Source organism: Pseudonaja textilis, chromosome 15, assembly GCF_049901715.1.
Source record: "Pseudonaja textilis isolate UNSWEBS1 chromosome 15, rPseTex1.2, whole genome shotgun sequence".
Taxonomy (NCBI): Eukaryota; Metazoa; Chordata; class Lepidosauria; order Squamata; family Elapidae; genus Pseudonaja; species Pseudonaja textilis.
In genome coordinates, this window is record NC_142004.1 from 3,152,930 (window position 1) to 3,282,742 (window position 129,813).

Consider the following 129,813-nt stretch of genomic DNA (forward strand, 5'->3'; position numbering starts at 1 on the left):
GGTCTTCTTTGGTTGCCCTGCACAGGAGAATGGAGCTGGAAAGCAGGTTAGTTGCCAGGATTCCAGCCGTTACCCCCAATTAAATCATGAGTCTCGAGCCAAACTTCCAAAACTTCAAAAGGATTTATTGGGAGTTAACATGTACGGCATTGCCAGGGTGTATCGTAATTCATATTCTCCAATGGGACACATCTATAGCCCAGAGTCATCAATCATGCTCTCCAGTGAAGAATTTTGCTGTGGCAGAAACTTCAGTCACCTAGTTACTATCTTTGAAAAACTATTTATAGAATGCACTTTCCGTTTCCAAGCTGCCACACTGCTTCCCCACTCCCTTTCTGTTGGCAACTCAGACCAGAGAAATATTTTACGAGTTGACATTGGTGGGTTGGGGAGGGAATGGGATTTTGCAGTATCTTTCCCCTGCCATGCCCCCCAAGTCATGCCCACCAAACCAAGCCACGCCCACCAAACCGATAGTAAAATTTTTTGAATCCCACCACTGTCTCGGGATCACGCAATTCCCTTTTTGCAACCTTCCAAGAAGCCAAGTCAAGGGGGAAAATAGATTCACTTAATGCCCGCGTTACCGAGGTCAGAACTGCAGGTACCCCTGAAGGCAAGAAAGGTTGGAAAAGGAGGGGAAACTCCCTGAAGAGAAGTTGTTGGAGAAAGACAAACAGGAGGTCACAAAAGGAGATCCTGTGCCCTCAGGATACGGTAAGCATCATAGACACATGCCGGCAGCCAAGCGTCTGAATTTTGAGCACCTGTGGGGATGCTGCAACGGTCGCAAGTATGGAAAAAAGGCCACAGGTCCCTTTTCTCAATGCCGTTCTAACTTGGAACAGTCGCTAAAACAAATGGTTGCAGATGATTCTCCAAAGCACCAGAAGGCAGGAGAAGAAACAATGGATGGAAACTAACCAAGGAGAGAAGCAACCTGGAATTAAGGAGCAACTTCCTAACAGGGAGGACAATTAACCAGTGGAACAGCTTGCCACCAGAAGTTGTAGGCGCTTCATCCCTGGAGGTCTTCAAGAAGAGACCGGACAGTCATTGGTCTGAAACGGCCCAGGGTCTCCTGCTTGGGGTGGGTGAGTTGGACTAGATGACCTCCAAGCCCCCTTCCAGCTCCTATTCTGTTCCAAAATCCGTAAAACTTCATAATGACAGAAGAGATTGCGACTGCAAGCCACGCCCCCCTCCCACCGCGCGCTCCCATTTGCCGGGACGGGGCCAGGCGCGCCCCGCCCACCCGCCGCCGGCCCCGCCCCTTCTCCCGCCCCCGGCGTGTACCCCCGGCCGCCATGTTGTTTGGCTTGTGAGGGAGGCGGAGGCTGGGCGGGCATCGAGAAAGAGCGGCCGCCGCCGCCGCCACGGCCCGCCACGGAGGACCCCGCAGGGGCTGCCCAGCCGCCGACGGGACCGGAGGGCCGCCGTGCCATGGGCAGGAGCCGCCGCCGCCGCTGCCGGGTGAGCTTCTGACGGGCCGGGCCAGGCCTGACGCCGGATGGGGGGGGGTTGGTTGGTTGGGGAGGCCGCGCGGGCCTTGGTTGGGGTGGGGGGGAATGGGAGGCAGGGAGTGGGGGTCTGGTCGCTCCGGGAGGGAGAAGGATGCTGCTGGGGGCAGAGGGTTTGTGTGTGTTGGGGGGGGTAAGAACTAACGAGGGTGAGCCCAACAAGCCCCTTTTGGCCCATTAAGGGTGATCTTAATCGCCCGGGGGGGGGGGGGAGGAGGAGGAGGAGGATGGAGGAAGAAGAAGAAGAAGAAGTCTCGTCCATTGATAGAACACAATGATAGAAGACGCTGTAGAGAAGGGAACATAGGAGACAATATGGAGAATAGAATAATATTGTCTTCTATGTTCTAGGATAGAGGAACCGAATATAGAGAATAGAACAAATACAGAAGACTAGTGAATAGAGTATAGAAGACAACATAGGGAACATAGAATAATATTACAGACAATATGGAGAATAGAATAGAATAGAATAGAATATAGAGGATAGAATAGAACATAGACGACAATATAGAGAATAGAATATAGAAGATTATATAGTGAATAGACTATAGAAGACAACATAGGGAACCTAGAATAATATTACAGACAATATGGAGAATAGAATAGAATAGAATAGAATATAGAGAATAGAATAGAACATAGACGACAATATAGAGAATAGAATATAGAAGACTATATAGTGAATAGACTATAGAAGACAACATAGGGTACATAGAAGAATATAGCAGGCAATATAGAGAATAGAATAGAATATATAGACTATAGGACAATATAGAGGATAGAATAGAACATAGAAGACAGTATAGAGAATAGAATAATATTGTCTTCTATGTTCTAGAATAGAGGAACATTATATAGAGAATAAAATAGACTGTAGAAGACTATATAGTGAATGGAATATAGAAGACAACATAGGGAGTAGAATATAGAAGGCAATATAGAGAATAGAGTAGAATAGAAAATTGAATAGAATAACTTTATTATCACTTTGAATGCACACTAATCGGCATACATTAAAATGAAATTTTGTTGCATGTGGCTCTCAAAGGGTTGTCACGTCCAATATAAACTACATAACCATGACAGAATGAATAAATACATAAATAAATACAAAATTATGCCTGTATCCACATATATTATTCTATGACAAAGAGAAACAACACAGTCTAGTTCGCATGTATATTGCAATACCAGGTGATGCACGAATCGAAGAGAAATGATTAGGGTCAAAATAATGAAATACCACCATCTGCAAATTGAAGTTGAGCGATGGTGGAGGAAGAAACCAATGGTTGTGTCAATAGAAATAGGAGGCCTTCCAGCAATATCCAAAGGGCTGCCTAGATACAGGGAAATTTTGAACCTATTGGATCTGAATATTCTGACTTTGGCAATAAACCACCTTATATATTTAGACATTACCTTAATAGCTCTTAGGTCCTTGGCTGGCACATGACCTGTTTAAGCTTTTACCTGTCCCAGACTGTGAATCGAATTGAAGATTACATCTTAATAATAATAAATCACCATCACTTCTGCCCATTAATAATTAGTCAGAAGAAGGAATAATACCCCCCCCCCCCATTTTGCCTTTAAATGAGAAGAGCCACCAGAAGGACGAGGATGGAGATGGAAGTCAGGTGGATGCTGGTCTGCACCTGTGGAGGCAGAGGTGGGCAGAAAGGCTTGCGAGGGGGATCCACCCATCATGGGGAGATGGGCTCCGGGTCCCATCATCCCTGACCAGGGGACAGATTGGGGAGCATGGCGGCTGTACTGGGGGGGGGCTGGGAAAAAGGGGGTGTGGGGTGTCCTGGAAAGGGGGTTACCAGCCCTGTGGAGAGTACAGGGAGGAAAGTCATGGGTTGGGGAGACGGGTGGGCTGATGGGGGCTGGAGTTGAGTAGCATCTGGGGGTCCTATCAGGTAGCTAAGCTCTGAAGAGAAACCCCTAAGATCTTATAAGGGGCTCATGCCCAGATTGGAGCACATAAGGTTGCTCCTTTCCAGCCCAGGCAAATGCACATTTGCTTAAACGTCCAATTTCAACCAGGAAGCAGGGATGCCACATCTGCTTTTGTGCTGCTGTGTCTCTAGAAATTGGTAAGTAAAGAAGAGATGTAATTTTGCCTCTCCTAGACCGGTTGCAACCAGATTTGGGACCCGTGCTCCTTGCTTTCTTTCTCCCACACGAATGCGTAGCAGCTTCTTTCTGTTTTGTTCCCCAGGTTTTGAGCGTTCTGTTTTTGTTTGTCTAGCTGGTCCTAACTCCAGCCAGTATTAACTAGCATTAAATCATCCTTGGGCTCAGTGGTGGTTAATTCAGAGTAACTCCCATCTCCCACTTCCTCGCTTCCATTCATCGTGCAGATTAGGCTACCTGGAAAAGGGGGTGGGGAGAATTCATCCTCCTTTGCCTCTCACTGTAATCTGGGCTGTGATTATTATGATTTAAGGGATTGGGGCAGGTTTGTAAAGCTTCTCTCCCCAAGTTGCATGTGGGGGGCAAATAGTGCTGCGGCGCTGGAACAAAAGTCAGCTCCTAAAGTCTTAATGGCCACAAATGATTAAACACAAGTATCAGCACATTGGTTATTAAATACTGTGATAATTACAAGTAGTCCTTGAATTACGGCAACAATGGAGCCCAGGATTTACGTTGCTGAGTGAGAAATACGTTGAGGTTTGCTCCCGTTTTACGACTTTCCTTGCTGCATTTGTTAAGTGAATGACTGCAGTTGTTAAGTGAGGCACACCGTCGTATCTGGCTTGTCAGGAGGGTGCAAAAGGGGACCGCGTGACACTGCGACGGTCATAAATATGAGTCAGTTTGCAGGTATCTGGATTTTGATTACGTGACCATTGGGACTCCGCAACGGTCATAAGTGTGAAAAATGGTCATTAGTCCCTTTCTTCGAGGCCGTTGTAACTTATGACTTACGACCATTTTACACAGTTAATTATCATTGCCACATCCCCGTGGTCACGTGATCAACATTCAGATGCTTGCAAACTGACTCAAACTTATGACCGTCGCAGTGTCCCAGGGTTGCATGTTCCCCTTTTGTAACCTTCTGACAAGCAAAGTCAGTCTATGGGGAAGCCAGATTCACTTTATGAGAACCCTAGCAAGGAAGGTGGTAAAATGGGGCAAAACTCACGTACATTTCTCTTGGCAAGGGAAGTGATCATAAGTCGAGGACTATCGTTACTGCAGCCATGCAGGTTGACTGGTATTCCCTGTGGGAGACTGAATGCTTTGCTGATGTTTTTTTTTTATAAAAAGTTTTTTTTTATTTTTAACAACAAACATAGACAAACATAAACATAAACTTTCAGTTCTACAGTGTGTCGGTTGGTACATATTTCTTGTGCACAATATCTATAGTCTTTTCCTCTTAGGTTTAAATTTACATTCCTATTACATATTGCTGATGATTTTTGAAGTTGTGGAGTGCAGTTACCACATTCTGGGCAGAGAGAAGACAGCTGTTTTTTTTTTTTTTTATTCTGGCCTTCAATCGGTTCTTCTTCAGCAATGACTTAAAAATGGGATGGTAGCTTGGGTTTGCGCTATTGTGCCGTTTAATGGCAAAATATTGCCGATTTTGGTTACCTCTGAAGCTTCCATTTCCTCCGTTCTGTACCGTAGTCTTTCCTTGCCTCTCTGCCTAATTGTCTCTTGTTAACTCTTCAAAAATAGTCGCTTTAAAAGGAATCCTGGCTTGGGGGCCTGCAAGGTGGAATTGACTTTTGCAACTTAAGTCCAAACAGATGAGCACGCCTGGAATTGGCCTTTCAGCCAACACAACGAGCAGTCCTTGGAAATGCCGTTTCTTATAGGAAATTCTCCAGTCTTTCCCGAGCGGCTTCCTTTCAGCTGACCGGAAGTATCGGCAGAGGCTTAAATACTCAGTTCAGGTTCCTGGTTTGAAGTCACCACCGACAACATCAAGGTTTTGAAGCGCTTCAGAGGACTGAATGCTCGGGCTAGCAAACTGCTGTGTCATTTCATGTGGCAGAAAGCAAAATATCTCTGGTGCCACATTGAGTTGTGCATTGCAATTATATAACTGCAGAGGTGTTAAAGAGGGAGGGAGGCAGAAAAAGAGCTAAGATGAATGCAAAAGGGATACTTTTATTCTTTTTTGTTTGAGGGCAAAATTGCAGGTTGCTATTATGCTTATGGAACTGTGTAATGAAGTAAGAGGAAGTAAAGGCTCTCCTTTGATTTTTTTTTTCTTCAAATAAATTATACAGCTCGTTAAAGAGCAATTCCAGCTGGTTCTCATGTGATCTATCATGCTCATGTTGAAGTATTCAGAAAAACAACCACCACCAATCTTACTAGGTTTTGGATTTTTTGCAGGAGCCTGTTTGAATTAAACTGTTGGCACGTTTACTTTATGACTTCCTTAAAGTCATTTTTGGGTCACAGATAGCCATCTTTTCCCAGTTCTGCGGTAGGCATTATTTTGGGGAATGCTTTGCAGTTTGCTGGTTGTTATACCAAGCTGTTCTAGAAAGAATATAGTTCTTTGCTACCCAGAGCCACCTGGTAGAGGAGATGGCTGGCATAAACATTTGATAAATAAAATAAATAGTTGGGTTTATAGAACATGCTACAGTTAGGCTGAAGTTTGTTTGGTTAGTTTGTGGATCATAGTTTTGTAGGAATCCAGTTAACTGTCTTAACATACGGTAGGAACCACCATATAACGTGTGTTTCTCAACCTTGGTAAAGTTATGTGGCCTTCAATTCCCAGAATTCCCCAGCCAGACAGGGTTGACTGGGGAATGCTGGGAATCGAAGTCCACACTTAATGTTGCTCAGGTTGAGAAACATCAGTGTGAAAGTTAAAATGTTGGGCTAAGTGTGAAGATCCGTTCCATTCTTAGTCACAGAAGCTGCCTGATCGACTTTTTCTCTCAGCCCAGTTTGCCTCACCAGATTGTTGTTTCGGTGGGGAAAAATTGGGAGAAGAGTGTATTGCTGTGTGTATTGCTTTGAGCTCCTGAACAAACGGGGTAAAACATAGAGGCCTGATGAAAGCAATCGGGTCTGTGATTAATGGGAGGCAATAAAGCATAATGGGAACTTAGCCCTGGTGGGGTTTTGAGGCTTGCGCTGTGCGAGCCCAGACACTCTGCCGTTTCGATTTTACATTGCCTGTTTAGCATGTCAGACATGCCACAGACAAGCTTATTAACTCAAATGACTGACAGAAGTAGGCTAATGAAACAGTTTTAAATTAAAATGATATTTAAGGAATGCCAGCCTCAATAGAATGTAAATATTTCAAAAACCCCTCTGGGTATCAGATGTGCTTCCATGCCGCAGCCTTTGAAGGGGGATGATGCAAAAGACGAACTGGAGAAGAACAGGAAGTTCTGGTGACTTTCTTGGAGAGGAGTGCCAGACCAATTTCCCTTCCCCTCCCTTTTTTGGGGAGGTTTAAGAATGGGAATGAAGGCCCCTGGGAGGCCTAGCATTTCTATCACACTCCTTAAAAAAATGATCCCAACTCCCTTAGTACAGGCATCCTCGGCTTAGTCACCATTCAAAGTTAACAACGGTGAAAAGTAACTTACGGCTGTTTTTTTCACACGGCCGTTGCAACAACCGCCTGGTCACAAGATCAAAATTCAGGCGCTTGGCAACTGACTCATATTTATGACGGTTGCAGCGTTTCCCGTGGTCACCTAATCCCCTTTTGCGACCTTCTGACAAGCAAAGCCAACGGGGAAGCCAGATTCACTCAACAACCGTGTGGTTAACAACTTGCAGGGATTCGCGTAACAAGGAAGTTTGAAAAACGGGGCAAAACTCGCGTAACGAATGTTATTTGGGGCTCAGTCGTGGTCGTAAGGCAAGGACTACCTGCATGGCTTGACACATGCTGAAAATTGGCTTAAACCGGAGTATTGGGGATCCGCTAGTTGCCCATCCTAAGTGTGCCATCTTCCTTGGCATTCCTGGGGGGGGAGAGATGAAATAATTCTGGCATTACCTCTGCTTAGGTCATACTTGACTTCTTCCTGCCTGCAGTGAGAGAGGCTGAGGTTCCTCCCCACCCGCCTTAGGTTGCTGAGGCCTGTTTCAATTGAACAAACTCCCTTTCAGTGTGTTTATACAAACCAGAAGGTGTTTCCTCGGGATCCTAAATATACCAACATTGCTGGTGAAGAAAAGGAACTCTTCTTTCGCTCTTGGCTTCTGCTCTGAAGTGCGGTCCAGTGTTTGGGAATTTGTCTTCACTCCCTTCTGACCAGGTTTACGGCCGTCTCAGGACTGGGATGTCATTTTGATGGACAAGCCACCTTCCTACGTTTTAAGGTCGCATATTTTACGTTTGCTACGGCTGCAGTGATTCCCAGGGGGGGAGTTGGGTTGCGGTGTCTTATTTATTTTCATTCTGTTCAGCACACTGATTTGTTTGAAATGTTGTCTTGTTTTGGTCTTAGTTACCTTTAAAATTGCCTATTAGGTTATAACTCAAAATAATTATTAAGCGATATTCATAAGTGATTTAGAATGTGAGGACAGCTCCCTGAGGAAATATAAAGGAAACACCAGAGGGAAAAAAAGGGCATTTGAGTCAGAATAAATATTTATACACGTTCCTGTGTTAGGGCCACACAATATGCCAGTATTGCTCATAAACCTAGTAGCAGTTCCTATTTGTTGAATTTGTGATCAACTTGTCTTAACTTATTTATGCTCCAATTCCAATCTGGAGCATGTGGTAGTGGCTGTATGTGTGTGTGTGTAAAATCATCTTTTGCAAACCCTTCTGATAAGGGTGAGAAGTCCAAGAATCATTTGTTGCTATTTGGAAGACAGCCGTTAAAGGGCCTTCAATTATTTCCTATTTCCCAACACTTTGCTGAGGTTGGAAAGCAGTGAGAACCAGTCTTCTCACCCCTCCTAGTGTCATTGCCAGTCCATTTCCCTAAGGAATGTGAATTTAAGAAAAGTATTGTATCATATATTTTTTAAAGCAGAGGTAAACTTCTGAATTTGCCACTCCAAAGTCCTTTCTCCAAGAATCTCTGGAAAACCTGGTGCAAGATTTTAGGGAGGTTCACCAAAGACAGCTATGTCAGAAAAAAAAAGGAAAACCTTTCCTTCAAGGTATGTGTTTCCTGGAGATAAAAGATTCTCTTGCTTATGAAATTATTACACGCATTTAAAGGAGCGGGGCAATTAATAGCAACCTTAATATGTTCATCTTGAACATATTAATAGCAAACCTGTCTCGATCTAGTTTCCTCCAATGATAGGTTAAATTGGCTGTGGGAAACACGTATAAGCCATTTGCACGGATTAAAAATGCTAAGGAAATTTCCATACAGAGTCGATCGCTAATTGGTGGACTGGATGAAGGAACATGTATGAAGTAGGCTTGCTTCTTAGATGTTAAACATCTATCCTGACCATTGGACTAATTCTGCAGATCTCCCCTTCCTGTTTTTTTTAAAAAAAGAAGCCTGCAGGGTGGTTTTGTCGTTCGGCGCGGTTATTAAACCCAGCCATTATATCTGAGCATGAGTGTATGAATCAGGCTATCACAGTTACACCATTGTGTGAGTTTATTGTCCATTGGGTCACAGAGAGCAAAACAGCTGAGTCAGCAAAGCTCCGTATTAATAGAAACTCCTTGATATTCAGCAAACATTGTGAATTGGACCAGCGGTCATTCTTCTAATTGTGTGGAATGGCATTCCCTGTTAAAGCTAAGGCTTTTTCATAAGATTAACTCAGGGATTGGTGTGTGTTTTGAGACTTTCCCCCCAAAATTAAAAACAAAAACCAATGTTTAGTTGTGTCTAGGGATCTGATTATCCAGGACATTGAATGCTTGGAAAATGCCTGGTGTCCAAATCTTTCTTCCTTGCCTTTGCTCCTATTTGCTTGGACATATCATTCCTTCGTCTTTACTTTTTCAGGAAATGGTGTTTAAAAGAAAAATCTGAATGTATGTACTTCATTTGTTATAACTTCCTGCCTGTCCTTTCAAAATAATGTGAAGACAGGTTTGTGTTTATTTCTTCCAATGTTTCTCCCGGGTTTTTAGGCCTTCCATTGGAGAAAAGGGAAGTTTTTCATTCCCCCCCCCCACTTCTCAAACACGAATTCTTCTTCTTGTTCTTCCCCTTTAATTCATTGTAGTTGAGATCTAAATTCCCCAGGATGAGACTTCAGTGCGGGTAGTCCTCGACTTACGAACACAATTGAGCCCAACATTTCCGTTGTGAAGCAAGACAGTTGTTAAGTGAATTTTGCCCCATTTTACCAGCAGGATGAATGTTGGAAGGTAGCAGCTATTACAAGACGGTCAGGTTTTAATGTGGTTATTTCGCAGTAGACTGTCTTCTGTAGGATTGCTATTCTCCATCTGTTAGGATGGAAATGAGTCAGTGCTGACATCAGTTTGGAACAGGTAGAAAATTAATGTTATATAAAAAGCAAACCTTTAAAAACAGTGAGTATGCTTTTGGTAGGGAGTTCTATCCATAATCCATTTCCAGGATCTGCTAATACAGCTGGCTATGGATGAATCAAACTAGTATATTTCTTTATAGGCTGACACGGTACAAAGCTAAGCAGGAAGTTGCCAGTTCAGTTTTTTTAAAGCTGTTGTTTTTAGAGAACGCTAATGATATTTCCCTATTAAGTGCAATATATTAGACTGTAACTAGACCACTTCGGGCGCCCTATAGGGTTATGGCATCCTTTTGAACTTTACCAAATGCATAAAATTTAACTGGAATTGTTTGTGGTAGAGATGATGTTCACTATCAGAGCAAAGATAATTGTTTTGGACTTCGCAACAGCATCTTCTACTTAAAAGAGCACAAACACGGGGAAAATCCAGATATTCTGCTTCTGTCTTCGCTGTTCACAATCCCGGTAACAAGAATTTGCTGTGAATGGGGAACATTAAATTGTGGCTGGGTATTTAGCATGATCAAATTAGGTTCTTTTGTCTGTATGCAGTGAACCTTTCTACTTTATTAGACAAGCTTTCAAAGCAAGATAATGCACTTTTCAGATGGAAAAGAATTTTGCTCCTGCCGCTGTTCCTATTTCATTTTTTTGCTAAGTAATTTTTTTAAAAATTTCTCACAATGCGCATTCCTGTAGGGAATTGGGTTTGTGCATTCTGCCTGAAACCAACCAGGTTGCTTTGCCCAGGAGCACAGAGTAATTCAGCTTTGGCTTCGCCTTGGGATCTTTTTCTGCCCTCACGTTTGAATGTTCTGGGATGCCTCTTGTTGCTTCCCAGCTCCTTGTTTTATGATTTAAGAAATCCGATGCAGGTAGCCTTCGACTTACACCCGTTCACTTAGTGACCAGTCCAAGTTACAATGGCGCTGAAAAAAGTGACCAGTGACCGTTTCCCCCACAACCGTGGCAGCCATCTAAATGCTTGGCCAGTGACTCATACTTACGACGGTTGCTGTGTCCTAGGGAGACGTCATCTTTTGCAACTTTCTGATGAGCCAAGTCAATGGGGAAGCCAGATTGACTTAACAACGGTGTTACTAACAACAACTGCAGTGATTCACTTAACAACTTATGGCATGAAAGATCATAAAATGGGGCAAAATTCACTTAACGGCAGAAATATCGGGCTCGATTGTGATCATTAGTCAAGGACTACCTGTATAAGGGAGATTAAAAATTCCATAGAAGTGAGCTTTGTAAACAGATGTAATAGCTATCTCATTTATTCCATCCTTTTAAAAAAAGTCTGCAGTTTTTCTGATGTGCCAGAAGTCTAGATAAGATGATTTATCTAAGAATATTTTGATATTCACTTTGACTACAATGTAATTAATCTTCTGTGAAAGATACATATATACAAAACCACCTGGAACGCTAGAAAATGTGCAGTGCAGCCACTTCTCCATACCTTCATTTTGCCACCTATTTGCAGAGAAGACAAGCAAACTATCCCGTAAAACTAGAAAGGTAGACAGATGAAATCTACGGTTTGTCTTGCAACTGCGGAGAAGTTCAATAGATTTTCGGATTGATCCTGCAGATTGACCCCTTAATCAAGAAATACGTTTAAAACGACTGCTTCTTTCTCAGAACCTCTGGCTGAACTCGAGAATCTCTTACCCGTTGATAAAATGAATGAATGCCTTTTGTCCATTTTCTTAATTAAGTGTCTGCCTTGAATCTCATTTTCAAGCCGTCCTTCCACATTTTTCTGAAATGACGGCTGACTCTGGCTTGAATAATTAACTGTGGATTGATTCAGTGGCACGCACACCCACTGACTACAGGCCCATGGACTTCTTAGGTAATGATTTTGGACAGCTTCATCTGTATTTTTTGCTGAACCCTGTGTCTTTTCTTGACATCTCAATATCGCATTTCCTGATGGTTGTTTCTTGCTGATGTTCAGAATGTGTTTTAGGCCTGTCTCAAGCTGTACAGACCCACCTGTGTCCATCTGTTGTTCAAGATCCCCACTTAATGGGGGGTGTCATGGGGGGGGGGTGTTAAATGAACCAAGGTAACACTCCATCTCTCCCCCCCCCCCGCTCCATTCATCTTGCTCCTTTCTTCTCCATTTTGATGAATTTGAGGAATTTAAAACCCAAATTCCATGTTGTTTGTTGTTTTAAGGTTGTGTATTGGTTTCCATTCAGCTGACCTAACACCACCCTGAATAAAGGGGTTAAAAGACTGTAAAAAAAGAAAAGAAAAATCCATGTTATTGATTGTAATCCACCTAGAATCGCCTCCAGGGGAGATGGGAGGCACAGAATGAATGAATAAAAATGAATGAATAAAAATGAATGAATAAAAATGAATGAATGAATGAATAAAAATGAATGAATGAATGAATGAAATAGATACCATGACCATTTGCCCCCCTAGGATAATCAATTCAAGTCAGAGATTTTTTTACTTTTAACTTTACCCAAGTTATAAAGTTACTCAGATTAGAGTATGGCCCTTTCAATTCCCATGCCCATCCTTCTGAGGTGGATTAAAGCTCCCCGTTTGTCCTAAAGAGCCCACCTGGCATAGTTTAGGGCGTTATAAAATAACCAAGATTAGAAGGGGAAGGCTTATTTTTCCTCGGTGTTTACTTTATCGTACAGCGCAAGGCACTGTATTTTCTACCTAATGGACACCATCCTCAGTTTGGGAAGAGCCCTCTTACTCCATTAAATTGCTGCTCACTTGCGCCCAGTGTTTGATCAGGAGGTTGGAAATTACAGAGCGCAACTGAAAATTGTTGATGTACCTCTTCAAGGTTTTGTTTGGGGAATTGCTGGAGAAAGGGTGAATCTCTTTCCTGTTGATAGAAACGAGGTCAGTATAAATGGCCTGTGCTTGATTCCTCGAAAGAGGAGCTGCCCCTAATTGTGTGATGATAAGTGTACATTTTGGAGCACTGCGAGCAAACCGTATCGGTGCCATTTTTAATAATATGGATAAAGGGCTCACTTAAAAAGAAGACAACTAAATATTCTGCCAAAAGGAAAAGAAAAGTTATCAGTGGAAGTTTTGCATGTGTTCCCAAATTCATGCCTTATGGTGTTTGTTTGTTTAATTTCTGTGTCGGCTATCTCACTTGAGTGACTCTGGGCAGTTTGAATACTATCATAAAGCCATTTAAATACATGAAGAAAGGTAATCCTCGACTTCCAAACCAAAGCTGAGCCCAAAATTTCTGTTGTTAAGCGAGGCAGCGGCTAAATGTTCATCAGCGTTGAAAATCAAACTTTTGGAGTTAAATCGTTTCTCTTCTTTCAAGCACAAATGTCTTTTTTGGGGAGCTCTGACTGTCAGATTTATTGATTTTATTGCAGAGTTTCTATTTTTGAAATTAGAGGGTTCTTCAAACAAAACGTTTTCCACTACTTTGACCCTAATCTGAGAAATCTGTTCTTTGGACTTTGTGTGGTCCTGAAGGCTGCGGCCATGGATGGGAAAAGAGATTGCTGAAATACCTTTATGTGCCTCTCTTTGATGACGTTTTAGGGATATCCTTATATTCGGAATGGGATTAAGTTCTCCCCTGCCTGAGAAGCAAAACAAAGTTGACGTGGCTAATCTAAAAAAAAAAAAAAAGTTGGGCTAGAATTTTGTGTGTGTGTGTATGTATATTTCTTTTCCCAAGAAATCCTATCGTATCTAAAATTGGAAGTGGGAAAGAAACATCTCAGAAGACAAGGGAAACCCATTTCCATACACGTAGTCCTCGAATTATGACTACAACGAAGCCCCAAATTGCCATTGCTAAGCAAGACAGCTGTTGCATGAGTTTTGCTCCGTGTTATGACCTTTCTCGCCCCAGTCGTTAAGTGAATCATCACGGCACTTGCTAGTAACACGGGTGTTAAGTGAATCCGGCTTCTCATTGATTTTGCTCATCGGGGGTTCGCCAAAGGGGGAATGCTGCAACCATCATAAGTACATGCCAGTTGCCAAGCGTGCAAATTTGGATCGTGTGACCAGGAGCACGCTGCACCAGTTGTAGTTGTTTAAAATGCTCACTTTTTTTGAGCACCGTCGTAACGTCGAACGGTCACTAAGCAACTGAATATCTGTAGCTCGGGTGTATCATGAGGGTGGAGGTTTCATTCTCCAAGCCTGTGGGTTGGTTTCCCTTACCTTTTGTTAACCTGGCTAGGTGTCATCTTCAGCGGAGTGTAGGGGAGGTTGGTGTTCTTCTGTGGTTTCAATGCTTTGAAGTCCAGGATTTCCTGTATCGTTGCTCAGAAAACAAGATTAATTGGCCCGTGAAACCAAGTCACGTTCCACTTGAAGGAATTTCTCTTAAATTCTGATCGGAGCAGCACCTTTCAAGATGCCAGCTTGAATCAGCCAACTCACCGTGAAACGATTACACAACTCTTTTTTACTGGCAGTCCGCAACGTTCAACCCCAGTTGAGCCCAACCTTTATGTCGCTAAGTGTGACATTTCTGGAGGTTTTACCCCATTTTCCTTGCCACATCCGTTAAACGAATCACTGCGGCTGTTAAAATTAGTCACACGGTTGTTTTAGCGAGCCTGGCTTCTCCACGGACTTGGCTGGTCAAAAGGGGATCATGTGACCCCTTCATAAGTAGGAGTCAGTAAATCACCTGTGTAAAATGCTCATAAGTCCCTTTTTTCAGCGGTGGTGTAACTTTGACTGGTCACTAAATGAGCTGTTGTAAGCAGAGGACTGTTTGTAGAAGATACACTAGGATTTGGAAGAGGAAAGGAGAAGACACTGAGAACGTGTTGCTTTACACCGGGTTTAAGACTGTAGTGGATTACACACGTGTTACGTATAATCCGCTATATGTATACATGGAAAAACTGCTGGTGACCTTCTACCGCTGCACCAGAGAGAGTATCTTAACTTACTACATCTCTGTATGGTTTGCCAATTGCACCGTGGCAGGCAGGACAGCACTCCAGAGGGTTAATGTCATTGCCCAGAAGATCATGGGTTGCCCTCTCCCCTTTTTGGAAGAACTTTATAGCTTCCTCTGCCTTAAGAAAGTTCAAAACATCCTCAAAGATCCATCTCATGCTGGGCACCCCTGTTTTTTTGAACTATTACCATCTGGCAGACGGTACAGGATAATAAAAACAAGGACAAATAGGCTAAAAAAACAGCTTCCATCCCAGGACAGGAACTCTATTGAATTGTACAGTATATAGTGCGATATGAATGCAACATTAAGGGTTTTCAATGTATGAAGTGTGAAGGATGTATGTTTGTGTTTATTTTCAGGGTCATGATGTGCACTAAAGATGGTGTTTGATTTCGTTGTACGAGGTGCAATGACAATAAACTAAACTAAATTAAACATGTATATCTGTACACATGCACACCAGTTCAGGCTAGTCCCTTTTCATTGTTATGGTCCCTGGATTTCTGTTGCTCCAGAACCTAAGACATAAATTTGAATGTGGGTGTACCGGATGTTTATTAATAGGCGAAGAAACTTATCAGAATCCGAGCAGGAGGGCACATGTTTTAACTTGTGTTATCACATGCTTCTGTTTGCTTGAGATACCAAAGAGGTTTGAGGCCGGCTTGATCTGCAACTCCGGGTTTGTTTACTCAGAAGTAAAGCCAGCACACGCAGGGCGGCTTTTTGGCCAGATCGGCCGGCTTGGAGCTGGCATTTTTTTTAAAAAAGGGAAGCTGGAATCTTTGTTGTTATCTGTAAGCAGATCGTATCTGCAAAGCTGGTTTCCAATCTGGAAAAGAGGGTAGGCTGAGAAGAAACACGATTTAAAAAAAATAAAAATAAGGAGCAGATCTGAAAGGTAATTTGGATATCCAGCCTGTTGTTTCTTGAGCAGACTTTAGAAGGGATGCCGTAGGTTTTACATCTCTATTTCCATTTGATGCCTCTGTAAATGGAAGTCTTCCACAAACCTTATTAAATTCACTTGTAATAATGAGGTGCAACTATCTGCCATTTAACAGTTGAGCCTGGAAGACCCAGAGCTCCAAGAACACGTTCATTGAACGCAAAGACAGCTTTCGGGAAGGCAGAAACTTCCTCCAGAGTTGGGCAGCCTAGTCAGACCATTCCTTCATTTCCTGTCCACGGGGAGCTTTATCGGTTTTATTTTCATTTTTCCAGGGTGGGGGGGGTGAGGAGGAAATTGGATTTTGTAAGGGAGAGATGTAGGTTAGGGTTGACTTGTAAAAGCCAGAAAACGTACTGGCAGGCTCCCAGGTAAGATTTGACGGGAATGTAAGCACTGCCTCCTGACCTTGTCTGTCTTCTATACTGTCTCCCATCCTTGTTTTTAGCCAAAAAACAAAAAAGAGGGGGGGTGGGAATATCACATTTCTAGGATTGTCAGTTGAACACTTTAATTGTTCTGGATTGGTTTCCTGCATTCTGAGATTGCTGGAGTTCATGTCTAAAACAGATTCCCCGAGCTAATATTTGGAAGTTTCCCGACTTCCTTTTCTTGCACTTAGCTCCTTTGTACCCACTTGGCAAACAGCAAGAACAATTCAGCTAAGAAATGAGGATCTCGGGGCATTTGTCCGACCCAGAGATCTTAGCTTCTTGGGGAGCAACAAACCAGGGAGACCTTAGTTTGATTTAGCCCTGAGCTTTGGAGTAATTCGGGGTTTCCTAATATATAGACTTACCCTTTGTATGCACTTTGTCCTTGACATATGACGGAAATTGAGCTCCAAATTTCTGTGGATAAGCAAGGCACTTGTTTAAATGTGTTCTTTCCCGTTTTACGATCTTTTTTGCCACGGCTGTTAAGCGACTCACTATGGTTGTTAAATTAATCCTGCAATCATTAGGGAAATCTGGTTTTCCCCATTAACCGCTTGTCAGAAGCTCCCAAGGATGGCTGCAAATGAGAATTCCCAGGCCTCTGGGATGCTTGCAACCATTGCACACCAGTGCCAAGAACCTGAACTTTGATGCCATCACTATACCATTGGGTCATAAAGTGTGAGAACTGGTCATAAGTCACTTTTTTTCAGTGCCATTGTAACTTTGAATGGTTGTAAGCCGAGGATTACCTGTATTGACCAAGATTAGGAGAATAAGTTAGAAGCATTTTGTTTCGTTTTGCTGCTTAAATGTTGTTTTAGGATGCAGCTTACTCCCAAGCAATCGATGCAGTTTAATTACAGAATACTCTTTTATCCTTTCAGCTGTCACTGTGAAATACCTGACAATCGTGAATCGCATCTGAAATCTGTCAAAGTGGTTTATTGTTGATTGGTAAGTTTACAGATCCTTAAAGCCCAGCAGTTTTCCTTTTTCAGAATTGCTGGATTTTTTTGTTTTAAATTCTGCTAATTATTGTGCATCGTTTTGTAGCCAATCACTTACCTTGTTTAACTTTCTGTGTATTTATTATTAATCGTTTTGATTCTGCCTGTAGACAAGAGTGGAAGTATGCTGAAAGAGCACAATAATTTTTTTCTTTAACCTTTCAGATATTTGTGCCGAGCTGTTCAATGGTAGATAGCACTAGCATTTAGACTTCTATACTGCTTCGCAGTGGTTTCCCAGCCCTCTCTAAGCAATTTACAGAGTCAGCCTCTTGCCCCCCAACAATCTGGGTCCTCGATTTATGGACCTCGGAAGGATGGAAGTCATTGCCATCATATTTTCAATCTCCCTCTCCTCCTTTTCTTCCAACACTTATTTATCCACAAATTGTGTTTTTTTCAGCATTAGGAAAGCCACAGTCTGGACCAGTAATTAATTTTCCTTTTTGCTCTTCAACCAAACCAGTTTTGTGTGGAGCCTTGATTTCATTAAGTCCTTAATTAGGAAAGATCCATATAGACTATGCATATAAATCTTTCTCTCCTTCCATCCTGTCTCTTAGTCAGCACCGACCTGAAGTTTTATCCCGCCTTTATTATTTTTATATTCCTTCCTACTCCTGTTTTCCCCACAAGAACAACCTGTGAGGTGAGCTAGGCTGAGAGGGAAGGAATGGGCCAAAGTTTCCAGCTGGCTTTCATGCCTAAGGCAGGATTAGAACTCACTGCCTCCTGGAGATTGGCCTAAGTCACTCATCTGGCTTTTATGCCTATAAATGGCATCAGTTAGCCAGGACAGTGTAACATGCTGAGAGTTGTGGTCATTATATTTGTGATGCAACTTAGGATGTCACTGGGGAAGATTGACTTTGCACTTCCAACGTTCTCTTCCTAGCCAGAACCATAGCAGGAATGGCAGTGATAGGTGCTTGACCTTCCCTGGTTTCTAAAACCCTACTTTCCTTGCATTTGGGGCTCCATATATATCATGCTGAACGTACAGATCAGAGTATCTTCTCTAGATCTGATTTACTGAATGCTCACCTTCTTAAAAGGTGGTTCACATATCACACAGATACACGTTTTGTTCAATCTGCAATTGGATAAGTTAACATAACCTACAAAAACCGTGATTTGCAAATGGCTGTGACAGATCCACACGAAGCCCTAAGCCAAAATCCAACAAGCTACTTTTTACAGTTTACCATCTTCAGGAAATCAGACCAGAAACTTCCAAAAAAAAAAAAAAAAGGATTGTTATTGGAACTGATCCATTCACTGGAATATTAAGAAGACTTCTTAAATATATAACTAATGGCCAACCTGTAAAATGATTGGCTTAGGGTCGACTTTGCTTTCCAATGCCATTTTGAACAACAGTACCCATGATTCCCAGTTGTGGCTTTGCTGACTTATAGTTAAGATTCAGCAGTACTAGAGGACACTGGATCTCTACACCCACTTTAGAATTGTGATGTCAGCAACATAAAATTGAATTGAACGTTACAGCAGTTGGACTTAATTAGGAAATAAATTGCCCAGAATCCAAGGAGCTGTTTTAGGCGTGCCCAGCAAATGAAATGCATTTTCTTTTTTACTTTTAGTCTTTGGCATTTGAACACCAAAAGGATTTAAAAGGGAATTAATTTGTAGCAGAAGAAACAGTTGAGAAACAGGTCAGATTTGTGGTTGACTATATTTATCATCATTAAATATATTATACGAGTCATTTTTTTCAGAACAGGTTCATTGAGTCGGATTCAAATTTGAACCCTAAGTGTTTTGAATTTTTGAAATTTTTTAATGTAGATTATATGTTAATTTCAAGAGTGTCTTACTCCTTTTGTTATATATAGCCACTTCAGTTAAGAGTTTTGAGTTGAAATGCAGTCTGTAAATATTTTAAGCAAAACATCATGCAATTAGTAATGCCTGCTTCTAAATTTTATCATATGTCCTTTTGGTCTGTGGGGCGATTCTAATATTTCTGATATTGTGATATTTCTTTGCAAATAATAAATATATTGCTCTCAGTATCCACCTTCTAATTTTGTCTTCCAGAGCTTTCCATGATATATAGCGCTGCGGAACTGGAAAGCAAGGGTGAGGGCCTTGCCTAGCAGCTAGGCTCTGTCATGGTACGTGCCCAGATCCTTCAGAGGGGAGCAAAAGGAAAACGGGAGCCAAAGCACAGGAACGCTGGGCAGGGCAACCCTTAGGTGTTGACAGCAATCTAGCAAAGTTTGGTCACGCTAAACCAGTGTTTCTCAACCTTGGTAACCTGAAAGCTGGCTGAGGAATTCTGGGAGTTGAAGTCATCGTCTCCCGTCTCCTTCCGTCTCCCCCCACCCCACACACACACTTTCAAATTACTACGGTGGATTATAACTCCTTCAGAAGATCGTTTTGACACTAGCAAAAATCAGTTAACTTCTGTCGGTTCTGTTGAGGACGTCATACGGACATTGAGGTTTTAGTGGAAGAAGCAAGTTGAGGATTTAAGCTAGTCATTGGTATCCTTGGAAGCCTCATCCAGATGAAGCTGCTTCACCCCTTTTTTTGGTTTTACCTGGACAGACAAAAAGACTGTTCTGTGTGCCTCTGTACCCTTGTTTCCAATTCACGGAGGGAAAACAAAAAAACAGGTGTTCAGCACAACAAGAGATGCTTCCAGAATTTCGGGTAGAAAAATAAATTACATCCTTAGTGCAGCTACAGCCCTGGATTTGACTTGGTCTGCAGATTACAGTAAGTTGTAGTTTAACCATTGTGTACTGAGGAGACTGCCACTGGTCTCATGCTAAGGCTTAACCTGTGAACGTGCGTAGAAGCTTTTAGAGCAGGGGTGTCCAACCTAGGCAACTTTTAAGACTTGTGGACTTCAACTCCCAGAATTCCCCAGCCAGCCTTTCTCCATCCCTGGAGGTTTTTGTCCGGAATGATAGAGGATTTCCTGCTTGAGCAGAAGATTGGGCTAGAAGACCTCCAAGGTCCCTTCTAACCTTAACATTTTATGCTCTATGCTCTAAAGGGTTTGGTAGAGGAAGAGAGTTTCAGAATGTGGTGACTAAGAATGAATCCTTGTGATTATTCAGTTAGTAGAAGAAATGTGACTAGCACGTACAAGTGTATTGACACGAACAGAATCATAAGTTTGACTTCTAAACTTAATCATTCTCAGGATGAAGAGACTCATCATAGCCTTGAATGCATCCAAGCTAATCAGATCTTCCCCAGGAAGCAGCTAATCCGGGAGGACGAAAATCTCCAGGTCATCACTTGATTCTCCTTTGATCTTGCGGTGGTGGGATCCAGGGGCTGTGTGGGATTTAGACTAGATGAGACAGCAGAACTTCGAGGTGCTTGATTTGGTTTCGACCTGGAAGGTAAAACGTTTTGGGTTGAAGCAGTGAGCTTGGTTGCAAAAATTCTAAATCTAGACAGTCCTTGACTTAGCACTGGTCCCTTAGCTACCTTTCAAGGCTACGCCTGAAAAACAGGGGACTTACAACTGGGATTCAAAGGTCTGATGGTTAGGTCTTTCCACCATCGGGTTTCTGAACATGTTCTAAGGTAATGTTGCAGGATCCAACATTATCTTGGGATATAATATACTGTGGCAGGATCCAATCTGGGTGGGGCACCGAGACCAAAGGTTTTGTCTTCAGGAGCTTGCAAGAACACAAGCGAGCGGTTTAGACAAGGAGACCGGAACTCATGGGTAGCCTCACATTGCAATGGATGAAGACACGCATTCAATTTTGCAGCTTACTGAGTTTGTTGGCCGGGCAGGTACAAAAACAGCCAGGGAAATGATTGAAGTCCGGGAAACGGGCCAGTTAACAGGGGTGCTGAATTGCCGCCAGCTTATCAGATACTTTGGAGCCGAGTGCTTGGCGGCACAAGGAAACGATAGCCATCAACACACCAATCAGCCAGTAGGAAGGCACCACATAAACACGGTTCACAGAACAACCCAAAGCACCTATTCCAGTAGAGAGGAATTCCCAACATGAGTCCGAAAGCTCGGAAGAGTACATCTCTGGTCCCCGGCGACCGACCTAAATTTGATCTCACATCGTTATCCTGGGACACGTACATTTGCCTCCCTTCACCACTCGTGTCTTCCCTGAAGGAGACATCCTTGGTCTTGGGATGCCACCTTCCCCCTGTAAAGGAAACGAATCTTTCCGCTGTCCCTGCAGGTCCCATTTCTCGAACTTCACGGGGAGAGCACCGAGTACGTCGGCCGAGCCGATGATGCCGTCATTGCCCTGTCCAACTACAGGCTTCACATCAAATTTAAGGAATCCGTGGTGAACGTAAGTTGTCTCTTCTGGACCAGAAATTTGGGGGTGAGGGAAGCGGGAGCTGCCACGGGTAGGCCTTCAGTTCGAAACGGGAAATATCTGGAAAGCCAGCGTGGTGGTGCTGGTTTTGCCTCCCTTGTAACATTTGGGGCAACATCTGTCATTGGTGGCATTTCAATTGCTTGCCCGTCAACTCTCGTGCCGCCTGGTTGTGGATGCCAGTGCAGAGAGGCGGGTGGAATTTTAAAGCGCACAGGTTTTGGTTCAAAACGGGTGATGGACGGCAAGGAGGAGAGCATCCCTGTTTAATTATTACTACCGTATTATTTTAACCCTCGTGCATATTCTGCTGCAGAAACTTCCCTTGTCAAAGTCAACACCCCTCCTCCTCGCAGCCGCAAGAGTTTGGTCTTGTTTCTCTCCCACCGCCTCAGAGCAAGGACACAGGGAGAAGCAATGTAGTAGAATTAGCATTTATCCTGATCATGAACTCAGCCTTGATGCTAACGAATCCCCACCTTTGTTGTTCGAGTGGAGCTGTTGGGACATTGTAAGCAGGCTGTGAGGTTCTGCCATGCAATGCTCAAAATCTCAAACAGGGCACAACACCTGGGGAACCTTCCTTTATGGCAATAGCCCTTAGACTTGTATACCGCTTCGCGGTGCTTTACGTCTCGCTTGTAAGTGTTTTACAGAGTCAGCCTCTTGCAAACCCCAACAATCTGGGTCCTCCTTTACCAACCTCAGAAGGACGGGAGGCTGAGTCAACCTTGAGCCAGTCAGGATCCTATTTGGATCCCTCCTCTTCTCTCCCCACCTGCAGCCTCCCCCCCCCCAGCTGCCATGTCATTTTTGAGTTGCTTGGCCTGTTCCCAAAGAATGTCCTGAACAGCATCAATATTCTTATTTTATTTTTCCCAGAATGCTCATTCTGTGGATGTGAGGCCCGGAAGCCTTTGGGGGAATAAAACTGAAGTTGGAGATTGGTTCTTTGTAGCAGGCCTGGCAGCCATTTTTTTGCTCTTCCACCTCCTACTTTATCTACAACCGTAACTGTAAAATTGGCTGGGCTGAAAAAGAAGTCACCCACCTGACTTACATGCCTAAGGCAGGACTGGAACTCCCGGTCTCCTGGTTTCTAGTCTGGTTCCTTACCAAACTTATGCCAAACTGGCTCTGGTTTATATCTTAATATTAAGCCAGGTTATGGCAGGTTTTTTTTCCTAGCCCCCACTTTCCACAGCCTGCCTTCGCATGATCAGCCATAACCCAAAGTTCTTTCACACACCCCCTTCTTTTTTTTTTAACAAGTCCCCAGTGCTAATCCATAATGTATAATTCTGTAATTAAACAGAAAGATACCCCTGTTCAGACTTGGCTGGATTGGTTTCTCTCTCTCTCTCCTTTGCAGCTGCGAGTTCGTTTTCATTTTAGCTGATTCTTGTGTTTGATGTGCAGCGAATCAGTTGCAAAATTAACCTCCCAAAGAACAAAAACGTTGTTTGTGTAGCAATTGACAGCATTCTAAGTCAAGAATGCAGCTGCGAGTGATATGAAAGTGAGTTATTGCTCGGCTATGCGAGAGTGAGCGCTTGGAATGGGTACCGTCTCAGACGGTTATGTAATATTAGATGAATTTATACTCTTAATATCGCATGGGGATTACTGCGATGAGAAAACCTCTGGCAACTACAGCAGAAGGTAGCAGCGGTTCAAGAGCTCCGTTTGTGAGCTGGTTTGTGCAACACACCAAACTCCCAACCTCGGTTCACAAACCATACAGTTGTAGTGTGCCTATAACACGGCGAGCCGAAAGCAAACCGTAAAACGGCGTTAACGTGGCCTGGTTTGCATAAAATACAAGGACAGCGGCTGGGTTCCCACAACATCTTGGACCCCTCCATTAAACCACCACAGTTTACACAGTGACAATCATTTTGGCTAGGCTAGCTCTTGGGCGAATACAGCCAACTAATTATTTGTTTGCAAGGGAAAGACCAGGGAGAGCTGTGATAGTTGGTTACCAAGAGCCGCGGTGTGGAAGTAAACTAATAAAAGGAGGGTATTGGTAGTTCGGAGTCGAAACGAGGGGTCCTTGGTGCTCGCGGAGCTTGGTGGTTTTCGTGCAAGATATTTCATTACCCAAACTAGATAACACCGTCAGAGCACTGGTGATTTGACCTAGTTTGCAAGAAAACCACCAAGCTCAGAGAGCACCAAGGACCCCCTCAGAGGTGGTAGCATTCTCTGTAGCAGTTGGGCAAGGCAAGGATGTGTGGGCTGAGATTCTGAGAAAGGAGATTCCAATAGGAATCTTGAAATACGTGGCAACAAGGGCCGATCTGCAGGGCTGCCTTTCCCTACGGACATCCACCTGACCTACCAAATCTGAAGGCTCCTTGGTCCCTTCCCCTAAAAATTGCTACCTGATGGGGTGCTAGCTAGCCTCTTCCGTAGCAGCCCCTGCCCTATGGAAGACCCTGCCCCCGAAACCCACCCCCTAGCCTTCCATAGAACTGTGAAGACCTGCTGGCTCTCCCCCCTGCCCCCCCCCAAACCCAAGCTCTGGCTTAAGATTAGGTGTCTGCCCATTGGAAGGTTGGCTTGGCGCCAGGTCTTTGTTGTTTTTAATGTGTCTAGTTCTGCAGTTCTGATATGGCTTTCGTGCTCTTTTAACTTTTGATTGAGAGCCGCCCGGAGCTGGTTATAAGATGGGCGGCTATATAAATGTTTTAAGTAAACAAAGGAGGCAAAGAACCCCGGAAACGGTCTTGAAGAGAAGACTCCGAAGCCGTTGAAGAAACCACAACTCCTGGAAAGTGTCCTGCTCGAGCAGGGGGTTGGACTAGAAGACCTCCAAGGTCCCGTCCAGCTCTGTTATTCTGTAGTCTGTAAATCAGATAGCGTTGGGAAGTGGCTCGGGCAGATTCCTCCGTGGGGTAAAAGAAGGAGGGGACTTGCAATATTCTGTTACTCTACCCTATCTTAGTATTTCTCAGACGTCACTTTTAAGATGCGTGGACTTCAACTCCCAGAATCCCCCCAGCCACTTCTTAAAGTTGCTGAAATGGAGAAGCCCTGGCCTATCTCAGTACATATAGTTCTAGCCTTCCTGCGGAGTTATCGATTTGGTCTACCTGACAGGGGCGACGGATGAACATACCAAGAAAAAAAAAATGGTTAGGAAATCAAACTGTCGGCCCAGAGCAGGAAGGAACTTTTCCCTGCTACAGTTTTTAAATACTTAGTAGGTGTTTAAACGGGGCTGGAGTTTTCATCTAGGAAAGATTCTTGCAGGGCGTCGGTTACGATGATCTCTCTGGTCCCTTCTGACTCTGCAAATTCTGCAATTTTATAATGCTTTGATTCTAAGTGGTGCAGCTGCAATTTTCAGTACTTTGGAGAGCTCTTCCCCTCCCCCCCCCTCCTCTTTTTTTAGTATTTATTTTTTTTAATCAGTGGAGTTAACAAGTGAAATCCTTATTTGGCATTTCTATCTTGGTTAGCTTTTATCTCACCGCCTCATTGAAAATGGATCCCCTGTCTCTTTCCTTCTCGGTTAGATAGTGTCTCCAATGCAGTGAACATGAATTTGTGTGAACTCCAGTTGATATTGGAGAACAGGGGAGCCTGGCATGCTGTGGGGTCGTGAAGAGTCGGCCGTGCCTCTGAATCACAAAAACAGCTTTTCTTGTAACGCTGGGTGGAACTTCTTGAGTTTTTGCTTCTGAACGTCTTGTCCAGGCGAGAATTAGTAGCCCCAAAATTCACTTCAGTTTCGCCAACTTTGCTTTAGCAGACTGCCATGGGAAAAACAGGTCTACACTTTGTGTCCTTCCGGGGATGCATCACTTGTCCTTCGTAAGCACAAAAGGGGTGACCTCCATGAAATACACAATCCCATTCCGCTTTAATAGACACCGCTTCCCTCCAATCAGGGCATGCGGTTTAACGGGCCCGGTGTTCCGTTTGCGTTTGTTAAGTTACTTAGCCAATGTAGGTTTATCTCCCATCTTTGGTTTTTGCCTAATTCTGTTCTTTATTTGCAATTCATTAGAATGTCTGTAAGTTTGCCGCTTATGAGATCTCAGTAAGTAGAACACTGTTGTTCAGCATTTGTACTGCCGCACCTTTGCTTGGAATAGTGAACATGTGCTGACTGTGGCTTGCGACATAGGCAGGCGTGCATGGATCATGTCAGAGCATGAAGTTGCCTCCCGTATAAATAAATACCTGAATAAAAGATTCAGTAGGCCCAGTGGCCAAGTCATGGAATGATGGCTTCTCTGAAGTGCTGACACACCCATCTCTTGAGAGGAACTATATTCAACAACGATAGCTTATGCATGCATGAAATGCAAGAGGCTTCTCTCTTGGTTGTCCAAATTCGGTCGCTCCCAAAAGTTATGCATTTGAACTGGGCTTGATCCTAAATAAGTCTTGGATAATAAGTTCACTCCGTTCCAAGGGTTCAGATTTGACGTTGAGTTACACCATAGTCTTTCTTCCCCCATTTGGTTTAATCTTGAAAAAAAAATAAAAATTTAATTCCCTTCCTGGTGTATTTTTGCCAAAGTGACTCTTCCCAGCCACAGTACACAGCCAGTTCAGAAGCTTCTCTAATATCTTTAGGAGATTGTTTATTTAATTACAGGCAATCAACATTCCTAGAGATTATACTCTGTGAAATGCCAGGGGTAAGCTTGACTAGTTCTGCATGCTCATTCATAACCAGGAAGGTAATTGGTAATGTATGGACCAAACTCACTTTTGGAGGAAGCGACTTTACGAAGAGCACAGAAAAGCGGGCAGGAATAGCCGAGTCAAAGAAATTAAAGGGATAAGATGAGACAAAGAAAGGGAAATGGGACGAGATCTAATTTGCACCACGATCATTAACTATTTTTTTCTGTAGCTCTTTGCCAAACCTTCCTGACTTCTGCCACACCCATCATGCTTTTTTGTTCATTAATCCCACTTCTCAATTTTGGAAGACCTCGTCAGCTTCATGCAGGGGTGACTTTGGGAGGGGTCCTTGGTGCTCTCTGAGCTTAGTTGCTTTCCTGCAGATGTTTTAATTACTTAAACCAGGGGTCCCCAACCTCAGAATTCCTCAGCCAGCCGTGGGAGTTGAAGTACAGAAGTCTTAAAAGTTACCAAGTTTGGAGACTCCGGATTTAAGTCAACCTTTCACCCTTGCTACCTTTCTTTCTTTCTTTCTTTCTTTTGGAGGGGAGGATAAGGTAGAGTTTCTCAATCTTTTGGGGCCACCTTGAGATCTGAAACCTACAAACCCCTTTGTAGAAAAGTACATTTAAATGCACAAAAAAAGAGTGAAGTTACAATTCTTTTTCCCCCATCCAATTCATGGACCTCCAATTTAGAGGAGCAATCCTACGATCCTTTTAGTTGCTGGGCACAGATGCAATCTTCACGCTTATATTAAACAGTCTTCCTACGCAAACCGCACCCTTATTCTCTAGTTACAGCATCTACACCTGCAGCCCATTGCTTTCAATTTTCTCACAGTCCTCCTTTCCTTTTCCCCAATTTTTCTTGATCACGGACAATTAATAGCATCCATTTCAGTTCCACTCTTTGACATGTTCCTGTCATTTCCATTTAAATTTCTAAAATACTCCCTCCCTGCTCATTTTTATCCTGGCATACATTTTTAAATTGTTGTCGTTTTGCTTTTCTCCTCGGAAGTTTGTTCTTTTCCTATTTCCAAAGGGTTTACATTCCCCCCCCCTCTAAACAGTTGATTCATTATTTTATTAAATATTGCATTTTGCTAAAAAAAACATTCAGCAAATCATTACTGGAGGCTGGCACTAATTATTGACCTGCATGGTATGTTTTGATTTGTGGTGATTTTCAGCATGGAGATTGCTCGGGGAATGGGATATAATGGCAAAAGGGCAGAATCCAAAGGAGCATGAAACGCCTTTCCTAGGGAGTAAATATGCCATTTTTAATGGAGTGTAATGAAGCACATGAAGGAAATTGTTCAGAAGGAAGGAAAGCGGAACAGATGGAAAGGAGGAGCTGAAGAAGTGACAACCGAGGGGGCTGTAAGTGTCAAAGAGAAAACAGAGAGTCATTATTATGAGGAAGAAGTCAAGACAAGAGTATTTAGTTCAGTGAAACATAACGAGGCCTTTGACTTCTAGATATCATTCACTTTTAAAGCCCTTTGTGGCTCTCTGGGGGACAGCCTTCTTCCCAAGACATCAGACTGGTCCATAAATTCTAACACAGGTAAATCCTCGACTTACAATAGTTTGCTTAATGACTGTTCAAAATTACAACAGCCTTGAAAAAAGGTGATTTGTGGCTGTTGTTTGAAGTTACGACGGTTGCAGCCTTTCCATGGGCACGCTTTTAAGTCTTTGGGGAAGTCCCATCACATGTCTTTGGAGAAGACAAGCCAGACTTGGATATGGGGAAGTTTTGCAAGCACCTTCTCAATTGCTAAAACGCTGCGTCTCTTCCTCGTACGTAGTTAGGCTTTGTTAGAGCTCTCAGAGTAATTTTGAAAGTTAGTGAAGCAAGAGCTGTTGAAGAAAGATAGTTGTTGGTTGCGAAGGCACCTTCGACTCCTCTTGGATGAGAATGAAATGCTTTCAAAGGGAAAAAAAAACAAAGAAAGTCCAGTTGTCTTTTGGAAAAGCACTTTTGGGACAACCTGGATGATTGAGAGTCTCCAAAGATGTTTGTGCGTCAACTGTCCTCATTCCTTATGGCCAAATTCAGAGACATGTACTAAAAGGTTGGGAATAGAATTGAACTCAACCCCATTTCACCCAGGTGGATTTTAGATCAAATTGAGAAATGCGTCTACATGCCACATGTTATGGCATCGCTTTACTTCATGATTTAACCTTTTATATAATGGGAGGGAAATGCTACTAGTAATTGCTGGTGTGAGTAATGTTTCATTCCAGGACTCCAGCGGTCTACTAAATCCTTGTGAGAAAATGGGTGTTAGCCTTTCGGAGTAAATCTATGTCACCTTTTCCGTCACAGGTTCCATTGCAGCTCATAGAAAGCGTGGAATGTCGGGATATTTTCCAGCTTCACTTGACTTGCAAAGATTGCAAAGTTATCAGGTGTGTACGGTCCCTGCACAACCCAGTCCTTGTTTCTTGTTAGTTAATGCAAGTGTGGCCTTCCCTTCCTAAATGAAATACAATTGCCTTTTGAATCATTACAAATTACCCTTTAACAGCACGCTTTCCTCCTGACTCTAGACTTTGTGGTACGGGTAAAATACTGGCAGAATCATCTCAGAAAGTTTTAATGTATTAGTGGATGGCAGTGCAATTTCAGAGATAATGGCTTGTTATTTATCCATCATTTTGTCTATTATCTGCCGCCTATCTTGCCATGGGGTTACTCTAGGCAGCTTACAAGAATAAAATGAAAGAAAAAGAGGGGAAAACACAAGAGAAATAAAATAATAGAACAATAAAATAAGCCATGAAAAAGAAGAAGAATCCATCCATCATCCTCATCTTTGTTCTAGCCCCTATCTATCCACTGCAGGATGAAGGCTGGGAGTTGGGACTCCACGAGTCTTAAAAGTTGCCAACTTTGGAGACCCCTGACCTATCAAAAAATCAGGACATTATTATTATTATAAATAATAATAATAAAGTTCTTCCTAAAGGTTAAGCCTCAATAGATAATTTCCTTCCGGTCTGCTCTGACCCTAGCCACCCATTTCATCCGTCAGCTGAAAATCTGTGAAGGAAAGTTAAAACATTCCTTGCCTTTAATTGGCTTTATGTGGGTTGTTGTTGTTATTCTTATTTTTTGGCAGGTGCCAGTTCTCTACTTTTGAGCAGTGTCAAGAGTGGCTGAAGCGGCTGAACAACGCCATCCGCCCCCCTTCAAAGATAGAGGATGTTTTCTCTTTTGCTTACCATGCCTGGTGCATGGAGGTCTACGCCAGTGAAAAGGAGCAACATGGGGATTTGTGCCGCCCAGGTACGGTGGGTCTTTTGCTTGCACAGCAACAGGCTAGGACTAGGACAGGATTATTGTTGTTGTTGTTGTTGTTTTTACAACAACCATTACCTAGTACACTACATGTGGTCCTTGAGTTACAACCATTCATCTAGCGGCCATTCAGAGTTACAACCACACTAAAAACAAGTGAATTATGTCTGGTGCTCACACTTACAACCATTGCAGCTTCCGCAACAGTCGCATGACCAAAATTCAAGTGCTTGGTGGTTGCACTATCTCACCATTAGCTCATGGCTGGCTGGCTGGGGAATTCTGGGAGTTGGAGTCCACAGGTTTTAAATAGCAATCAGCACGTACAATAGACTTCTAGACCGCTTCCCAGTGCTTTACATCCTTTTCTGAGCGGTTCATAGAGTTGGCCTCTTGCCCCCAACAATCTGGGTCTCCTCATTTTGCCTTCTAAACCACGGTGCCACCACGGCTCCTAAAGCCAAAGTTGCCAAGATTGGACACCCCTGGTACAGAGGAATGTTTGACGTACCACAGTGGAGTTGATGACTCTTCGAAGATAGGCTTCGTGTGCAAGGTGAGGGTTTTGACCTTGTGGAGCACCTGGCTGGATGCAAAGTTAGCATTTGCATTGTACTTCCTACATGGCGCTATCCCATGCCAGGAATTGTTCTGCTTCCCTTCAAAGACCAGTGGAGCAAATAAGACTTTACAGCAGGGACGTCCAGCTTTGTCAGTTTCAAGGCCTGTGGACTTCAGCTCTCAGAATTCAGCTTCCAGAATTCTGGTTGGAAGTTGGAAAGTCTACCAGCTTAAGGTTGTCAAGGTTGGACATCTCTGCTTCACGGAACATTGTGTTTGCTGTTAGGCGGGATTAAGCAGCTTTTCAAAGTCCTGAATAGACTCAGGAGTGAAGATGAGTTCAGGAATGTTCTGCTGTTGTGTTCGGCCATGGGGAATATCTCACTCTACAAACACACGCACGGTTTCTGTTTGCTTCTCACTGTTCTTCCGATACCTAGGCGAGCACGTGGCGTCGAGATTCAAAAACGAAGTGGAACGGATGGGTTTTGACATGAACAATGCCTGGCGGATCTCCAACATCAATGAGAAGTACAAGTAAGCCCTTCAGACAATCCCAGAGGTTTACCCTTCAGAAAGCTACCTGCTCTCGTCAAAGCCCAACATTTCTGGGCATTTTGACTATAGGTGGCCCTGGCTGTGATCACAGTGCCAATACTGCTAATTATTTAAAGCAACCTTGGCATTTTGGGAACAGCTGTAATGTCTCCACAGGCAGATCGAAAGAACCTGACATTCCGTTGTCGGTGTTCTATCAAGCTTTCCTAAGCTAAACAGTGAAAAGATGGATGCAATTATCACTGTCATCTTTCTGGTCTCAAAAAAGCTGCATTTTCCCTTGTTGCTCTTTTCACGTGTGCCGCAGCGGGGAAGGAGAAACAGGATGTGCCTGCTCACACGTGGCTTGTCCCTTCCCTTCCACCTAGGCTCTGCAGTAGCTACCCTCAAGAACTCATTGTGCCTGTCTGGATAACGGACAAAGAGCTGGAAAGCGTGGCCAATTTCCGGTCTTGGAAGCGCATCCCTGTCGTGGTTTACAGGTCAGGCCTTTCCAGAGGCGACTTTCTTTTTTTTTGCTGGTCGGTTTGCTGAATCCCAGGGCCGGATCTCGGAGAAACTTCTGGGAGATGCCTTTGGCTGTCAGAGTGAACATCCTTTGGGGATAGACGGGGGAGGATTGATACACGTAGTCCTTGACTTAGCAACCATTTGTTAAATGACCGTTTGAAGTTACAACGGCATTGAAAAAAGTGACCGATGATCAGTTTTTGTAGCTAACGACTGCAGTATTACCTGGTCAAAATTTGGCCACTTGGCAACTAGTTCAGATTTATGACAGTTGCAATGTCCAAAGGTCACTGTATATTGGTGTACATTTAAAGTGAGAATAAAGTTTTTATTCTATCCTATATTCCATTCCAATTCCTATTCTATTTTTTAATTTATTCTGTTCTATCCTATCCTATCCTATCCATCTGACCCCCTTTTGTCACCTTCTGACAAGCAAGGTCATTGAGGAAGCCAGATTCACTTAACAACTGCAATAATTCATTTAACAACTATGGCAAGAAAGGTTGTAAAATGAGGCAAAGTTGACTTTAAAAACTCATTCTCAGCAATGGAAATGTTGGGCACAGTTGTGGTCACAAGTCAAGGACTATCTGCATTCCTGTCAAGGTGAAAAGAAAAAGCTTTCGAACAGGCTATTGCCCTGTTAAAAATAAGGATAGCGTTATAATAAAAGAAGTATTGTGACACATAGCAAAAGTTAATTTCTACTTCTGTACGAAGAGCAGCTTTTCCCCTTTCCAAACATGTTGGCATTTTTCAGGCTGTTCTGCTCTGGATTCCTCCTTCAAATCCAGGCTCAAGAGAGGCAAGACTAAATGCGGTTTCATTCTGTAGAAATGGATGATTATCCTCTGCAGATTATCACCTACAGCAGAAGTCTGCAAGGGATCATTATAATGTTTCTCAGGTCTTGTTTGCTAACTTTGGACCCTCACAGGTTACATAAACGCTAGTCGAGTCCCTCGGTTCTCTCGTTTTTGAACAAAAGGCAAGTCCAAACTGCTGACGTGGCTACTCAGCATTAACCCAGCTACTGACGGCTGGCCTCGAGTTCTAGATAGCTCTGGGTTATTTCACACTTCTCTGCAAAAGCTGATTCAGTCCTTAGTTTTTGTTTTTCTTTCTCTTTGCATACTTTTCAAATGTTTTGTGGGTGTGCTGTTCATTCCTAGTTATTTTTTTCCAAAAAAAAAACCAAGCCAAACTCAGATCCTCCTAAGTACTCCGATATATTCAGATACGACCTCGCAGCATGTTCCTTCGCCAGTGTCCACAAAACTTGTTTAAATCCCAGCGGACGTTAGTTCATGCTTTTTATCGCAACGGTGGCCAATATCGAGAGTTGTTCCACAGGCCATCAAGTTAAATAGACAAAGCCAAACTGCCTTTGGAATTCTCCAGAGAGCTTCCTAAGGCTCTTAAGTCAGTGGTTCTCCAACCTTTCTGGCTTTGCCAACTGGAGAGGGGGCGGGGGAGGGGGGGTTGCATGAGCGGTGGGCAAGTGAGCACGCAGCTCCATTTGTGTGAGCCGTGCGTACACCCACCCACCACTTGCATAAATGGAGCTGCACATACTTGCTGTCCCGCCACTTCTGCAGCCCAGTTCCGGGGCCACGGCCTGGAGGTTGGGGATCCTTCCTCTAAGTGCTTGTTTGTCCTCTGTGGCCATTAGTTCCTGTTACAATGGTGCTGGGTTGTTTCCATGCAGGCACCAGAACAACGGGGCGGTCATTTCTCGCTGCGGGCAGCCAGAGGTCAGCTGGTGGGGCTGGAGAAACGCTGACGACGAACATCTTGTCCAGTCGATGGCCAAAGCCTGTGCCTCCGATTCCAAGTCGAGCAGCGGTAAACTGGTGAATGGGAACTGCTCGCGAGAGTTCTCCAATGGGGGAGACTTCTCCGACGCAGAGTTTGGTAAGCTCGACTTGGTAGCCTCGCTTTGTGTCTAAAAGGTTGGCTGTTTATGCAGTGCAAATGGCCAACATCCACTGAGGTCAGGTAGGCCAGACAGGAAGCGGGACCTGAGGAGCTATTTGGCAATAGCCCTGAGACTTATATACTGCTTCACAGCGCTTTACAGCCTTCTCTAAGCGGTTTACAGAGTTAGTATATTGCCCCCAACCATCTGGGACCTCATTTTACTGACCTCGAAAGGATGGAAGATTGAATCAACCTTGAGCCGGTGAGGATCGAACTGCTGGAGGCCGACAGTTGGCAGAATTAGCCTGTAATACTGTATTCTAACCTTGGCACCACCACGGCTCTTACTTTCTACTTTATTGTAAAGCTTCCTGAACAGAATCTTGTAAGTGCGAAGGTACAAATCTCCCACCATTCTTTTTGACAACCAGATAAACTGAAGAAGTTTCTTTCCAAATTATCCTGTTGCACATCCATCGGGACGGTCGCTCCCCTTGTGCTCACTATGAATTCTGGAAATAGCAGCCTTGCACATCTGGAGGACTCCCGGTTGATATAAGGCAGTGTAACATTGCAACCGTGGCCATTTTAAATTGGGTAGACTTCAATTTCCAGTATTCCCCAGCCATGGGTGGATTTCAACTCCCAGAATTCCCTAGCCAGCTATGCGGGCTGGCTAGGGAATTCTGGGAGTTGAAGTCCACACATCTTCAAGTAGCTGAGATGGAGAAACACTGATAAAAATGGGTGAGGGTTAGGGAGAAGGAGGGCCGTTTGTGCTAGCTACCTTGGAATGATCTCTCTTGTTTTGCCTGTTCCTTCCCCAGATTCTTCCATTTCCAATGCTTCGGGAGCAGAAAGCTTAGCCATCCAGCCTCAGAAGCTTTTGATCTTAGATGCACGCTCCTATACAGCTGCAGTCGCCAACAGAGCCAAAGGAGGGGGCTGTGAATGTCCAGGTAAGGTTACATTTGTCTCTAGGTGCTCATGCATTTATACACCTGAGGGGGCCGGCTTCAGAAAGGTAGGTAGTTCAGGAAGAAGGACAGTGCCATAAAAATATTGAGGATCGCCCCCCTGCCCTCCACTCCTGTTGCAACTGATGCCAGAGAGGGCAGAGCTGGGATCCTCTCCAGTTAGCAGCTGCCATGCTGACACCTTAACCGTGACCTTCCCTGTTGTTATTTGCTCACAGTGCCAGCGAAGCCAGGAAGGCCTCCAAGTTCATTTGCTGGCAGTCAGAAAGACTGGGTTTAGCTCCCCTGCTATTGATGGAGCCCACTGCTCCAGGCCCAGGGCAGGGGGTGAAACACGTGTTCCCTTGACACTGTGTTGGAACGATTCCCTTGTGTTGTCACCATCTCCTTTTAAACTCCCGAGAGGCGGGAGGGGGCTTAGTACGGGCCCCAGTTGGTTGCCAGCGTGTTTCTACAGTGAAGCTTGTAATTTGGTTCCTCTCGGCCTCTTACCTGAGCCACTTTCTCTTCGCTTCTCTGCTTTTGAACAGAGTATTATCCCAACTGTGAAGTGCTGTTCATGGGGATGGCTAACATCCACTCTATTCGGAAGAGTTTTCAGTCACTGAGGCTGCTCTGCACACAGATGCCGGACCCGGGAAAGTAAGTGGGCCCTACAGGCTCCCCCCCACTCCTCTCCTCTTGCCTTAGAACAGGGGTCTCCAGCCTTGGCCACTTGTAAGACCTGTGGACTTCAACTCCCAGAATTCCCCTACCAGCATAGTTGGCGGTGGGAATTCTGGGAGTTGAAGTCTGCAAGTAGCTGGCTGGGGAATTCTGGGAGTTGAAGTCCTCGACACAAGACCACAATTGAGCTGGAAACTGCCGTTGCTAAGCAGGATAGTTAAGTGAGCTCTGCCCCACATCATGATGTTTCTTGCCACAGTTCTGAAGTGAAGGCCCCCATGGTTGTTAAGTTAGTCACGTGGTTGTTAAATGAATCCGGCTCTCCCCATTGACTTTGCTTGTCAGAGGGTCACAAAAAGGGATCACATGACCCTCGGGACACCGAAACGGTCGTAAATATGAGTCAGTTGCCAAGCACCTGAATTTTGGTCACGTGACCATGAGGATGCTACGGCAGTCGTAAGCCTGAAAAATGGTGATAAAGCCCTTATTTCAGCGTTGCTGTAACTTGGAACGGTCACTAAATGAACTGTTGTTAAGTCAAAGGCTACAATAAACGTTTTCACCGCTCTCGCTCCTTTATCCCAGACTCCTTAGCGCCCGCACCCCCCCCCCAATCCAAAGCGAGCAGCGACCTTCCTTCCAGGAAAGCCTCCCCTCCGTGCTTTAACGGCCCATCGGAGTCAGGTTGTCCTCTTGTCTGCCTCTGCAGCTGGCTGTCGGCTCTGGAGAGCACCAAGTGGCTCCAGCATCTCTCTGTGCTTCTGAAATCAGCCCTGCTGGTGGTTCACACGGTGGACAGAGACCAGCGGCCTGTCCTGGTCCACTGCTCCGATGGCTGGGATCGGACCCCGCAGATCGTGGCTCTGTCCAAGCTGTTGCTGGATCCGTATTACAGGACTGTTGAGGTTTGTCGCTCCGGAACAGGTCTGGATCCGGGAACGCAATTTGGCTTTGGGTTGAGAAGAGGCTTTGAGCTAGAACGCTTGTGGTGGTGCTCACTGGAAGAAGGGACGGCAGAATAAGGGTTAAGGGTTTAGAGGGTACCGGGAGACACTGAATTGTGTCCCAGGATGAGCGAAGCAGGTGGAGCCCTGAAGGGACTTAGATTAATGCTGGAGAAGGCCAAATGACAGAGATCTGGCTCTTGGAGACATAACCAGAAGTGATTCACACTCGCAGCCCTCTTTGTTGCACTAAAGCAGTCTTGGTGTGTTGACACTTCCCCAGAGATTTCGTGGCGGTTTGATTCCATGTAGATCAGGGGTGTCCAACCTTGGCAAGTTTAAAACCTGTGGACTTCCAACTCCCAAAATTCCCCAGCCAGCATGGGGAATTCTGGGAGTTGAAATCCACAGGTCTTAAAAGTTGTGAAGATCAAACTCCTCTGAAGTAGATTGTCAGATGCATGGAGGGTTACCGTTGTCTCAGAATGGCTTCCGTGGGATCCAGGAGCTGAAAAGAGGATGGTCTTGTTTCCCGCAGGGTTTCCAAGTGTTGGTGGAGATGGAATGGCTGGACTTCGGCCATAAGTTTGCAGACCGCTGTGGCCACGGCGAGAACTCGGATGACCTCAACGAACGCTGCCCCGTGTTTCTGCAGTGGCTCGACTGCGTCCATCAACTCCAGAGGCAGTTCCCCTGCTCCTTCGAGTTTAACGAAGCATTCCTTGTAAGCGATTATTTTTCCCGCAAACAATTCCCGCGTCAACAGTTTTAATGTGCTGAATCTACACAATCTGGCTGAATGTCCAGATCCTACCTTGGAGTAAAAGGAGGGCTTCAGTTCATCTCTGACTCTGCTGTTTACTCTGGCAAAAAGAGTTTTGAGTGATGAATCGCCATTCTCAGGCTCTTCTCTTAAATCTTTGTCACAGTTTGTTCCATTGTTGTGGGTTGTACATTGTGTAAGAGGAAGCTGCACCCTCTGTCGGCAAAAATTTTGCAACTTGTGGGTTCTTTGGAGATATCCCCCGGCAAAAAAAAAACTGTTAGAACGGCAGGTCTTGCAAATCAAGCTCAGTCTAACAGACAAAACTAGAGGACTTTGCAACCAGTTCTCAAACAGTTTGAATTCTCACCGTTCTTTCTGTCACTGTATTTTAGACAGCTCCCAGTGAGACATTTTCATTTGAATAATTTATCATTCAAGAATATTCTTAATATTGCAAGTGGAGTGATAAGTTCTATTAAGCTGCAGCTTTGGGGTAGGTCCAATAACTTCAGTAAGACTTGACTATATAGAATTGTAGGTGTTGTGTACCAATTCCTAACACAAACTATCAGAATGAGGCACATCTTGAAAATAGAAGGATAACATTCCGGGGATGTTTGTATCTTTCATTATCTTGTTTTCAACCACCTCTTGGACAGGAATGAGATAATTGTAGTTAATAGTGCACGGTTTATTTTTCTTTCTTTGTACTTCCTTTCTTTGTACTTCCTTTCTTTGTACTTCCTTTCTTTGTACTTTTAAAAAAGTTCATTTCATCCAAGATGGAGAAGGCTGCCATGGGGCCAATGGTTGAATCCATTAATATGTGTATTTCCAGACCTTGAGGGGCTCCAAGTAAGAGTGAATATATTGTCTCTCCCTTGGGGTTCGGCTCTGCCAGCCCAGGTCCCAGGACTGTCCTTTTTTGTAGGTCAAGCTAGTGCAACACACCTACTCCTGCCTCTTTGGTACATTCCTGTGCAACAATGCGAAGGAGAGAGGCGAGAAGCACACCCAAGAAAGGACTTGCTCGGTGTGGTCCCTGCTGCGAGGAGGAAACAAAGCCTTCAAAAACCTGCTTTACTCCTCCCAGTCCGAATCCGTATGTACTGGTTTTTATTCATTCATTCTTCTTTCTTCCAAGGGGCCTAAGCCACCCCCCCCACCCACCCCCACCCCGCTTTTCCCTGTTTAACTGTCACAATTACCCTGTGAAGCAGGTTCAGCAGAGGATGCAGCTACCTGTTAGGCCCCCCAAGCCCAGACACAACGTAGTGAAACCCAGCCAGTCCTTTATTTCTGTGTGCCTAGTGGGCAGAATCTTGCCAGGCTAAAGCTATAACTTCTAACTTAATAGATAACAGTATGGCAAGCTAACTCGGCCCACTGCCAGCAGTTCGATCCTGACCGGCTCAAGGTTGAGCCTTCCATCCTTCTGAGGTCGGTAAAATGAGGACCCAGATTGTTGGGGGGGGGGGGCGGAGGGGGGGGGCAAGAGGCTGTAAAATGCCCAGAGAGTGTTCTTGCTACATCCCGAGAGGTTCTAGAGCAGAGGCGGGCAGCTATGGGAACTTTATGACCTGTGGACTTCAGCCCCCGGAATTCCTGAGCCAACCATGCTACAGACCTGTTGAAGTCCGCAGCTCATAAAAGCTGCCATAGTGGCTCACCCGTCCCTTGAACTCACCTCCTTCCTCTCCCATCCAGCTTGGAAACGTGCATTCTCCTAATTTGGTCTTCTCTCCAAAATGCACTGCCTCCTCCCTGGAAAACCATGGTGGCCCTGCCAGAATTACCTTCCTGGGGGCCCCATTCCTCCTCTTCCAGGTGCTCATTCCATCACACCAACTGAGGTCATCCCGGAAGCCCCATTTATTGGTGGTTTCTTCTCGGGCCTCCTCCAGCCTTACCTAATTTGTTTTTCTGCATTGGTGCTTTATTGGCTATTTCTACCCTCTTTGGAGTTGTGGGGGGAATATCGCTTTACACTTGTACCTGATTAGAGGAAGGCAGATATTTTATTTATGTCTAACATTTCTGTGCGCCTCTACACTCAACCGCTGAGAATTACACAGACAGAAAATGGAAAACGATAAACAATATCTGTCATACTGATATTGACCAGCAGGGGGCAGTGTCAAAACCTTAGCATGCCTGAAATTTTCTTTCCCAAATTTTTGAGCCACTTACTGGCTCAGGAAAGAAAAATATATAAATATAAAATATACATATATATAAAACCATAGAAATTACTGTTATTGTATTTCATATGGAACCACTGGGAGACCTTTATAACTCCCCACCCCCAAATGAAGGGGTGCTCCTTTGCTTCTGATGATAATAAAATTACAATTCACATAACCTCAACTTCGTAATGCTTTACATCACCGCAGTCTTAAATAAAGGTAGTCCTCGACTTATCGCCACCCTTGAGCCCGAAATTTGTGTTGCTAAGTAAGAAATTTGTTAAGTGGACTTTTCCCCATTTTACAACTTTTGCCAGGTTTGTTAAGTGAATCGCTGCAGTTAGTCACACGGTTGCTAAGTGGACACTGTAACCATCGTAAATGTGAGTCAGTTGTCAAGCATCCCAATATAAATTACGTGACCATGGGTCTTCTGCAATGGCTATAAATGTGAAAAATGGTCATAGGTCACTTTTTTCAGTGCTGCTTGAACAGTCACTAAACAAACTGTAAGTCTGGCTTGGGCTCAGTCTCTGGCCGTCTTTCTTAGGTGCTGTATCCTGTGTGCCACGTGCGCAACTTAATGCTGTGGAGTGCCGTGTACCTGCCTTGCTCCTCACCTTCCACCCCTGTGGATGACACCTGTGCCCCTTATCCCGTCCCAGGCTCCAACCCTGAGGATCAGCCTCTGAGCAGGTGAGCCCGGATTTCAGGAGATCTGCCGTGCCCCTTTCACTGTACACACGTTGAACCAACAGCAACAGTGTATAAAGTGTAAAAATGTACTGGTTTGCAGAAAAGCACCGCCTCCAACAACTCTCCTACAAAGTTCAACTTACGTGTGTGTGTGTGTGTGTGTGTGTGTGTATTTGTTTTGTCCTAAAAAGTAAAATACAGAACAGAAAAACAGACAAACAAAATGAAACAAAAACATGCATTCAACCCTAAAAAATAAAAGTGGGGGAAAAAATAGTGTATAAAGAAAAAAGAGGAAAAAGTGTTCAAGTAAATTTAACAAGTACGATCTACCCTAGCTGGGTGGTGGGAAAAAAAGAAAGAAAAAGCAGTAAATCCTCCTCCCCCTTTTTATGTGTGTGTGTATGTGTATGCCAACACACACACACACACCACACATGTAAAAGGGGAGGAGAATTTGCACGCGTGCACACACATATGAATTAGAGAACGGGTGTTACACTAACCTCCAAATCTTTCTGTTAACCCTCTCATTATATTTAGCGCGTAGAAAGTCCACCAGCGGTTTCCAGCCTCTTATATAAGAGCTGTATAAGAAAGTTAAACTTATCTTCGATTGTTCTTGCTGTTCTTCTGCAGGCTACCAAAGACCAGGTCCTTTGACAATCTTACCACAGCCTGTGACAGCAGCATACCCACCACCAACCGGCGTAGCAGCGACCCCAGCCTCAACGAGAAATGGCAGGAACACCGCCGATCCCTGGAGCTCAGCAACCTCGGGAACCCGGGAGATGACCTCTTTGAGGGCGAAAGTTTGGGCAAACAAGGCAGGACTCTGATTGGAGCAGAGCTTTCGGTAGCGGTGGCCGAGGGGCAGATGGAAAACATCTTGCAAGAAGCCACCAAAGAAGAAGGGAGCCTTGAGGAGAATACGAGGTGTAATCAGGAAAGGGCAGGGAAGGAGGGTGAAGGGGATCTCCCGCTAGATAAGGAACACAGGACTGAATACCTGGCTGGTTCGGCTACTGTTTGTGAAAAGTCCAACCCGGATGCAGAAACCTTATTAGACAATCCACTTTCTAATCAACAGGTGGTATCACAGGGTGCTTCTGAGCTCCAAGGGCAAGAGGAGGGTCACCCAGCTGTCCCTTGCACAGTCCAGAAGCCATCTCAGTGGGGAGAGCTTCCACTTGGCTTTTGGGACAATCCTGGAAATAGCGAAGTTTCACGAGAGGAGGAAGAGGAGGAGGAGGAGGAGGAGGAGGGTGTTAATACCAGTAGTAGTTCAGCAGAAGCAGAAAATGCTTCTAGTCCTGCCCATCCCATCCCACTGTTGCCTGTAGGACTTGAGGTGGCCACACCAAATATGGAGAGCTCGACCGAGACCTTAACAGAAACAGGAGCCAGGGCAGAAAGCACACAGAAGGTGCCTTCCCATTGGCATCGCCCCGCGGGAAACAGCGTCAGTGATCTTTCCCAGATGGTGGAGAATCGGCTGGAGAGGGAGGACTTGATGGATGCACACAAGTTGGCCGCAGCTCTAAACAGGACTCCTTACAGCAGCAACCCTTCCCTGTGTGCCTTGCCTTTAACGGACTATAAAGAGGTGGTGTGCAATGGAGACCTGGCATCCGAGAACAAGATGGCGGAGAGCCCAGCAGGGTTTGCTGCTCCTCAGAAATACTCCGCGCCCAACGGGCACTGCCTGAACGGCGAAGAAAGCAGGGTGAAGGTTCCCCCCGGCCGGCAGATCTCCACCCCGCCGCATCTAAGGAACCTCCACCACAAATGGGTTCACGCCATCCCGGGTCGGCAGCAAACAGGAGGCAGCCCGGACCAGCCTGCCCGGAATCACCTAGATGACGACGGGATGCCCATCTACACCGACGTCATTCAGCAGCGCCTCCGACAGATTGAAAGCGGGCACCAGCAGGAGGTGGAGAGCTTGAAGAAGCAGGTGCAGGAGCTAAAGAGCCGGTTGGAAAGCCAGTATCTGAACAGCTCACTGCGCTTCAACGGGGAGTACGGGGATGAAGTGGTAAGTATGTACAAGAGTTTCTTCTTCTCGGCTCGGCTCGGCTCGTGCCAACCGCACCATCCAGGGCAGAAATGCAGCACTGAGAACAGCCCCAAACCAAGGGCTGCATGGGCACGCGGAGCCCATCGGTGACTTATCACTGATTGGTTTGGTTTATTTATTAAATTTATATGCTGCCCCTCGCTGTTGGAGCAACTCCGAGCGCCTTACAAAATGATGACAAGGTTTAAAAGGAAGATAGTATGAAACAATGAAGATTAAATGAGAAATTAAAAATTTAGAGGATAGGCGACATGGGAGGGGGGAGGATAGAGATTTTCCCTACCCTGTCAGCCCCCCAAGCATAGAGCACAGGGTCTCCAGCACTGAAGGCCACCCAGCTGAAACAGCTCTCTGGTTTGGTCCTTTGGGGTGAATTCTCAATCATTTGGGGCATCTTCAGAGCTATTTAAAAGGCTAATTACTTTATTTTGAAGGAGGTGTATGTGTTTCATCAGTAAACGTTTGGTTGGGGAAAGATATTGTTTTTAACAGTGGCTTCATTTAATTCTTTCATTTGGGGAAGGGGGTGTTTTTCTAGCTTGTTCAGTCTCTTAACTGGTTCCTCCCGTTTGGTTAAGGCGAACTTCACCAAATCAGGTTTGTCAAATAAACTGGAAATTGGTTGAACTGAACAGAGGATTCTGGGAATTGAAGTCTGCACGTCTTAAATTTTGTAAGGTTGAGAAACACTGATCTGCATTTATGTAACAAGTAAACTTGGATTAGAAAGCCAGCTGGCTGGTCTAGCAAGTTAGATCAGAAGCAACGTTCTCTTGAGTCCTTTGCGTAAGACCATCATCTGATCCGGATCCTCTCCCTGCTGAATTCTTTGTCCGAGTTTTCTCAGTATACTTTCTACTGAGGTTTACACAGATCTTCAAGACAGTTGTTTGCTTTTCGGGTAGCAATGTGTATTTGGTTCACTGTAAGGTTTTTTTTAAATAGGTGGATGGCTGGATAATAGATGACAGATGATGGATGGATCAGTGGACAGACAAATAATAGATGATGGATAGACGGGTAATAAATAACATAGACAGACAGACAGTCGTGACAGACAGACATCAGTCTCCGTGTTCTGCAGGAGGCCGTGTTCCAGAGCTTGATAGGATCAGTTTTCCCACCCTGCTTTTCCCAACCTCTGATCCGATTGCTCCCCACAGCAGATGTAGAAGAGGCCCTGTTCTCAGCTGCTAACCCCTTCCGTGGACTGGGAGTAGGTTATGCTCAGCTGTGTTTGTTTGCCAACAGACTTCAGTGCCTGACTCAGAAAGCAATCCGGATCACAACTGCTTGTCTCGCTGCAGTACAGAGATTTTCTCTGAAGCCAGCTGGGAGCAGGTGGATAAACAGGACACAGAGGTACAGGCCTCCATCCGTCTCCGGAGCCCTCTCCTTGTCTAATCAGCACACAATATACTAACGATGCCGCTCTGTGATTCCCTCCCTCTGGTCCTAACACTGGTCTTGATAGGCTTTCCTCCTCGACTCGGCAGCTGTCTCAAAAACGTTTCCCCCTCTCTGCCCATGTCAAAGACTCTCTTACTTTCCACTCTGCATCTTTGGGAAGTGATGAAAGCCGTTTTGGGATTTGGGCACTTGCCTGCGGAAGGGAGCATGTGATGGCTTTCTCAGAGATCGAGTCACCTGGGTTTGGGGTTTCTCTGCCAGAAGAAGCTTCAAGTGTTTCCTCCTCCTCCTCCTCTCCTCCCTCTCATCCGCTGGAGCTTCTCAATCCGTTCATTTTTCGCTTTTGTCTCATTGCTTTGATGCTGACGTGCTGGTGTTACATTTGAAAGCAAGGGCTCTCTTGTCTTTGTAGGTGACACGGTGGCTTCCCGATCACCTGGCTGCACACTGTTACGGCTGTGACAGTGTCTTCTGGCTTGTCAGCAGAAAACACCACTGCAGGTATTGTGCTTCCCAATGCAGCCCCGCCTTGGTTGCCGCCAAGACAGCACTTTGCAATTCCCACTAGGCCTTTGGACCTCTGGACTCCTTGGTGGATCTATAGTGAGAATTTGCTGATTTAAAGCTCCCAAAGTCTTCTTAGACTTTGGATTGTGCAGGCTGGTTAAAGAACAGCCCTCACGGGGGACCACCTGTGTTTCTGCATGGGTTCTTGCCTCTGGACTGGCAATAGATGAGCTCAGAGTTGCTGCTATGTAGAGGTGTAGCAGAGAGCCTCAACGGGTGGATAACATGGGTGCGTAAGAACCTTTGACCTGAATGTGTTCCCCAAAGAGTATTTCCTTATAATGTACAATATGGAGAAGTGACCCGTTTCTTTTTAAAGACTGTCTAATGCCACTCTCAGGCAAGTTGGGAAGCCAAAGCCCTTCAGACACCTCTGCATCCTTCATTATTGGTGATGCCGGCTGAGGTTTCCGGGACCTGAAGCTTGCAAGATCTGGAGAACCGCAAGTTCCCCACTTTCCAGGCCAAAAAACCCTCCAAAGGCATCAGTGGTACTTTTGAAACTTCTCTGGTTTAGTGCCTGCTCTGAGCTTTTTCTCCCCTCCCTGCAGGGATCCCGAACATGTTGATCAGAGTTGGTGAGCATTTGCCTTGGCCTCTGTTGTCTTGTCTGCCCTTTTCCAGTCAGCTCTCCGGACTAACATTTGCCTCTCCCCCTGGCCGGGCCCGGCGCTTCCTTTTTCCCAGAAAGCATAAACCACCACAAGCAGCCGACAGGATGTGGAATCCACGGCTTTTTGTTTAACGTTGGGTGCTGCCATTGTCTTAACCTGTGAAATGTTTCCCTTGCAACAGCAGCTGGCTCATGTACACTGCTCCATCAGCAGATTATTTTGGTCTTGGTCTTCTTGGTGTCATGGGGCAGCTGATGGTAGCTCACGGGTTCTGGAACAATCAGGCCCAAATCGAAAAGCAAATAAAAGAACTAAACAAACTTTTAACACCAAGGGATAAAATTTAACTAAAACATAATGGTTGGGAGATAAAGCAATCATGTCCAAAGGTTCCCCTTTGCTAGTCATGTGGATTATCAAGGACTCTGGCTCCCTTCTATCAGTCCCACCAGCCAGTTTTAGGATTTTGGCAAAAGGATCAGGTTAGTGGGCCTGAGTCTTCTTTGGAGGTAATAGGATCTTTTTGAGATTTACCCAGGCAAGAATCCACTAACAGCCTTTGCTTCTCAAAATATCACAGAAATAGCAATGCTGATTTATTTAAGAAGAGAATTACTTTAGGATTGCTTTGGCTTGGGATGTTTTTCCTTCTCTTTTACCAAAGCTCCCCTCCTATTCGTTTTTTTTAAAAACTTTTCTTTGTAATAGCAGCACCTGTTTGAATCCATAAGAAGGCTCTGGAATAACTTATCCCAGCCGAATTTGTATTTCCTAATAGAAAGATTTCAGCTCGATAATATATTAAAAGGCTCCCTTTGCTTGCAGTTAGATTATGGATAACAGAAACAAAATCACAGCCAAGTATTAAAATTTAAACCAAAAGTTCAGGGGGTGGGGTGGGGGTGGGGAACACTTGTTCAGTTACATCCTTTTCTCCAGCATCACATCTCCCTAGGAATAAAACTTGGGGGTGAAACGCAAAAGGTCCTTTTTCAGTCCAGTTCGGTTTGAGAAAGTGGCGCCATAAGCAACGAAGGTGCATTGTCTCGGGTGACCCAGACCAGGTGCATGTGCTAGAATGGCCCTGCTGATTGACCACTGGCTAGTCGATTCAGCTGCTGCATCCATCGCTCGCGACACATGGACGGCGTCTTGTTTTCCCTTGCAGCTTTCTGCGTGACTTTTGCATGGCAGATTCACGTTTTCTGGTGCTGAGGCCTGGGTGTGCTGCAGTAGACTCCCTCCGAGTCCTGACAACTTCTCTCAGGCAACGTGGTTTGCTTGCCACCATCAGGATCATTTGGTGCTGATGTTGGGGAATCATCTGGAGGCAGAGTTCAAGTGTCCCCTTGCAGCCAGCAGAGACGTGTTGACGATCCAGAAGGGATTCCCTGCCTCCTGTTCACTCCTCCTGCTCGTGAACCTTGCATTGCAGGAAAAGGCGCATCCCCGAAGGGAAGGAACTCAGACCTCTACTCCTGGGGTTCTTCTCTCTCCAGGAAGACTCCGTTCCGCCTAATTTAAATCCGGGCTGTTCTTGTATAGAAATTGTGTTTCTGCGTTGCAAACTCATGTTCGTGTTTTTTCTTCTTCTTCTTCTTCCCGTTTCTGACCAAAGGAATTGTGGAAATGTGTTTTGCTCCAGCTGCTGTAACCAGAAGGCGCCGGTCCCCAGCCAACAGCTCTTCGAACCCAGCCGGGTCTGCAAAACCTGCTACAGCAGCTTGCACCCCAGTAGTGCCAGCCTTGACCTCGAACTGGACAAACCCATTGCTGCCACCTCAAACTGAGGCTCCGGCCTGGAAGGAAAGCTGGGAGGAGACAAAGCTGCCTTTGTCCCTTGAGGAGACACACCGATTGCCGGTGGACTGAAGCTGGTAGGATTGGAGGAGCTATGCACTTTGAGCTGGAAGTACAGGTTACTGTTCAGAGAGAGAGAGAGAGAGAGAGAGAGAGAGACAGGGAGAGGATGATGGGTAGGTAGATTCTGACAGAGCAGTCCTTCCCCACTGTTACTTCCCATTCCCTTTCCATCCTTCTCATGTAAATTTAGTGTGGATTTTGCAGGAAGACTGTGAAATGGGTCTAGTGGGGGAGTCTCCCTGCCCTGCACCGCAGGCAGGCTAGGCTGTTCTCCCTTTGCGGGAAGAGAGGAAGGTGAATTGCCAGAGAGATTGTGAATAGCTGTAGCATTAGGACTAGTGCTTTCAGTCACTCCTGTGACTTCTCAGCAGCCCCTTGCTGTTTGGAGAGTTGTTGCTGCTAGAAGAAACGGAAATGGCCTTCTCAAAAGGACTCTTTTCCCCTCTCTGTCCTCCAGGAGCGGGCTGGATTATTCTCGTTGCCCAAATGCAAGGGGTGGATTGCAGATCTCCACACTGGGCATCCCTGTGTGGCCGAGGGCTAAGAAGACGCCTGCTTGCTTTGAGAGGAAGCGAGAGGAGAAGGGGTGCCTTTAAGCCAGCACCCTCGATGTAAAATTCTGTACATCCATTTTTATTTTTATTTTGTAAAGGAATCGGTGCCTAGGCTTTGACGGTAGCTTTTGAAATGCCTCTCCTTGCCCACATTTTAAACCTAGTTTACACAGAAAGTAGAGCTGCTTCACTGCACTCAGTAGGCTATGTGCAAAGTCAGGTGGCCTAATGGCGTCGCGGTGTCCTTTTCACAAAACAACCCCATGAAGCAAGAGGGGGATGGTTTTATTTTGCTCTAGAGCTGGTTAGAAAAAGTAGGTTTGCTGGTGCCCCCAAAATGAGGCGTTAGGTAAAGACATGACAATCTGAACCTCTTTTCCTCCTGCTAACTTTGTCATCCCGTCAGCAGAGTCCTCCTATTTTTCTAAATTTTGTATTTCCCCCCCTTCACTCTTTAAAATATGCTCAGTTTATGGTTTTGGAGTGGGAGGAAGAATTTTAATAGAGAATTTATAATCTGTGATAAGATGCTCGAATCCATCCAGAATCGGTTCTCTTCTTTTTGTCCTCGCCTGCTTCGTCTTAGAGAACTTAGATCAGTACATGCAGTTCCTTTCTTTCTGTGTCGGCACACTTCAAACATCTTCCGTATACCTTCTCTGCAACATTTTCACACAGCGCAGATCTACACCCTGGCCTTGAGTACTACCTGGTGGGAGGTTCCCACACCCATAACTGCCATAAGCTCACGAAGCTCTGCAAGAGCCAAAAAGAGCAAGCTACACAACAACAGGCGTAAAAAGAACGAGAAACACAACACCTAAGCTATTCTAAGCGTTTGTGCGGCAATAACCAGACTGGCCTTCCCAAGGGAAACTGGTTTAGTGAGCCTGTTGCCAAGGAAGAAATATAAAAGTGAGGCTTGTCAAACAGTTTTCGTTTTCATACTGATTCCAAGAAGGAAGATGTCAGTCCTTTTCATTCTTGATGTTTCAGTTTTCCCGGGTTGGTTGTGAAGGATGCATGTCTTGCATTGAATAAAATAATGCAGGGAAGACATTTGAAAATAAGGATCCAAATTCCAGAGGCGCTGTCTCCTTAATGCAGGCAGGATGTAATTTCTTGGCACTCCTTGTCTTCTTCCAACTGGGAGGCCGGTACAAAATTTCAGTGTGGTTCCCCCCTTCCCCCCCAAAAGGAAGAAAACACTCTGAGAAAATCAGCAGAGATACACCGTTCCAGGTTGGGAATGTGGAAACAGGTTATTGAAATGACATACAGCTGGCTAATCTATGTTTTCCCAATGCAACTGGTGTGCAGCGAGACATTTTAAAACAAACAAACAAACAAGAATAATAAAGGGGAATGGTATTGTGTGACGCACTTAAGCCAGAGTTTTTATGGTACAAACAGATGGCGAAAAGAAGGTCTAAGATTCAGCAGTTTGTAAGAGGTGCCAAGGGGTTCCAATACGGGTTTTGGGGGTCTGTGATGTACAGTGTGAATAAACGCTTGCAGCTCTTAGTCTTTTGAATCAATGGAGCACTTTTTTATTCATATTTTCTCCCATTGGATGTGAAGCAGGAAACCCAGCTCGCTCGCTTACTCACTCTGTGTGTGTGTGTGTGTGTGTGTGTGTGTGAGAGAGAGAGAGAGAGAGAGAGAGAGAATTGCATAGATCTTCAAAAGAGCAAAATTTTATATTTTTTACTTTTTGTCAAATGTAGACTTCAATACTCTAGAATGCTTAAATATATATATGAAAAAATGAAATAAACTTTAGAGATTGCATACAGGAACAATTGTTGAGCTACTTCCTAATTTTTATATGTCCCAATCCTTGTATAGGTCAATCTGGAGGTCTCTATCTTGCTCAAACTTCCCTTAATTTCAAGGCCATCACATTTAAAAACTAACCAGACAATTTTATTTTCCTAGATCACTGTAAGGAATCCTTTCATTAATTGAAACTTAGACCAGATTCCCTTCATTTCTCTTTTTGGAATAAGCTAGTAAATCTTCAATGGGAGTCTGTTATCTGTTCCTGGTCCCTATTAATCTTCTTCCTTGCAAAGTTTGCGGGATTGAAAAATTTGGTGTCCTCCTTTGGGACTGAAGGCTGGGTGGGGGGAGGACTTGAATCAATTTCCTGAGAATTGTTGAACGTAGTTTGAAAAGACAAAGTTAGAAGCGCTACAATCCTCACTTGTGAAGACACAATGGCCTGTCCAGTATAACGACACCACAGCATCGCTTTTTTGTTTTCCCAGTTAATTGTGCTAACCCCACCTTCCATAGTTGGGGTTTCTCAAGCGACACAATTCATATTAATAAACGAACTTTTTTTCTCTCCCCCATTTGTACTATTTGGCAAATCTCACGTTGTTTAAAACCTTCCTTTGCTGCCTTCTCTGCTCAGCCGGTTCAGTGTACACACCTAGGTGAGACTTCTTGTGAATGTGTGGGTCTGGCAAAGATTTGCAGGCTGCAACTCTGCAGTCATTTGGAATTCCACAAAGAGGAATACAGTTAATATTTCCAGTTTCTCTGGATTTCCAATTATCAGGAATCCTACCTGGCTGAAAGGACGGTAAGTCATTGAAGTTTTTATGGAAATTTCCCCCAGGCCACTGAGCCAGCCAATCGGATTAGTTCTGTTGGGGATGTGGACTTTGTTTGGGGGGTGGGGTATTTAACTGGGACATCATGGGTTTCTCTTGTTATGATTGGGTGCCGATAGTTTTATACTTTGGTTCTGGTCACTGCGGTGAGACCAACAAGCCAGCCAGCTTCTGGATGAGTGAATGGCAATCAGAGGCTTCCATCCGAGAAAGAAGGTTTAATGAAAGACTGAACATCCACAGTAAAAGTTGTGCTTTATGCTGGCATATGACCTTTGTAATCCAATTTAACTTAAGGTCTTTTGTGTTAGTTGGTTGCTTTTAGCTGGGGTTTTTTTTTTGGAACATCCTTTTGGAAAAATTGTTCTTGGTGCTTTTTGTTTTCTTTATCAAAACAACATTGGAAAAGTGAAGCTGTTCTGCACTAGCCAGTTATGTTTTTTGGGCAGCTGTACCTCCCATTGTTGTTCTTATACTTGGTGTCAGTAACTCAACCATTACAGCAGGTATCCATTGACATTTTGGGTGAATCTTATAACATCTAAACGGTACTAGCCCTTACTAAACAGAGGCATCCATTTCCCCTCAGCTCAGTAAACATTTAAAAGCAAGCTCTCCCTGCAAACAGAACTTAGATCCTCCACTATCCAGATCTGCAAATAATTCCAGTAATTTGGGACTTGCTTCATCAGCAACAGCTGACCACGGGAAGTATGACGTTTAAATTTATGGAAGTTTTCATGGTTGACGTCTAGATAAAAGGAATGCAGGAACTCAACTCAAAAGGAAATCAACAGTGGATCTTCATGAAAAAAAAATGTGGAATACAGTAAAGCAGAAGAGTCAGAATAAAGTTTATTTTTATGGAAATTATATCCAAGAAAAGGTCCATTGCATCAAGTCCAGCATCAGCAAGTCCAATGATTTTTTTTTAAAGAGCAAAGGCACTATTATTTGGTATCCGGTTGTCTCCATTTGGTTACTGTAGTTCACATTCTTGTACCAATTAAAATAGTTTTTTAAAAAATTAAAAAAATTGAACTGCTTTAAGTGCTTAATTACTCTCTGTTCTGTTGTTTGTATCTTTAGTTGTAATGCTAAATAGAGGAGTTTCAAAGGCTGCCAGCAATTAGATTACTAATTATGGTAATAGCAATAGCACTTAGACTTATATACCACTTCGCAGTACTTTCCAGCCCCTCTCTAAGTGGTTTACTGAGTCCTTCAACTGCCATTGCCTAGTGGATAACCTGTTCTATGAGACATGAGAGTTGAAGGCCAGCAGATCCAGAGAGCAAGAAATGGGAAAGATTGCTTAAAATTATATATTTAAAGTAGAGCAGTGACACTGTTTCTATCTTTAAAAATTATTTCAAAAGTCAGTTTGTGAGTTCAGAAGCCAACTGACCATTTAACGTACAATGGAGGCGCTTTTAATGTGGGAACGTTGTCTACATGGGTCCCTTCAAACTTGTTTTGAAAAGAAAACTTGAGACTCGCGTATACGCATACATAATACAGACACACTTCTCACCCAGGTCATGTTGGCTTCTTTCACATTCCTAATACTTTGCTACAGCTTTCCTCGCAGAGAAGAATACCCATCATAAACCAAAGATTTATCCAGGGAAACTGCTTCAGAGTTGTAAGAACCAGCCTTCTCTTCTCTGTCCACAAGGCAGACGTTCTCCTGACACCACCTGTAGAAGAGAGAAGAAAGCCTTCTGTCTTCAAATTAAAACAGGATTTCTTAGTTTCAGACCCATCTACCTGAACGTTGCTTCCTGCTCCTATGATTGAAAGGTAATGGCACATCTTAACTACTGATGGCAGGTCTGCGACAATCAACATTCAGTAAGAATATAACACAAAGCTTTGATTAAGCCTTGAGCTTAATGACACATATATATCAAAAAATTGGAGAAACAGGTTTTGGCTGAGCATCTTGAGTTGGTGTAAACAAATTATTGCATACCCGCTCATTAGGACAGAGGTGAATGATTTCCCCAGAACCCAGGAAGGGAACTTGTTCACACAACCAGTTAGAACAGAGTTTCCCAATGTTGGCGGCTTTGTGGACCGGTGGGGAGGGGGGAGAGGGGATGTTCCATGCGAGCGGCCAGCGTGCACAAGCCCTTGCCGCTCACTTAAATGGCGTGCGCCTAGGCAAGTCAGGATGCGCGTTTCCCACGTTAGTGTGTGCAATCTTTTGGGTTTCTCAGTCTTGGTGTTAGATTTAATGAATACCTCTGAGCAGCGTAGATGTTTGTGTCTGATGCACCAGCCCTGGCGGCATGCTCCAGTAGAAGGACTCCTGTGGGAATTAAACACACAGTCTATGGACATTTCTGATCCGTCATCCTAATGAGATCTACCCTGTAACCTGAATCAGCTCCACACTTGACCCCATGGGGAATTCTCCACTGTGGGGAATAATTTGCAAGATCCTTGTAAAGTCTTCTGATTAATTCCCATTAATGGCATTCCAGGAACCCCTTTCTCCTAAAGAAAGGTCTTCCCGCTGCTTCTTTTGCCACTGCCAAGCTTGGATTTGGGGAGAACGGTTCACAGCATGAGCTATGGAATTCGGAAAGAATACTGAGCTTGTTAAATAGTCAGAAGTATGCCTAGGAAGGTGATGCAGCAGCTACAGGCGACAAATAAGAGGCTTGGCTGAGCTCTTGACTTAAAACCCCAAGGGTTGCGCTGCTTCAAATCCCATTTATAGAAGAGAAGACTAATTTTGCTGATGTCAAATTTAATCCCAGCTCAAAACCTGTGGCTTTCCCTGACTCCTCGATCGATCCAATCTTGCACGGTTATCTTTGGTGTTCTTAGATTTCGAAGAGTAGCACCCCACTGCCACCTTCGGGGCTGCTGCACTTACCACAGGCTAGTTTTTAATGATGCTCTAATTAGCCTGCTTGCCATCAGCTATGGGGCTTGGAATCAGGTTTGGTTTCCTGTCTGCTCCAACTTTACAACAAGAGCTTTTTGTGCTGGAAAATATTTGTCCTTTTATAAGCGCTGCATCCAAACCCCGAATGCTGGGTTGTTTCAGAGTCTTTCTGAGCAACATTCAACCACTGGAGATGATTTTTGTGGTAAGGAAGCACAAGATTTTGAGGCAATTCTTTCATTACCTTCATAGGTCCATGCCAAAGTATAGGAAAAGTCTCTCGCTGCAAGCTGCCAGCCAGCTTCTCCCTTTGAGTCCATTCTTCGAACAAACTGCTTGAGTTTTTGCAGATTATTCTGAATTATTTGCACGGAAGCCTGCAGTTCGGACTGCTGAGTAGCTGCCTCCAACTTGGTCTGCAAGGAACCCCCAGAACAAACACACCTAATAACTCACAGTACGTCCGGCTAGCAAAAGAGGTTACTCGGCTGCTACTTCTCTGAAAATAGGATTCTCTATTTCCCCCCAAGATGGTTGCAAATAAAATAAGGATATGTTTAGTGGCACCTCAAAATGAGCTGGTGACCTAAGTACCTGTGGAGATCAGCGTCACAGCTTTGTTCAGGCTAAGGACCGTGCTGGTCTTTTGAGTGTTACCTACCCATAATTTGTGGGTGGGACTAGTAGAACTGATCTTAAATCATTGGCATTTAGCTCAAATTTACTTAATACAATGCCTCCCCAATCATATGTTCTGACACATTAAATAGCAGCACATCGACGTCAACAAGGACCACCTCAGTTTTACATGAGGCCGACTGAGCCTGTTGCTCCTACCAAGTACACCTCAAATTTTAACATTTATAGGTGGTATGACAAACTCGGGTATGGGTGCCTACCTGGGCAGTGGAGAAAAAGACATCCAGCACTTTTCCTTGGCTCTTGAAAATGCAGCGCAGAACATCCAGGCACAGGATGTTCGTGGTTCCCTCCCAGATTGACATCACCTGGCAGTGAAACGGAAACAGAGCTCAAGAAATAAATGCCAGAGCACCAACCTGGAGGCTGGGCTGACCAGGCATAACTGTCCCAAAGTTTCCCAATAGCTTCCATGGTTTTCTTGGGTTTTCCATTCCTAGTCTAGCACCAAAAAGACTCATGAATAAGGAGGTTTTTTTTAATATTTCTATGAATAAATGCTCTGCATTTCTATGTGTTATTCTCACTAGAATTGCTTAAAAGTAATAACAGCTGTCAGTCATGACTTTACAAATGTGCATTTAAGCACTCCTTTGTAAGGGATTTGTTTCCAAGTATTTGGAACACCTCCAAGCGTGACGGAATGCCACTGTTATTTTTTTCATAGACAAATGTTCAGTTTATTATATTCATTATGAGACTGCATTCCTCAAGAAAGAACTTTCTGAGTAATAAGAGGCCTGAATTACTTTTCCCCCTTTTCTTCATGATCTCAGAACTCTGCGATAACAAGCTAATGTCAGGAAGAAAAGGTGAAACAAAGGAACTTAGGTGCAAATTTCTCTTGCTGCTTTCCCCCGCTAAAATAGCACCAGGCTGCAAGAAAGAAGGAAGTAGAAGAAGCAAAAAAAAACAAAAAACTCCAGTGCTTCTTCACCTGGGTATCCTGAAGAATGGCAGGCAGGTTTGTGTCTTCCATGTAGCCCTGTCCTCCGAAACATTCCAGGCCTTCTGAGACCACAGCGATAGCCTGAAATACAAACTGACTTGTTTACACATCCGACAAATATGCCAGGCTGGGAGAAGCACAAACAACAGCCCACCAGATATGTAAATGTTAATCCATTAGCTCTTCTTCTGACAAACCCATTTCATTCAAAGGCATCTGAATTCATGACTTTGTGACTAAAACGGATGCCTTTGAATAAACGTTAGGGGAAGAGGGGCTGACAATGATTCCCAATTCTTTGAACCAAGAGACTCAATGGCTAAACATCCAGTCAGAAATATAACAGATTTTTCCTCCCCTCAGCTCCCATGAACATCTGCCCTGTAGAGGTGCCCTCTTTGCCAGTCGAGGACATCGCTTAGCCCAATGATGGATAACCTTTTGGGCATCAAGTGCCCAAAGCGCATGCGCATGGGTGCTTCCCGCCATGCACGCATGTGCATGCATGCACAGCAGAGCTAAGGTTTGCCATCATGGTGCATCAAACTGAGTGTGACCTGTTTTGCAGTATAAAGTTTAGCGAGAGGGGTGAGCAGCCTCAGCATGTGCTTCTCCTGCTCCGTCGCCATCTTCGTTTCTTCCAGGCCAAGCAGTCTCGCCAGCTCCATCGCCAGCAGGAACGCTGCTTGGGTCTGCACCTGCACAAGTGGGAAGGCGGTTTGTCTGAGCAAGGCTGGCAACTTCCTCCCTTCCCCCCCCCCCGCTTCCTCCCTCTACAACCACCTGGAGTAAGTTTCCCTGTGTGTGGCAAATCCCTGAACAAATCCCTACAGTTCTCTTGGAAAGATTTTTGGAAGTGATTTGCCCTTGCCTGCTGGTTCTTCCTAGGGCTTAGAGAGCATGACTGGCCCAAGGTCACCCTGCTGGCTTTGGACTTAAGGTCGAACTCAAACTCCCAATTTCCCAGCCTTGTGCCCTCACTACGACAGCAAACTTCCTCTCCTTCTATAGTGGGTTAAACTTTCTGAATCTTATATGCTTCATTCTGTTGTTAAAGTTCTCCAATTGTATGCTACTTTCCCTACACTGTCATCTGATTCCAAACAATAGTAGGAGAACATGCTGGAATCTTTCCCACGTACACCTGGACCCAAGAGGGTGTGTGCTCACCTCCATTCGTGCCATAGTTTGCATGTGCAAAGGGTGATCTTTAAGGGGTTTTCCAAAGGCTTCTCTTTTGGTGGCATAATCCCGTGCCAGGTCGACAATTCTATGGATGGGAACAAAGCCAGCCACAGGGATTAACTGTTGCCTTTGCTCCTACTTAAAATTTATTTCTGATATTTCCCAGAATTTAATTTCATTCTTTAATTAAGTTGAATCATCAGGGGAATCAGTATATAATATTATACACTGGAAGTCAATATATAATGTTATACACTGGAGGGGCATAACATTAATATAATAAAAATGCTAAGAACTTTTCCTCTTTATCAATGCAACTTCTAGGTAGCAAAATTATTTCCATTTCTCTTCATACAGACTACAGGAACAATCCCTCCACTCAGGAACATGCTGCCAATATTGGAGAACAAAATGGGTATTTTTCTTGGCATATTATTTTTGCTTAAAACAAAGTTCACAAATACATGTGGGAAGATGTTGAAATACTTAATACACCTGAGTATTCCTTTACTTCAGGTCTTACTGAAGACCTGAAGACCAACATTTTCAGGTGACGTCACATCTCCCATGGCCTTTAGGGACAAGAATTGTTTTAAAAATAAAAGCTAGCCCTTCTCTGTAAGAAAATGACTATCCCACATATAAATGAAGTCCAATTTATGGTCAAGTCCCAAATCCACTCACATCTGTAATATGCATAAATAAAACTGATCCACAAGCAGACTTTTATTTGGAAAAGTTAAAAGATGAAAAGTTAAAAAACTCCACAAGAGTATTCAAGTAGCAGTTTGGAAGTCAGGAGATTCCAAACTACATTTTCAAATTGATCGTGCCAATTAAGCTTTGCCTAATTATCCTTCAGAACAGAACAGATTTGGTTCTAATTTTGCCCAGTTCTTCCTAGTTGCTTCCACTTCTCAGGGGGTGGATTGAAAATTACCTTCTCATATGATGAACTGCAAAGATGGTATTATAGATCCTAGTGATGTTCAACATGTTGGCAATACAAGCCATCCCCTTGCCTTCTGCAGAGATCTGCAAACATAAAGAAATAGCTTCAGACTACGATATCTGGTTCCCCTGAAAAACCTAGATGCAAGTAAACTAAATCATACATTTGCAAAAGTAAAAATACCATTTTCAGGATTTGTGAAAGAGAAGAGCAAGTAGCTTCTAGGAAAGCAAGCAAGCGAGTTTTATTCTAAAGACTGATCCTACAAACATACAATTCAGTTTAAATAACTAATTCTACAAGTGCACAAAGTCTTGTAGAGCAGAGGGATAATGAAGCCAGGTTCCCAAAACAAGCAAAAGAATAATATTTTGGAGCCATGTGGAATGCTAAAACCATATTTTTCCTGGCTTCTGGAATATCATACTCCTCAAGATGACAGCTATCGCCACCTTCTTAGCTTTCCATAAGGGTCTTAAACCTGCCTCTGCCAGTTGGCCAGGGACCCGTATGGGGCTTGCCATTGTGGACATGGTTGCTGAATATAAGATCCCACTGCCACTCAACGGTATACCCCACAATCTTAGCTAATTGTTAATTTTAATTTTTATATATTTATACACACACACTCACTCACTCACTGCAGTTCTGACCTAGGCTTCCCCCAAGAGTCCTCGTCCCCATCAGTCCCTTTTATTTAATTTACAATGAATTTCCTCTCCAACAAAGTCCCGGCCAACAGCCTTTCACGATAGTTCCCAATTACAAACCTTTATCAGGCTTGGAGAGGCGCCAGGCCAATATCTTTCAGACACAGCAATACTTGGCAAGCATGCTGGAAGGAACTAATTGTCTCCTGCAAAGCCCCACTCCCCCTTTGCTCCTCTTTTATTCTTTAGGGGAGGGGCCATTCAACGTCCATCTGTGGCTTTACTCCCAAGTCGGCCCTTTTTCCTCAGATGTTCCCTTCGTCTGGCAGCTCTGCGCATACACACACTGGGAACAGGCTCTAGCTGTTCTTCTGCTTCACTGATGTCTGACTCTGAAGGCAGCTGATAACTGTCAGACGCCCCTGGCCCCATCTCTGCCTCTACCAACTGTAGCAATTAAGATAAATACTCCATCACAATTTGCTGATAGATGCACAAAAGAGAACTATTTTCCCTGCCCCTAGTTTCTAAGACTTTTGAGACATTGCTTGCAAATCTCAAGCTTTTTATTCTTGTTCTTAACAACTTTAAAAACTAATATTTAGTTACTAATCTAATCTTTTCAAATAAGCTGCACCAGACACTAGAGCTGAGGATCTTCCCCTGCGTAGCTTTTCCCCTCCTCAGAAGCGTTCACGCAGAGCCTGAACAGCTGTCTGTTGCGAATGCTTCGATCTTTAATCCTTTCCTAGGCGAGTCTCTGTGCTCCTCTCAATGTGCTGAATGGAGGAAATGCTTTTCTCTGTGGCTCCTACCAGATGTGCTCGAGCGCCATCCAGCCACAGCTCTGCCGTTGGCACCGCCCTTGTGCCCAGCTTCTCTTTCAGCCTCTGTATTTTTATGCCGTTCAGCTTCCCATCCTCATAGATTTTCAGGTAGAAGAGAGAGAGGCCTCTGGAGCCCTGCCACACAAAAGTTGCTAGCGTGAGACCAAATAAACGGAGCTGGTATCCGGACATTAGTAACCGCGCAACACATTAGTAACCGTGCAACTACTTGCAAGCTACTGTTTCATATTCTTTGGGTTGACCTGTTGTATCTGCCCATCAGGGCCCACAATCCTTGCCAATGTCAGCGTCATGTCTGAATCAGCAGCTGATGTGAACCATTTGAAACCATGCAGACTGTAGGAGCCATCTGGAAGTTCCCGTGCAACAGTTTCTGTTCCACCTCCTGAGGAAAAAAAAAATACATTTTTGTGCTGGGAATTTTTTCCCTAAAAGATGACCACTGGTTGATTACTTAGGTTTTGATCCTGCCTTTCATTCAGGAATTTATGGTGACCTTCACAACTCCCTCTTCCTATTTTCCCCAGCAAAACCCTGTGAGAAAAATACCCTAACATCTTTAAATGCAAATGCTGTTGAATAAGTCAGCCTACCCAAATACAGTCTTATTCGGTAAACTGTATGGCTCCCACGTTGCACCTCCTTACCGACATCAGAGCCGCCTTTGCGTTCTGTCATCCATTGGCCAGAGATCCAGAAGGTCTTGGGGTCACTTGAGGTCAAATGAGCATAGGCTTCTTCCAGGGGTTTTGGGATACCTAAAGACTGGTGGAGTTGCAAGCAAGAGACAAAAGGCAGGTACTGTATATAGATGGGTGGAGAGATGACGTATCTGTCAGCCCTGCCTTTCATTCCCATATGAGATGGGTTGACGCAAGCAAGAGGAATACAAGTACACGGTGGTCATCATCACCATCAGGCACCGCTGTGCATCTCTTGCCTTGAAGACAGTCAGGAACCCCTGGCACAGCAGGACAGCTGCCAAACGGGGTCATGGCAACGGTCGCTGAGCAGCAAAGTTGGGCAAGGGAGCTTCTCCAAAGATAACTACTCCTACAGGTCTCAAGGGTCATGGTCTAAAGCAAGCACAGAGGAGGACAGTCACCAGGGCCTTTGTACTCTATGGGACACAGCAGAAAGGAACTAGGCCAGACTAGAACTAGGCCCAATTTGTTGGCATAACAAAGAAAGATAGGACAGAGAGACTTTTTACAAATGTTACTAAAGACAGCTGGGGGGTTTAAATAACAAAAACAGTCACTTAGTCCAGCAGTTCCCCCTTTGCATTAAAGACTTACCTCAATTACTTTTACTGCTCCATCAGTCATGGCTAGAGGGCATCCATAGCAAGCACAAAAGGGCATAAAAAGATACACCTTGGCAATCTGATAAACACGGCTGTGAAAAGAAAAATACACGAAGGTGTACTTGGCATTCCTCCCCAAATGCCTATATGGCAGATTTGAAACACTGGAAACTGAAAAGGAAGGGAACTGAAAGGAAACCAAGGAAGCTGTTGGTGAATTGAAGAACAAAGAGAGCAGAGCCAAATATCCAAAAAGCAGTTACCAATTCAGTTTATTGCGGTAGTAGACCAGTAGAAGCAGAGTGGTGTGTGTGTGTGTGTGTGTGTGTGTGTGTGTGTGTGTGTGTGTGTGTGAAATTTATCCTAGTAGAGGATAAAAGAAAAAGTTAAAATAATAAAAAACCTAACATCTATAAGTGAGAAGAAGCAACATGGGCAGGTTTCTATCAATCTTTATTATGGTCACAGACCAGGGCAAAAATTAAACTTTAAAATAAAACAGAACAGGACAGGACATTATGTAGTAATATACAGTATTACAACTGATGGATAAAATCATCAGTGGGTGATCAAGGACCGCTTAATTTTAAAGACAAATGTAGCAAAACGTAGCTTCGTTCAGTGCTACCATATTATACCAATCCAATAATAGTAGTTGTATATAAAAGAGACTGGAATTTCTGGGATATTTAATCTGGTAAATAAGTCGTTATAGAGGGGGCAATACAACAGGACATCAGCTATAGTTTCAGCTCATATGGAACTTTTTTACATCCTCTGCTTGGGCAGAGGACTGCAACATGCTAGGGTTAATACCCCCTGAAATGTAGAGATAGTTTTGTGCAGGGGGGCCTGCCCGCTCAAAAAAAATGTACTTGGGTAAAGTAGACAGGTCCTGTTGACCAGAAAAGAAAGGACTATAAGGTTGGGTTATTAGGTTAAAATATATGTTGTTGTTTCTGATAACTGTTAATGGACTTTAATGAAATGGATTTAATCAGTTATTATTAAACAAAAACCCTACCAAACTTTAAGCCATGCTAGGATTCAAGAATATGCAAGAGAGACCCAAACAGGTTCACATGGCTTTGCATAGCTCCCATAAAGCATAGCAGTACCTCCAACTGGAATATCTCCTTGTATAACCTTCAGCCACAAGGCTCTCCTCAGCACAGATGTCCTTCAGCCTCTTCCAGGCTGGGCAGGTGATCACTTGGTCCACACGTTGCCCCCAGGCATCAAAATGCAATAATCTAGGAGGGTTTAGCTCACACTCACAGCCCAAGAAGCCAATTTCATCTCTCAAACGAGCTCCAAACCGTTCCAGATCAATGTTCACCTCGGCGAACACCTACATGGTCAATGCATAAATATGGAACGTGAAGAGGGGTAGGACAGGAACCAGAAGGTCGTTTTGAAAGGAACAAAAGAAGCTAAGTTGAAGGGCTGCTGGTTTCTTTCTTATGTGGCCAGCAGTTTCATCCGGTGTGGCTTCTTCAAACAAGCTAAGTTTGTGGTTAGTTCTTAGATCAACCAAGTTGCCTCTCGGTGTCTTTCCTAAAGAACGCTCAGAATGTATACGAGCTCAGTTTCAAGCTCAGTTCACTGTATTCCCATCATCCTTTTCTTGGGTAAAACTATTGATGAAAATACAGCATTGAAGAGGGATATAAGAATCAAAGTTTTTTTGTGGTTCTCCCAAGGCTTCCAGAGCTTGTTTAGCTCTTTAGCCTAAGTGGGAATCTAATGCATGATTTGTCTTTGGGCCGCTGGAGGAAAAAACAAATATAAATGTACAGCTAGTTCTTGGCTTATAAGCATTTGTTTAACAACATTTCAAAGTTATGAAGGCCTTGGAAAAAGTGACTTATAACCTTTGAGCTGCTAGTGGTATGGATGGTTTACTTGTGGTGGAATATTACAAAATGTGTGACAATTGCACATGATTTAACAATTTTGAGGTTGCACTACATAAGGTAAAGGTGGTAGAAATTGTCACTCGTTCAATGTGGCTGAGCCAGAAACTTCGAACAGCCTTAGCCACCATGGCTAATGGTGTGAACTGCAATATTTAAAAGACCACAGGTGCTTAACTTGTAGATGCTACAAGTTAAGATGTGTTTTTGTATAATTTGTTTGCAATGGTATTGTATCGTATTGAAACCCTATTGCTGTAATCTAATACGTGAATTGGATCATTGCTGTTTTTTTCAAGGCTGCAAATTTGTGTTTCCAGAATCAGGATGTTCATGTAAACATTCCATTCTCCTATTTATTAACTGCCCATCTCCCTCGGATAAGCAATGGTATGAAACATATATGTGCCAAAGGTATTTGCTTAAAGATTTCTCCTTTTGATAATATTGCATTACACAATTTGTCTGAATAAACAGCTGAGACAGAGACATTCTAAAGGTAGTCCTCACTTAATGAACAAGGACTTAATCAGTGAGCGTTCAAAATTACGACAGGGTCCCCCAAAATGGAAATATCAAAGTTTAAAACTACTTCAGGAAAAACATGATCCAACTCTGCCATCATAACTCAAGAGGAGATGGAGCCCTTTTCATGGAAACTCAACTTCCCCCTTCCTGAACATATTAAGTCCCTAATCAATTTCTACTGATTTAATATTCTTCTGCCAGTTTTCCTTCCTTCCCAGCATGATGTAAACTGTCCCGTCCTATTTTGTAACCTCACACCAGCTGGCTGGGGGAAGAGAATTGTACAGTAGCACCCCTTTGAAGAAGGTTGGAGGGGACACTCTTACATAAGAGGCAGAGATCCAGGTTAAGGGAAACAGCCTCTCCTATGACTTAAGGCCCTGTCAGGAAGAGAGGAAGACTCTGTTTTCTTCATCTTCAGCATTAAAAGGGTGCAAGCTGTGCTTGGAAGAGGAATGGGAGACGCTAGGGGGAAAAGGCTACTCTGGCTGCTAAGGCAAGGGAGCACCTTTTGCTGTATTCCCAGGAACAGGGAAGGGTCCGCCACTCCAGGTATTTTAATTTCTCCTTTTTTGCCTTACAACAGCAGGTGGGAAGTGCTCCGAAAATCTAAACTGCAGAGAACTGGAGCTTTCCACCGCCCTTGGCTCTGCCACTGAACCATTAGAAGGAGCCTCCGAGGTCTTCTAGTCCATCCCCTTACCCGGCCGTGCGAGGATTCCCAACCGGGTGGGCATCTCACCCTCCAGTCCCTGGCCGGTCAATGGACCTGGGCAGTGACAGGGAACGGAGGAGCAAAGGCGACGAAAAAGCACCGAGCCAGCCCTGCGGCCCCACCGCCGAGTCCCCGTTTGGCGCTCACCCACCTGGGCGGGCAGGTGGGCTCTCAGGTATCCCGGGAGCAAGGGGTCTTCCAGGTAGAGGTTCCCCATCCGAGGGGCCTCCATGTTTGCACCCTGGCACCCTCGAGCGCTCCGCAGTTTCCCGGTTCCCGCAAAGGCTCCCGCTGGAGAAGCGCGCCGGCGGCCGGGGCCAAGTTTTGCCCTCCTGCAGGTCGTTTCTACACGGGTTTGGGACAGGCGGGTGCCCCGGGGGGCAAGGTTCTCACGGTTCAGGGAAGGCGCGAGTGCGAGAGAAAAGGAGGGCGAGTTTTAAGGCAGCTCTTCCACCCCCGGGACGTCGCCAGAGCGGCTCTGGGCTGGGCCAAGGGAGGGGGCGGGGACGCCTAGCGATTTGCAGGTAACTCTTCGGGCTGTTCTTTGCTGCGGGGCGGTGGGAAGCCTCCCCCAGACTCATCCTTCCCCATTGCAAAAGGGGGCAAAAGCCGGAGCCGGGCAATCTCTGCAGCGCCTCTGCAATCGCAGGGCCGGCTCCCCGAAGTCCGTCCACGGAGGAAGCGAAAGGAGATAAAGCCACCCTTGGAATACGGCATCCATTTGGTCGCCACGATGTTTTTTTTTTTTTAAAAAAAGATGTTGAGCCTCTAGAAAGAGTGCAGAGAAGAGCAGCAAAGAGGGTTAGGGGAAGCTAAAACATACGAAGAATGTTTGCAGGAAATGGGTATGTCAAATCTGATAAAAAGAAAGACTCAGGGATGACATGACAGGAGCCTTCTAAAATCTCGGGGGGCTGCCCCAAAGAATAGGGCAAGGGTCGCCAAACTTGGCAACTTTAAGACTTGTGGACTTCAACTCCCAGAATTCCTCAGACGGCATAGCTGGCTGGAGAATTGTGGGAGTTGTAGTCCACAAGTCGGAAAGTTGCCAAGTTTGGAGACCTCTGGCATAGGGGGGTCAACCTATTCTCCAAAGCACCCGAAGCCAAGAAAACAAACAATGGAGGGAAATTAATCAAGGAGAGCAGCAACCTAGAGATAAAGAGAAACTTCCTGACAGTTAGAACAATCAATGGAATGGCTTGCCTCCGGGCGTTGTGAATGCTCCAACCCTGGAAGTTTTTAAGAAGAGATTGGCCAGCCAGTTGTCTGAAATGGGATAGGATTTCACTTCAGTCTGCTGTTCCACTGGCGAATTGTTCTCGCTGTTAGGGAAATTTCTCCTTAGTTTTAGGTTGCTTCTCTCCTTGGTTAGTTTCCATCCATTGCTTCTTGTCCTGCCCTCAGGTGCTTTGGGGAATAGCTTGACTCCCTCTTCTTTGGGGAAGCCCCTGAGATGCTGGAACATTGCTATCATGTCCCTCTTAGTCCACTTTTTCATCAAAGTAGACATACCCAGTTCCTGCAACTCTTCTTCATATGTTTTAGCCTCCAGTCCCCTAATCATCTTTGTTGCTCTTCTCTGCACTCTTTCTAGAATCTCAACATCTTTTTTATATATCGTGGTGACCAAAACTGGATCCATTTTTTTTGTCCTGCTTGAGCTCAGAATAGAACTTTATTTGATGGTTAGCCAACAACCTTCTCTAATTAAGGTAAGAGTTCCATAGAGCATTTGCAAACAGCTTCTCCCCTGAGCTGGTTTCACATGAGGATCAAGGATGAGGAAGAGGGAAAAAAAAAACCCAGAATTTTACTAATTGGACCACCTTTTTTCCTCCCCGATAAAATGAAAAGAGTTTTGATGTTCAAAAGAAAGAGAGACAAAAGCTGCTTGCCCAGTCGGTAGCCAACTCCTATAGGAAGAAGAATAGGAAGGAAGAAATGCTTTTTTGAGCTACAAAGATGTGGGGATGGCAGAGTGAGAGAAAGAGAGGAAAAAACAAAACAGAATTTTACTAATTGGGCCAATTTTTCCTCCCAAATAAATTGAAAAGAGTTTTGATGCTCCAACGAAAGAAAGAAGCAGGCAGCCCAGTCAGTATACAGTTCCCTACAAGAAGAAATATTATTTTAGCTATTTTAATCTTTCTGTTGGGAGGCTTATAGCCTGCTCTGAGCCGGGGGAGAACAGAAAAGGCAATAAATAAGAGAAAAAGAAATAACGAGCTAAAAGGTGCCTGAGAGGAGAGCTGCCCGGGCAGGGCTGAGGGAGGAATGAGATGTCTGAGGCAAAAATGATGGGTGGATCAAAATGGCCTCCAAAATCACCTCAGAGCTCTTTGAAAAGTTAGTGTTATTTTCTTTATTTTATTATTTGTAATAGATAGATATTCAAAGGAGATACTTTTCTATGATTGCCTGCCCCTTATTGTTTTTAAAAAGTCCTTTCTTCTTCAGTTCTCTATTAAATTATTACCATAAAGTATATTTTCTCTTCAATTAGTTATTCCTTAAATTATTGAGGTTTTTTTTTTATAATAACAGATCAGAAATGCAAAAGTGGGGTACAATCTGAAAGAAGAAAAAATAATAATATTTTGTGTGCTTCATTCACTAAAAAGATAGAATATTTTGCCTTTTCCCACCCAAATTTTTTATCTTGCTTCAGCTAAAAAGAGAGCTCTGTCTGAGACTTAACTAAACAGAAGTGGGGATGGCAGAGTGAGAGAGAGAGAGAAAAAAACAACAACAGAATTTTACCAATTGGGCCACTTTTTGCCTCCCAAACAAAATGAAAAGAGCTTTGATGCTCCAAAGAAAGAGAGAAGCAGGGGGTCCAGTCAGTACCCAACTCCCTACAGGAACAAAAATTATTTTAGCTATTTTAATCTTTCTGTTGGGAGGCTTATAAGTTGCTCAGAGCCCAGGAGAGAATGTGAGAGGCAATAAATAGCAAGAAATAAAAGAAAAAGAAATAAAGAGCTAAAAGAGCGACTGAGAGCAGAACTGCCTAGGCAGAGATGGGGGGAGGGATGAGGCACCTGAGGGGAAATGATGGTGGACCAAGATGGCCTCCCTCTTCCCGCCAAAATCAGAGCGCTTTGAAGTTTACTCTCATTTTTTCCCCATTTTATTATTTGTAATAAATTAATATTCCGTTGCCTGCTCCTTAAATTATTGTCAAAAATAGCCTTTCATTCTACAGCTCCCTATTTTTTAAATTATTACTATATTTTAAATTATTACTATATTTTCTCTTCAGTTGGCTATTCCTTAAATTATTAGGAAGCTTTTTCTTTTCTGTCACCTCCCCTCAAACTATTACTAAAAACATTTTTTTCTCTTCACTTGCTTTGATTTAAAAACAAATTAGGGCATAACATGCATTGATTTAAAAATCAATTTGAAAACATGTCAAATTATTTTCAGTTAGATTTATTTTCACCCATAATGTCTTTTTTGTCTTTGTCTTCTTCTTTATTTGGCCCTTTAAATGTTTTGAAAGAAAGGTTTAAACCTTTAAAACAATAATAAAAACAAACAATCCCCTCAAAACTGAGAGAGTCAGAATGTTCTGACAATTGTAACATTTTGTTTATTGACTCATGTTTTATATTCAATATATATTTATATTCAGTCCTTTCTTATTGTCTTCTGTTACATTTTATCCAGCCATACATTTTGCCCTTTAAATGTTTTAAAATAAAATACCGGTATGTTGAATCAATTTCATAATATACAAGTGCAAAGAGAGTTATGGAAAGGGGTAAACCAGGGAAAACCAGAGATAATATAGTTTGTAAATTATTAAGAAAATAATTATTAGCAAGCCAGACATTTCTTTATTCAAAGTATGCAGAGGCATAGAAATTCTTTTTTTTAATCTATCATTCATAAACAAAAATTTAGAAAAGGTTCTGTGTAATTCTTGTTTAACACTTTTTAAAAAAGAAATCAGAATGGTACAGAAAAAGAAACATGAAATCCACATTGTTCTGAATCACGAAAGAAAATTTACAATCTAAAAGAGAAAGAAAAAAGTTTTAAACTTCCATATTCAATATTTCAAGGCCTTTATCACAGGTGTCAGATAGCTACAGTGATATGTCCATCATGACATTATTGGACAAATTATGAAAACAATTTTAATTTCAGACCCATTTATATAGATGGAAGTAGTCTGTTAAAAATCACTTTTAATTGAGAAAATAAAACTTGCCAAGATCACTACAGGTAGTCAAATGATAAAAATGAGAGTCGAATGCCATAATACTAAGCATCTGCAAGTACACTTTGGCTATAAAGCATTACCCAAGGACTGTGGAAAACCAGATATATTATCTTTCCTGTTAAATAATATGGATTTAATTTTGTATTCCCGTCCTTTATTTTATTGGTGATCAGCTGTTAATTACTACAGTTTTCCTCTCAGAGAAGAATACCCATCATAAACCAAAGATTTATCCAGGGAAACTGCTTTAGAGTTGTAAGAACCAGCCTTCTCTTCTCTGTCCACAAGGCAGACATTCTCCTGACACCACCTGTAGAAGAGAGAAGAAAGCCTTCTGTCTTCAAATTAAAACAGGATTTCTTAGTTTCAGACCCATCTACCTGAACGTTGCTTCCTGCTCCTATGATTGAAAGGTGATGGCACATCTTAACTACTGATGGCAGGTCTGCGACAATCAACATTCAATAAGAATATAACACAAAGCTTTGATTAAGCCTTGAGCTTAATGACACATATATATCAAAAAATTGGAGAAACAGGTTTTGGCTGAGCATTTTGAGTTGGTGTAAACAAATTATTGCATACCCGCTCATTAGGACAGAGGTGAATGATTTCCCCAGAACCCAGGAAGGGAACTTGTTCACACAACCAGTTAGAACAGAGTTTCCCCATGTTGGCGGCTTTGTGGACCGGTGGGGAGGGGGGAGAGGGGATGTTCCATGCGAGCGGCCAGCGTGCACAAGCCCTTGCCGCTCACTTAAATGGCGTGCGCCTATGCAAGTCAGGATGCGCGTTTCCCACGTTAGTGTGTGCAATCTTTTGGGTTTCTCAGTCTTGGTGTTAGATTTAATGAATACCTCTGAGCAGCGTAGATGTTTGTGTCTGATGCACCAGCCCTGGCGGCATGCTCCAGTAGAAGGACTCCTGTGGGAATTAAACACACAGTCTATGGACATTTCTGATCCGTCATCCTAATGAGATCTACCCTGTAACCTGAATCAGCTCCACACTTGACCCCATGGGGAATTCTCCACTGTGGGGAATAATTTGCAAGATCCTTGTAAAGTCTTCTGATTAATCCCCATTAATGGCATTCCAGGAACTCCTTTCTCCTAAAGAAAGGTCTTCCCGCTGCTTCTTTTGCCACTGCCAAGCTTGGATTTGGGGAGAACAGTTCACAGCATGAGCTATGGAATTCGGAAAGAATACTGAGCTCGTTAAATAGTCAGAAGTATGCCTAGGAAGGTGATGCAGCAGCTACAGGCGACAAATAAGAGGCTTGGCTGAGCTCTTGACTTAAAACCCCAAGGGTTGCGCTGCTTCATATCCCATTTATAGAAGAGAAGACTAATTTTGCTGATGTCAAGTTTAATCCCAGCTCAAAACCTGTGGGTTTCCCTGCCTCCTCGGTCGATCCAATCTTGCACGGTTATCTTTGGTGTTCTTAGATTTTGAAGAGTAGCACCCCACTGCCACCTTCGGGGCTGCTGCACTTATCGCAGGCTAGTTTTTAATGATGCTCTAATTAGCCTGCTTGCCATCAGCTATGGGGCTTGGAATCAGGTTTGGTTTCCTGTCTGCTCCAACTTTACAACAAGAGCTTTTTGTGCTGGAAAATATTTGTCCTTTTATAAGCGCTGCATCCAAACCCCGAATGCTGGGTTGTTTCAGAGTCTTTCTGAGCAACATTCAACCATTGGAGATGATTTTTGTGGTAAGGAAGCACAAGATTTTGAGGCAATTCTTTCATTACCTTCATAGGTCCATGCCAAAGTATAGGAAAAGTCTCTCGCTGCAAGCTGCCAGCCAGCTTCTCCCTTTGAGTCCATTCTTCGAACAAACTGTTTGAGTTTTTGCAGATTATTCTGAATTATTTGCACAGAAGCCTGCAGTTCGGAATGCTGAGTAGCTGCCTCCAACTTGGTCTGCAAGGAACCCCCAGAACAAACACACCTAATAACTCACAGTACGTCCGGCTAGCAAAAGAGGTTACTCGGCTTCTACTTCTCTGAAAATAGGATTCTCTATTTCCCCCCAAGATGGTTGCAAATAAAATAAGGATATGTTTAGTGGCACCTCAAAATGAGCTGGTGACCTAACTACCTGTGGAGATCAACGTCACAGCTTTGTTCAGGCTAAGGACCGTGCTGGTCTTTTGAGTGTTACCTACCCAAAATTTGTGGGTGGGACTAGTGAAACTGATCTTAAATCATTGGCATTTAGCTCAAATTTACTTAATACAATGCCTCGCCAATCATATGTTAATTTTTTTTCTTCTGACACATTAAATGTTACTGTGGAATTGTCATTATTAGAAGTCTCTGGGTCTGCCTGTGCTTTAGATTTAAGACACTTGGACTGGTTTCTACTATGGCAGATGAAGGTTATATTTTTCACCCTGACTGTAGGCAAAATACCATAAGTAGTGGCAGTAAATTTGGACTGTGCTACTTAAAAAACCAATTTCTCTCATGAACCAATTTCTGTTAACTATGAACAAGATGAAAGAGACTGCTAACTGCATCGAAGTGAGTTCTGAAGTGGCAATAGCAGCACATCAATGTCAACAAGGACCACCTCATTTTACATGAGGCTGACTGAGCCTATTGCTCCTACAAGGTGCATTTGAAATTTTAACATTTATAGGTGGTGTGAGAAACTCATTTATTGGTGCTTACCTGGGCAGTGGAGAAAAAGACATCCAGCACTTTTCCTTGGCTCTTGAAAATGCAGCGCAGAACATCCAGGCACAGGATGTTCGTGGTTCCCTCCCAGATTGATAGCGCCTGGAAGTGAAAGGGAAGCAGAGCTCAAGAAATAGATGCCAAAGCACCAACCTGGAGGAGTAAGTTGGGCTGACCAGGCATAACAGTCCCAAAGTTTCCCAATACTATTGTTTTTTTCAAAGGAAAATATTCGTTATAAGAGACTGCATTCTTTAAGAAAGAACTTTCTGAGTAATAAGAGGCCTGAATTACTTTCCCCCCTTTTCTTCATGATCTCAGAACTTTGCGATAACAAGCTAATATCAGGAAGAAAAGGTGAAACAAAAGGAACTAAGGTGCAAGTTTCTCTTCCTGCTTTCCCCCACTAAAATAGCACCAGGCTGCAAGAAAGAAGAAAGTAGAAGAAGCAAAACAAAAAAAAAAGTCCAGTGCTTCTTTACCTGGATATCCCGAAAAACAACAGGCAGTTCTGTGTCTTCCATGAAGCCCTGTCCTCCGAAACACTCCAGGCCTTCTGAGGCCACAGCGATAGCCTGAAATACAAACTGACTTGTTTACACATCCGACAAATATACCAGGCTGAATGTTTTTGTTTTGTGCATTTGATCTTTAAAGGCAGGAAAGACACGTCAGCCACATTTACGTGAAGATTCAGGGGTCTGTCTGCTTATGGGCTTCAGCCAAACCAAATAACCAGGAACCCATTAGCTCTTCTTCTGACAAACCCATTTCATTCAAAGGCACCTGCCTTCATAAGTTTGTGACAAAAACTGATGCCTTTGAATCAACGTTGTTAGGGGAAGAGGGGCTGACACGGATTCCCGAGTCTTTGATCCAGGAGACTCAAACACCTGGTCAGAAATATAACAGCCTGCGCAGAGTATTCCTCCCCTCAGTTCTCATGAACATCTGCCCTGTAGAGGTGCCCTCTTTGCCAGTCAGGGATACCACGGCTTATCCCATGGCATCAAACTGAGTGTGACCTGTTTTGCAGTATAAAGTTTAGCGAGAGGGGTGAGCAGCCTCAGCATGTGCTTCTCCTGCTCCGTCGCCATCTTCGTTTCTTCCAGGCCAAGCAGTCTCGCCAGCTCCATCGCCAGCAGGAACGCTGCTTGGCTTTGCACCTGCACAAGTGGGAAGGTGGTTTGTCTGAGCAAGGCTGGCAACTTCCTCCCTTCCCCCTCCTGCTTCCCCCCTCTACAACCACCTGGAGCAATAATCACATGGTAAACTACAAAGCAGGATTTATGGGTGGCAATGGCAGTTTCCCTGTATGTGGCAAGTTCCTGGACAAATTCAGGACAACATGCTTGAATCTTACCCAAGTACACCTGGACTCAAGAGTGCATGTGCTCACCTCCATTCGTGCCAGAGTTTGCATGTGCAAAGGGTGATCTTTAAGGGGTTTTCCAAAGGCTTCTCTTTTGGTGGCATAATCCCGTGCCAAGTCGACAATTCTATGGATGGGAACAAAGCCAGCCACAGGGATTAAATGTTGCCTTTGGTCCTACTTCAAATGTATTTCTGCTATTTCCCAGAATTTAATTTTATTCTTTAATTAATCAGTAACAGAGTTGGAAAGAGCCTTGTAGCTTATCTAGTCCAACCCCCTGCTCTCGCAGGAGACCTGTATTATTTCTGATATCATGGAAGTCAATATATAATGTTATACATTGGAGGGATAGAAGCTTCTTCTTCTATCAATCCAGCTTCTAGGTGGTAAAATTAATTCAATTTTTCGTTAAAGAGACTACAGGAGCAACCCTTCCACTCAGAAACATGCTTCCGATATTGGAAAATAAAATGGATATTTTTCTGGGCATATTCTTTTTGCTTAAAACAAACTTTGCAGATAAGTGCATGAAGATGCTGAAACAGTTAAGATGCCTGAGTAATCCTCTACAGTCTGCAAGAAATGTGCTTTCTTTCCCAAACTCCCAAAACTTTAACCTACGATTGACCTCACCCCATTACTAAGAGGTCTGTAAGGGGCGTGCATAAGCGCATCAATGTGCCTACCATCCCTGTCCTTTTATTTGTACCTATTTCATGTAATCATAATCATGTTCTAATTATATTTGTTATCTGATACATGCCTGACAAAAATATAATAAATAAACACATAGATAAAAGTTGGCCAACATTTTCAGATGATGTCACCACATCTCTAGCAGTTTGAAATTTAGGACATGCCAAACTACTTTTTCCGATTGTTCACACTTATTTAAGCTTGCCTAACTATCCTTGGAATACCAGAAGAACTGAATTGCTTTTAATTTTTCCAGATATAGTTTTTTCCTAGTTGCTTCTACTTTTTAGTCTTGAAAATCACCTTCTCATACTTCCTGCTGCAGACACAGCATTATACATCCTAGCGACGTTCATCATGTTGCTGATGTAAGGTATTCCCTGGCCTTCCATAGAGATCTGAAAGCATCAAGGAACAGCTTCAAACTATTTGATTTGACTCCCCTTAAAAACTTAAATACAATTAAATGGGCAATATTGATACATTTGCAAAAAAACAAAATTCTTAAATAAGATTTTCAGGATCCGAGAAAGAGAAGAGCATTTGGTTTGAAGCAAAGCTAGAAAGATTGGACCTACAAACCAACAATTTAAATAAGCAATTCTAAAAAGTTATAAGGTCTGCAGATCAGATGGACCATAAAGTGGAGTAGGCACAATTCAAGCAAAGGAGCAACATAGGATGCTAAAACAATGTTTGCTATTGAATGCATCATAAAGGCCTGTGGTGCCATCCTCTGGTGTCTAAAGTTTTTTGGACCATTGTTCAGAAGTCTCAGGCTCCCTCCCCCCACTAACAGTTTTTAAAACAACAGAAATCATTTGAAGTAAGCCGCGCCAGACACTAGAGGTGAGGATCTTCCCCTGTGTAGCTTTCCCCCTCCTCAGAAGCGTTCACGCAGAGCCTGAACAGCTGTCTGTTGCGAATGCTTCGATCTTTAATCCTTTCCTAGGCGAATCTCTGTGCTCCTCTCAATGTGCTGAATGGAGGAAATGCTTTTCTCTGTGGCTCCTACCAGATGTGCTCGAGCGCCATCCAGCAACAGCTCTGCCGTTGGCAGCGCCCTTGTGCCCAGCTTCTCTTTCAGCCTCTGTATTTTTATGCCGTTCAGCTTCCCATCCTCATAGATTTTCAGGTAGAAGAGAGAGAGGCCTCTGGAGCCCTGCCACACAAAAGTTGCTAGCGTGAGACCAAATAAACGGAGCTGGTATCCGGACATTAGTAACCGCGCAACTACTTGCAAGCTACTGTTTCATATTCTTTGGGTTGACCTTTTGTATCTGCCCATCAGGGCCCACGATCCTTGCCAATGTCAGCGTCATGTCTGAATCAGCAGCTGATGTGAACCATTTGAAACCATGCAGACTGTAGGAGCCATCTGGAAGTTCCCGTGCAACGGTTTCTGTTCCACCTCCTGGGAATAAAAAAACCACATTTTTGTGCTGGGAATTTTTCCCTAAAAGATGACCAATGACCACTGGTTGATTACTTAGGTTTTGATTCTGCTTTTTATTCAGCAGTTTATGGTGATATTCGCAACTCCCTCTTCCTATTTTCCCCAGCAAAACCCTGTGAGGTGAAGTAGGTTGGACTTCAAGAGGTAGTGCTTGCTCAAACAAACAAACTTTTTATTACAGCCAGACCAGATTCCAACCGTTAAAACATCAAAATGCATTTTAAAAATACAATACATTCTCATTAATGTCAATCCCTACTTAACGGCCTAGGTATTAAGGGTTCAATTCGCCAGCAGCACAATTCCTCTGCCTCCGAAGACGAGTTGTAAGGTTTCCAGTTTCATCAGGGATATTGGGTAACTTTCGTGTGAACAAGATATCTGATTTTACCTCCCATCTGTGATTGCAGAAAGAACCGCATTGAAGAGTAATCTAGAAGATTAATGTGTATAGCCATTGCGTAAGTTGTACTTTATGAATTTCCCATTCCATTTTTTTTTATAGAATTGCACACATAAATAAAGCACAACGTTCAAAACATAGCAAAAAGTCCACAAAACATGTCTGGAAAAATAGCCTAAAATCTTTAAATGCAAATGCTGTTGAATGAGTCAGCCTACCCAAATACAGTCTTTATTCGCTAAACTGTATGGCTCCCACGTTGCACCTCCTTACCGACATCAGAGCCGCCTTTGAGTTCCGTCATCCATTGGCCAGAGATCCAGAAGGTCTTGGGGTCACTTGAGGTCAAATGAGCATAGGCTTCTTCCAGGGGTTTTGGGATACCTAAAGACTGGTGGAGTTGCAAGCAAGAGACAAAAGGCAGGTACTGTATATAGATGGGTGGAGAGACGAAGTATCTGTCAGCCCTGCCTTTCATTCCCATATGAGATGGGTTGACGCAAGCAAGAGGAATACAAGTACACGGTGGTCATCATCACCATCAGGCATTGCTGTGCATCTCTTGTCTTGAAGACAGTCAGGAACCCCTGGCACAGCAGGACAGCTGCCAAACGGGGTCATGGCAACAGTCGCTGAGCAGCAAAGTTGGGCAAGGGAGCTTCTCCAAAGATAACTACTCCTACAGGTCTCAAGGGTCATGGTCTAAAGCAAGCACAGAGGACGACAGTCACCAGGGCCTTTGTACTCTATGGGACACAGCAGAAAGGAACTAGGCCAGAATCAATATCTGCTAGCACACAAGACTCTGGGCTGGATTAACCCATGCAGCCACTCAGCCAGTGGCTTCCAATTAAAAGACCCAGAGGGGCCCCAATGCTTCCTTTTGAGACAGGATGCCCTGGGTTGCTCTCCTGGGTGGCTCTTCGAGATGAAGAATGCCAGAAGAATTGGGAGTAGGGAGCTGCAGCCCAGGCTATAAAACCTCTCTAGTGGAGGCCTGGAAGGGACCCTTGTAAGATGGCTTGACAATTGGGGGACCTTTTATCTGCAGAAATTCAACTGGAGCTCAGACCGGCCTGGCCTTTGACTTCTGGCCTTAGCAAATCAGCCATCAGCGGGCATAACTACACTTCTGCTGACTCCACCCACAGTAACAACAAATAGGTAGCAGTTGAAGGATGCTGTGGTCCAACCAGCTCTTCTACTCAGCAGCCAAATGTTCTCCTCTTCCCTGTCAAGACTATTTTGAGGATCCATGGTTAAATTGCATCATCAACTGGGGCTTATTTCATAGGCCCAATGTAGTTGTACGGGCTCTGGGAATGTCAGGACATGATTTATTATTTATACTTACTTAAGGAAATTTATATGGCCACCCAATTCACTCTCAGTGATTCTGAGTGGCTTACAAAGTAAAACGATCTGGAATTGGAGCCAGATCCTGGGAGAGTATTATTGGGGGCCAGGGGTGGGGGAATCCAACTGTCCTTTTGGGCAATTTTTTTGATGGTGTAGATGGAAAGAGCTATGATTATCCAACAGGTACAAAATGAATGTGACTTCCCAATTTGTTGGCATAAAACAGAGGGATAGGGGATAGGACAGAGAGATCTTTACAAATGTTACTAAGGACACCTGAGGGTTTTAAATAACAAAACAGTCACTTAGTCCAGCAGTTCCCCCTTTGAAACATTAAAGACTTACCTCAATTACTTTTGCCGCTCCATCAGTCATGGCTAGAGGAGACGCGAAGCAAGCAGAAGAAAACGCAAAAAGATACAGCTTGGCAGCCTGATGAATACGGCTATGAAAAGAGAAATGCATGAAACTGTATTTGGCATGGTTTCACAAACTGTCCTGTCACTCACAGAGTTAGAACACTACTCGGGAAAGGACTTCCGAGGAAGCAATGGTAAAGTAGTTGGTTACTGGAGAGCCCAAAAGTGCAATGGAATGAGGAGCTAATATAGGAACCAGCTTTTCAGAATTCCTCTCCCGAGAAAGAGAGGACTGGGGATCACCCACACCCACTGCAGACAGCAGCTCCCTGCAATGAGAATATATGACAATGGTCTCCAGAAGGCTCTGGCTCTGCAGACCGGTGGCAATGGTATGCGGAAGAGGGGATAGTTCTGCGTATAAATAATAATAATAATTCATTTTATGGATGGTTTAGAATTCTGTAAAAAGAGGAAGAATTTGAAATTAAATATAATAAACCTTCCTGTGGGAAAAACATTGTAAATTAGAAAAAAAAAACCATGATAAAAGGACCTTGAAGGTTGGACATAGAACTAAAGCAAACTGAAGATTATAACTGAAAGAGAAGTGACCCACTAATACAGAATGGAGCAAAATATTCTAACTTTGGAGATTTTAAGGATATTTGTAAACAGTACACTTGGAAATTATGATAAGTTATTGAAACTGTTTGTACTTGAGAGATAGGGGGAAGTCAAGTCTTTGGATAGCTTTTTGTCCTTTTTACTATATATTTTTACAATTTTATCTGCACTTTTTATATTTTGTTTTTACTTTTTAAATATTTTTCTTAATTTGCATTAGCTTTTTATCTGTGTATCTTAAAACTTTAATACAAGTCATTATTCTGTAAAAAAACAAAAAGACAAAAGGAAGACTATATAGCAAAACAATCCTTGGGTGCAAAGCACTCAATGACTAAGCAATATAAAGTAGACTTTGCTGTTTAATATGACTAGAGTGTGTATGTATGGATGGACGTATGTATGTTTCCTATTTCTAAAATGCCCATCTCCCTCAGAGAGGTACTGGTAATTGGGCAGCATCTAAATTTAATTAAATTAATTATTACTACAAAAAAGAATCCTACCAAACATTAAGCCATGCTAGGATTCAAGAATATGCAAGAGAGACCCAAACAGGTTCACATGGCTTTGCATAGCTCCCATAAAGCATAGCAGTACCTCCAACTGGAATATCTCCTTGTATAACCTTCAGCCACAAGGCTCTCCTCAGCACAGATGTCCTTCAGCCTCTTCCAGGCTGGGCAGGTGGTCACTTGGTCCACACGTTGCCCCCAGGCATCAAAATGCAATAATCTAGGAGGGTTTAGCTCACACTGACGGCCCAAGAAGGCAATTTCATCTCTCACACGAGCTCCAAACCGTTCCAGATCAATGTTCACTTTGGCAAACACCTAGAAGGTCAATGCATAAATATGAAAGACAGGAACTAGAAAGTTGCCTTTTGAAAAAGTACTTTTGAGACAACTATGACCTGGAAAACCGAGAATCTCCACAGACAACCAGAAAGTAATTTTGAGAGGGATAAAGGAAGGTAAGTTGAAAATCAGTTGCTGGTTTTTTTTCTTATTTGGTCTGTAGTTTTACCTGATGTTGAAGCTGATATTTCTTGTTCAAACCTCAAGCTAAGTTTGTGGTTAGTACAATCTGGTTACATCTCAGTGTCTTTCCTAAAGAGCACTTGGAATACATGTGATCCAGAAACTAGCTTGAAGTTTTTGCACATATTCATTAGTATTCACTCCAAAGTCCCTTCCGACCCTATTATTCTATATTCTTTCACCGCATTTGTATCATCCATTTTTTGGGGTGGTGGTGAAACAATTGATGAAAATACAGCGTTCAAAAGGCATGTCTGAATCAAAGTTCCTTTTCCTGACAGCCATCTCTAGTTCCGAATCTGAAACATGTCCATGTATTGGGGAACATAAATTGAGGACTCTCCCAAGTTCTACTTGGCGTGTCATATGAACACCGAAATCTAGGCAATCATTTATCCCATTTGGTCTACTTCCCATCAGGAAAGAACAACTGGAAACCTCTCCAGCACTTTCTGCGTTCTTAAACCTCTGCATTAAAAAGGTGCAAGCTGTGCTTGGAAGCCAAAGTGCCTTTTGCACAACTTCAGTGCTTATAAAATTGGATAACAAGCTTTTGTTTTTTTATATATATATATATATATAACGGTATCAAGGCACAAACCCGCTATCAATCACAATAGGAACATCTAAATCGACTTAAAGAGTTTTACCTACATTAGGTACAAGCAGTTTGGGGAACAGGTTCGGGAAGCGCTGCTCAATAGTCCCAGGAACAGGTCTTTCCCACCCCCGGTATTTTAATTTCTCCTTCTTTCTGCTTTTTGTCCCTGCAAGCACGGGGCAGGCAGCGTTCCCAAACCTGAGACGCAGAGAATCGGAGCTTTCCGCCCCGGTTGGCACTCTCCTAGAACCCTCCGGCTGGAAGGGGCCTCGGAGGTCTTCTAGTCTACCCCCTTGCCCCGGGCAGGAGTCCTCGCCCTCCATCCCCTATCTGGTCACGGGACTGGGGCGGGGCAGGGGGCGCGGGGGCTAAAGCGGTGGGGGGGGGGAGGGAGCCGCGGGCAGCAAAGGAGACGGAGAAGCCCCGAGCCAGCCCCGCGGCCCCCACCGCCGAGTCCCCGTCCGACGCTCACGCACCTGGGCGGGCAGATGGGCTCTCAGGTAACCCTGGAGGAAGGGGTCTTCCAGGTAGAGGTTCCCCAACCGAGGCGCCTCCATGGTTGCAGAGGGGTGCACCAGCGCTCCGCAGCCTCCCGGTTCCCGCAGAGGCTCCCGCTGAGGAAGGGGCGACCGGGGCGAAGCTTTTGTCCTCCTGCGCGGGTTGCCCGTGGGCGGGGATTCTGACGGTTCGGGGAAAGCGTGATCTTTGCACCCAGAGAAAAGAACAGCGAACGTTTGGACAGCTCCCTCCACCCTCGGGGGCATTGCGAGGGCGGCCCTGGGCTTGCTCCCAGAGAGGAGGAGGAGGCCAGGGATCAGGGACGCCGAGCGGTTGGCAGGCAGCTCCGGGCGCTCTTCGTTGAAGGAAGCGCCCCTCCCGATTCACTCCTCCGGTCTTCAAAAACGGGGCCGTGGGTGAGGTGGGAACGGACCCATCAGCCTCACATGAATAGCTGGGGAAACCCTGGAAAAGATAACCAGAGCAACAGATCTCCCAACATTTAGAAAAACTCCCCTTGTGTCTAGTTGTTCTGACGTGCAGGGCTCTATAGGGTCGTTTTGAGGGTAGTAGTTGAAACAAGGGGAGTTTTATGTCCGGGATGTGAGGGGTCTGTAAATATTTCATCAAGAAAGTAGTCTGTAAAAGCATAGAAATGAGCAAAGTTATGCACTAAAACAGAATATATGGCTGTTGCGGGGAGGGGGGTGGAGACAGTGGGTTCAGTCTGAATTAAAACAGTTTACAAATGACTTTGGATCTCTAGATTAGCCTTTCTTAGCCCGGGTTCAGGAAATCGACCCTTAAGCCTGCTAGTTGGGGAATTCTGGGAAATAAAACCCATAAAGGGATGCTGGCTGGGGAAAAGTCCAAGAATCTTGGAAGTTGAAAAGCTTGTACACTTTAAAGCAAGAGGGCTGGGGAATTCTGGGAGTTGAAGTCCAACCCATTTTCAAGCACGCTGGCTGAGGAATTCTGGGAGGCTTATAGGCCGCTCAGAGCTCAGGGGATAATGGGAGAGGCAACGAATAGCAAGAAAGAAAAGAAAAAGAAAGAAAGAAAGAAAGAGCTAAAAGAGCAACTGAGAGGAGAGCTGCCCAGACAGGGATGGAGGGAGGTATGAGGCACCTGAGGGGAGATGATGGTGGACCAAGATGGCCTCCTTCTTCCCGCCAAAATTCCCTCAGAGCTTTTTGAAAAGTTACTCTCATTTTTTCCATTTTATTATTCGTAATAAACTGATATTCAAAGGTGCTTTTTCTCTACTGTTGCCTGCCCCTTACATTATTGTTAAAAAGAGCCTTTCGTTACTATAAAATATATTTTCCTCTTCAATTGGCTAATTGGCTAACCCTAACCCTTAAATTATTGTGAAGAAGAACTTTTTCTCTTTTGTCACCTGCCCCTTAAACTATTACTAAAAAGATCCCGCCCCACTTCTTCACTGGCCTATTACATTGATTTAAAAATGAAGGGCATCAAATGCATTGATTTAAAAAACAAAACAAAATGAAAACATGTCAGATTGTATTTAACATTTGTTCACAGATTTATTTTTGCCCATAATGTCTTTTTTGTCTTTATCATCTTCTTTATTCTGCCCTTTTTAAATATTTTGAAACAAATGCTTAAATCTTTAAAACAATAAAAACAAACAACCCCCTCAACATTGAGACACTCTTATCTTTAATTATTCATAATAAATTGATATTCTGCCTCAATTTGATTCTCCACTATTGTCTGCCCCTTAAATTATTGTTAAAAAGAACACTTTCAGTTCTTAAATTATTACTTAAATTATTACTATAAAGTACATTCTTCTCTTCACTTTGCTATTCCTCAAATCAATAAGAAAACCCTTTTTCTCTTCAGTTACCTGTACCTTAAAACTATTATTAGAAAGAACTTTTCATTTTCCCATTACAGTGATTTTAAATTAAGATTTAAAAACAAAACAGGACATAAAATGCATTGATTTAAAAAACAAAATGAAAAACATGTTAAATTTTATGTACGGTATATTTACAATTAAAATTGTATTTACAATACAATTATGTATTTTTACCCACAATGTCCTTTTCGTCTTTTATATGTAGTCATTTGTTTTGTTATTTACATGTTTTGAAACAAACATTTAAACTTTTCACAAATAATAAAAAAAAACAGCTGCTAAACTGAAACAATATATTTTAAATGTTATGACATTGTAAAATTGTAAAATTTGTTTATCAAAAGATGTGGGCTGGACTGGAGGCTTTGAAGAAGAAATTAAATAGCTACTTGTCAAAAAGCTTCTTGAGCAGGGGTTGAACTAGATAATCTTCAAGGTACCTTCCAACTCTGTTATTCTGTTATACTTTCTATCTATAATGTCTTTTTTTAAAAAACTTCCTTCTGTTACATTTTATCCAGCCATAAATTTTGCCCTTTAAATGTTTAAAATAAAAATTTTAAAGGTATAAAAACACTTAAGGGTGAAAAATGCAACAGGCAGCAATGCATAAAATGCAGAGTTTGAAAGGAGAAAAATTCCGAGATATTTCAGAGGCAGAATCAGGGGATGAAAGAAACTCGTATCCAGGAGGGTGCTGATGGCAATTTGTGCTCATCACATGAACAGATCAAAGGATAAGCACAAGCTGGATGCACGTTGCTTGAATGTAAAAATTACATCAAACATAGAACTGTCTCCTCTTCCTTTAGGTTGTGACCCAAAAGCCAGCTCTCTAAATTAATATGGCTACTGCCCAAATCATGCATGTCGGCCAGAAGCATAAAACCTTGAAGGTATGAAACCCCAGATGAATAAAATGCTTAGGAAAGAAAATGGGGGATTTGCTTTTGAATTTCCTTTCTTAACAGATGTGCAACTCCTTTTTGTCTGATGCAGGAAACGGCCCTCTTTCCGAGCCGAATTGCTTCTGAGCAAGAGTCCCTGATTCTGGTGAAAAGGTTGCTTGCAGTTTCCATTTCCTGCATCAGTTACCTCCGAGGTCTCTTCCCGGAAAGCTCTTATGGAACCTGCTATTTAGAAGGTAAACATGTTTGCTGCCTTAACTGAGATTGCTCTGGCCACATCTCCCTTTTGGCAGCCTCCAGAGCTGTCTCCAAAGATCCAACTAAATTTATTCGCATGCAAAAAGTAAAACCAGTATTCCTGAACCTGCTTGAAGTTACAATAGTACTGAAGAAAGTGATTGATGACTATCTTTCACAACTGTTGCTTTGTTGTTGTGATCAAAATTTGGATGTTTGGCAACTAACTCATATTTACGACAGTTGCAGTATCCCAGGGCCATGTGATCACCCTTTGTGACCACCCTTTGTGACCTTCTGACAAGCAAAGTCCCCTCAGGGTGAATTCAGGTTGCTGTGAATGTTTTATTTCAAGCTGTTCACATCTATGAGGGGCACCTAAGAGGTTTGGGAGTGAATGCAGCTCACGTGTGTGAGGAGCACATTTACCGCCACACCAATCATAACATTTTGTTTCATAATTGCATATTGTCATGAAAATGAACCATGTAAATTGGCATATGTTCTTCAAAGTGATCTAGTTTAGTAGAATAGAATAAAGACAAAAGATAATAGTTTTAAAAGGCAAGTGCTACCCATAGCTCATCAAGTGAGTGTAATTATATTGCAGGGAAAATCACCTTACATTTTGATGCTATAAGGCTGTCATTAAATGCATTAAAAGTAATTGCACAATTCATAGTTTCACAATGTCCAGTCTTCACAGCACCTGAAAATGAAACATTGGTTAATTCTACATCATTATGTACTTCTTTTTCCAGATATATGTTTAAAGATACTCAGAGAAGATAAAAGTTGCCAAGGATCACTTCAGGTAGTAAAATGGTAAGAGTGAGAAAATAACACCAGAATACAGAACTGAGCACCTGTCAGTATACTTTAAATATACAGCATTAATCAATAGTTGTGCAAGGCCAGATAGATTCATTTTATTAGTGATCAGCTGTTAACTGCACCTGCCAGTTTAGAAATTTCTCTCATCAACAGATTTCTGATGTTTGCTCATCTTCATTTCTTCTTTGATAGGATCCAGGGATGTTTTGATGCTCTGGAAAAGAACTACGTAAGTCGTAATTAAACTCACATTGAAGGTGTCTTTGATGCAATGTGATTTCATCCCAAATTTTCAGAAAAAAATCTTCTTGTTCTTTTGCTTTGAATGACCATATACACAAAAGCAATTCCACACAAATCGTTTGCTGAAAACTTTCAAATGTTTAACTTTGATATTTTGCCTTTGGAGTGACTATAGAAATGTTAATAAATCTAACTAATTGGCATATTTTTTAAGATTGCCTTATGCACTGCAATACTTTGCTTGAGACTTGAAAGACCACAACTTGCTATAATTATAAAAGATTTTAAGAAAGAGACTAGACCAGAGTTATTCGGTAAATTTTAAGCTGAGTATGCATTTGATCCCTGGTCTTTCTAGTCCTTGTCCAACCAAGGGAATATAAATGATGTAAACCTTCATATTTGGTGCCAAATATCTTATCACAAATTTGTGCCGCTGGCTGAGTGTTTCAAGTCATCCTAACAGTGCAATGCCACGTGCCACATCTAAAGTTCTAGTGCCTTGATCCTCAGGTATATTATTGTTTTTTGGAGACATAAAATATCATGAAGGAAATATTTATTTAAAATATCACGAAGGGAATAAATAGTTTTATTCATGATTTTTTTAAAATTTTGAAAAAAGGTTGAGGGATGCAGTTTGGGTCCTTGGAAGAGCAATTGAAATATGCAAAATAGCGATTTAGGTTGGAAAGTTCTGGTATAGAAAGAAAATTTACATCGTATTTAGACAGAGGGAAACACAACTGAAAAAAAGAAAAAAAAATCAATCCCAGCTTCCGTCTTTGTAATGAAGCCAAATGGCCACAGAGTGTCAGTGATGTCCTTGCAATTCATCTGAGTCCTAAAATTCTTCAAATTCTTGATGGGGAAATTACGTCTATTGCAGAAGTAGGTCTGTCCCATTGTGAAGAGGCAGGAAAACTATTTCTTCTCCTCTTCCTTGACATGAAAGGAAGCAGGAACACCTCTCCTCTCAGGACAACCAACTAGCAAATAAAAACACTAAATAGAAGGGATTTTTCTCTTCTGGTGATTGTGATTGAAAGGCAATGATGGGCACACTGTAAATAAAATGCAGATTTTGAACAGTCTCTTTCTTTCTATTTTGCAGCTACATATGGCAGTTTTGGCAGTAAGTACTATGTACAAATCTTCTTCATTCTCAGTTTAGAAAGGGTAACTTGAGGAATCCTATCATATCATGACAAACACAGAAGGGTTTTTTGTCTTTCATATCCAAAACGTTGTCATCTCAACTCTTTTTTAAAAATATTTTTTCATTCCATCACCATCATTGTGATGGATCATTTCTAGAGTTGTTGCGTATTATTTATTTATTAGAGTGGTTAGTTGACCAGGATGGCATACATAGCACTCTCACCTCCGTTTTTCTTCATTACCCTGACATTACCGTGATAGGTAAAGTGCAAAGAATCTACAAGCTGTAATAATAAAGTCAAGGAGCAAAGTGAAAATGTACGGCTAAAAGTAGGTGTAACGAAGACCAAACTAAGGACAATAGTTACCACAATCAACCATAATAGTGATATGGTGGATAGTTTCTGCCTTTTAGGAGCAACTATTAATAATAAAGGAGCAAGCAGTCACAGAATATGGTGCAGTCTACAGTAAGTGCTTGGAAGGTTTCAAGGCCATGGGCAAGCTATTCAGATGCCATGATAGGTCTGCACTTACAAAAATCAGAATGGTGCAGGCATTGGTTTTTTTCTGTGGTACTTTATAGAAGTGAAAGGTGAATTTGGAAAAGGCAGGACCGAAAGAATACTGACATTTTTGAATTTCGCTGTTGGAGAAGACACCTGAGAATACCATGGAACAAATGAAACATCAAACTATTTTTTTTCCAAGGCACCCAAAGGCCAGGCAAGGAATAATGGATGAAAGCTGATCAAGGAGAGATTCAGCCTAGAAATAAGGATAAATTTCCTGACAGTGAGAACAACCATCCCATGGAACAGCTTGCCATTGGACGTTGTGGGAGTTTCATCACTGGAGGATTTCAAGGGTCGATTGGATTGCCATTTGTTGGGGATGGTGTATGGTCTCCTGCTAGGGTGGGAGCGTTGGACTAGATGGCCTACAGTACAAGTTACCTTTCAACAGATTAATAATCTGTTAAAACTGTTAAACCCAGAATTCTTATTCAAGGCACAAATGACCAAGCTCAAATGATAATAATTCAGACAGGTGATGTCGTAGCTTTCTGCAGAAATCTATAATGTAGGGAAAGATGGAAGGAAAGATAGAAGCAAAACTTTCAGCCGCCAGACAAAGGCAGATGGGCTTAGGTACAGTGGTGATGGTGCACTGTTGGAAGACCTGAAAGACCAGGTTGGAACAGATCCTCCTGGAGAAAAATCTATCTAATGTTGCTGAAGGTTTGTAGGAGATGACCAGGCTGAGTCCGAGAGAGGGGTCAAACATTCCATCTGTCTCGAGTCAGTTTGTGCCCAGACAAGATCTTGAATTCCTTTGACTGTTATCTATTGCCAATTTGCTTTGACCACTAATAGTTCAGATTTTTGTTGAGAGCTTGTAATAAATCCTTATATTCATTTGAAGTTCCCGATTTCCGTGCTTGACAGAGTCGACATGAATCAATCAATCAAATCATATAGATTATTATATTTATATTTTTGCTTGAATCTAACAATCTGGAATATTGTGCTACATATTTTCATGAAAGTTATAAATTTGGGCAGGTTGAAGGAGTGTATTGCTTTGACAAAATCATTTCACACAGCATTAACACCTCCCACTGGGGGAAAAAGGCAAAAATGAAGTACTAATGCCAAGAAAGATAATTCTCTTCCAACTCTTTTATTTGCTATTGGAAAGATAAAGCCTTCCACTAGTGGAACAATTGAACAAGACTTCAAAGATGCACAAAATAGTTTGATGAGGCAAATTGCAACACTTCGCCATCTTAGCTAAATAGATCATGTTATCTCTGTTCTATAAAAAAACCCTCACTGAAATTAAATGCGGCCACACACTTCTACTAGTAGAGATTTTTAAAACAAATTTCTTTTGGGTTGGAAGGGTTGATGAATTGACCACAGTTATCTATGTAGGTGGTGAACAATTCTCTGGATAAGAGCTTGGCTTATGGAAAAATTTGCTTAATTTCTCCAAATATAGGCACGCTCTTCTCATCATTTTATAATTTGCTCAGTTTATGTGACTAGTTACAGATGCAGGAAGAATGACAAAAAGAAACATTCCTGCAATTATGATTATCAGTCTGTGATCAAACAAAACTGTGGTTTGGCTTTCTTTTTGTTATGATAGTTCACTGAAAAGCCATATTAATTTTGTCTACTTTCTTGAAACAGATCTATACCAATCCCAAAGACCCTGAGGTAAGAGGTACAAACTGTAAACCACAAGCAGTACAGACAGATATTTTTCATTTCATATTTAAGTCAGACGGGATTCATCTGATTAGTTGCCTTGATAATGATGCAAATCAAATATATAAATTCCCTTTAGTATCATTATTACATCTAGTTTTTGCGGGCCACTTCACACTTTTTCCACCCTTTTTTTGCCCAAACTTCTGATTATTAAATTTGCCTACTACTCAAGATACAGAAAATTTCTAATGGAAGGAAACTTATCAAGGAGGGAATCAACCTAGAATTAAAGAGAAATTTCATGACAATTGTGGGTGTTTCATCATTAGAGGTTTTGAAGAAGAGACAGAACAGCCATTTATCTGAAATGGTATAAGGTCTCCTGAATGAGCAAGGATTGGACTAGAAGACCTCCGAGGTCCCTTCTAATTCTGTTATTCTGATAATTAATAAACTATCTTTAAGGGAAAGTTTGATATTAAATTTATGCTGTAGCAATGATATTAGATTATTTCCTGTTCAATACCATTGCCTATCATTGCCTACCATTGTCTTTCTCCGTTCTTATTACGTTGTACTTTTTTTCTGTCATGTTACTGTATTTTTTTAATTGACTGAATTGTAAACTTTTCTGAATAATAATATCACTGATCAAATATAAATTTATATTTGTACATTAAATAAGTACTTCAGTGTTCTCTTTAAAAAATGGAAAACAAGTTCTGTTTCCTGTTCCATCCTTAGCGCTTGACAGAATTTTATCAGTTCAAATTCAAATACTCAAAGAATGGACCCCAGATGGACTTTGCTAGGTAATTTTCTTGTTCTTTAATTTCTGGAAACATTGGACACTTTATATTAAATACCTCAGGAGCAGAAATTATTATTAGGAACCCAAATTCTGACTTCTTTAATTTTTAATGTTTTCATTGCATAAGTGTAGTCTCTAATGTATGTCTATTAACAAATTCATTATTTTTTCAGGACTATGGAAACTGATTACTGTAGCAAATTGCTGCTTACAGAGCAACCATTTTTAAACAATGGCTTCTCAGTCGTGCATCTAATCAGCTTGAAATCATAATAATAGCTCAAAACCCTGTTGGAAAGTGGCAGGTGGATTAAAAAAAAATTTCTCAGGATAGACATACAAGGAACTTTTTTCCACCTGGTGGTATATCATGTGGAAATATACTTTTGATCTTGAAGCACGTTTTGGGTATAATGTGGTAATCTTGGAAGTTGTGGGACAAAAAAATGGTTTGCCCCCCTCAGCTGCTTTTTTGAACAGCTCACCCTTCATTATGCACCAGTCTTGTAGTCTCTGCTCACTGTGTGAACTTGTGAAAAATAGAAAGGTATGTTTTACCTACCATCCAGCCTTTTTTTCTTTTTAATTTAAGCTGGGCCCGTTCTGTCTAATGGGAATTTATGCACCATTTCTTATTTCTTTAGAAAGGACACACAAAGATAGAAGTTCAGTAGTCCAACAAAAGAGTATTCATCATCTTTTTGTGTGTTTGGAGATGTGCCCTGGTGCATCATGGTGTCAATTCACTGTTAATGACCCAGTTTGTAATTCTAGACAATTGCCAACCACCAATATGCCTTCGTCGCCCTATTTATCTTATTGAAATTATAAAAAGGACTCCACAGCTTTGTCCTGTCCTTCCAGTAAATGAGTCAGTGGGTGCTCTATATTTGTCCTTAATGTGCTGTATTTAGTTTTTACTCTTTTGACTTACGCTGCAGCTGAGAAGTGGTACTCCAATCCTAACAAATGTCTTAGTTGTGGAGTATACACATCTGACTTACTCTGACTTAATTAATGTATCATCCTACTTGTGGCAAATCCATCTGGATACTAGCTGTCTGTAAGAAGTCTTAGACTTCTTAGTAGGGAGTCCATCTGGTATTGGATCAATGTAGTGTTGGTTTAGGTATTTAACAATGGGCTCACAGCGACTTAGTAACCAAAATACTTTTGGATGGCACATTTTGCTTGGATTTAGTCCATGTGCCTTTTTGTCCAATTTTTAGGATTGTTTAATCATTTAGTGTCCTAAATAAATAGTTTAGGAACAAACTTGCTAACATAAGCAATTAAAGTTTAAGGCAGTCATTTAGCTCTTAACAATTCTTATTTCTCACAATATGCAAAAAGAGCCCAAATTCTTCGCCCCATCCATTCAGGGAAGCCTCTGGGATTTACAGAATCTATGCTGGCAGGCTGCATGTGCATTCTTGGTTTAAGCCACATCAGTCAAGATCATTTTTAACATATGTGTTGTTTTCCTGGTAGTTCTCAAGTCAGCTTTCACAATGGAACAAATGGTGAAGAAATTAAAAAAGCCAGTATCCTATTGATCCGCAAATTATATATATTGATGCAGCATCTTGGGCCCCTACCCAATGATATTACTTTGACCATGAAACTGTTCTATTACAAAGATGGTAAGTAGCAAGATTTCCTAACTGTTCCGGCTTCCACTTAGGACAAAACCCAACTCAGAGATGTTAGAAGTTGCCATTGAAATGGCATTGGAGTTGCCAATGCAAGACTAGGGGTTTGCAACTCAGCTAGAAGTAAATGTGGAATCAATAATAAAGCAACAAGATCCCCCCCCCCCCGTGTGTGTGTGTGTGTGAGAGAGAGAGAGAGAGTGAAAGAGAGAGATTGAAAATCTTAGCTCAGGACTTGTGAACCTTGAAATGGGAAATAGTGCCCTCAATGCTGGTTCTGCTAAAAACCAGCTCTATCATTTCCTCTCCCAGTTGTTTGCACTCAGGTTGCTCTCTCTAGGAACAAGAATTTACATTTTTCTCCTTCCCTTTCCTCCTCTTTTCCTTCCCTGTTGTATTTTCTAGACAAGATAATATCTGTCCATAACATTATTTTTATTAATCTAAAAAATCATGAGAAACATCTTGGCTGAGTCATAAAGTAAACATTTTAATTAAATTATTGGGGCAAATATGTGCATAAGATCATGAAATTTATTTAGATGCTTTGCCCTATGATAGATAGATGGATGGATGGATGGATGGATGGGTGGGTGGGTAGATGGATGGATGGATGGATAGACAGAGATGGAAGACAGACAGACAGACGGACAGATTCTTGTCCTGGGGACAATACCTGTTGCTCCAGATTTCACACCCACTTCCTTTGCAGTCACGCCCATTGATTACCAGCCCCATGGCTTCAAGGAAGGCGAAAGCTCAGATGGTCTTCTTTTTGATGGTGACCCTGTGAACCTCAAAGTAGGATCTGTTTCCACTGGATTCCATGTGTTGAAAGTGAGGGTCACAACAGATAGCAAAAGGATGGGGATGCTGGAGAACGGTCTAGTGGAAGAGAATGGTCCCACTGAAATCTCCCACCAAGGTTTAGACTGTGATGATGATGAAGAAGAAGAAGAGGACAGCACTAAAGTACCAGAACAGGTTACATTGTCTTTTCCACAAACCAGCTTGTACAAAAATGAGGGTGACCTTATAGTGGGAGTTTCGTTTTCCTAACATCAGTCGTAAAATGGGTTATGAAGTGGTTGTGTGTGGCCTTATTACTTAAAGGCAGGGCACCTGTTTTAAGTACTCCCAGTAAGTATACTGTTACTTTTTTTATTAAGGCAAAGCTGAAATACTTTATTCCTAGGAGGTTTATAGGTTTAAAGGTATGCCTAATTGTTCAGTAGGTTTGCTTTAAAAAAACTTTCTGCATATGACACGAGTCTTTGAATATATATTGACTGTACAAACTTAAAGTGTCTTTACATTAGATCTGGATCTAGGATGACGGAACATACCAGATTCATTGAAGGTGGATCAACTCCATCTCCCATGAAGACCTGAAGGAAAGTTTAAAGGCTAAAGCTACATACAGAAAAGGCACACAGATTAAAACTTAGGGAGAGTCAGTATGGTGTACAAATATTATTGGAAAGATCAAGATTTAAATGTATTAATCAATACATCTGCAAACAAATAACAGTAGCTCAGAAGCCACCAAGAATTCCACAGTTCAATCCTGAACTACAGACGCTCTCTTTGATTGTTACCTCACAGGTTTTTCTTGGTGAAAAAACAAGGGAAGAAGTGATGCTCTTTGCATCTTTTTGAGCACCTATAAGGTTGTTTATCAATTTAGTAAATAAATAATTTGTCAGCAATGGGGAAAAGTTAATATTTGACTTCTTGTGAAGTGGAAAAGAGCTTCTGGTAACTTTTGTTAAAAAGCCTATTGTCCCCCTAAGGAAAAGGATTAAATTTGTCCATTATTATTCCTTCTCCTTTAGAGCAGGATATGACTCTTATTTTTATACTCTACCTGTAGACCATAACAGCAATCTGTTTCCAAAATGAAGAAAGCCCATTGGCCAACTTAATGAGAAGGCCCACGTCAAAATGTACCTGTTTTTGCACAGAGAAAAAAAATTCATCCCAATTTAGTGATTTTTACCCAGAAAAAAAGCCCCTCTAGAATTGTCCTTACAGTAGTTATTTCAGTCACATATCTGCATGCACACACACACACACAAATTTCCCCCAGATAGATTTAAAAGGATTAGGTTTGTGCTGACACAAATCAGTCACATTAACTGAGACTGAATCTCATTTGTGTGATGTTGACAATGATCAAGGAAGGGTGTGGTTTTTTTTTTTTGTATATGATTTTCTGTAAATGAATAAAGGTAGAATCCTCTCTGAAACGGAAAGTTCTGCAGGGAACTGTTAGTGAAAGTAAATTTTAAATTTCTAATGGAAAATACATATCATTCTCATTTCTCATACAGTGGCCAAGGTGACCTGGAGAAAGTGATGATGGTTAAACCATTAGAAAACTGATAGAGAAATCTACCTATTTTCTCTCCTGTGGTTATTCTAACAGTTTTTAAATTCCCTCATTACTTTCATTTTTATAGCGAGACTTTCAGTTGTGGTACGTTTAACTTGTGGGTTAACCAAATTCACACATCACAATGTATCATGCGGTGAATTGAGCAATACCTTTTATTGTCAGTTAGGCAAATAAGGTAGTTACGTCTTCCTTTAACGGAAATTAAAGAAACAGAACATTACATGGTGAATTGTTTTGCAGAGGAAGTTTATGGCTGCTTCCGTGGATAAAAATAGGATGTTTGAAGAAAATGCAGTGTCACAGCACATGCCCTCTTTGAATCCAGATATAACAGGTATATCTATTTAAAACATACATTATGTGTACATCCCAGAGGCATTTTCTGTCATTAACTGGACATTGGATTTATATGACATAGTTTGCTTGGTTTTGAGGTACAGATTATCCTTATGACCACAATTCAGCCCAAAATGTCCATTACTAAGCAAAACAGTTGTTAAGTGAGTTTTGCCCCATTTTACAATCTTTTTTTGCCACAGTTGTTACGTGAATTGCTGTGACTGTTAAATTAGCGACACGGTTGTTAAGTGAATCTGGCTTCCCCTTTGACTTTTGCTTGTTAAACAAGGTCACAATATTTTTTCAATTAACAAATAATGCCTACTTTCATACAGACCAAATTTCTGTTTAGATAGATTATTGTCATTTTCCCACAGCTTTGATTATTTTTACATACAAAATATTTTCGATGTGTGCCTACAAATTATATAAACTATTTGTTTTAGAAACAATCAGAAAGGATGGAGCTGAAGAGACAGAGACAGAGAAAGAATGCGGTACTAAGACACCTCACAAAGTGAGCATAGCTGTTTTGACTTGGTTTTTTTTTTTTTTTTTTTGTCATCTGGTGCTAGCCAAAACTTCGTGTTTGACAAGAATCTAAGTGAAACCTGTGTCCGTACACTGAACATTTAAAAGACAGACAGAATCTTAGCCTTTGTCTGTTTCTGGCCTCAGAATTCATAGGCTCTGTTTGCCTGGTAGAGTTGAAATGATGATCAGATATTTTGTTTGAAGTAATGGCTGAATAGGTTTCTGGGCTGCTTGTTCCCCATTTCTTGCTTAAAAACAGACACTTTTCTTGAGTCAGCAATCCCAGATTTGCTGAGTCATTGCACGGAGCAACAGTCCCCATTAAATACCATGACACTGTGCTTTTTCCAGAAATGCCAATTAATGGCTTATATTACAATCTGGTGTACATTTGCAAGAGAACATTCCGTCAATGAAGAATTGCTATGAGCCCGTTGTCTCTTCTACCTTTTGGTGCCCAAGCGGTACATTTATAGCACCAACAATTTTTCAATTATTTTCTTTTTTTCATGGGGAAACTGTTGTTCCCTATTCCCTAGCACTGGTAGACTTGAACTATCATGTGGCTCATTTTATGGAAAAAAAAGAAATCAAGCCACTAGGCAAAACCAGTTTCTTTGTCTGGAAAAGCTATTACTTTATGAATGATTCATTAATTCTGTTCTACTTAGCAGAGGGACTTTCCCTACCTATTGTCTCACTAGGAAATAGGTAAGCATAATTATTGGGCAGCAGGTCCCTCATTGGAATCCATGTGGTGGAGTTCAAAAAAACCCACAACTTGACACATCGTGGGTGAAATATTTGGATTTAGATTGTGCCAAATACCACTAAATGTAGGCAAAGGAAGCTAAGGAATGTAAGGGGGTGAGTTTCAATCTCTTTCTTTGCAGTTTACTGTACAACCAAATTAAGATGACTTGGCTTCCTGAATTGTACTTCCTTTTCTGTATTTGCACAATGCACTAAATCATAAACCATTGGATATGTCTAGTTTAATTAAAAGAAGGACTAGATGTGACATGATAGCTGTGTTCCAACATCTAAGAGGCTGCCACAAGCACCTGAAAGGCAGGACAAGAAGCAACAGGTGGAAAGTAATCAAGGAGAGAACCAACCTAGAACTAAGGAGAAATTTCTTGACAGAACATTTAACAGGCAGTTGTGTGAAATTATATAGGGTTTCCTGTTGAGAAGGGATTGGCCTAAGAGACCTCCAAGGTCCCTTCCAGCTCTGTTAACTACTGTTGCGGAATTTACCATATCAGTTTTTAATATTTTAATTTTCCTTTCTCCCAGGTCCAAGAAAAACGTCCTTCTAAACCCTCATTAGAAACCAGAATGGTAACCACATCCTTAGTGCCTACTTCTCCTTTTGTCCTATGTTGTTAAATTTGTCTCAAAATCATTAACATATTAGACATTGCTGTTGATAAGTACCTGGAGCAAGGTCAGGAAATGATGCTATCAGGATATGAATGATCTATTGATATATCAGGATGCCAGTTCTATTGACTAGGTATTATGAAATACAGAACCAAAAACCATGATTTCTAGTTTTGGCAGCAAATTACACATAAACTCTGGTTGACCAGGCAAATTTAATTCTGTCTGCAGCTTAATGAGTCTCCTCAATCCATTTTTATTATCCTTTGATTAATTTCAGATTGATAATCATGGGGCTCTATGGTATAACCTAAATATGCTAACACATACCATATGTGAGTTTTTTAAATGCAAGCTTGCAATACTTGAAAAAAGAAGCCTTAATAGATTTTATTTGTCTGTTGGTTGAATTTCTGTGCCACCCATCTCCCCTACACAAGGTGATTCTGAGCAGCACAAAAATTCAGAAGAGGTTAGATTTGAGCTTTGAGATGATGAAAGTGACATTAAATAGTAAGCTAATGAAGAAATTAGAGGAGACAAGATTGCAACTCCTTGTATGTACCTTAATTGCTTTTAAAATTGCCATTTGTCTGCACATAGAACATATGCCTGGCCTCTTAAATCTGGTAACTGTCCAAATGTCTTTTTATTTTTAAACATGACAATTACATTCCCCTCATTTTAGAGACGCTACACCCATTACAAAGAAACTGAATTGTCTAGGATCCCAAACAAAGTATAATTTGCTATTGTTGGGAAGTGTTGAGCTTCCCCTAAAAGTTAGTTTTCCAGTTTTTTCCTATCCACCCTTCAGCTTGGTTAGAAGAATGGCAGGGAAAATATTGTAGCAGACAGGGTGGGGATCCTTTTCCATCCTTCCCTAGGAAACTCTACCATCTCCCCATCTCTAATATTGGTCTTGGCAGTTCCCAAAGGCCAGAGGGCGGGTCATGATCTCCTCTCTTGTTTCCATCCAAGGGAAGTGCACAAGGAACATCTGTCTGTGAGAAGGCAGAGAGCAGGTCTCCAGAAGATGGAAATGCCTTTCTTGCCGCGTCATTTTTCAATGGACATGCTTATGTGGAAAGAATTCCACAGAATTCTTCATTTTCCTTTTGTGTTTTTCCTTACTGTATTTGGTAAAAAAAAAAATGTGAGCCTTTAAATGAGTTTTCTAAAGTTCTTGAGTTTAATTTAATTTAATCTAATTAAGATTTATTGGTTAATTAACCCAGAGAGGCATATCAGTAACCTTTCTACTGGCTGAGAAATATTTTCACCCTACCTTCCATTAAATGATGAAGAAAGTTAAGCTAAAGATTCATCCTAGATCTAATTTGAAACTAGCAGAATTAAATATTAAAATAAACCTCCAAAGACACTTTTTCTCCAACAACAGACATGTCTGTAATTTGCGATGACTAAACTACTGAGATTTTGAAGGTGTAATGGTTTCCCTGTAAAGAATTACCATGAGCCATTACTGGACCAGCCAAGTGAATCCATTTGTTCATTAGTGGACCATTACTGGCCCAGCAATAAATCCTATCATCTTAGAGACCTGCAGGAAGATATGATTCACAAGACTAATTGGGGAGGCTTGTAAAATGCACTTAAGACTTTTCTAGTGTGGGAACAAGGACCGTCTGGACAGTTAGTTTGGAGAACTGTCGAAACATTCTCTTCTAACTTTGGGAATACCAGATACCCTTCCTGATGCCTATGCAAACTTCGCAGCAGATAGTTTCTCTTTGTGCCCTAATAGAGAAACATCTGTCCCTGCCAAGGATTGAACTCTCAACTTTCTGAGTGGGAGGTGAACATCTTCACCTCTAGGATAACACAGTGTATTCTACCAGGGGCATGGCAGAATTCTACAAAAAGAAAACATTAGCTTTTCTGTGAAGTTTTAGATCAGGGAACCCCAAACTTTTCTACCATTAATTCACTTCCTTTTGGTTTTTCCAGTTTTGACATTCCACAAGGAGGACATTTTGCTTGACTGAACATAAAACTCATCTTCTTTTGTCCTCTTCTTTTACATGAATGGTCAGAGCATAAGCTTGTATAATTGTCATATTTAAGGATTGCTCACATGATGCTTTCACATTTAACAAAAATTTGTGAATAACAAAGGCTTCCAGTTAGTCCATTACAATGACATTTTACTGTAATAGCATTTTCCATATTTCTTGGATAATATCATAGATTGAACTGAGGTAATTGTGCATGTGTTGTAATTCTACAACTGAGCTATAATATGTCCTCAATGAAGTTACTCAGTATGGCTGAAACAACATTTGGATTGGGAACTAAATCCTGCATGCAGTTTATTAATTTGTTTTGGATGATACTGTATTTCAAAGAATGATACATCACTTTTCCCTGGTAAGGCAATATGATTCTACGAAGCATGATATCATACAGGATTAAATTAGTAAACTGCACATGGAGTTTTTAGAATATGGAATCAGTATCTTCGCAGAATTGTGACCCATTTCCTGCATTTCCATCAAAATAGTTGAACGGGGAAACATCTTTGCATTAATTAACTGCCATGTAAACATGGTTGCAATGACACTTGCATTATTTTTACCTACCTATGTTACAAATGTTTTCCTTTCTTAATTTACAAAAATTCAGATTTCCGATCAGGAATATGTAAGCAAAATCAGCAATTGAGCAACATTTTGAACACCAAAAATTCCTTACCAACCATATTATACTGGGAATTTAAACTTGGAGAATATACAATAATGACAAAATTGCTACCTCATATTAATAACAGATGTTTGACAAATTTAAGCAAGAATGGTTTCCATATATAGCACATATTAGTCATACAGTTTATATGAGTCGGTTGTCAAGTGTCTGAATTTTGGTGACATGCTGTGGGGATGCTGCAATTGTCATACATGTAAAAAATGGTTATGTCACTTTTTCAGTGCTGTTGCAACTTTGAATGGTCACTAAACAAACAGGTGTAAGTCAAAAACTACTTATACTTGAAGTGGTATTTGATCAATGTGGAATAAAATGATACTACTATATTTCACATGACTTAAGAAAGCATAATTCTGTTGTTCCAATCTAAAATTTGATTAAGCTTTTGGGGTGTCAAATCCCATTGCTTACTTATAAAGTATTCAATTTATAATAATTAAAAATTGAAATAACATTTGTTTGGCAAATCAGTGTTCGTCATTAGCAGATCCATCCTGTTATGAAAGGATAAATAATCTTTAGCCCCAAGAGTAAGTGAACCTTCCCAAAGCCCCTCCAAATGTTTCCAAGTTGTAACCGTTAGTACTATTGAAGAGCAGAATAGCTAGATATAGAGAGAATAATCATATTATCCTGTATTTGATTAATCATATTATTATTATTACTGACCCAGATATGCTCATTGACTTGGGGTATCTATTATTGACTTGAGTTAGTCCAGCAGAAAAAGCCTTTCCTTCCTTAATGGGGCTAGCCTTGCTCTAAGTAAGATATTTATGAGGCAACATAACGTGAGGTTGCCCATGAAGTAGATCCAGAACTCTAGGCTAGACTTCTGAATTTGAAAAAGTGAAGTGTATTATATGAAAAAAATATCATTGAATGACTACTTGCTTCTGAGCCCAATTTATAGTTCATTTTAAAGTTATACACTACCTATGGTCCATATCACTGGGGGGATTCAAAAATTTTTTACTACCGGTTCTGTGGGTATGGCTTCGTGGGCTTGGTGTGGCTTGGTGGGTGTGGCTTGGTGGGCGTGGCAGGGGAAGGGTACTGTAAAATCTCCGATCCCGCCCCACTCCAGGGAGAAGGTTATTGCAAAACTCCCGTTCCCTCCCTGCCTCGCTAACCTGCTTTCCAGCTCTGTTCTCCTGTGCAGGGCAACCAAAGGGACCCAGCTGATCAGCTGGGACTCGATGGGAGGCAGGGAATAGATGGGGGCGGGGCCAGTCAAAGGTGGTATTGGCTGGTTCTGCAAACTACTCAAAATTTCTGTTACCAATTCTCCAGAACTGGCTGCATACCACCTCTGGTCCATATGCCCAAAGAGCTGGTTTCACTTATCCATTACTAATTCATTGTGTGTCAGATGGGAAAAAAATACATTATATGTTCAGACCTATTAATTTTAGTTTTATTCTAAGAATGTTATTTGCTGCCCCTTTCATCCTTTCTTTTATTTGTATAAGATAAACATAAACAGTATTAGCATTATTCCCTTATCTTTGGACTGAGTCCAGCAATCCATTTTTGTGAGTGAAGGGCAGTATTGAAAATTTCAAAATATAAAACAGAATGTGCAAATATGAATATGAATTCTTGTATTAAATGTTCTCTTTGGTGGTTCTTGCAGACATGGCAAATGGACTTTGCTTCCAGCCAAGAAAACACGAGTGCACCAAAGAAGAAGAAAAAGAAAGTCAGCACAACACTTGATTTGATTCTTGCCCCTCAAAAGTTATGACAGCCTCAGAAGCAATAGCTATAGCTGTAATGCACCTGAACAGTAGTATCTGACCTGTTACCTACCTGGGGTAAATTTCTACAGACAGCATATATTTGGGACAATGGCAACTTTGAGCCCAGTTGGAATAGGGAAAAAATGGGGTCCTATTAGCTCAGCTGCCTTGAAGCTATATAAACATTTTGCCATTTGTGAAGGCATCTTTCATTCTTGTCTTTGTAATGTCAATGTAATGAGATTGTATCACCCTGTCAGTTAACAGTTTATACTATATAAATACAGTTTATAATATATAAATACTAAATACAGCTAAACTATAGGACGGTACCTTTGTATCATCGTGCTTCCCTGGGCACAAAATGTCCAGAGATGTTTGTTGTGGATTATTTTACATGGAGGAGAATACATTGGAGATGTGTTTGTGTTCTGTGTGTTCTCCCGTTTTCTCTTTATTTTTTAATAAATACAGAAGAACCACATGTATAGCTCTCATTCTTAACCACAGACTGGGTTTCATTAATAATTGCATTTCTTGGTGGTGTTATTCAGTAGGGTATATGGAACCACCAGTTATCAAAAACACCAGTGCTAATTTAAATAGCTATCAGTAACTTCATTTTAACTTGATTAAGCTAACAAGAACCCAGGAAAAAAAAGCACCATTTCCTCAGTTTGCATGGCTAGACTTATCTCGAGTCTCATCTTAGTCATTTCTAGAAAACATTTCAGTTAGCGGAACCTGACAATTTCATTTTCCTGTAATGGTGTGTTTTTTTCTAGGTACTTTTGTTTCTTTTCACTTTTTTTTTAGGGGGGGGCGGGGGGAGTTGCTCTTTCATGTATATTTTCTAAAGCATACTGCTCCAAAGGGCCAAGCACACAGCATTGGTGCAAAACTTTCAGAGATTTTTTTGTACAAAACTTTGTGATCGTCCCCCTTCCTCTTTGTAAATGATGGAACTGATCTTCTAGTATGAGAGATAAAATCTAGCAGGAAGAGCTTGTCAGGGGGTAAGCTATTCACTAAAAACAGACATAAATGGATGGATTGTACCTAGCAGCTAGTATTTATATGACAGATCGTTGTTTTGTTTATTGCACTGATATCAACTGTGTAGCCTAATAGAAGCCGTGCCTGAAGTGCATATGGTTTCTTCTTGCATCTTGCAAAAATGAGCATTGGGATTTCTCTCACACTACTGGGTGCCATTTTGCAAAGAAACCAAACAAGTCAAGCGTATATAAACAAGCCTCTTCTCTCACATTCTGAGTATTGTTTCAGCAAATGCAGCTTTAGAAATCGAGCATCTTCTACTAATGTGTCATAAAAATTGCTGTATATTGAGCAATTTCCACTGCACATTTTAGACTAGGAAGGACCCTTACAATAAAGGTACAGCTAGTACTTCTGCTTGTGCTTCTTGTCTACACTATGTCGAAGGACTAACATCAGTCCTGCAAGCCTGAAAGTACCATCCCTTGCTTTTACTCTCTCCAAAACTAGGGAGGGTCTCTTGTGAGGTGTCTTCTCTACCCCTCCACCCTTCAAATTTCATTTATCAGAACATTGGTCTAGGCTGAAGCTTTTCCTCCTTCTCTCAAAGATCATTCCCACTCTAAATAATATTTTTTTCCGGAGTGCTTTTTTATCATCCTCCCACAGTGGCATCTTTGGCTCTCTTCTGTTCAGGTTTAGGAGAGTTATCCTGCTGGTGGACTGGCACAGTCCCAAGACCTTTTGTGCAGTTTCTTTCCAAACCTTCAGCTGGGTCGCAAAGGATAAAACAGACTGAGTTTTGTGTGATTGTACCCTACACGGTACAGGGATGCAATAACCCAGATTCCCCTGGAGGGCAGCAGTGAGAAACAGAAAACATCTGCTGGTTCCTTGGAATTCTGCAGCCCCGGTATAACAGACTAAAGGTAAGTGCTGTCTTAGAACATACTGTAGAATAAGAGAGTTGGAAGCAATCTTGGAAGTCTTCTAGTCCAGAGGTCTCCAACCTTGGCAACTTTAAGCCTGGAGGACTTCAACTCCCAGAATGCTGGGAGTTGAAGTATGCCAGGCTTAAAGTTGCCAAGGTTGGAGACCCCTGTTCTAGTCCAACATCTCGGTCATGCAGAAAACTCCAGACAAATTCAGACAAACCATTCCAGACAAATGTTTATTCTTGAAAATCTCCAGTGATGGAGCACCCCTAATTCTGGGAGACAAGCTACTCCCTTGATTAATCATTCTCACTGTCAACAAATTGCTCCTTAATTCTTGGTTGGAGCTCTTTTTCCTTCTTGCCTTGTTTATTATGTTCTGGAGGAGTGAGAACAGCAGCAGGGAAAACTCTGAGGACCCAGAATCGAAATATTTTCCATTTCAACTCTTGACTAACTTAAACAGAGGCAATGCAAAGTATTTTTGTGTGTTCGTGATGCAAGTCATCACCTCCTTTACCTTGTTTCAAGAAACTGCTAAACGAGGGGAATTCTCCCACTTTGCCTTTCCGGAATGCCTTAAAAACATGTACTGCACATGCTTTCACCTAGGTCTCTTACTCACCTCACTAGCCAGGAATCGCTTCTGGAGTTAAAGCCACACTGCTTTTCCGGAAAAGGCACTCAGTGCCAGCCACTTCCTTATATTTCAACCCAATCTCAAGTTTTCAAAACAGCTATCGGGCAAGGTGTGTGTGTAAGCAGCCATGACTGTGTGATGTGGGTCTTCTAGACCAACATTCGTGATTTCACTTTCCTCACTTGGTTTAGCCTTTTCCTTTGAGGTGAAGTGGCCGGCTCCTGTTCACCTGGTTTAGAAAGGACATGGCAAGTACTGGTACTTCTTGATTTATTTATCTGACAAAGGTTCAAAATTACAATGCCCTCAGAAAATGTGACTTATATATAACCCCTACTTAAAGCCATCGCACCACTCTGGCAATTTCGTAATTGCAATTGGCAACTGACTTGCTTTTATGACCAGCTACGATGCCCTGCGATTGCAATTTGCTATCTCTTTTGCCAATTTCTGGCAACAAAAACGTTCATTTGGGGCAACAGGATTCACTTAAGGACCGCATGAATAAGTACTAAATAACCACTCAGCAAATTGTTATAAAGTTTGATCAGACTTCATTTACAATCCCAATGAGCTTCAGTGGAAATTCCAATACCAGTGATGTACATAAGTCTAGGACTATTACTCCGTGTGTGAGCTCAGTGGAGACCGGTCCAGGATTCCTGAATTGTTTTTCTTTTCATTACAGGGAAAAGTAAGGGACTGTACCAAGCAGAAAACGGTTTCAGTGTGCCAAAGTTTCCTGCTCTGCGGAGCCAAATCTCATCTGATATGTCTGGTCAATGGAGTTTTGACCTTTCTTAATTTGTAGTGAGTAATAAAACTTCCAGATTGTCATGCAGCTCCTCGCATAGTTCATTCAGTGATGATGTAGGAGAGAAAAGGCCCCGTGGCTTCACCCACTTAGTTCTCACCTCCAAACTCAGCCAGGCATCATTGGGCAAAAGTGGTGATTCACCTCTCGACAATTCCTTTCTTCTGCTATGGTTTCTCATGATCTCATTGGGCAGCACCTGGGTTCTTTTCAGGAAGCTTTTCTCCCCCCCCACCCCCACCCCCCAAAAATGTTCAAAGGGTTCAAGAAGTGAGAAAATAGACCTCCATGAAAAGAGCTGGTTGGAGTTGGGCAACTTCCAAACTGAAATAAATAATCTTTGTTTTAAAGCAAGAGCAAGCTCTATTCTTCAAGGTTACTGGGGGCGGGGTTCGCTCCTTAATTTTCAGCTCAAAACAATATTTAGTACTGAGCAGGGAAGTACAGGTAATCCTCAACTTACGACCACAATTCAGCCCAAAATTTATGTCGCTAAGAAATTTGTTAAGTGAGTTTTGCCCCATTTACGACTCTTCTTGCCACATTTGTTAAGTTCTTAAATTAGTAACCCAGTTGTTAAGTGAATCTGGTTTCCCCATTTTCTTTGCACGTCAGAAGGTCACAAAAGACATGACACAGTCGTAAATATGAGTCCGTTGCCAAGCATCCAAATGTCAATCATCTTGACCATGAGAATGCTGCAAAGGTCATAAGTGTGAACAACGGTCATAAGTCATGGTTTTCAGTGGCGTTGTAACTTCAAACGGTCACTAAATGAACTGTTGTAAATTGAATGACTATCTGTATAAGGTAAAGTCTATCCATTCAGCAGTCAAGCTGCCCTCCTGTTAGGTTGAAAGAATTCAAAAGCAGTTCTGCGGTCATTAAGTGAATCCGGTTTCCCCCATTGACTTTGCTTGTCAGATGCCATTTGGGAAGGTTGCAAACGGTGATCACATGACCCCCAAGATGCTGCAACCATCATAAATGACAGGTTGGTTGCCAGGTGCCTGAATTTTGATCCCATGACTGTGGGAATGCTGCAACGGGCATCATCGTGAAGACTGAAAAGATCACTTTTTTTTTTAGTGCTGTTGTAACTTTGAAGAGTTACTAAACAAATGGCTGAAATTTCAGGACTACCTGTAACTATTATTTGAAAAGTCTGTTTTGATGGAAAGGAAGAAGTCAATGGTTTTGATTGGCATGTGTTTTCCCTAAGCTGGTCTCCCACAGATGTACCACCACTTCTCCAAGACCTGAAATGTACTGACACACACAAATAATTCCTAGATTCAAATCTTTATTTCCATTTTTTTCTATAAGACAATTTGGTTTCCAGTTTAGAGAATAATATCCAGTATACATCTGTCTTGTGATCTGGAAACTTGGAAAAAGAGTATTGGCTTGCTCATTTGCTTTTAGCTAATAATTTATACATAGAAATCTGTAGCTTTTTCTTAACACGGCATTATTAGATAAAGAAAGGTTCCATACATTGTGGCTTAAAATCACAGAGGTTTAAAGCAGATATTGTTGGCCTTAACTATTACACAAAACAAGCTGCTTCACAGTTTTAGCCATGCAATATCCCTCTTCTCTTTTTTTCAGAAGTCCCTGAAGTTACAGACTCAGCATAATTTTACCCCAGATATCGGAAATTACTTCAAACCAACATTCTTTTTGGGCACCGGAAGGAAGGCTTGGTAAGTACATTGACCATTATTTGCCCAGCAGAACTAAAAAGAATTATACCACATTAGGAAAACTGTGTCCATTTTTGGTCACCACAATACAAAAAAAAGATGTTGAAACTCTGGAAAAAGTGCAAAGAGGAGTAACAAAATTGATTAGGAAACCAGAGGCTAAAATATATGAAGAACAGTTGCAGGAATTGGGGAGGTCTAGTTTAGTGAAAAGAAGGACTAGTGGTGATAAGATAGCAGTCTTCCAATATTTGAGGAGCTGCCACAAAGGAGAGGGAGTCAACCTATTCTCCAAACCATTAGAAGGAAGACAAGAAACAAGGGGTGGAAATTAATCAATAGAACAGCTTGCTTCCAGAAGTTGTAGATGCTCCATCACTGGGGTTTTCAAGAAGACACTGGACAGCCATTTGTCTGGGATGATGTAGGGTCTCTCCTGCTTGAGCAGGGGGTTGGACTGGAAGACCTCCAAGGTCCCTTCCAAACCTGTTATTCTATGTTCTGTGTTCTAAGCCTAAGAATCTCTAGAAAGTGTAATAAATCTTCAGTTAGTACAAGTGATCTAGTGTAAATCTACACTAGTATGTGTGATCTGGGGGAAAAAATAGTGTCACCTTAAATTTTCCTCTCAGCCCTTGTAATTAGAGTTACAAAGTGGTATCTTAAGTTAGTAAATTTAGATTTGGGCATATCGACCACGTGCGTTTTTTGTTAAAAATAATAGAGCAGGAGGCATAAAAGTGATAATGGACCTGCATCGTACCCACATCTTTTTACAAGAAAACAGCAACTTTGAAGAACAGTTATTGGGTGAAAAAAACCAGCTAATAAAGCATAAGGTTGGCTAGATTGGCGTTATGGTGACAAAGCCTACCTCAGCCATGAATCAAACTAGACAGAATAATGTCCAATTTGCAAATGAATGAAGAAAGCATGAAGTCATTAGGTAAGGTAATGCCCATTAAGTAATGTCTCTCAATATGAATGAACCGAATTTCTCTGGATGTTACTAATCCTGCTCTGCCAGCTCTTTGGCGTCATGGCTTTCCTGACTCAGGGCTTTTCTGCTTGCAAATCAGCACGTCAAGAGTAGGGGTGTTCATCAGCTTCCTCTGTCCGTGGCCACTAGCCACGGTAACAGCGAACAACGTAGGTCTTGGAGCATGAATAGCAGGCAATTCAAAAAACTGGCATCTTCCCAGGAGCAGACTCATGAGATTTAAGAAATTCTAATGCCGAGCCAAAAAATTTCCCATCCGCTTGTGGAAATCATGCAAAAAGGCCAAAATGCAAAATTGAAGTTCGTGGCCTTTTGAGGTCCCTCTCGATTAAACTTATCCTCCTGTTTGGTTTCCTTGATGACGAGGGTGGAACATGTCTCCAAGCCATGGTGGTTTCCATGTTTGTTGCTGTTTTTTTTTTATCTCCTTACAATCCAACAGGCAAAGAAAACATCTAATTAATCACCCATGTTTCATAGAGGCAAAGCACTTGGTGCTGGCAATGATTTCAAAATAATTAAACTCCTGGATGACATGCTCCATTTCTTTTTCATCATCAGGAAACTCCACTTTGATACAACCCAAGACATTTCTCTGACACTTCCTAAACTTTCCCTCCCTATTTAATAAACTCTGTTGGTTGATTGGCCTGAGAAAAATGCCCATTATTTCTAGATAAAGGTGTCTAAAGAAACAGAATAGGATAGGATTCAAAATAGAATAGAATAGAATAGAATAGAATAGAATAGAATAGAATAGAATTAGGGATAGGGATAGGGATAGGGATAAGAATAGAATAGAATAGAATAGAATAGAATAGAATAGAATAGAATAGAATAGAATAGAATAGGGGATAGGGATAGGGATAGGGATAGAATAGAATAGAATAGAATTAGGGATAGGGATAAGAATAGAATAGAATAGAATAGAATAGAATAGAATAGAATAGAATTAGGGATAGGGATAGGGATAGGGATAAGAATAGAATAGAATAGAATTAGGGATAGGGATAGGGATAAGAATAGAATAGAATAGAATAGAATAGAATAGAATAGAATAGAATAGAATAGAATAGAATAGAATAGAATAGAATAACAGAGGGACCTTGGAGGTCTCCTAGTCGAACCCCCTGCTTAGGCAGGAAACCCTACACCACTTCAGACAAATGGTTATTGAATCCCTTCTTAAAACCCTCCAGTTTTGTAGCATTCACAACCTGTTCCACTAGTCAATTCTCCTCACTGTCAGGACATTTCTCCTTAGTTCTAGGTTGCTTCTCTCCTTGGGTGTTTTTTATCCCTCTATAAGGCAGACATCAATATCCTTCTTGTTACACCTGTTTAAATACATGGGTTCATTAGAAGCCTTCTCGAGTAGGTGATGCCTTCAAGGTAGACGAGAATTCTCAGCCCATGTGGGAATTCTAAGTAAATCTTCACTCTATTTGAACGCCATCTGCCTGAGGAAACGGAAAATGTTAATTTCCATCCCTTAAACATCTGCTTCTCATTGAGGGACCTCAGAAATTCCTACCCGAATTGACCGACAGCTAAAACTCCATTGATTCAAATCAACAGCTGGGTTGCAAAAGACAAAAACAAACACATAACTTTTACTTTGCAAAGCAAAAATGTAGAATTCACTTTTCCCCAATTAAAGCCAGCTTTTCTTGGAAGGGATTGGTGGTGGTGGTGGTAGAGAGAGACAAGCCGGATCCAAAGAGAAAGGATCTGATTCACGAGTTTTGCGAAGGAACAACACATGGCGCAGCAAAGCACATCGGCTGAGGCACAACTGAGACAGCTGTTTGCAACCTAAGAAGCTCGGAGCATGGCCCCCAGCCAAGTCCTCTGGCTTCCGGTGATATCCTTGTAATAATTATTGAAGACATCTGAGAGATCTGCTGAGTAAGAAGAAAAACAACTAGCATCCTGGAAATTCTCAGTCTTTACCCTTTCAAGTCACAAGGCCCAGAAAATGTGATCTGAGGCACGCAACCTCTTTTAAAGGAGCCACACTCGCAGGCCTTTCGAACTAGGGTTGCACATGGTGCTCATTCATAGGAAAACGTGCAAAACGCAAAGGAGTGCAATTCAGCTGTCGACAAAGGGAAGCCTGTTCACTTGCACGGGAATGTCGCTGCTTTAGGACTCCTGATTTGCAACATAGAACAAAAACTATCCTCATTGTTCACAGAATGTCATCCATTTCATTTAGCAGACAATCGAAGTCTAGAAACTGTACATTCTCCTTTCACTTTGGGATTTCAATTTATTCCGTTTCCTGCCCCCCCCGCCCCTTACCCAGCAACACAACGTGATTGCAATCCAATCGATATCCAATCGATATGAAGACCTAGCGGTGTTGTGCATCATTGCACTACAGGTCGTCTTCTACTTACAACATTTAATTTGGTGACCGTTACAACAGGCACTGAAACAAAGTGATTTAGGACCATTTTTCGTAGTTACAAACTTTGTAGCATCCCCATGACCATGTGATAGAAATTTAGATGCTTGGCAACACATCTTGCTGTGTCCCAAGATCATGTGATCACTTTTTTTTTGCAAGCAAAGTCAAAACGGGGAAACCAGATTCACTTAACAACCGGTTTGCGAACTTATCCATTGCAGTGATTCACTTAACAATTGTGGCAAGAAATGTCGTAAGATGAGACAAAACTCCCTTAGCAAATGTTTCACTTAACAATATAAATTTTGGGCTCAATTGTGCTTGTAAGTCAAGGACTACCTGTATGTAATGGCTATAAAATGCAGAAAGTTCAGCAATAAACAGTAGGAGCAAAGTATGGAACTACAAACCTTCCCCAGAAACAGAGAATTGTCAGTCATTTAAAAAAAAAACAACTATAAATAAGTGTTTTCTGTGCACAGATCTGGATCTCCACCTGGAGGTGAGTAGCCGTACCTTTACCAACGTTAATGGTTTTTAAAAATGGGTGGAGAGAGAAACCACATGGTCATGACTGAAAAATGTCAATCTAAAAATGACATCAATTAAAAAAAAAGATTTTACTTCTCACGAAATCATTTTTGGACACAGAAGAGTAGCTTGCCCGGAATGAAATGGAAGAGAATTTTCTATAAATACGCACCTGGATCTTCAAATATAACTGGTATGACCACTTCTTGTTCGCAGGAATCTCAGACAATGGAGGGAGAATGTTTGCGGACTTTAACTGAAGTTTGGATATAGATTCTGCCCAGGAATGCAGAATTTATGAGGATAGATATTACTTGTGTTTCCTTGTCAGCCTTAGCATGTAGATCAGATTTTTTGTACTTCTTGTTTCAGTTCAGTTGATTCTTTTTCTAGTGCTTATTGGCTTTGACCATTTAGCAGTTCAGATTCTTGTAGAATAAACCTTTATATTCATGTGAACTGCCTGGACTCTGGAAATTGATTTGGAAAGACTCTGGAAATTCAACCTGGAAATGAGGAGAAATTTCCTGACAGTGAGAACAATCAACCGACGGAACAGAAGTTGCCCTCAGAAATTGTGGGAGCTTCATCCCTGGAGGCTCTCAAGAAGAGATTGGACTGCCATCTGTCAGAAATGGTATAGGGTCTCCTTGGGTGGGTGGGGGGGTTGGACTAGATGACCTACACGGTCCCTTCCACCTCTGTTAATATGTTAAAACTGGCTCCTGATTTCCTTTGCCCGACATTAAATTCACCTCACCTCATCCCACGTTAGGGAAAGTAATTGCTAGGTGTTTTCCTGTTTAGGAGGAGCCCCTTAGTGAACGGAGGGGGAAAAAAACAACAGGAAAGGCAATTTGGGCGGATGGACGCCTTTTCTGCTAAATCTGAACTTCTGAACAGATTCCTGAAGATCTGCCTCATGATTATCACGCCGGAGACAATGCTGATCTGGGCGTGCTCCAAACAATTTCATTTCATCAAGGAGTTCCGCTTTGAAGCTCTATCAAGACGTCTAAGAATGCAAAACCATTGCCAGTCCTTTGGCTGATGATGCCCCAGGGGGTGCGTGTGGGTCTGTTGCAGATGAGGAAAGATCAATGAATAGGGGGGTGGGGACGCCTGCTTATTTTCCCAAACAATGCAGACAAATGGGACGGTATGACCTCACGGTCTATGGATCTGCCACTTTCTTGCTGCAGAACAAAACCACAGAGGAAGATGTTTGGATTTGCCGAGGTCTAACTAAGCCTCTTTCATCTTTGACCTTGGATGGAGTGGCCCTTCCCCATTCGAGGGTGAGCTGCAATTTTTGGAAGAGGATCTTCCTGGATTCAAGACAAGTCCTTCAGATTTGGTGCAACTGAAAAAAAATTGCCTGATATAATTAGAAGTGCACTTCCTCCCTTCAAGATAACTGATTATTGGGAAGTTATTGAAATGAAGATAGCATTCTTTAGATTATTTGAGGACAGCTACTACTTTAGAGGGTAGGCAGTTGGATATATGTCATGGCAACATGCCATATATCCAACTATGCGCCGCTTCTCCAACCTAGGTCTTGTGGGCCAAAAATGTACTCTCCCTCTCAATTCCAGGCACCTCAGGATCTTTATTTAACTCCTGGAAGACTTTCAGAGCTATCCTGGCAGGTGTCACTCACAACTCCATATTTCTAGAGCAGAGTTTCTCAACAGCGATGTGCAGCAGCCGCCAGAAAAGCTAATACAATCCTTGCTTGTATAAAGAGAGGCATAGAATCAAAGTCACATGAAGTATTAGTACCACTTTATAAAGCCTTAGTAGGACCACACCTGGAATACTGCATCCAGTTTTGGTCACCACGTTACAAAAAAAGACGTTGAGACTTTGGAAGAAGTGCAAAGAAGAGCAACTAAAGTTTCAAATCTTTATGTTGTTTTATCATTTTTTCTAACCAATGTAACTATGTATTTTAGTCCAATATTTTTTCGCCTTTGAGCATGTCCACTACATGTGATAGTATGCACCCGGTATCTGATTACACTTCCAAAATTTATCTGATAAATTTTCACAGAACTTTGCTCGCCTCGCTGGTGGTAGATGCCACCTATAAAACATTTTATATAGGTTCTCCTTATAGGCCGTTGACATTGTTAGCTTACAATTTCTATCCCACAATTTCTGCCATTTATGTAATTCTACTGGGTAGCCAAACCGTTTAGCCCATTTTATCACTGTTTCTTTCACTTGTTCTTCTTCCAGTTTAATACTCCATAAACAATTGTACATTTTTTAAAAAAATAATTTTTCATCTGTCCCTAGTAGTATCTGATCTCGTTCTAAGTGGTATTTGATCTAGCAACTGAGGCGATTAAGGGCCTGGAGGCAAAAATCTATGAAGAACCGTTGCAGGATTTGGGTTTGGCTAATCTAGAGAAAAGAAGGACTGGGGGAGACAGGATAGCAGCATTCCAGTATTTGAGGGGCTGCCACAAAGGGGAGGAAGGGGTCAACCTATTCTCCAAAGCACCTGAAGGCAGCCACAATCACACGATCATGATTTGTGAGGCTCCTTGTCGCTTTCCCACAAAGAAGTCAATGGGGAAGCCAGCAGGAAGTCAGAAGTCATCCCTGCTCCCTCTGTTTTTAGGACTGAGGTCATTCTGTTTCTCTGTTTAGGCAAGGGAATAGCTCTGAATGGATGACTCAGCAGGTTACGGGTTGTCTAGTTCATAGCTAAAACTATACCAACATTCCCCAAGTTCTTAACCGAAGCCTTCAGGAAGTGGTTAATTAAATGCAATTAATCCCAGGTGGCTTGTTTGGCAAAAATATGTAGTTCCTATCTGTCTCCAATAGCCTTAACAAGCAGGGCAAAATGCCACCTTCCTTCTTTGAATAATCCCAATAAATCCCTTCTTCGCCATCTTACTCGGGCGTGGCACGGAATCTCACCTTGGGGCATGAAGTCAGTGTGGGTGAGCATTATTCCTTTGCCAAAGCACACTGCCACTTTTGTTCTCGGCTTTCCCCGCTGAACCATCCCCATTTTCCCCAATTCACTTTCTCTCTCCTGTTCCAGAGACCTCACAGAGAAGCTTTTTTTTGTTGTTGTTGTTCTAAGCATCCCAAATTGCTTTGGCTTGGGAAATACCCGGACTGATTCAGAAATTTTATCTGGCTCTACGGATGACTTCAAGCCAGGTTGGGCGGCGTGCTTCTATTGCAACGCTGGTGAGTGTAACGTCGGGGTGGGTGGGTGTTCAACGGAGCTGCCCACTTGGGGAGAAAAAAGCATTTTGTCCTATGAGAGTTGTTTTATAGACAAATTATGTGTAGAAAGCTCCTCGCGTTTTATAGATGTGTCCTTTGGAAAGATGTATGGGCAACCAGGAAACGAACGGAAATAATTAACAATGGGTTGATGGTGTGCTGTAAAGTCATTTTCAGTTCTTGACAACCACCAGGGAAGATGGAGGCACCTACACAAGCAGTCCTTGGCTTACAAAACATTCACTTAGTCACCATTCTAAGTTTCAATGGGATTGAAAAAAGTGACTTATATGACCTATCCCTGCATTTATGACTGTCATAGCATTTGTATGCTCCTGTGATCAAAATCTGGGCATTTGGAAACCGACATGGTTGCAGTAACTCAAGTTTGTGTGATCCCCATTTGTGACCTTCCTGGCTGCCTTCTGACAAGCCAAGCCCACGGGGAAGTCGCCTTCACTTAATGACTGCGTGTAGTGATTCACTTAACAACTGTGGAAAAAAAATCATAAAATTGAACTTATTTAACCATGAGCCCTGGTGGTGCAGTGGTTAGAGTGCAGTACTGCAGGCTACTTCTGCTGATTGCCGACTGCCTGCAATTTGGCAGATCGTATCTCACCAGGCTCAAGGTTGACTCAGACTTCCGTCCTTCCGAGTTGGTAAAATGAGGACCCAAACTGTTGGGGGCAATATGCTGAGTCTGTAAACTGCTTAGAGAGGGCTGTAAAGCACCGTGAAGCGGTATACAAGTCTAAGGGCTAAGGGCGATTAAGAATTGTGGTGGCACAGTGGTTAGAATGAAGAATAGCACGCAATTCTGCTCACTGCCAGGAGTTTGATCCTGACTGACTCAAGGTTGACTCAATCCTCTGTCCTTCCAAGGTGGGTAAAATGAGGACCCAGATTGTTTTGGGGCAAGAAGCTGACTCTGTAAACCGCTCAGACATGGCTGTGAAAGCACTGTGAAGCGGTATACAAATCTAAGTTCTATTGCTATTGCTAACCATCTTCCTCAGCCACAGTAGTTCTGGTCTCAATTGCATTTGTAAGTCGAAGGACTGCCTGATGTGTCTTTTTGTGATTGCAAGCCTATTGATTCTCCAAGGTTCTCAATCCCCATAAACTGCCAAGGGACCCGAACAAGCATTTTGTCCCCCTAATTCAGCCTTTCTCTTCTCATCCAAGTCCCAGCTGGCGAAAGTTTTCAAAACCTTGGATTGCTGACGTGCTGAAAATTCCCATTTGTTTCCAGTCCTTATGTCAATTGACTTAAGTGTTAGTAACCACACAACAAATATATGACGATAATAAGTAAAACTTGTTTTGTGCGTGAGAGATGATGTTTTTATCAAGTTCAGTCCCCCCTTTTGGGGGGATGGGGGTGTTTTAAAGTATGTATTGCAGTAAAATTCTCATCAGCTAAGCTGGCCAGGGATGACAGGTGACTAAGGCAGCCGCAAGATCTCATTTTAAGGAAGGTTGTTGGAGATTTATACAAAGAGAGCAGGCTTCTCTTTCCTCTGTGTGGTGGCTCTTTTGCAACATTAGCTCTTGTATTTTTTTTTATTTGTTTTGTTCATTAATAATTATGCTGCAGGTGGAAACATCTGGCTGACTTTGCTGGGACTTGTCCGGGCTTGAAAGCCAAGTCAGTCAGTTGATCCCTGAGTCACAGCCCACTGGAAATTCCTAAGAGGCTGGCTGGTGCTTCCCTGCTGCGATCGAGAAAAGGAAGAAGGAAGGAAGGAAGGAAGGAAGGAAGGAAGGAAGGAAGGAAGGAAGGAAGGAAGGGAGGGAGGGAGGGAAGGATATAGGAAGGGAGGAAGAGATAAAGAGAGTTCCAATAATAAAGTCAGCTCAGACCACCAAGAAAAATCTGAAAGGTGTTCCACAGAGCATTGAGAATATTGAAGAAAAACAGAATTCTGAGCATTGAAGTCCACCCATCTTAAAGCTGCCAAGGCTGAGGAACACTGAGCTAGGATAAGGAGGGAGGGCCCCTCTTATTAAAAGGGACCCTGTTATATCAGAGGGTCAGGGGAAGGCCAGCCCAGATAGCAAGGAAGGGGCAAAGGAGGATAAATAGATTAAATACGGTACATACAAGGTGTTCCAGGGAGGGTGGAGTGCTGGAGAGGATGTTTGCGCAGAGACAGGATTTCATGCCAATGCTTAAAGCATTCCACCGGCATTTCTGCTTCTTCGTTTTTTTAAAATACAATTTTATGAAAAATGTTAAGGAAAAAGAATAAAAACTAATAGAGGTTAATATCGAGTAAGAAAAAGAGAAAAGGAAGAAGGGAATCAAAGAAAGAAGTAAGAGTACCAAAACAAATGAAAAAGAGAAAACACAAAGAGGTAGCTTCCAATTTTCTTCATAATCATTATAGGTACAATTATAAATTTTTCTCTTGCTCTATGGTTACAACATATCTCCACTTCCCTGCACGGTAATCTATCCTGCCTAATCGTCAAGATCATAAATAAAACGTTCTTTTTTTTCTGACAGAACAGCTGGAGTTCCTTGGTGCTCTCTGAGCTTGGTTGTTTTCTTGCAGACGTTTCTTTACCCAACTAGGCAACATCATCAGTGCTATGGTAGAAGGCAGTAGGGTTTTTCCCTTCTAGCACCGATGATGTTACCTAGTTGGGTCATGAAACACCTGCAAGAAAACAACCAGAGAGCACCAAGGTCCTCATTTTTTTCTGTTTCACGCAAAACCGAGTAACTGAAAAGAGGTTTCCAAGTCAGCAGTAAACCTAGATATTGTCTTTTCAGGCTCTGCTTGTTCAGATATTAGAACAGAATAGAATAGAATAGAATAGAATAGAATAACAGAGTTGGAAGGGATCTTGTAGGTCATCTAGACCAACCCCCCCTCATTTTTATTGAGATATTTTTGCTGAAAAGCTGTGTTTACTTCCGGCTCTCAGCAAAAGCAAATCCGTAGCAAACAAAGGGTTCACTTAACGACTGTGGCATTTGCTTAATGACCCCCCAAAAAATAAAGGTCATAAAAATTGGATTGGACAAGGGATGACTTAATTTACAACTGTCACAACTTATAACCCTAATGGGCAGGCTCCATTATTGTCCTAATACGAAGACCACCTATAATCCTATCTGTCTCTAGGACCGCAACACGGCCTTCGTGCATTAACCTCCGATTGCTAACCTATAAATCAAATGTGGAAAACCCACAGTGGTTGTTACCATCTCTGCATAACTATTTCTTGAACAAGGAACAAACAAAGGTGCCAAGGGTTTTTTTTTTTTTTGCAAAAAACTTGGCACCTCCTTCCAGTCATTCTTCTCTTGGAAACCTCAGGCTTCAAAGCTTTCATCGTGAGCCCAAAACAGCCTCTGATGCAATTGTTAGATAGTCAAGGAGAACGAGGCGCCTCTAGCCATTCATATTTTTCTAGCCAAAGAGCTGACTTGTTTTGCTACATGGCACCCCGGACCTTGCAGATGTGCAATTTTTAATGTTTGAGGTCCTCCTTATTCTGCGCTCCGCTGCTAATCCCCTTTTCTGGTTGAAATTTGGCCACATCTTAATCCAGGCTCAATTTACTACTCTTCCAGTGGGAAAAATTGGCTCAGGCAAATTTGGGGAGGGGAATCCCTTATCAACTGGGTCTGAGAGACACTTTTCTTCTTGGAAGAATCAAATTTGGAATAGCCTGGATTATTGGGGGCTCAACTCCCCGTCCCAGGCTGGGTCTCCAACCTTGGCAACTTAAGCTTTGCTGGCTGAGGAATTCTGGGAGTTGAAATCTAAAAGTCTTAAAGTTGCCAAGGGGTGGGGTTCTACCAGTTTGTCCTGGTTCAGGCAAACCGGTTCGCTCCGACAATCAGCTGTTGGGCACGATCACCGAACCGATTGTTACACCGTTTGAATCCCACCCCTGGGTGAACCCAATGATTGACTAGTTCAGGCATTTGTGAGTTGTCCTTCAGGGCAGCCAGTCAAGCAATAAATCAGGCCCTGAGACAAAAACAGTCCTTCAAGGTCATTCTTAAACTTCGGAGCATCATAGGGGCCAGAATTTCCATGGCTAAGCACAGAGTCGTCGTTAAATGAAGCCCACAAGTCTTAAAGTTGCCAAGGTTGGAGACCCCTGGTCTAGACTACACTTGGCTGAAACCTCTCAAGAGCCGAACAAAAATAATGGAAAGTTAGGTCTGTTTTTAATTAATTTTCCCCCCAGTACTTTTACAAAAGATTACGTTACACAAGTAAAACTTGTACAACCACAAAACAAATACAGGCAGTCCTGGATTGACAATCCCACAATTTAACCCCAAACGTCCGCTGCTAAGCGAGACAGTCGTGGTGAGTTTTGTCCCATTCTGACCACCTTTCCTGCTCTCTTTTCACTCCCGGCAAGCGTAATCTACATGAACAAATGACTGCCGTCCTTCAAAATAGGCCGAGAGAACTGGAAGTCTCAACGGAGAAGGAGAAAGACCGAAAGCTTCTCGTCTTTGCCGGAAACCCCGTTCACCCCTTGGGCAGTTTCTCCCCAGGCCGGCCACGTATTAGCTCCTCTCCTCCAGGATGGCACCGAGCAGGTTTGTCCGGATTGAGGAGCGAGCCCAGCAAGAGTTCGCCTTAAAGTGTGAACTCAACTTTGGCAGAAGATAGTCCCTCCTCCTTTTTTGTTAAAGAGTAACGGTTTGGGGGTGTGTGTGCAAGTTGCAGGTGCGATGAGATCCCCCTTTCGAGGGCCCGGTAAGGAGGAGGCTGCCCTCTTCCTCCTGCCTTTGCCACTCTCTGCCCAGCCAGAGTCCCCCATGCCAGGCTGATAGAGGAAAGTAGAGGAAAGTTGCAGGGTCACAGGAGGGGAACGATGCCTCTTGCCCCATTACTCACTTGGCCTCCTCCCCTTCGGAAGCTGAGGTCATGCTTTGTTGTGGAATGACTCATCCGCAACAGACCCAGAGTTTGTAGATCAATCCTAGACATCCTTTCTTTCTTTCTTTCTTTCTTTCTTTCTTTCTTTCTTTCTTTCTTTCTTTCTTTCTTTCTTTCTTTCTTTCTTTCTTTCTTTCTTTCTTCCTTCCTTCCTTCCTTCCTTCCTTTCTTCCTTTCTTCCTTTCTTTTTCTTTCTCTCTCTTCTTCTTTTCTTTTTATCTTTCTTCTTCCTCCCTTCTCTTCCTCTCTCCCTCTCCCTCGCCCCCTTTTCCTTGTCCCTCTTTTTCTCACTCTTTCCCTTTTTCTTCCTTTAGTTTCTTTTCCTTCTCTTTTTTTCTTTTCCTTCTTTCCTTCCATCCTTCCTTCCTTCCATTCCTCCCTCCCATCTCCTTCCTTCTCTTTCCTTTCCCTTTCCCCTTTTCTCATTTCAGGTTATATTCATGAATTGTTCACCCAATTTAGCCAACCAATTCCACTTGTCTCTCCAGGAGTGTCCACAACAGGTAAGGGGGACGGTCATAAAAGAATTCACAAATTTCCAAAGGGTAAGGCTTAACCCCACCATCTTGACTTTTTTGACTCCTCTACAGACACACACACACACACACACACACACACACACACGGCACCATCCTTTAATTTCCAGTAACTTGCTTGACTCTGGATACCAGCCACTGAAAATTTGCCTATGTTTCTTGGCACGCCACCTCCTCCCTTTTATTCCTTCCCTTTGCAATCATGGCCAACCGGAAATTTGTTTCCCAAACACGCATGGAGCCAGTTGTCTTTCGTTGCCTTGAGATATTTATTGCTCCTAATACGTTCTGCTCCAGAATGGAGAAAATGAGGGGAGAGGGAACTTGAGGTGGAAAGAAAACTTCAGTTCGAAAAACACTTGAGAGGAAGTGAAGTTTGCTGCGTCATCAGCTGGAACTTTTAAGCTGGCCAACATCAGGAAGGCCGTGTTTTGTGGCTTTTTGATTGGGACTCCAAAAAAGCAACGTCTGCAGGTATGGTGAAGCCAGAAACTTTGTCCCCCAGCCCAGATGAAAATCTTAGTCACCATATTTTTTTTCTTGGGGGAACCAGAAGCTATTACAGATGGGGAAGAAATCACCCCAGAGAAGCACATTTGGGTTGATGCTGACAGAGAACGTAATGGTTGTCTTCACACTTTTGCTGTTCTGTTATTCATTTGCTTCCCACTTTTTGCAGCCTTCTTAGAATATGGGATAGCAGAATTTGGAAAGGACCTTGGAGGTTTTCTAGTCCAACCCTCTGCTCATGGCAGGAAATCCTATATATCATCCTGGACAAACGTCTTCAGGAAAACCACCAAGCTCAGAAAGCACCAAGAACTCCACAATGATCATCTCCTCCTCCTCCTCCTCCTCCTCCTCCTCCTCTCCCTTCTAGCACTGAAGATTCAACCAGCTCCCCTGTCAAGCCCCATATATGTCTCTGAGGAGCAGAAGATCATTGCCTGATATGATCAGACATTGGATCAGATTAAGCTGACAAAATGCAAACCAGCACCCGATCTGATGATTGAGGCTTGATGCTTCTGACAGATATGCGAGAGTTTTGTTCCGGCCTTCTCTAGCTTTGCTAAGCGATAACAACCATGCCTAGCCACATTCATCTATCATGCTGTTTTCTGCAAATGAAGCATGCACGACTTCACATGATGGGTTGACTGATAAAGCATGCTTAAGATTAATTTATTTACTTGCTTATTTACTTTTTATTATTAACACACTGCTTTTTTAATTACTTATTATTAACAATGAGAGCTCATGGATCGAAGACAAATTCCTTGTGTGTCCAATCACACTTGGCCAATGAAGAATTCTATTCTAGATTTTACCATTGGTGGGGACAGAAAGGAAGGACTTAAGATGGAAAAGAGTTGTTGAGAGAGTAAACGAGAGTATGAGATGAAAATAAGACCAAAGATGTTGGAGAATGTAATGTAAGAATGAATAAATGTATATAGGAATGTATATACTTATGTGACACTGACCAAAAGTTATGTCAAAACGACTTCACCATATTCAATGTTTTTAATTGTTATGTTCAATAAAAAAAATTAAAAATCTATTCTATTCTATTCTATTCTATTCTATTCTATTCTATTCTGCTCTTATTCTATTCTGCTCTTATTCTACTCTGCTCTTATTCTATTCTATTCTTATTCTATTCTTTCATATTTCTATTCTATTCTATTCTATTCTATTCTATTCTATTCTATTCTATTCTATTCTATTCTGCTCTTATTCTACTCTGCTCTTATTCTATTCTATTCTATTCTATTCTATTCTATTCTATTCTATTCTATTCTATTCTACTCTACTCTACTCTACCCCTCCTAACCTTCCCAAACGCTGCTCTACATTCTGAGATTTCACTAACCACTGTCAAAAGAGCCGCAACCTGTATTCATTTTTTTTTTAAAAAAAAAGCATTCTCCATGATTCGTTACGCTCTCCTTTCCTTTTATTTCTGCAGACTCGCAACATAAACACAACCCAATATGGCCGGGAGAGCCACCAACATTCCTTGTCCATCCCGTCCTCTGAGCGCAACCATCTGCTCCCTTAGACGGGTTGTTTTGTCTACCCACGGAAATGGGCCTTGAAATGGAACATCAGCTGGAAATGCTCAGGCGGTCCTCAGTCGCTTCTTCTGCCGAGCGCATGTGCCAGGCGACAGCTGCTTTTCTTCTCGGATCAGGACGTGTCCACATGAGTGGTGGGAAAAGGAGAACTGTGGTCTCTCGCTCTTCTCCAGGTCAAGCCGAGAAGGAGAGGAACAATGTGACGTAAGGTGGTACGTTCAAGCTACCAAAATCGGCTGGGCCTCAGTTGGGTCAGCATCCTTGAACCCTAACCACAAATATTACTCATCTTACTCAAAGCAAGAACAACAGGTAGTTCTCCTCTTATAACCACAATTAAGATTAAAATTTCCCTCACTAAACAAGGAGGTTGTTGTGCGAGTCATGCCCTATTTTGCAACCTTTTTTTGCCATAGTTGTTAAGCGAATCACAGCAGTTGTTAGGTAAATCACACCGTCCTTAAATGAATCCTCCGTGGACTTTCCCATTCAGCTGGGAAGGTTGCAAATGGGGATCATGTGACCCCAGGGTACCGCAACGTAAATTCGCTTAGCATCCGAATTTGGATCACATCATGTCCATGGGGATGTTGCAATGGTCATAAGTCTAAGCACCAGTCATTTCAGTGCTGTAGTAACTTCTACAAGTCACTAAATAAATGGTTGTAAGTCGAAGTCTAACCGTACGTTGATCTACCATAGCTGCAAATCAGAAGGCATCAGGTAGCAACTTTTCCAGAATCACCTTAAACCTTTGGACCGCCATTTGTCAGAAATGGGGTAGGGTTGCCTGCTTGGGTGGGGGGTTGGACTAGATGACCTACAAGATCCCTTCCCACTAGATAAATAGATGATAGATAGATAGATAGATAGAGATAGAGATGATAGAGATAGAGATAGATAGATATAGAGATAGATAGAGATAGGTTAACTATCTATCTCTATCTGTCTATCTATCTATCTATCTATCTATCATCTATCTATCTATCTATCTATCTATTAATAACTTATGCCTTCTAATCCAGTTTGTGAGTCAGAAAAGGAGCTACGCATCAGGAAGGGCTTCCCATCAGGAAGCTTTGTGGTTGAAGATCTTGGGAAAACTAAAGTAACTGAAACACAATTGCCAGAAGTGTGGATGATTGCACTTGCAGATCAGCAGAGCTTATAAAGTATGAACTGCAGGTGTGTCCTCTGAGGATGTTGGGGCAATGGAGCCCCACCAACTTTCTTGAAGGACAAGAAGATCTCCCAGGTCCCACTCTGTTATTCTACATTCTGCCTTCTTAAGGATCCTGATCATTCAAGCCAACCCTCCCAATTTGGGCTGGGCTGGGCATCCCATTGCAAAATCGTCATCAAAGCTGACATCAGCCAAAGTCTAGAAAAACTCAAAGAAGTAGCACAAGATCAGAGGATGTGGAGAGACCTGGCTCCTAGAATCGCCAAGAGTCTGACACGACTGAATGGATAATGTCATCATCACCCCATTGCAGAGCATGTCATGACAAAATATGGGAAATTCCCAGCTCCTAATGCATGATGCAAAGGCGCTGCTCAACGGGTATGACATCATCAAATCAGGCCATTGCCCGAAGGATCTCACTTGTCCCAGGTACTGCTGAATTTTACTCTCCCTGTGACCAAAATTTCAGATGAAATCATTGGAAAGGAAGCGGGGAGGGAGTAGCAATTCCTGACAGCCGAGTCTTCATGTGATTGGAGACGCAAATCAGAATAAGACTTCATTCAACTACCTGCTCTTTCAAAAGTCCTGAAATTGTGATCTGCAAGGAAGTGATTGTTGCACCTATCAATCTGACTTTCTGTCGGGGTTTCTTATTTTGAGATGTCCATATTCTTTTGGATGGTAGACCTATTTACTTGGAAATCAATGGTTTGAGCAAGAGGAATTTTCTCCATTAGAACAATTAATCAGGCTTGCTTCCAGAGGCTGTGGGTGCTCCATCACTGGAAGTTTCCAAGAAGAGACTGGATAGCCATTTGTCCAGAATGAAATTAGGTCTCCTGCTTGAGCAGGGGGCTGGACTAGAAGACCTCCAAGGTCCCTTTCAACTCTGTTATTCTAATTGGATTCTCCATCTCCTTTGTATCACAAAGGGACTTTATGGCACCAGTATGTTGCTGGGCTGAAAAACTGATGTTCCTGGAGACTTACTAACAAGTTGCTTACACACAGAGAGAATGAATGGATAATTACAGTGAACAATGATTATCCTTTATGGAAACTACTAACCTTTTGGTACTTATGGTATTTGTGTATGAGAAACCCTTATAGGCGTAATATTTTTAATGGGTTGGTGGTTGTTTTCCTGTCCTTTTGAAAGGCAATTTAAGTAATGAGTGGAAGCTAGTACAGTAAAGAAAAGTAAAATAAAGTGAAACGTGAAAAATAAAAAGTAAAGTAAATGGTGGAAGATCATAAAAGAGCAACCGAACTCGAAACTAAGGAGAAATTTCATGACAGTGAGAATAATTAATCAATGAAATTGCTTCTCTCCCGGAGTTTGGGTGCTCTGTCACTGGAGGCTTTTAAGAAGAGACTGGACAAGCCATTTGTCCATAAAGTTTCATGCCTTGGACAGGGCATCGAACTAAAAGACCTCCTGCTCTACAATTCTATGAGTCTAAGTGAGGATATGATCAGGATATAAAAGAAGAGTATTTCAAGAGATCGCAATCTTTTATCTCAGATAGGCTGGTACATATGAGATTAAAGTTGTTTTTTCCCCCCTCTCCTTTCCTTCGGTGAAGGAGATTGTATCTGTGTTTCCGCACTCAGCTGAAATGATGCCTGAGCAGTGACTTCTGTGTGGCATCCGATGACTATTTGAATTCACCGGAAAAATAAAAATAAAAAACGCTTTTGGGTTGTAAGGGTTCAACGCATACACACACGTACAGATGTGAGCCATCTGCCGGGCATGTGACACCAAAACAAGAGAAGCAATTTCAACCTACCAATCGGGTGGGAGGACTGAGCGCCAGACTCCGTGCATCAGAATGTCATGAAAATTTCTCCGCTCTGTCACCCGCCAGCTTTGGAAAGCAGACAGGAAAATCCCTTTTGCTGAACGCTAACGGCCCATGAAAACAAGGGCCACAGAAGCTACAACTCCCGTCTTGGCTATGCGGCCAATTCTATAAAGACCCTTGCGTAAAATTGATCTCCCCTCTAAATTCCCAGAGGATTCTGGCGTCTTTTACTTTGTGGGAGCTGTTTGACAATCGAGACAATTGCCCTAAGCATCATTAGGTTTCACTACAGGGTGTGTAATCTCTACTCCCCCATGAGCTGTAGCTGCTAATGGTCACGCAATGCTTTTTTATGGGAGTATTTATTAGTCATAGCTAAAACAAAAAGGAAGGAAGGAAGGAAGGAAGGAAGGAAGGAAGGAAGGAAAGGAAAGGAAAGGAAAGGAAAGGAAAGGAAGGAAGGAAAGGAAAGGAAGAAAAAGAAAGAAAGAAAGAAAGAAAGAAAGAAAGAAAGAAAGAAAGAAAGAAAGAAAGAATATTCTCAAGTGCCTTGACCTCACTGAACAAGTGCCAGTAAGGCAAAACACTGGGGAATTTCTGTGCAGCTCATCTTTGATTTATCTATTTATTTGTATCCAGCCTTTTATTATTTTTTATAAATAACATAAGGCAGCGAACACACCTAACACACCTTCCTCCTCCTCTTTTCTCCACCACACAAGTGTGAGGTATGCTGGGCTCAGACAGGTCAAAATACAGGTGACTTTCCTGCTTAAGGTAGGACTAGAACTCACCGTTTCCTACCAATTCCCCCAGTGGGCTCTCATGCCTGAGGTGGGACTAAAACTCAGAGCCTCCTAAAGAAAAGAAAAGCAATCTTTGAACCCGCGGCATCTAAAAAGCAAAAATAGATGTTTCTTCGTGCCTTTGAATCATAGAAGATCCTGGATTTCTTTCTTGCTATGCTGGGCGGGTGACGCAGATCCCCGATGCCATGGGAGGGAGACAGTGGGTGACAAAAGGCCAGCTCTTATTCCCACCACGGGACTATCTAAACCCAGCCATCAATGGGGCATTTGTGAACCCGGCCCCTTTTCCAGGCAGCCCAAAGGACAAAAAAAAAAACCCAACAACCCCATCATCGGTCACTTCGCATCACTGGAAGGTCAAGAGGCAACCTCGCTCATCCCTCGTGATGTCTCCGTATCCACGAACCCAGAAAAGAACCAGAGAAAGCCGTCAGACCAGGCATGTTTTCATGGAGAGATTTGAATTCCCTGGAGATCTGGAGATGATCAAACAGGATCTGAGATCATCCACTTGCCCTTGGAGATTTGGCAAGAATCCGGCAAAGCTTGGTCTGGCTGAGGGTTTCATAACTTTGCTCACACATCACAGCTGCCTCCCGGGGAGCTGATGGGGTGTGTGTGTGTGTGTGTTACAGGGGACTCAACCCTCACAGGTTCCCACAAAAATCTAGGTGGTCCGAACCTGACTTGGATTCTTGATTGCGCTTAAGAGTTTGTGTCTGTTGCTTTGGCTTCGTGCTGAGCGTTTGCTGTCTGCAAATATTCTCCAGGGCGATAAAATATCTGCAGAATGGGGAGGATTCCTCCGTCGGCTTCCTCGCTGTCTGACTCTTTGGAAAATGCATGCATACCAAAGCAGGCTATTTTTATTTGGAGTGGTTTCTATTTATAGCTCCAAAGGCTCCTTTGTACAAGCTGCATTTCTACATGCAAAATGAGGCCAAAGTTCTGAGTTTCCATGCATTCACACAGTGCCAGCAGCTCTTCCACCCATGTCCTCGGCAGACAGCTAAAGCTGGCATCACAAGGCTAACATCCATTTCCAGCAACCGTTCTTCATATGTTTTAGTCTCCGGTCACCTTTATTGCTCTTGGAGCTCTTTCTAGAATCTCAGTATCGTGGCAATCCCAAGATTAAGTAAGACAAGAAATAGATTCATTCTATCCTATTACAAAAAAAACCCAGAAGCATCGGTAACGTGTGGCTCTACTAAACGAATGAATTCACACTGAACTAAAAATATGGGGAACAAAACCTCTCTTTTACAGTGGCCCTTTCAAACGCAGTTTTCTGCTCAGCGCCTCCACAACCTTCCCCGAAAGTGAATTTTTTACTTTTTGCAAGCTGCAACTGTTATGTCCTGAGGACTCAAGGAGTTCTCACTCAGGTCCACTTACTTGTGTGGGCGTTATTCCCCCATTCCCATTGGTCAGTTCTCCCCAGCAGCCAGCTATAAAAGCAGGCTGCGGGGTCCAACTGGCTGCTGATTGTTGCGAGCCAGTTCCAGGCTTGGCAAGCACGGTCAGCCCTTTATTTGTAAAATAAAGTACTGTTGCACTCATGCTCTGGTTCAGCCTCTCATTGCTCAAACTTAACACTGGCGACGAGGATGGGATGGCTACCAGAAGCACCTTGCAACCGCTGAGTCACTAGCCACCGATCTACAGCCCAGAGAGAGCGAAACGAGCGATCAAAAAGAGCAAACGCAGATCCGCAGCCAGAGAAAGCGGTCTGAGTCAAATAGTTAGAAGCGTCTGTAGCCGCTTGTTAGCCTCGCTACGGGAAAGTGAAGCGCTGCGAGCCGCAGCCGCTCTGCATTTGGCGCGAAATTCAAACGGGTGTCATTTGAATTTCGAGCCAGTAGGAATCACAGCACAGCGCTGTAGAGAGTCACTAACGCCCACTTTTTTTGGCGCGAATCAAGACACCTCCAACGGCTAGCAGCCAACGTGGTAACCCAGAGAGAGAGAAAGAGAGGGTAGCAAAAAAACCTCTCCAGAGCTGATATCACTAATAACTCACGAGCGTTCGTAGTCCCAGAGAGATTTCTCCCGCAGGTAGCCCAGCCGTTCCAGCACCATGAGTTCCAATCCAGTATTCCCGGCGTTTAAACCAGACGAAGAGAAGTGGGAATCGATAAGAACCGTTTCAATCATTGCATCGATGCGGTCGGCCTGTCGGATGCGGGAGAGCATCGGAAAAATCCTATTTCCTAATCTACTGCGGAGCCACCATTTACGATACCGCTGCAGCACTCGTGGCACCGAGAGAATTAAAAACGTTCCGTGGTCCGAGTTGCTTGAGATCCTCACAAACCACTACGCTCCCAGGCCTTCACAAATCGCCAGGAGGTTCACGCCCGAATGAGGAAGCAATCAAGTAAGGAGACCATCAACCAATATATGGCCGCCTCAGAACAGCAGCCCTGCACTGCGGGTTTGGAACATACCTGGAGGACATGCTCCTCGATCAATTGGTTTGTGGGGTCAAGGATCTCAACCTACAGAGGCGACTGCTAGCTAAAAAGACCTCAACCTCGCGCAGCGGTAGAGGAGGCCCTAGCAGCCGAGCTAGCTACGAACTCAGCCACCGAAATTCAGGGCCCAAGCGCCAAGCTAGCAGCGTTCCCAGTCCATTCCGAAGAGGTGGAAGCGGAGGAAGGCCACAACGATGAGAACGATGTCCATCGCCTCACCAATGACAGACGGTCGCAGGTAGGGGCCAAACAAGAATACACCGGTCCACCCAAGCACATCACCCTGTGCCTAGCCTGTGGGGATCACATCAAAGGGCCACCTGCAAGTTTAAAGGAGCCGTTTGCAACAACTGCCATAAGAGGGGCACATTGCGAGAGTCTGCCAAGCCCCCAAAGCGGCACAAAGACCCCGTCCTCGCACTCGGGACCACAGAGGCAAGTATTAAACTGTCGCACGCACCGCCTTGCCAGGCGTACTTGCCACTCTGTTAGTAAAATTTCTCTCTCCGTTTCCCTAGAAGGTAAACCGTGCCACATGGAGGTTGACACAGGGTCAGCGCTCTCAATAATCTCGTGGAACACCCTCAAGAGACTCCACCCCAGCCTATCTACTACCCGGCTTCAGAGATGCCAGTTCGGTCTGAAGGACTACCAGGGGAAGGCCATTCCCGTGATCGGCAGAGGCAAGTTCTTTGTCAGTTTTAGAGCTTTTAAAGGCCACCTACCTCTAGTGGTAGTTAACGGCAATCTACCCACCTTATTGGGGCTCGATTGGTTTCCCCACCTCGGCCTAGGGTTAACAGGAGTCCATGCTGTCTCAACCTCAGACACTGACTCCTTATTCGCTGACTACGCAGATGTGTTCAGCGAGGAGCTGGGGTGTTATAATGGAACCCCCATCTCGTTCACCGTTGACCCCCAGGCAGTCCCAATCAGATTAAAACCACGTAGAGTTCCATTTGCTATTCGACCAAAACTAGACGCTGAATTGGATAAACTACTAAAACAAGGGGTCATTGAGCCAACAGATTTCGCCAAGTGGGAGACGCCCATTGTCACACCCTCAAAAAGATGGTAGCCTGAGAATTTGCTCGGACTACAAGACAACAATCAATAAATATTTACAAGTTAGCGCCTATCCCGTGCCCGTCATTCAGCACTTATTGCACACATTCGAACCGGGCAGTATTTTTGCTAAATTGGACATGTCTCAAGCATATCAACAGTTCCCTGTTGATAACCAAACAGCGGAACTTCAGACCATCGTCACTCACAGGGGTGCCTTCCGATGCAAGCGTCTCCAATTTGGCGTAAGTGTTGCCCGGTATTTTTCAATCCCTCATGGAGCGGATTTTACAGGGCCTCCCTGGGTGTAGTACCCTACTTCGACGACATCTTGGTCTCGGCCAGGACAGACCCCAACTCTTCCAGAGAGTGCGAGCAGTGTTAGAGAGGTTCAGACAGCATGGCCTCAAGTTAAAAAAAAAAAAATGCGCCATTGCCACTAGACAGGTGGACTTTCTGGGTTATAAAATTGACGCCTCTGGCATTCACCCCTGGAGTCCAAGGTCAGGGCGATCCACGAAGCTCCCACACCGACCTCCAAAACGGAGCTACAAGCTTTCTTGGGACTCCTAAACTTTTATGCATCCTTTTTGCCCCATAAAGCCTCAGTAGCCGAACCCCTACACAGATTACTAGACAAAAAGTCACCGTGGCACTGGGGGCACAAAGAAGACCAGGCGTTTAACGCCGTCAAATCACTACTTACGTCAGAGGCAGTGCTCATCCAATTCGACCCCAACCTTCCTTTAGTACTGGCAGCAGACGCATCCCCTTTTGGAATTGGGGCGGTCCTTAGTCACCGACTCGCCAATGGCGCCGAGGCCCCCATCGCTTTTTCTCCAGGACGCTCTCGGCCACGGAGCGAAATTACAGCCAAATAGACAAGGAAGCCCTAGCAGCTGTTGCAGCCGTGAAAAAGTTTCACGAATTCCTTTTGGGCCACTTCTTGAACTGGTCACCGACCATAAGCCCCTCCTGGGCCTACTGGCGGCGACAAACAGACACCTCAAGTCCTCTCCCTCGGATGACAAGGTGGACGCTTTTCCTAGCGGCCTACTCATACAAACTTATCCACCGCCGGGCAAAACTCTATCCCACGCTGACGCACTCAGTCGCTGCCCCTTACCCGCTCCGGCTGAAGACCCAGCTCCTGTCAATGCCATTTTTGAAATCACCCAGTTGGACCTGCCCATCACCGCCCTTGACATCGCCGCCAAAACCAAGGCAGACCAAACGCTCGCCCAGGTGCTCGACTGGGTGAGGAGGGGTGGCCGGGAGGCAATGTTGATAACAAATTCGCACACTTTAAGACTCGCATGCAGGAGCTGTCCAGTTTGCAGGGTTGTCTACTGTGGGGCACTCGAGTGATCATCCCGACCTCGCTGCGCACTCCGAGTCCTGGAGGCGTTGCACGAGGGACACCCGGCATTGTGAGAATGAAGGCGTTGGCACGCAGCTACGTGTGGTGGCCGGGTCTAGACGAGGACATTGTCAATTGGGTAAGTTCCTGCAGCATTTGCCAGGAATCCCGTCCTGCTCCCCCATCGCCACCCCTACCAGATGGGAGAGCGCCAGCGCCCTTGGTCTAGAATCCATATCGATCTGGCCGGCCCGTGCATGGAAAGATGTTCCTAGTGGTCGTGACGCTTATTCCAAGTGGATAGATGTGGCACAGCTATCCACGACCACCACACTAGCAATCACCAACGTGTTAACGCGCCTGTTCGTTACCCACGGACTACCCGACTCCTTGGTCTCCGATAATGGCCCACAGTTCGCATCAGTAGAATTCAGCCGTTTGCAGCCAACCTAGGCATTCGCCACATTTTAACAGCCCCATTCCACCCGCGAGTAATGGGTTGGCTGAAAGGGCCGTCAGGACCACCAAAGAGGCCCTCGCTAGGTTTGGCAGAGATGACTGGCACCACAAACTCTCACGGTTCCTGATGAGCCAGCACTCAACCCCTGTGCAGTCACCAATAAGTCCCCAGCGGAACTTCTGATGGGCCGGCGCCTGAGGACTGTATTAGATAGACTGCACCCACAATACTGCCCTGACTCTCCCCTCGCTTCCACTTCGGGGGTTAGACATTTTATGTTACAGGAGCCGATATTCGCTAGAAATTTCGCTGGGGACCCACTTTGGATTCCGGGCGAGGTCATCGCCGTCACCGGGCCGAGATCCTATAGAGTCAGGCTGGAGGATGGTCGCGTCTGGAGGAGACACATAGACCAACTCAGAAGGCGCCTCAGCAACCTCGCAAACAAGAATCCAGAGTCTCCAGTCGAAGGGGAACCGTCCCATCCGCCACCCAGCCACATCGCACCCAGTGACCAGTCTGCGCCAGCGGTCGTTCCGGTCAGCCCAAACCCGGACAACAGCGCCCAGAGAGTTGATCAACCGGATCCAACCCACGAGAGTTTGACTCCAGAAACCAACCCGGTGGTTTCCGAGGATGCCCAGTCCAGAGAGAGTGTTGGCGACACTATGCCAGCTCAACCGTCACAGACTGATACCGAACAGTCAGACAATGTTCCCGAGTTGCGCCGCTCCGGGCGCCAACACAAACCCCCCATCTACCTCAAGGACTATGCGTGTTCGCATCTGGGGGGAAGGGGTGTTATGTCCTGAGGACTCAAGGAGTTCTCACTCAGGTCCACTTACTTGTGTGGGCGTTATTCCCCCATTCCCATTGGTCAGTTCTCCCCAGCAGCCAGCTATAAAAGCAGGCTGCGGGGTCCAACTGGCTGCTGATTGTTGCGAGCCAGTTCCAGGCTTGGCAAGCACGGTCAGCCCTTTATTTGTAAAATAAAGTACTGTTGCACTCATGCTCTGGTTCAGCCTCTCATTGCTCAAACTTAACAGCAACAAACTTTGCAACAGCACCAGTGCTAATACAAGACAAAAATCTAACCTCAGGTTTTTTTTTTCTCGCTAATAAAAAGTCTAGAAAACACTGCAGCTGGAGGGAAGGAAATGGTACAGCAGTCGAAGTTACATGCAAAGGACGACAGTTTACATTGGAGGAAGTTGCAGTTTCGAAGCTGCAGAGAAGGAGATGTAGCTGTCAAAGAACACACGAAGGGAGATTAATACGCTTTAAAAATAATATTGGGCAATGTATACTTATTGTAAGATATAAAAAAGACAATGCATTCAAGTTCTCTGCGTGATAAGAGACCGATAAATGTCAGTCGATTCCATTTTTTTTACAGCTACAAAATAAAAAGAGTAGACTGGAATACTACCACGATAAAACTACCAGGATTTTAGCAATTGGCACATTCAAGACCCACTGAAAGTCAGATTATGTTGAAAGTCCAACTGCCGCTTTCCTGGAAAATGGATTTTTGCAGTGCAATGCCACTAATTTCCTGTAAAATACTGAAGACAGGAAATCATAAGCAAGAAAGCAGAATGTATAGATATCCGTTGGAAAGTAAGATGACCTCAAACTCATATTACTCCCCCAGTTGACTGCTAAAGCAGGTTACTATATATCCCTTCTGGATCCAGTTGCTATCACCATCTTTGTTTCCCCGGTATAAAAAGTCCCCTTTATGCTAATTTTCAAAAAAATAAAACAAGACAGAAATGAAAGGCCTTTGCTCCTTTCCTGGATGCAAGGGAACCCACAGTGCAGTCAAAAAACATCAGGATGGTGGCCACAACAAGGAATCAAAGCTCCATTCCATAAAATGGCCAAGATAACTACATGAATGTATGCATGGAATCCCTTAGAAAATAGCTCGGTGTTTTTCAAACTTGGAAACTTTAAGTTGTGTAGACTTCAAGTCCCAGAATTCCCTAGCCAGCATGCTTGAAGATATCCCCAGAAGTCCACACATCTTAAAATTGCCAAGTTTGAAAAACATTCTTCCAACAAAACTGGAGAATTCCCCTCAGTTCAAGTGGCTGTTTGTCCCCAGCAAACCATCTTGAAAGGGCCTGGAAGGAAGACCACAAAGTAATCCCAGGGCTGCAGGATACAAGGAGATGTCCCAAAACATTCTAGAAGAAAGAAAGGTCAACCTTGTTCCATACTGTTCTCAGGGAAACTGCGTAGACACTACGTTCCCAGGAGTCAACTCATGCAAGTCTTCCTATCTGTCTTGTTTCTAATAGGAAATGGATTAGTTCAATAGGTGAGTTTGGTCTGGTATATGAATCTAGCCAATGGGAAGGAACTTTCCGGGAGGTGATAAGAACATTAAAGAATCCAGCTGGATCAAGGCAAAAGATAATTGTAGTACAACATCTATTTTCCCATAGTGGATATTCAAACATTTATGGAACTCCTGTAAGAAATGACCAATCTCTGCGCCTGTCCCAATCAGCAGACTACGGTGTCCACAGTCATCCTTCTCCTCTTGTCTGCTTCATGTATTTGATAGCCTTTGATATGTTTGTTCTCCAGGAACGTGTCGTAGAATGTTTTGAATGGTCTATAAGTGGCCAATTATCATAGCTTTTGGTCACAAATTCCACTACTGAACTTGTTTTTCCTGTGATCTGCCACAAACATTCCCCCAGTTTTTTCCTACTCTTAATAAGTTTTCCCAAAATTGCAAAAATGATTGCATTCTTTCAGTTCTTCCTTGGCTGTTAAAGACCAAATAAGAATGACTAAGTCAGCAAGGATTCCCCCAGATCAAATGTCTTCAAATTATTTTGGTATTCCTAATAATACCAACAATTTCTCTACCTTGGCAACTTTAAGATGGGTGGACTTCAACTCCCAGAATTCCCCGGCAGGCATTATTAAACTTCTGAGGTCTAAACAGGGTCCTTTTTTGTATCATGGTGCCCAAAACTGGACATAGTATTCCAAGCGTCTAGGACAATTTGCCGCAGCCAACTCACCACGGCCATCTCTCTGTGGCCAACTCAACGTGGCCCTCTTGATGCTGCCAACTCCCCGCAGGGCAACTTGCCACAGAAAATTCCACACGGGATAACTCAATGCAATAACTGTTATCTGCTATTGTTTCTTTGACATCATTTCCATTGACAAAAATGGAAACTATCTCAAACAAACAGGGGCAGATAACAATTATAGCACTGAATTATTCCACATGGAATTTTCTATGGCAAGTTGCCCTGCGGGGAGTTGGCAGCATCAAGAGGGCCACGTTGAGTTGGCTGTGGCGAAATGGCTGTGATGAGACGGCTACACAAATTGTCCCATTCCGGAATAGCTACATAAATCCCACTGAGCCATCCATTTTGACCTGGAGAGTATCAAACCGTGGCTGAAGAGGGAGTGTGAAAGCATCCCTGTTACTGCGATTCCTTCCAGAAAGCATGTGACTTTCTGACTTCTTTCCTCTTGCAAGCTGGTTTTGGAAGTGACATTGTTGGCTAACTTCAGAGTTTATGTACAATATGAAACTGGGAAGTTGCTGATTTCCAGATAATGAACTAAAAGAGCCTTTTTGACATCCTGTTGAGCCTCTTTCAATTCTTGCTTAATGTTTTTGCAGAAAAGAGAGAGAGAGAGAGAGAGAGGGAGGGGGGAGGGGGGGAGGGAAGGAAGGAAAGAAGGAAGGAAGGAAGGAAAGGAAAGGAGGTGCCTAGAACTGCAACCAAATGCTAGAGGTGGTCACGTCAGTAATTTATATAATGGCATTATAATATTGGCATATCTCTTTTCAAAACTGCTCTATATTATCCCTCACCAAGTGTTGTCTTATGTCTTCTGTGTCAGACACCTATCTTAAACAATTTATTATTGAAAGAAGAGGTAGTGACAGAGGACAGTCCTCGTACTTATGACCATTGCAACATCATCCCATAGTCCCGTGATCCAAATTCAGGGGCTAGGCAGCCAGCACCTTACTTACGATGGCTGTAGCATCCCGGGGCAGGTGATTCCCATGTGAATGTCGGCGTTCCAAGTAACAACCTCCAAATTAAAAGACTCCGAGACTCTCATCTTCTCAAAGATCCATTTTATTAGAGATGTCATATCGGCACATAAAAAACCCGAATCTGAGATTTCCAGGTTTTCCTCAGGCCGAAGAGAATCCAAAATCCAAACCCAGCACTCCCATAGTCCATCACATGGTCCAATCATTACTTCATCCCAACCCGAGACTATCCCCAATCACTCCCCTCCAGGTGCAGAGTGACCTGTCCTTGACTCTCTGAGAAAGGAATGTTGTTGTGGCTAATTTTTCCACCGCTTCTTGAAGTCCCCCCTCCCAAATTCCCAGGCACTGAATGTGGCAGCCCGGAAGCCTCAAAGAAAAATGGCTTCCAAGCTGACAGTGTGACTTTCCCAGCCAACGTCTGACAAGCAGTGTCAATGGGGGGGTGGGGGGGAGCCAGATCTGCTTAATGACAATATAATTCACTTTACAACTGGAGCGATTCGCATAACAGTCATGATCCAAAAAGTTGCAAAATCAGGTGTGTCTCCACTAACAATCACC

General features: G+C 43.0%; 4 protein-coding genes and 1 long non-coding RNA gene across 25 annotated transcripts; 3 read left to right on the top strand and 2 right to left on the bottom strand.

Annotated features, from left to right (window-relative positions):
- The first annotated feature begins 1,280 nt into the window (after window positions 1-1,280).
- MTMR3 (myotubularin related protein 3) lies at window positions 1,281-48,054 on the top strand. 19 transcript variants are annotated; one of them, XR_015739605.1, is made up of 23 exons: window positions 1,281-1,476; window positions 17,202-17,271; window positions 19,386-19,462; window positions 20,506-20,595; window positions 21,530-21,646; window positions 25,692-25,724; window positions 28,664-28,746; window positions 29,460-29,626; window positions 30,640-30,736; window positions 31,126-31,239; window positions 32,979-33,184; window positions 34,018-34,149; window positions 34,698-34,809; window positions 35,546-35,741; window positions 36,319-36,504; window positions 37,478-37,648; window positions 39,283-39,428; window positions 40,068-41,466; window positions 42,760-42,870; window positions 43,331-43,419; window positions 44,037-44,063; window positions 45,718-45,976; window positions 46,420-48,054. XR_015739605.1 is itself a non-coding variant. In XM_087913161.1 (22 exons), the coding sequence occupies exons 3-22, from the start codon at window positions 19,460-19,462 to the stop codon at window positions 45,887-45,889; spliced, it is 3,651 nt and encodes a 1,216-aa protein (XP_087769287.1). In that variant the 5' UTR covers window positions 1,281-1,476; window positions 17,202-17,271; window positions 19,386-19,459; the 3' UTR covers window positions 45,890-48,054. The 19 variants fall into 19 exon arrangements, 16 of the variants coding, with proteins under 16 accessions (XP_087769287.1, XP_087769289.1, XP_087769288.1 ...); XR_015739606.1 differs by lacking the exon at window positions 44,037-44,063; XM_087913161.1 differs by having other exon boundaries at window positions 45,718-48,054.
- Window positions 48,055-49,974: 1,920 nt separating this feature from the next.
- On the bottom strand, window positions 49,975-62,379 carry LOC113448066 (acyl-CoA dehydrogenase family member 11-like). The gene is made up of 14 exons (XM_026718628.2): window positions 61,936-62,379; window positions 59,744-59,976; window positions 58,618-58,717; window positions 57,967-58,084; window positions 57,562-57,704; window positions 57,287-57,433; window positions 55,810-55,904; window positions 54,855-54,954; window positions 54,242-54,382; window positions 53,673-53,765; window positions 52,936-53,043; window positions 52,281-52,452; window positions 51,385-51,451; window positions 49,975-50,837 (listed from the first exon to the last, which is right to left on the bottom strand). The coding sequence occupies exons 1-14, from the start codon at window positions 62,014-62,016 to the stop codon at window positions 50,711-50,713; spliced, it is 1,725 nt and encodes a 574-aa protein (XP_026574413.1). The 5' UTR covers window positions 62,017-62,379; the 3' UTR covers window positions 49,975-50,710.
- On the top strand, window positions 62,237-96,681 carry HORMAD2 (HORMA domain containing 2). Of its 2 annotated transcripts, none has more exons than XM_087913174.1 (14): window positions 62,237-62,308; window positions 79,820-79,903; window positions 80,007-80,151; window positions 80,914-80,977; window positions 81,179-81,215; window positions 82,344-82,364; window positions 84,589-84,615; window positions 85,354-85,421; window positions 86,912-87,063; window positions 87,785-88,056; window positions 89,711-89,804; window positions 90,256-90,326; window positions 91,643-91,687; window positions 96,093-96,681. In XM_087913174.1, exons 2-14 carry the CDS (start codon window positions 79,853-79,855, stop codon window positions 96,201-96,203), a joined length of 1,158 nt encoding a protein of 385 aa, XP_087769300.1. In that variant the 5' UTR covers window positions 62,237-62,308; window positions 79,820-79,852; the 3' UTR covers window positions 96,204-96,681. The 2 variants fall into 2 exon arrangements, with proteins under 2 accessions (XP_087769300.1, XP_087769299.1); XM_087913173.1 differs by lacking the exon at window positions 62,237-62,308 and adding an exon at window positions 75,770-75,950.
- Window positions 65,607-77,389, bottom strand: LOC113448065 (acyl-CoA dehydrogenase family member 11-like). 2 transcript variants are annotated; one of them, XM_026718626.2, is made up of 14 exons: window positions 77,095-77,389; window positions 75,578-75,810; window positions 74,337-74,436; window positions 72,906-73,023; window positions 72,045-72,187; window positions 71,789-71,935; window positions 71,077-71,171; window positions 70,102-70,201; window positions 69,728-69,868; window positions 69,185-69,277; window positions 68,697-68,804; window positions 67,772-67,943; window positions 66,876-66,942; window positions 65,607-66,328 (listed from the first exon to the last, which is right to left on the bottom strand). In XM_026718626.2, the coding sequence occupies exons 1-14, from the start codon at window positions 77,380-77,382 to the stop codon at window positions 66,202-66,204; spliced, it is 1,932 nt and encodes a 643-aa protein (XP_026574411.2). In that variant the 5' UTR covers window positions 77,383-77,389; the 3' UTR covers window positions 65,607-66,201. The 2 variants fall into 2 exon arrangements, with proteins under 2 accessions (XP_026574411.2, XP_087769297.1); XM_087913171.1 differs by lacking the exon at window positions 77,095-77,389 and adding an exon at window positions 76,672-77,080.
- An 11,201-nt stretch (window positions 96,682-107,882) lies between the features above and the next one.
- LOC148124630 (uncharacterized) lies at window positions 107,883-116,395 on the top strand. Its single transcript, XR_015739655.1, has 2 exons — window positions 107,883-108,452; window positions 115,922-116,395. It is a non-coding gene; the product is annotated as an uncharacterized LOC148124630 (long non-coding RNA).
- The last annotated feature ends 13,418 nt before the right edge of the window (window positions 116,396-129,813 follow it).

What these genes read in the sequence shown, in the direction of transcription:
- HORMAD2 (XM_087913174.1), top strand. Translation starts at nt 79,853, where the DNA reads ATGGCTACTGCCCAAATCATGCATGTCGGCCAGAAGCATAAAACCTTG. An exon ending in CCAATCCCAAAGACCCTGAG is followed by an intron (nt 84,616 to 85,353) that starts GTAAGAGGTACA and finishes TTCCATCCTTAG; the next exon opens with CGCTTGACAGAATTTTATCA. An exon ending in CCTCATTAGAAACCAGAATG is followed by an intron (nt 91,688 to 96,092) that starts GTAACCACATCC and finishes TGGTTCTTGCAG; the next exon opens with ACATGGCAAATGGACTTTGC.
- MTMR3 (XM_087913161.1), top strand. An exon ending in CTTCTCCGACGCAGAGTTTG is followed by an intron (nt 33,185 to 34,017) that starts GTAAGCTCGACT and finishes TTCCTTCCCCAG; the next exon opens with ATTCTTCCATTTCCAATGCT. An exon ending in AGCAGAAAACACCACTGCAG is followed by an intron (nt 43,420 to 44,036) that starts GTATTGTGCTTC and finishes CCCTCCCTGCAG; the next exon opens with GGATCCCGAACATGTTGATC.
- LOC113448065 (XM_026718626.2), bottom strand. Translation starts at nt 77,382, where the DNA reads ATGCCCCCGAGGGTGGAGGGAGCTGTCCAAACGTTCGCTGTTCTTTTC. An exon ending in TCTTTTTCTCCACTGCCCAG is followed by an intron (nt 67,944 to 68,696) that starts GTAAGCACCAAT and finishes GGTTCCTTGCAG; the next exon opens with ACCAAGTTGGAGGCAGCTAC. An exon ending in TTTGGCATGGACCTATGAAG is followed by an intron (nt 66,943 to 67,771) that starts GTAATGAAAGAA and finishes TAATTCCCACAG; the next exon opens with GAGTCCTTCTACTGGAGCAT.
- LOC113448066 (XM_026718628.2), bottom strand. Translation starts at nt 62,016, where the DNA reads ATGGAGGCCCCTCGGATGGGGAACCTCTACCTGGAAGACCCCTTGCTC. An exon ending in CTGATGGGCAGATACAACAG is followed by an intron (nt 57,434 to 57,561) that starts GTCAACCCAAAG and finishes TTTGTGTGGCAG; the next exon opens with GGCTCCAGAGGCCTCTCTCT. An exon ending in CCATTCTTCAGGATACCCAG is followed by an intron (nt 53,044 to 53,672) that starts GTGAAGAAGCAC and finishes TTTCACTGCCAG; the next exon opens with GTGATGTCAATCTGGGAGGG.